This window comes from Alligator mississippiensis, chromosome 3, assembly GCF_030867095.1.
Source record: "Alligator mississippiensis isolate rAllMis1 chromosome 3, rAllMis1, whole genome shotgun sequence".
Taxonomy (NCBI): domain Eukaryota; kingdom Metazoa; phylum Chordata; order Crocodylia; family Alligatoridae; genus Alligator; species Alligator mississippiensis.
The window spans coordinates 251,789,864-251,921,208 of NC_081826.1; the positions used below are offsets into that span (position 1 = coordinate 251,789,864).

The following is a 131,345-nucleotide window of genomic DNA, read 5'->3' on the forward strand; positions in this document are numbered from 1 at the left end:
AGAGGAGAAACTGAGGGGTCTAGCAACCTGAGTGGAGCCACAAGGGAGACCAAGGGGTCTGACAGCCCAGAAAAGAGCCATACGAAAAGATCGAGAGGTCTGCAGGCCCGGAGTGAGGCTGACAGAGGCTTAGTAGCAACAAAGGAACAGGTCACCTATATAATCCATGTAGATTAGAGGCAACAGAGTATATCTATATTATGCAGGTGGCTACAAAACAAAACAAAACAAAACAAAACAAAACAAAACCCAGATGGATAATTAATCTCTGGGGCCATCAGAACTGACTATGCTTCTTTGTAGAAGCACAGTTAATGGAGAGTGGTGAACTCCATATTTAGTGTAACTTGTAAATAAGAATCATACTGCAATACTGGTAAAGAAGAATTTTGTGAAAAGTTTTTGTTTAAAAGATGAAATAACCAGATTTATCATTGCAACAAGATATATTTACAAATCCATTAAAACATGCTTTAAACAATGATGATATGGAAATCAGAAGATGCATTCTTCTGTGAGTAACCTATCATCAGGGTTTGAAATACGGGAAGGGAGGGCTCAGGGGGCTGAGCCCCCCCCGCATAAGCCTCCTCATAAGAGATGAGAGCCTCTCCATGAGAGACAAGAGGCCTGGGCCTGCCCCATGCCTTTCTAAGCAGCTCAGGCAGTGGTGGTGGTTCCTTCCAGTTTCTGGCTGCCGCTGCTGCAGACCCCCCCAAGAGTCGAAATGTAATTCAAACCCTGCCTATCATACCACATGTTGTTGTATCTTATTGATCATTAAGGTAAAATCTTAAAGTAAAGAGCAGCTCAGTAGCAGAGCAGAGCAGGTCACTGTAGTCTAGCTGCTGCTACAGTTTATGGCAAGCACTACTGGACATGATGATTATGCCGTTTCCCAGTGAAGGGTGTGCTCTAATGAATCCATGCAGTTCATAGATCCACAGCTTAGGACTTGAAAATCCTATTCCAAGCCCCAAGACCTTCGTTATGCTCTATCAGGTAATACCTCAGTGGCTTCTCTTGCTGTCTTTTCTTATGCAGCAGAAATGTGGCATTTCATTACACTTTGGCCTCTTTCAGTCTGCCCAGGAGAAAGCAGGAAAAGGCCTTTACCTGTCTAGTGGAACTTTTATTAGAAAAAATAAACCAATAGATAGAGCAGTTGCTTACTAATGTTGGGCTCAACACCTGCTCCTTCATAAGATGGGGGAATCTTTAACAATTGCTTTGAATGGGAATAATGTGAGGTCTCTAGATATTTCCCCTCTGACTGGCATAAATAAGGAGATAAATTATATGCCCTTTCCTAGCAATTCAAGATAAAGCTTGCAGTTCACTAACAGCTGTTAAAAAGGGAGGAAAAACTCACATAAACCAAACTATAACCTGTATCAACATAAGATACATTCTGCTTCTCTACAGTAGCATCCATGGAACTCAAAAATGAAGGAACAATTGTATTGATTCAGGCTCTGTTACAATTCACATTTTTCATGCTTTCATTGGTCTTGATACTGGTTATACTCACATTTCATTTTATTTTGTTTGGTGAAGAGATATATTTTCTAAAACTGGTCAGTCTTCCCCCCACCCCAAATTGAGTAAAAATATTTAACTTTCATTCAAAAATATTTTGAACAGTGCCTTTTTGATAGATGTCGTTTTTGTCAGAATTATTTTTTTCACATTTTTTTTTAATTTCTAAATTTTTGATTGGTGGGGGAAAATCGCTTTTTCTCTTCATGGGTGTAGGTTGTAGCCTTGTTGGTCTAAGGACAAAGGCAGACAAGGTTCTTTGGGTGAATCTGATATCTTTTATTAGACCAACTAAATAGTTGGAGAACAATTTTTAAGCAAGCTTTCGGGTCTTTCTCTTCATTCCACTTAGTAAAGCGGCTGCCTATACACATGCTGGTTCACATTCTAATTAGAATGCATTGGAGCAGACTTGATTAATTAAGCATGCTTCGCATTCTAATTAAAATGCTCCAGTGTTGCCTCACTGTCATGTGTATTAAGCACTATGTGTTTCAAAATGGCCATGGGGGCGCTTTAGCTAAACCTTATTGAATGAGGTTTAGCTAAAGCATCCCATGGTCATTTTTAAATGTGTGGGGGTTTAATACATGTGATGGTGAGGCATTTTAATTAGAACAGTTTTCCGGGAGCCACTCTAATTAAAATGCTCCCTCCCCCCACCCCCACCAGGTGTATAGACAGCCAAAGTAAATGTTTTATTCCCAAATTTCCCACTTTTACTTCTAGTTCTTCCTTTTTCCACTGGAGGAAAAAAAAGGAAAAGTTAATATTTAAGTAAGAGCATGAAAAAAATAAGTCAGTGTTACTTTATGTTGTTTTCTCTCATTTTCAGAGAAAAAGTTAAAAGTGAAATAAAGTGTTACTTTTAAAGTAAAAGTGTTACTTTTTCTCACCTAATTATTTTTACCTTTCCTCCACTTTGGTAGTAGAAATGTGAGAGAGGAAAAGTGAGTGGGAGAGTGAAGAGGAAGGGCCAAAAAGGTTATTTTCCCACAACTGCAAAATGAATACATTTGAAAATATTTAATTTTTTAAATTTAATTTTAGTCAACCTTGAAATAATTTAATTAAATACAAACTCTTTAAACTTTATTTTATAATTAAACATAGAGCTGATCAACTTTTTAAGAAACATTTTTTATAAATACTTATACACAGACACATAACATACACATTTTTTGAGCCCAGGAATGAAACTACTTGCTACTCACTCAAGTTGCTGCTGTTGCTGAAAGCCCTTGTCATAGCCACAGCTGCTATGTAAGAGGAACTCTTCCAGCACTGCCAGCTAAAGAACACTGTTTGCAGCAGGGGAGAACTACCTTAGAAACCAAAATTGTTTTTCCAGCAGAACACACAGCACAGATCCAGAAGAGATCTGCCCGCCTCCTGACCAATTACTCCATAGCCAAAGACTACTGGTCTGCTACTATTATTGATAGCAGAGTTCCCAAGATACTCGCCTGGCTCCACTGTGATCGCTGTGGGGGGAGTTGTTAAGCAGGTGATGTAGCATGAAGCATGGAGTGCAAGTTCTTGTATGGGGATGGATTAACTGATGGATTTGGAAAGGAGAAGGATTGGATTGAACTGATTAACTGTCGCAAGATGTCCAAATGAGGCAGACAATGTTGAAGGTGCTCCTTCTTAAAATATTGATGGCACGTGATGTACTTCATCATGCATCCAAACTACATACTTGGAAAGCTTTATTATAAAAGGCATGTGGAGTTTTGTTTTCTTTGCTTATGAAAACCCACTTCTTTCATGAAGTATTCAAGATAAATAACACCTATTTTGATACCATATTATATCATGCCATGTTGTATTGTACTTATGCTTAAAATTAAATTAACCTCAGTAGGAAGGGATCACAGGAGGCATGAACCACTTTGCTTCCACTAAAGTGGAGTTCAAGACCTCTTATTTTTCTATACTGAGGATGGCATTCAGTCCCCAGGCAAAGGGCTAGTGGAAGGATTTATTCAGCAGGAAAGCTAGATCAGGTACAACTTTAAAATAGGGTAGAAATGGGACTTCACAGATGGATAACAGGTTTCATTCTTTAGACAGGAATAATGTTGCCTTTGTTTTTATAAAACGTATTTAATATCATCATCAGTTCCCCAAAATAAAAAGTCAACCTTAAGTGTATTATTATTGTTTATAATTATATATAATTAATATAATCTGCAATTTATTTTACTATAATAATTCATCTATATAGTTTTGTTGTAGCTGGGAAGATGAAGGTCTTTGGAAACACTTGAGAGTCATATACCAATGAGTCAGCTGTTAACATTTCACCTGGCTGAGGGTCTGTTGATTATTCTAGCATCCTGAAAAATATAATTGTTCTTTCAGATATTATTGTTTCTTCTGAAGAAAACAACTTATCTTCAAGTAAGAAAAGTACAGGATACATTTCATACCAAGAGACAGAACAAGGCATTTTGAAATACAAACCAAACAAAACCAACAAACAGAATCACTTATATCTAGCTTTAGGGGAAGTTCCTGTAGGAATACCAACTACGGAACTCTGCTTCTGCAACCTGCTCCCAGACCCAGATCCGTAAAGTTAGATCTGCCTTTGTAAAAATCATGTTATTGGTCCCAGCTCTGTCTCTGATTCTCCAGTAGGGTTTGTTTGTGAATATCTGAAGCCAGAATTTGCATTCCTCAATGAGTTTCAGGGGGGACCATTATCTTCAAAATGGCAGCCTCTGACCCTTAGAGTTCTTAACGTGACAGTGTAACTGTCACAGTTTACCTTCTGTAATAACATACTGTTGCATCTGTATAGCCTTTGACAACAAACTATGAAACATCAGACTATAGAAGTCTGAATCTCTGGTTTACCCATAGTATGCAAACATATTTAGATTTTAAAGTAAAACATAATTCAACTCCTTTTCCCCCTAGTTGTTTTTATCATTGTTTAGTGGTGGTGGTGTGTTTTTTAAACAGCATGCATTAAAACAGTCATGTAATGCATTTTGTATAATGAACCTAACCTGTTCTCATTGTGATGAATAAAAAAACATTTACCCTGATTTGGGAATTGCTGTCAGCTTGTTTTGTAAACAATGCATAGAACAATTTTTAGATGCATGCCCTTCTCAGTTTGTGGACCAGCTTCTTGCTGTGGATACCACAAAACCTGTACGTAGCAGTGGCAAAGTTGGCTACCTCTGTATAGCCTCTTCTACAAAACCATAGAGAATTTTCCATGTCTGTAGGTGAAATAGAGGGTATACAGACAGAGCAAAGTAAAAGCATGAGAATATTTATGGGTCTGTATTTGGGGCATGCATATGCATCAATCTGGATCTGCCAGGACAAGCACCTCATGAAAAACACTATGCTCAGCAGGAAAATACCACAGCCATTGCAGATCTCAAGCAGAATGTACGTGGGTACATAACTATAATACTTGCAACATATTTATGTGCCCATTAAGAACATATTTATTTTAGAGAAATTACTACCAAATTTTCTGTGCAGGAGCAACCTAGTTCTACTAATGGTAGAAGCTCCAAGTAGTGGATGAGCATGGCCTGGGCTACTTGACACAGGCATTTTACAGCCGTGTCTAGTTTGCAATAGACCTTACCTGGCCTGTAGCACCTGTACAACTGTACTGAGGAAAAAGGGGATCAGATATGTTGTAATGCAGAGTAATTATTAAAAGGCAGTTATGTCACATTAGCCAGAATTTGGCTCTCAATACATGTATTTACTTGGAGAAAGTGTATCCCTATTAAAAATATTTCCATATATGTCATACGTCCTTTAAAAAAGAAAGGTAGCATGGTCCAGTGCAGACAAAGTCAGGAGTCTGGGATATATTCCTGGTTCTGTCAAGGACCTGCTTTGTGACCTTTGGGCACTTCACTTTTCTCCATCAGTATTTCCCCTCCTGTGATGCGTCTTGTCTAGTTAGACTCCACATTTCCTTGGCAGATACTACTTCCAACTAACCAGCTTCTATAGTACCTTCGGTAATAGATTCCCAATCTTAGTTTGCGCCTCTAGGCACCATTGTAATACATACATACTCATGTTAATAACAAAATCTGAAACACATTAATTACAATGAGTTGTGTCCTGCAAAAATAAGTCCTGTTTTAGCAAAGTTTTCTGTGTTTTGATGGTGGCTGGTCCCAGCTAGTTCAGAGGAATATGCATGAGCCCTGTATTGTAAAGTTAAGCCATACATGGGCCACAGAGAAAATCTCTTCCTAACCAAGTTTAGAGGACTAATGGTATCTTGTCCATTGAAGCATGTACACTGTATGTCCTTTCCAACAGTCAGTTTGGAATTCTGTTTAGTTTCTTTTACTGCTCATCCCTGGAATTCGCTTAGACCAAATCTCCAAGGTGGTATCTAAGTTCCCAATGCCAGCACTGTAGTCACTGGGAGTCATTGTAGTCATGGCACCTATGCCATGCATTTGAATAGCTGATTGATAGCACATGGACTCTGCATTTACACGTAGACATGGGCATGCATCTGCAGTGTATTAAAGATGTTAAGAAAGGCCTTTCTTTCAGGGTATTTTATTATGCAAATTGCTTTTTTAAATAAAAAGACCTCCTCCCACATACCTGGCAAGATAGGAGGGAAATATCCAGGATGGGATGAGGGATATTTGTTGTAGCCATGCTGGTTTAGAGGCATGGGCAGGCAAGACTCTTGGAGTAGAGGTGATATCTTTTATTAGACCAACTAGATGCTTGTAAATAAAAACAATTTTTTTTGCACATTTTTGCGCCCAAACACCCTTTGTCAGGCAAAGAAGAATTCAAAGATTGAATTCTCCTTTGCCTGATAAAGGGCGGTTGGGGTCAAAAGTGTGCAAATAAATAAATAAATAAATATATTGCAACTATCTAGTTGGTCTAATAAAAGATAATCACCTCTGCAGGATGGGGTGATGCACATAAGACTGTTCAAGGGAACTGTCCGTTGTACAAAAACCTGAGGGGCAGGAACTGGGGCTGCTGCTGTGTGCATCAGGCTTTCCTTTATGAGAGACACGAGTGTCTGAGCAGAGATCTGGGTTCATCCAAACTCTTCCACCAAGCTTTGCCCCAGCAGCAAAGCCTGGCTCCTGGCTCCATGGCTGGCATTTTTCTGTGAGGGGCCAAATGAAACCCTTGGATGTTGGGGGCATCCCGGGAAGGGCGGAGGAGAGGCCAATGTCACCTGTCACAGCCAAGCGAGTGCCCAGCCCGCGCGGGGCATGGGCCTGTCTCCCTGCCAGGCCCAGCGGGGACAGCCGGCCCGCAGCCTCCCTCCCGCACCTTGCCCGGCCTCCCCGGGCATTGTCTGCCCACCTCGGCCCTGCGCTTCCGGCGGCGCCGGGGATGATTTGCTGCAGATGACATCAGCTGTGGATGCTGGAAGAGCGGCCGCGCCGGGATGTGCCGGGTCCCCTCCTCCTCCTCCCCCCGCCCCGCCCGTAGCGTCTCGGTATAAAAGCGCGGCGCCTCCCCGCCCTTCGCACTGCCCTGCTGCCCGCTGCGGAGCTCGAGCCGCGCCGCGCTGCCCACCCCGCTCTGCAGCCCGCCGAGGAGGCGGCGAGGCCGGGCAGGATGGCCACGGTGCTGGTGGAAGCGGAGCCCGAGCCGTGCTGTAGCCTGCCGGCGCCGCAGCCCTGCCCCGCGCCCAGCCTCTCGCACCGCTTCCTGGACAGCAAGTTCTACCTGCTGGTGGTGCTGGGCGAGCTGGTCACCGAGGAGCACCTGCGCCGCGCCATCGCCAACATCGAGCGGGGTGAGGAGCCCTGCCCGCCCGCCGGGCGCGGCCACAGGTTGCAGCAGGGCCCGCTGCGCGGGGACGGGCCGCGCCCGCCGGCTCGGGGAGCCCGCCCTCGGCAGCAGTGCCCAGCCCAGCCCCACTGTCAGCAAGTGTCACCCCTGCAGGGGGGTGGGGGGGCCCCCCGCTGTGCCCGGGAGCCCTCGCCCGTGCTCATCGGATGCTTTTTATTGCATGTCTCCCGTTGCAGAAGGAACCCGGGCCCGCCGCTGTCGGCCCGCCGTGCAGACGCTGCCGCTCCAGACATAAAGGAGCGGAGCTGGGCAGGGCGCTGCGGGCACCGAGCAGCGCGGAGGGGGCGGCGGCTCCCGCACAAAGATGCGCAGTTGGCTCGGGCCCCTGCCGCGCCCACGCGGCACACGGGGAAGATCGTGGCGGAGCGGCGGTTTGCTCCCCGGGTCTTGTTGCATGGGGGGCGCCGCCTTTGTTGCTGCGCCGCGCCCGTGGGGCTGCTGCGGAGGTCGCCGGGGTGTCCTGCAGCCGCAGCCGCCTCCCCGCGCGCCGCCGGGCGCCGCTGGAGCCTCTGCCCGGAGATGCCGGCTGTGGGCGTGGTGCAGTCCGCACTGCGGTCCCTATGGCAGCCCATAGCGGACAAAGGGCGTTCACACAGGCAAGGGTGGGGGGAGGAAAAAAAGACATTTACAAAAGAATTGGCTCTTACAAACGAGCTGCGTCTCTTCACCGCAGAACAACACCGAGAGCACTGGGAGGGGGGCTTGCCTTTCTCCGTGGCCAAGGGCCCCCAGGCAGGAATGCAGCTGCTTCCATTGTCCCCAACTTTCAGCACTGAATTTTTTGTTGCCTTCCCCCCCCCCCTTTTTCGTTGGCTGGAGAATTTTATAGAAAATAGGCTTAGTAGTGGGTTGTGCCCCCTTGCCCCCCATTAAAATAAGCAATAAAGATTTAAGCAATTAAAATTGAAATAGCAGGACATTCACTCTGTCTTCCCATTACCCAGCTACCGGCTGCTATGACTCATTGTTTTATTTGCTCTGCTCTTTTTGTTTTCTTCTGTAAAGTACTTGATCAATCCAAAGATCTGAGAAAATCACTGACTTTTTAAAATTTTTTTTATTCAGCAAATGTATGATACTGTTTCTTATAAGGATGGACTCCTGTGTATGAGAACAAAAATGCTCCGATTGCACAATAGTGCTATGCAATAACAAAATCATTCCTGTATGTATTTTGGGGGTGGAATTTTGCTAACAACATTTTGTCACAAGCATATTTTGGCCCGATGAAGGTAAAGTTTTTTTTGTTTGTTTGTTTGTTTTTGTCCCCCAGAAAATTGCCATTGTTAGGGAGAGACCCTTATACAGGGAATTGGTTATGTTTCTGCTTTGTAGGTGTGGTTCAGCAGTCCAAATAGGACTCCGATTGTTTCTTCCCATTGTTGCTTCACCATCCATTTGCTTTAGTCTATTATTTCATTGCGGGTTTATTCTTCATTTCTTTTTGGTGAAGGAGTATCTATCTAGTCACAGCTAACCACCTTCATAAGTACCTGTTTATCCTTATAGCTCCCATTGTCTTCTGAAACCTGCTGATGCTGTTGCTCTGTAATTTTACGGCCTCTTGATCATTGCACTTCCCTAATTCTTAAGTCTTGACTGAATTAAAACTATGTTGGCTGCATCTTAAATGATTAAATATTAATAGAGCAAATGGATACATCTTCTGCCCTCAAGACATCTGATGTCACCCTTCCTCTGAAGAAATCCTACTCAAGCTCTTGAAGCTTCTACAGGGCAGTTTCTGCTGCATAGCCTCCATTGCTGCTACCTAAAATGACTAAGCATAACTCTCAAAATTTTAGATATTCAGGAGCAACCCTGTCTGTTCATAAATTCTTGGATTAGAAGTCATCTCACTATTGCAGGTGTCAGATGATTGGACTAGGAATTCAACTACTGGAGATATCCTTGGTCTGATGTTTGAGCTGTGATGCTCTGGATTAACACACTGGGGAGTTTGTAGCTGTATTTGTGTGGAGCAAATATGGGCTTGATGAATCTCCTCTTATCTATGATGTCTGACAGTCCTAGAAAAAATAGTGTTTTTTCAACCCTCCATTCTTACCAGGGCTTTCCAGGGTTTAGAGTCCCTGGTAACCTTTTCTTTGGCATCTTGGTATGTCTTTTGAGCATCATCACTGAAAAGTATGGATTCATATATAGAACTGCAGAGAACCGTTGGAGAAGATGACATCTGATTAACCTACAGCAATGGGTTGATGCTATGCAGCTTGGAAGAATGCAGAGTCATTCTCTCTAAATCTTGGAACAGGGGGATTCTTGTGGGTTTACCAACTGCATTTTTAGGACCATATTACTTCTATATAAAATCTGTTTCTCTGTAACTCCATTGTTTGAAAAAGTTATCTTCTAGTGGTCAAGGCTTCATTTTTGGATATATATGAAGAAAATAGTTTCAATACTTGTCTGTTGGGTTGTTTTTTTTAAGCATACAGTCTAAGACTTGTGGGTGTGTCCAGGCTGCTGTTAGGTAGTCCGTGGTCATGTGACACTTCCCGTCCCAGTGTCATCAAAAGAAAGGGTTGACCCCCATTCTACTGTTCATTTACCAAAGTCTCTCATCTTTTAATGTATCCTTAGTTTTAGTTCTTTTAGAATCCTGGTTTTATCACTTAAATACTATTTAATCAGAAAAGCTGAATTGTGAAGCAGCATTTTCTAGCTGCAGCTTAATGATATGTATTTTTATTTTATTTTAAGCTTTCTGCATTGTTGGTGGGGTTTTTTAAATTTCAGTCCTTTTTTTTAGACACTGGCAGGTTGAGTGGTCTCGTAAATTTATTTTACTGCAATCTCATCCCTGGCATAAATCCACGCTTAATTCCCATTTGCATCAAAATAAATTCCATGGCAGGATAGAGTCTGGGTCCTTGCAACACTGTTAAATCACAATTAGGGTTGTTTTAACTGGCCTATCAAATGCTCTGTAGTCTATGCCTACCCAACACTACTGCAGTCAACATCCTTCAGCTCTTGTCTAAGAAGTTGTTATCTTGTCTCTACCCTCAGGCCACCTTATGACAGACACAAAATTACACTATTTTAAAGCAGTGTGAGAATGTACTGCTTATCAACTGATCTGGTGCAGCTATTTTGTCATCTTTTAACCAATAATTTATTTTTATTTACTGAATACCGAGGTCGTGTCCAAGCAGTTTTCATCTGTCTACTTCTTAAATTTTAAGATTTGCTTAGTTGCCATTACTAAGCTAAGTGATTCGTGATCAATATAATCTCACTAAAAGCATTTCTCAGATGTGCTTGAACTTGGGCATTGTCTTGTTTTTGGTTTTTTTTAATTATTATTATTATTATTATTATTATTATTATTATTATTATTACTATTATTCTTGCTTACAAATATTCTGACATTTAAAAAAACAGTGCATTCTTAAAATGTGTTAGTGCATGGATTTGATGTATGCAGCCAAGCTTCATGACTTCATCTAGAACAGAAGGAAGGAAGTGCATGTACCAAAACCAGAAGAGAGGTGGTGAAGATGTTCTGGGAGTGACCTTTTCCACCACTGCCCCTCAAGTTTTCTGCCTCTAGTGCACCACAGAGCAGTATAGCCATACATTTGTGACACAAATACCATGGCTCACAATTGACGTTCACTTCCAGAGTTTACATACAGTATTACAATTCAAGTAGTAGAGAGGACCCACCATAGTTTAGCTTGGGACTTTCTTAAGCTGTTATGAAACTATACCTTTAAGAGGTATAGTTACCTAACTGTAAAGTAGCAAAGTCCAAGTGCAAGAATATTCATGTCATCTGACATGAAGAAAAATTCATACAAAGTACCTGTTTTCTATGATGCCTATTGTTTTATTGTAGGATGACTATTCCTACAATGTTCTAGTTGGTTTCTTGCTTGTGATGAGTTTAATTCTGATGACCAGATCTGGAGTTGGGAAGAAAATCTTTCTACTAGGTCAGGTTGGCAAGGAGTGGAGTGGTTTTAGGGAGTGGATGTTACCTTACTTTGTAGTTGGAAGATAATATTTTTGGTACAGCTCTATAGGCAAATATTCACCTAGCATTCCTTCTCATTGTAGTGGCAAGACATTGATAGTACCGTTGTGTTTCTGACTTTCTCTACATGCGGTACATTAGAGTTATTTCTCACAGTATTGAGAAATACTGTGGCTGAGGTTTGTGAGAGGGGAAGTAGTGGATATTCTTGTTGCATGTGACTGAAGGCGACTGGACTTGAGAGCTGTTCCTGTCCTCTGTTCTTATGATACCATACAAAGTAGGTAATGCATCTGAGTAGCTAACAAAGGATTAAATGTCCCTTGCAAAAATCACAGGTAAACGGTGGGGCAGGAGGACATGTATTTCAGCTGGTTTGCGGTTGTAAGAAGTACTAGACCAGGGGTTGGCAGTGTTTTTGGCTGGAGTGCAAAAATCACCCCAACCTCCAGCCATGCCTCAACTTGGCATGCCAGAAATGGGGGGAGCTGCAAGAGGCCCAGTCCTCATTGCTGGCAGTAGCTGCACGCGTGCCTCCTGGTGGACAGCAGGGGAGGGGTTGGGGTTGTGTTGCCCCAGCCCCTTCTATACTATGCACTGTGAGCCATGTATGCAGCTGCCACTGCCACCAGAGCCAGTGCCAGGGCTCTGGAGCCCAGCGCAGCTGTTTGCAGTCTCCCAGCTGCCTTCCACAGCTGGCCCAGGCTCTGGGCAGCTGTAGCAGGCGGCTGGAAGGCTGCAAATAGCTGTGTTGGGCTCCACGGCCCTGGCACTAGGTCCATGCCTCTGGGCAGACAGTGGGGGAGGAGCCAGGGTTGTGCTGCCCCAGACCCCTTCCTGGCCATGCACCCAGAGGTGCATGACAGCTGCTGCAGCCATGGAACTGGTGCCAGAACTTTAGAGCCCCATGCAGCTGTGCCTGGGCTCTGGGAAGCTGCTGGCAGAAGCTGTCCAGCATCCAGGTCGGCTGTGCTGTGCTGAGGAAAATGGCCTCGCTCTGGCACATGTGGTTGCTGATCCCTGTACTAGAGATGGGTTGTTGTTGGGTTTTTTTTGGTTTGGTTTTTTGTTTTCTCTCTCTAGGGCCTGTGGAATTGGCCAAGGGGAAGGGTCTTGAAATAAAGATCCTCAGAGGTGTATGAAGAATTCCAGCTTCAAACCTGTATGTTTCAGGCCAGCTATGGAAAGTGCTGACAACTGAGTAGTTTCCTGTGGCTCCTCTTTCTCTGCTTTATTTCTGTACCCCATCATGGCTCCCCCCCAAAGTCAAACTCCTTTTCTTCCCCTGCTTCGGTAGAGAGTGAGGAACAAATTGATGCTCAAACTAAAATAGCAGTATGAAACTATAGTGGAATTTTTCAGAAGAAATGCTGAGGGGGGTGGAGCGTCATGTTGATGACTTGGCCACATCCACACTAGCTCCTCATCCTACAAGCAATCCCTCCATTGCTAAAGACTACAAAGACTTGACAGTTGCATGGATGGGCTTCTGAAAAGGAGAGACACTCTTCTCAACCCTCATGCCTTCCCCTGATTTTGCTGTTCAGCTTGGCCAGTTTCTAAATACCCCCTGGGGGGGGGGTGGAGTTCTAAATGCTTTTTTAAGATGGCAGTGGCTAGATCTTATTGTAAACTATTTGTCTGTACAGATGTTTACAACTCTTTAAAGCAAAACATGAGTTTTAACATAATATCCCAGACTATTATATTCATTATTTGGTTACCGCATTCCTATGATGCTTAAACCAGTCACCTTTTCCCAATCACACTTCAATATTTTTTTTATGCATGTTTTGAAAGCATACGTTTCAGTACTATCCATGTATCATGAATCTCATTCTATAAATAGCTGGAGGGGGAAAAACACTAGATAGATGGGTTCAAAGTTTTGGTTTTTATTTTTTTTAATAAAGAAAAGATTGACTGTAATCTTTTTCTATTTGGAAACCAAGAATTTTGGAACTTTAGGGATAAAATGAATAAAAACTTATTTTAACTTTAAAATACAAGAGAGGTCATAGCTAATATAACTTGCTCATCAAGAAATATGCTAATACTGGATTACTAGGGGTGCACCGATAGACATTCTGGGGGCCGGTACTGATAGCCAATCTTTAAGGAGACATGTTGGCCAATACTGATCTGACTTCTGATATAGCTGTGTGCAGCTGGTAAGTCTGTGGTGGAAGGGGAGAGGGGAGGAAAGGGGTATGGGGGGGGCAGATTAACACTGCCCCCCCCCCAAGGTGAGAGAGGGATTGGGACTGGGGTAGGCACTCAGCCGGGGAGCTGAGGGTGCAGAACTGAGCTATGGCTCATTCAGGGGGAGAGTGAGGGGAAGTGGCATGTTTTTCCAGATCTGTTCTGGCTGGTCAGGCTGCAGGTTTGGGATGGGGCTGTACTGTGTTCTGGGTAGGCTGTGGTACTGGGAGGAGGCTATGGGGGGGCTACAGCAAAATTTGGGGTGGCTGCAGTCCCCCCCTCCCATAGCTCCCTCCCAACATTGCCCACCCCAAGCACAAGGCAGCCCCAACTTTTTTTCAGCCTGCAGCTGTAACCTGCCCTGCACAAATCTGAGGGAACTCCCCTTCCCCCCCTCCCCCCTTCATGCCTTCCCAGATTAACAATGCGCAGCAGTGGGAGCTGCCGCCTCCTCCGTGGATGAGCCGTGGCTCTCTCCCTTGCCTGCTTCAGCTGGGCAGCACATAACCCAGTCCCAGCACCACTCTTCCTCATTGCCGGGGACATTAATCTGCACCCCCCTTTCTTCCTTCCTTCCCCCTCCCCTTCCAGAACAGATTTACCAGCTGCAGGCAGCTCTCCACACTGCAGGGCTGTGCTCTTTGCTGCTTGCGTGCTGCACTGTGGTTGTGCACACGGGCATTTATCAGCCACTTCAGGCCGATTACCAATATAGTCAATTTTCTTTATATCGGTGCCAATCCAATATTTGACTGATTGTATCAGTGCACCTCTATGGATTGTGTGCGAACTGATGATACTTTTCCTTTCTGGGGAAGAAATACAATGGTCTTATTGTAGATAAAATAACCCCTGAAAAACATAGCTTTTCAGCTAATGATAAAGAAAAGCAGTTTTATTAATAAGCAAGTCAAATCAGGAGCACATATTATCACTACATATCCCATAATACTTCTACGTGCTGAGTAATTCAGTAGTAAGGTCAAATAAGTTATTCTTAGAATGATGTTCCAATGGGGTGACTGAGTAGATACTATGAATGAGAATCAAGAAATACTCAACTGAAAAATTTTAAAATAAATGTCAAATTTATATATATTTTTGTATTTTGAATTTTAGGAATTCGCTCATGGGACACAAATCTGATTGAATGCAACTTGGATCAGGAACTGAAACTTTTTGTTTCACGCCATTCGGCTAGATTCTCTCCTGAAGTTCGAGGTGAGGTTTCTCTTCCCTTTTTCTATTGATGTTTGCACTATTGTATGCATTTAATTTTTTAATTTTACATAAAAGAAATATTGCATTACCTAATTCTAGTTTTTAACCTCTTGTCTAGAATGATTATATTCCGTCTTAAAAATAAGCATTAGACATATTCTTGCGTCAAATAATAAAATATTCTGATGCAATATATTTTGATAGTGAGTTTTTAAGGTAAGATGACTAAACCCCATGTTTTGTGCATGCACAATACTATATTCAAAACACCTGTAACACATAGATATTTGGATGCTATTGAGATTTAGACACAACTCATTTCTCTGACTGAACTGACCTTTAAGGATAGGGGACAGGTTAGTGGCCCTGGGGGCTGGAGGCATCTTATCAGAACAGGTACAGCCCAGTCTTAAGTATGCCACTGTCCTGACTTAGATGAACCTCTGTGTGGGGGCAGGAAAGTGGAAATATTTCCATACTCATCCACTCATGGCTATTTGTGATTGCTCCTGTAGCAAAGATGGTGGCTTTGTGAGATGGAAATGGTGGGACCCTAAGGAAAAGGCTGTCGCCTACCAGCTCATATCAAATACATCACTGAATGGTGACTTTTGGCACTCCTTACTTGGGCTTAAATTAAATTGATAGCCAGGAACCAATCCTTTTTAATAATACATGGGGCCCCATTTGTTTGTTTTCACCTTTTAAAAACATTTTTAGAAAGGTGGGGGCAGAAATGCCTAGCAAGTTTTTGTCTCTATCCTTGAAATTTAGTTATTGCTTTACAGGCTTTGTTTAGCAAATTACTGGTTTGGGACACTTCAGGCATGCTTGCATCTCTTTCCTCTGGAGTGAAAAGGATTTTCAGCCCTTCTACTTTCATTAAGAAATATATGACCTTCAGGAGAATTCAGAGGCAACTCTGGACCAGTTCCAAGGTCCTTTGCCATCCATCAAAGCAGGATCCCCAGATTGCAGGGGTACCTCGCATAGAGTTTAGTACAGCTTCCAGCTGATTTTGCCAGAGGTGGTTGGTAGATGAGGATCCTGCTTCCTGTGACTTGAGCCCCATTTCCCCTCTTCAGCTAGGTACCTGAAGCTGTTTTGAAGACCTTCTGTGTCTTCTTCATGAGGATGTATACAAAAAAAATTTGGTATTTTGTGAAACAGAATTGATTCTGCTGTCATTTCAAAAGCAACTAATGTTTGGCAGATTTCTAAACATCATTTGAACATCGATGTTCTGTTTGAGCATGTATGAAATTAATCTTGATTTTAAGTTAACATGGTATGATGTTCTTAAAAGAATACAGGTTGCTTTCACTGGAGAAATAATTGTAGGCATCTGTATAGCTGTACATGCATCATAATATTGGCTAAATTACACTAAAATTACTTCTCTTAAGAACTTCTGTGTGTGCTTGTGGTGATTTATGAAATGCTGTATTTTGCTAGTACAGCAGACTTTTTGAGCCAGATATTATGAACTAACAAAGAGATCCTGATGTCTTGCTGGCATTATATTATTGACTGTTAGACTTGGATAATGTAATGGAATGTATTCTGTAACTTCTTTCTCTTGCAACATTTATCTCTAAGCAGGTCAACAACTAAGTATCCATAAATTTTATACGTTTAGAAAAACTTGGTAGCTGTTTGGATTTATCCCTCTAGTTTGGTAGACAGTAGAAAGTGCAAGAACTTGGTGTGAATATCCAGGTCCTGGTTCTGAATCACTGAATTCCCTTGAAGCAGAATGAGGCCCAAAAAACATATCTTACAATTTTGTTTAACTATCAATTATCATAAACCAGATTTCCTATTGTTGCAGTAGGAGCACTTGGATGTGCAAAATTTGCATGACTTACCTTTTGCAGAATTAAATATACAGTAAACATAATTGTTAATTTGCAAATGTCTAATTTAGTTCAACTAAAAAAAAAACAATTTTTGCTTTTAATTTAGCAGAAACATTGGATTTTCACCAGCTAAGTGTCATCTTGGACATAACTGTTTGATAGCATTGCATGAATAATTAAGCAAATCCTCTACTTTCATTTAAATTCCTGGAGTCAGATTATTCAGCTCACTGGGGTTTTTTCCAGTAGAAAGATTATAACATCCAGTAGGAAAATATTCTCTAGGAATTGTATTTTTAGCTGTGTGGGGTTTTCTTGTGTCTAGACAGTCCTGTTTAGTCTGTCATTGTGCAGAATTACAGCTTAATTGTATGTGACTGGAATTCATCACCAACTCTGACAAGCAGTAATGAATGTATTTTCTAGCACTGTTTGGTCTCTAAACAATAAACCTTAAAAATCTATGTTCAAAGAGCATTAAGGAGTCTCTTAAACATGAAAAACATGGAAAATCCAGTAGTAGAGCTGGCACTCCAGGCCAAGTTCTACCTTCAGTACTTGTGTAAGTCTCACACTGGCCTCTGGGGCAGTTCAAGCAAGACTCCAATGTGCCCTCCCTTAATGTGCCATGAAAAGAAAACTGTGTTAATAAAATGTTGGAGTACCTTATTTCTGCTGTGCCACTTGAGTCTGTAGTGAGATGAGGAGTGATTTCCCAGCAAGCAGTTAACATTTTGAGGGAAACTGCTGACTCTGCACATTTAGGACTGAAACTTGAATCTGTCAGGATTTGGGTAACTAATACAGTGGTCATCATGAACATTATCCTAGTGAAATTACAGTAGGCCTCAGGGTACATAAGGTAAAATGTGATTAAATGATGAGCTTTAGCCTGAAATATTCAAAAGGCAGGAGTTTTTAGAATTAAAACCAAGCCTTCCAAGTGCATAAAACGCAGAAACCTTTTGAAGAGGGGCTTGTCACTTATGTGCACTGTCCTAGTATGCTGGGAACCACCACCAAACTGAGGTCTCTAGGTGCAGCCATGATGTAAATATTTTTAATGTATGCCCTTCTAATGGTTGCCCAAGGATGGAAATGTGATTTAAAACATTTCTTCACATCTTCCATAGAAGCTTGTGGCTTACCCCCTTCAAGACTGATATAGCTTGTATTTTACTCCAACGAGAGTGGAGAGGGGAAGCCAATTCCCTGTCCTCCCACATGCACCTACCGCGTATAAGAGAGGCACTGGAGTGAATGTGTCTCTCTGAGCATCCATGTTTTTGTGAGGAATCGGAGACCAAATTCTGTCCCACTGTAATAAATGGCAGTATGCTCACTGACTCGGAGTAGGACTGGCTCTCAAATTTTATTTCCAGTATCAACAGTATAAATTTCTTTTTGCTGTTCTGCATGTGTAGCTATAGTCCAGAATAGTACTTGTACAGATAATTTACCATTGCATGAAAAATGGGATTTAGAATAGAAATATTAATGGATCCTTTCCTGTGGCTTATACAGTAGGATCCTTATAACAATAACAAACCTTGCACTGGTTCTGGTGAAAAATAAATGCAAAGCTTATTAAATGGTTGCCAAGACAACAAGGAGCACCACTTTAAATGAACATTCCAGTCCTTACCTCTTTGTTTCTTCCATCATGGAGAAATGAGAATTTCCATCACATTGTTGTGTGAAGCTTATTCCAAACAAAATTTCAAATAATGAACAGTAGTGCACACAGACACGGTGGCCATGTCTACATGTGCATTTATGCCGGCTTTAAATTTACTGCACAGTAACTTACTGTACAGTAAGCGGGAATAGGTCTACATCTACAGGTGCAGGTGTTAAAGCACATTAATGCTGTGTGTGGACTCATTGGGTGTAAATCCGATACCTGCATGATGGAGGTATCTAATTTATGCTCAAGTCAGTGAAGTTGCCATATTTAGTGTGCAGTATGGGCCTGCATATGTAAACGCAGGCCCATACTGCACAGTAGTTTCAGTCACTGTGCAATAAATGCTCACATGTAGACCTGCCCAGTGAGAAGCAACTAATTATCTCATGATGAAGTAAGGAGACTGAAAAGCTCTGAATATTGCTGTATTTTAAATATTTTAAAAAGTGAAATTTAGTTTCTGCCTCTTACAAAGCCAATATAAATGGGCTTTGTTTGAGGGGAAAACAGAATGCAAACAAATTATTCCATTAAGCTTTCCACAGCTGCTAGTCTGCCTTTGTCTTTTTACACAGGATTTGTATCCACTGTAACAGTGTAGATTCCAAGTCTTATCTATACAAATCTCTTTATTTAAATTAATGCAAGATTTGTGCATAGAACAGTCCCTAGTGCCTCCTTTCGTTGTCTGCCCCTAATGACCACACATTTGGCAGCCTATTCAGGATCAGCAAAGGGCTTAGTGATGTGCAGAGAATGCTGAGGCTCCCCTCGGGGGCTGCTTAACTCATGCTTCTGTTCACATATTGGGATGTAAAGACTGAGGAAAGCCTTGCCTTGGGCTTTCTGTAGAGGGTGAATTTTACCCAACATTACCTGCCACTGAGAGAAACTATCTGTATGTTGTACACCACAATTTTCAGTGAGAAGGCACTAGAAATCTTTCACAGAAACTTTCTAATAAAGGTATCTCTATCATTTTACTTGGGTTGTCATGGACAGTTTACAACTTGTTGAATCATTTGTAATATCTGGCAAACAAGGTTCTTTGGATAAATTTGATTATCATTTATTATACCAATTCAAATAGTTGGAAAAATTTTTATTGTAAGCTTTTGGGTATAAATACCCTTAAATAGAAATACTCTCAGCCAGATCCTTAGCTGATGTAAACAGAGGAACCTGAAGATTATCATGGCCATGGTAGCTTACATCAGCACAGAGAGCCTGGTTCAGTGCACCATATAATCAGCTCTCCAGAATTGTAGATAAAGATACTATTCTACTTGCACCAGAACTTATTTAAAAGTATGTTTAAGATGTTGTGGACCAAATGTAGATGTCACCAACATAAATCTGAAAAACTGAGATGAGTTTGCCCTGTACTGCAGTATTTGTCTGTCCAGTACAGTGAATGAAAACTTTTCCCAGAAAAGTGGGGAGCAGAGTTAATATCTGAGTGATTTGATTTCTTAAAGCACTTGACAGTGTTCTGCTTTGAAACTCTAGTAGTTTGTTGCACAAAGTCTGGGATAGTCTATAAATGAGGTTCTACAACCTGGTGGGGACTGCTGTAACTGGAATAACTATCAGTGGAGTCCTATTAGCCTGTTTATGTATAGAGAGTTTGTTTCCAGTTGGCTACAAGACTTGTTTTTGTGCATTAAAGTGGGTGCTACTTGGAAGAAGGAAAATGGAGGCAGAGAGAGCTGGAACAGAGAATTGAGCTGACTCATACTGCTGTGTCTGTGATTGGTATTCCCTGTAGGGCGTTGCTGCTAGCAACTTCGCAGCAGTCAGTGTCTTGCTGTAGAGCACCACAAAGGTAGTGGAATGCAGTTATCCTAAAGCCTGGTGACGAAGGGATCCCTGAGAGTGTGCTCACTTCACTCAGAATTAAAAATACTGTATTTCAGAAGATGTAAATAGTACTTTCTGAGGGAGGAGGGGAGATGTAGAGTGCCTGGCTTTCTAGGGGGCCAGTAAAGGATAACACTAGAATTATATATTTGGATCCATGAACTGCTAAAAGTCTGATTCTTTAGTGGAAATCAGAATGCCAAAACTATGCAAATAAGCAATCTTATTTGCTCCGTGAGTCACTTATTGCACTGAGGTGACAGTCTAGAGTTTTTTGCAACTTCTGAGTATTTTTAGGAATGGTATGAAGGAGAATTAGCATGGTTTCACATTTAATGCTAAAACACCAGTGCACTGATGCTAAGCTGTGAATGTGAATCAGCAAAATTACAGGGAGAGAGTTTTATTTTTAAATGCCTCTCACTGCAAGTAAGTGAAACCAATTCAGTATTGGAGAACTCCTCAGGTTTTAGAGCAATAAAACGTTGGCCTTTGTGTAGAAAGTAAGAAAAGGTTTGGAACTAGAATAGGAATGAATATCGATAGAATATTAACTGACGACTTCTGGGCTTTAGGGAATCTTAAATTCCTGTTACTAATACTGTGGAGATTTCTTTTTTTTTCCTTCTCCTTTTAAAAGGAGGAAATTGAGCATACTTACCTGTACATTCATAAGGCTTCTGTAAGCAAATACTTCCAATATTATTCTTATTTCTTTTTTTATTCACTTGAATCTTATTAGAGTCTTCTCACTTTTTTTTTTTATTTTTTTTCTTTGCTGCCATTGTATTTTGTATTGAATATTGTCTCAATATTCAGTTGCAAAGTCCAATGTCCTGTTCAGCACAATTGGCAGTTGATTTTTTTTCCCCAATTATTTTCATCCCTTCCTTCATAAATTTGTTCTAAGAATTTTACTAGGACATCATTGCCATTTTTCATCTCTTTTTTTTTTTTTTTTTTTTCTGGTTGTCATGGCTAGTCTTTTTTTTTTTTTTTCTCAGCTGTCAGGTTTTTAATATTCCTTTATGTATTTTATTTCATGACCGACTTTTTCTCTACAAACTTTTACCTACAAGTTATCCATTATAATCAGCTCATTGAAAAGCTGATATGGTTGAGCTAAATCTTTAAATGATTTTTATTCAGTATCTATAATGATAAAAGGCTTGATCTTCACTGAATATATGGAAAGTCCTATAAACATCACTGGACATTTGATGAGGCCCTAATAGTATTACATAATTTTTTTTAATGTTCAAACTAGTGCTAGATTTGATAACTATATACATGGAGAGATAGGAACTCATTTTCCTGGTTTTTTGTTGTTGTTTGTTTGTTTGTTTGTTTTTCATGTAAAACAGTACTTGGTGACAAGTAAGAATAGATACAGCCTGTTTAATCTTGCAGGTTTACAAATAATGCTGCAGTCAGGAGTTTTGACATTGCTTCATGTAGTAGACCTCATGTGTCTGTCAACTATAGAGGCAGAACTGGTATAGTTAGTTCTGTGCACTATTGCCAGATTTATTGTGAGAAATGCAAATATCTCCACCAATAGAGGCTAATGGTTTTATATCCAGAGGCCCAGATTTTTGCCTTTGCACAAAACCTTAACACAAGGGAGATACAAGCAGCACTGGGAAAAGGTAACTAATAACCACAATCTGCTTCCAGTGGAAAGAAGAAAGGGAAAAAAAATCCTTATGACCAGAGTTCCAGCAATGCCTTACAAAGCATTGTGTAATACATGAATAAAGTGTGTAGTTTGTGTACTGAACAGTCTAGTTACCATAAAGGGCAGCATTATTTCATAAGACCATAGGAAGGACCATACTAGTTGAGACCAATGGTCCATCCATCCTGGTAACTTCTCAGACAGTGACAGAGGTGGATGTTTTAGAGGGAGAGCATTGAACTAGATGTATCTAGAGTGATCTATCCCTTTATTACTCTCCCTGGCATCCACTGTTCTTGGTTTATAAGTTCCAGAGGAAACATCTCCAACTGTTCTGGTCAACAGTTTATAGATCTATCATCCATGAATCCTTAAAGAGCCTACTTATGCTATTTTCCTCTACTGTCTCCAGTGGCAATTAATTCCTCAGGTACATTTTTATGTTCTGTGTTTTTATTTTTAAAAAATTGTTAGTTTTTAAGCCCCTCTCCTAGTAATTTCTGTGGGTGGTCTCTAATTCAGGTATTCTGGGGCTTGGTAAATAACAGTTCCCCATTCACTTTGTCCACACCCTTCATGATTTTACATGACCTCTACTATATTTTCCCCCTCACCCCCCAGCCTTCTTTCTAAACAGAAGGGGCAACTGCTCCATACCCCTGACCACTCCAGTTGCCCTTCTCTGTTGCTTTACTAATTCTGCTTTTCTGAGATGTGGAGAACAGAACTGCACACAGTATTCAAGATATAGGAGCAACATGGATGTGTATGATGTCATGATGATGTTTTCTGTTTTGTTTTCCATTCTCTTCTTAACAGTGCTCAACACTTTTTTTTTTATTGGCTTGTTTTGGTTGCTGCTGTCCGTTTTTAAGCTAGTATTTTTACAGAACTAGCTACAGTGACTCCAGGGTCTCTCTCCTGGACTGTAGCAGCTAGTTCAGAACCCAGCATTGTACATGTATAGCTGTTTATTTTCCCCATATGCATTACCTTGCATTTAATGTTGAAGTTTATCTGCCATTTTTTTTAACCCACTTACTTATTTTGGTGAGATCTTTTTGTAGCTCCTTTCCGTTGGCTTACAATTTGATTTACCCAGAATAATTTGGTATCGTTTGCAAACTTAGACATTTTGCTGTGCAGCACCATTTCCAAATCATTGATGAAACAGTTGGAAAAACCCCCTCAAAACTGGGCCCTGCACAGAATGCTGCTGGGCCCCACTTTTTTGATATCTTTCCATCCTTTAAAGTGATTAGTTAGCCCTACTCTTTGCTTGCTACCTTTTTTTAACCAGTTTCAGTTCAGGAAAAATGTTCCCTCTAATCCCATGGCAGTGCAGCACAAGGACTAGGGAGCTCCCTGCTTTTCCAGGGCCTGACCAGGAGCTGTCCCGCTTCTGGGGCAGCTCCCAGCCAGCCTCTGCCTGGATGGGGAAATCCCTTGGGAGCTAACTGCACAGTAACATTATTTGCTGCTCAGTAAATAGTGTGCATATATAGACAGTGATGCTTTACTTGGGGATTTTCCCTGCCCAGCTGGGGGCTTGTGAAGAGCTGCCTCAGAGGCGGGACAGCTCCCAGCTAGCCCCTGGCTGCTTGGGGAAGCCTCTCTGGGCATGAGTCATGTCCCCATGAGCATGGGGCTGGGTGAGCTCTGCAGTGGCAGCTGTCTTCCAGCCCTGTGCACATCAGGACCCCTTCCTGATTGTGCACAGGGTCAGTAGACAGCTGCCACTGCAGCCATCAGAGCTCTTCTGGCCCTGTGTGCATCAGGATCAGCCCCTGAGTTCCCTGGGTGAGCCTGGAGTTCTCCCTGGCTGCTGCAAGGGACCAGAGCAGGGTAGGTACAGCCCTGTACTAGGCTGCTACCATTGGGAGCAGATTTGCTCGCAAGAGGGAGCATGTGTAGATGTGCTCCCAGGGAAGGCTTACTAGGTCTGTGCGAATAGGCAACTATTCGATTTGGATTCGTCCAGTTCTATTTGGGGATCTGAATTGTTTTTTCTAATTCAATTTGGCCAAATCAATTCGGAAAAGATTGTGATTCGGCCATAGGGTATAATGGGGTCTGAATGAAATATCTATAACTTTTTTGTGTTTTTGGCTGATTCAGTTGAACCTTGCAGGGATGAGAACCTAGCTCTTGCTGAGGCCACAAAGCATGCCAAGTTTCAAGAAGATAGTTGCAGGGGTTTCTGGGAAACTGCACCTCAGACTGCTGACAAGCAAAATTCATGACATGACATAGGTGACAGCATGTGTGTATTAAGGCACAGGGGGGTGAAAACTGCAGGGGGAGTTTGGGTTCTGGGGCCCTGCAACTCTGGCCACAGGCAGGCAAAACTCGGACATCTGACTCCCCTCTGCACTCTTACCTGTGCTGCTACATCCCCCTTTCCCTTCAACCCCAGCCTGTCTCTCACCCCTAATGCCTCCATTTTCCCATTTTCACTGAATGGCTTTCTTGCCTGCATTGTGTGCCAGGCCAGCCTCTGGCTTCTTTACTATTCCTTCCATCCAGGACCAGGAGACACACCAACTGCACGTACTTCCTCAGCCTGACAAAGGGTTTTTCAACCCAAAAGCTTCCTAAGATATATTTTTCTAACTATTTTGTTTCTTTCATAATAAACACAAGATAAGCCATCACACACCATGAGGAACATATCCAACACAACATCTTTACTTCTTGCTGTCAATTCCTTTATAAAAAGAAAGGCTCTGTGACAGTTCCATCTGGCTACCTTTGCTGCTGCTGGTGCTACTGGTGTTGAGCCAGCTAAGTTACTTTGACCTGCTGTCATTTACAGTGGTGGACTGGACCAAGGCTGTAGGGGAGGAGGAGGCCTCACGGGGGTACGCTGCCGCGCGCGCGCGCGCGCACACACACACACACACACACACACACACAAGCACCCATGTCACGAGTTTTGCCTGCCTGCGGCCAGAGGTGCAGGGCCCCAGAACCCAGACTCCCCCTGTACCAATCTCCTTGACAGCTGGCAGGCTTTGTGGCCACAGCAGGGGCTATCACCCCTGCAGTTTTCATCCCCCGCCCCATGCCTTGAACACGCACTGTCACCTATGTCATGAAATTTGCTTGTCAGCCGTTTGAGGTGCAGCTTCCCAGAAACCCCTTCACCCCTCGAAACTTGGCAGGCTTCATGCCCTCAGCAGTAGCTACCACCCTGCAAATTTCATCCAAATCAGCCAAAAAAACAACAAAGTTATAGATATTTCATTGATTTTTTTTTTTTCCCATTATACCCTATCGCTGAATCTTTTCTGAATCAATTCGGAAAGCCTAAAGCTGGTAGTGATTTGATTCTGATTTGTAGATTCAGCATCCGAATTGCAGTCCAAAGCTTTGTATGGCCCTAAGGCTTGCTATGCAGTGTTTTACTGCACAGTAAGCCTTTAGCATTAATAGCATGTGTAACATCTAGGGATGGTAATACTATACGAGTTAAAAATGTAGTCTATTTTTATGCAGGACACCAACACAAGATTTGCATTGGAGAATCAGTGCAGGGTATCTGGAGACAGCCTTCCATGCACAGCATCCCTGTCACTCCTGTCATAACTTCCAGTTGTCCCTTCGTCATGATGTGTATACTGTAAACCCTCTTTTGTGCATACCGATTAGATCTGTTATGCACAGGGATGGACCCAGAGGGGATGTAGTGGTGTGGTTGCATCCCCTTTTACAAATCCATGCCTTGGGAGTAGCAGCTAGGGTACTTTAAATCCCTGAATTGGGTAAGAACGCCCCTTCCCCCTTCCTCTTCTTGCTTCACCCCCCCCACCTTTTTTTTTTTCCCCTCCAGGCCCAGTGGCACCTCTCTTCCCATATCCACCACTGCCACTGTTCCCAGCTGACTTCTTCGGAGGGAGAGAGGGAAGGGAGAGGCACTTAGCTGAGGATGGTGGCAGCAGGCCTGAGTCTATCACTAGGAGTTCCCCACCAGCCCAGGAATAGGTGCAGAATGGCTTTTTTGCAGAGAATCCTACATGGTCTGTCTTATTCTGGCAGTTGCTCCAGACTTTGACACAGCAAAAATTCAGTGGAAGTCCTGTGGTTCTTGCCATCAGTAATTTGCAGGATTCGCACGTTAGGAACCAGTAGTTTGGTCTTATGCAGCATAATTTTAGTGGTATATTTGACCTGTCAAGAAGAAAAAATCCGTAAACTTTCTACATAATCCTAGTTTCCAAAACTCAGTTTTCATTGGCTGTTATAGAATACTGTATTAACTTTCTCAGTCTGGAAGATGCATTCAAGAATTATAAAAAGACTCCTCAAATGTGTCTGCAGGCAAGATTTAATACTTGTATCAATCTACTACACTAATGGTATTGTATGTAATCACTTGTCTAGGACTTACATTTTTTAAGTCATTGTTACCAATTACTAGCTGCAGAGTTCAGATCTTGAAAGTTCATTAGACTTAAAAGATTTATGCAATGCCTAATCAGGATTTTCTACATGTAACATTTTTTAGGAAATGTTACAAGTTTTAATCTAGTCTTTCTCATCACTAATTAAATTATTCAAGATTAAAAAGATAAACTTTCCATTACCTGCTGTTTTTAAAACTACTTAAATGATATTTTGTCTTGTGCTAAAAGCTAGCCTGCTGGATCAACTTAAAAAAGAAAGAAAAGCAAATGTCTTGTGTAATGGAACACCTGGAACAAATTGAAGCCATTAAAAAAAAAAAAAAAAAAATCAAAATGGAGTCGGTGTATTATTCACGTGACCCTTTTAAATTGCACAGTTGTGATCTTTTGATTCTTGTCTCTTTTGGGTTGAATCACAGCATGGTGTCTCAATTGCATAAATGGCATGTGGCTGTACCATTTGCACCCTCAAGAGTCCTGGTGGGAATAGTTGCTCTATACCTAGCCATCCCCCTTTTCCATTAAACCTTATAATTACAACAGGAATTACAATTTGTCTCCAGCTTTGGTGGGATAATGTCATTGCATGTCAAGTAGGGGATTATCATGTGGAAGGATATCCTGCCGACATTTTCATTTTATGTTGAATAGGAGATTCTGCTTGCATGAATCTGTTAGAGTGGGGAAAACCCATTTACCCACTATGCTAATAGAAGCATGTGTACTCTCTAGCCTATTAGTGTCAGTTACAAAAAAAGTGGGACCCAACAGTTTGTAGTCTTGGTTTCCATAAATAGTAATATAAACTTGCGTACTAGTACTCTGAAGCTCTCATTTGCAGCAATGGTAACTTTTAGGATGTGATTTTTTTTTTTTTTTTTTTTTTTTTGACCCCCTAATAGTTCTCTATCTGAGTAGATCCATGATTTGTACTGATCTAAATGACAGCTGGCATTGCAGTCTCTTGCAGAAAACATGTAGGACACTTTCTGCTGTCATTGGCCATTTTGAACAGGTCTAAGCAATCTTCCTGTTTGCCAACTTGCACAGTGTATGTTCAACATTTCAGCTTTTTTGCGTTCATATTTTAGTTCATTCTCTGTCTTTTATCTCTCTCTTCCTACTCAGGTTAGAGGAAGCATGGCTGCATAGTACTTGTATGGCACTGCAACAGGTGCCAGGCCCCAGGGGTGGGACATTGTACCCCTGGTGGCCATGCAGCTTCCTTTTGAACCCACTGATCCCTGACCTGTCTTCAGGCGCTAGGTGGGACCCTCCAGGTCCATCTGCTTGAGTGCACTGATTGTCTTAAGGGCTAATTCATAGCTCTAACTTCCCCTATAGCCAGGCCCATGCTTCGTGGGTGTTAACAGTCATCATTTAGGTAGGGCACTCTACCCACAAGTGAATGCCAGGCCGCCATAGGCCTCTCCAACCTTATTGGGGCCTTGGCCTTCCTGTCTTCTGCCCCTCTGCTCTAGCTGGATCTTTTATGCCTAGGCCCATTACACCAGCCCTGGCTTCTGGGCACCAGCCTTAGTCGTGTCCTCTTGGGCTCTAGTTTTGCCTCTCTTGGACTTTGGGCCTCTGGCCCTCAGCCCTCCTGGCTTTCAGGCTACCTCAATCACCAGGTTTTGGCCCTCTCAACCGCTGCCTGCCAGCATTGTGATACTAGCCCCTGGCAGGGCTCAAAACACTACATGCCCTTCTGGCACCATGTAACTTCCCCCTCCCCTTATCACTACCAGTCTACTAGTGTAAACTGTAACAGTGATCCAAACTGAAAAACCTGAATGCTCTGATATGAGACCATGCCCAGAAATACACTCTTTCCCCCCCCCTCTCCCCCCCACCCACAGTTGTCATCTCGTTCCTCTTTTTCCTTTCAAAGTAGGAGGCTGTACTTTAAAAAGCGCATGTAGTCAATAAAGTCACAGCCAAATGCTTTGTTTGCTTATTACTATATTTTTCAAGAGTGCGGTATGCCTGGCACTCATTCCATATGGCATCCAGTCTTCTTTGGTTCCTTTTTCTATAGCTCCTTTAGTATTTTTATATTTTGTAGTGGATACGCGTCCTGGTAGAAAAAGGGTCCATGGCCGCTGGCACCTTGTCAGTATGTTCACCAGCACTGCCACCTGTTTATCACAGTTGATGGTTTCTATGTTAATACCCTTCTAATGAAGCAGTTATTGCATGCCAGTTAGATTCTGGTCCTCTTGGAAGACAACCATTTATCCTCCCATCCTCTTCTGCTCAGGAGTGGGGAGGGGTAGAGTAAGCTTTTCCTACTTTTAAAAAAGTTGTCTTAGTGCTACCACTGGTTCAGCTTCATGAGTGTTAGCAGTTTTAGAGGACTGGTAGAGAGAGGTTACTGACTAATGCCATCAAATTAGGGGTGGTGTAACTTTTAGATGTCTGATCTGGTTGGATGACGAAGCTTTTAAAATAATGGTGGTGTTGTAATGCTATACAAATTTTATGCAGTGGTATACCAATACCTAGTATTAGGGGTGCACCAATAGATTTTGGGGGCCGATAGCCGATACTTAAGAAGACATATCAGCCGATACAGATCCAATACAGCTGCCTCCAGGTGGTAAGTCCTGTGTGGGTGGGGGAGGGGGGCAGATCAATGCCCCCTGTTGTGAGGGAGGGGGCAGGGTAGGTGCTGCCCAGGGGGGTGGGGGCAGTGCAGGATAGACGTGACTCATGGGGTGGGGGCAGCTCACCCTGTGCCTGCTTGGAGGTGGGGTGGGGGATGTGTGCCCGATTCTGCATAGCATGCGGTGCAGCTGCAGGGTGGAGCCAGAGTTGGCATTGCACGGGGCTTTTCTTGCTGGGGGCTGGGCTCGGAACACGCTCTGGCAGCACTGGGAGGAGGCTGCAGTCATCCCAAATTTCACCAGAACTCTGCTCCCAGCCACTGCCCACCACCTGGTTCAGCCGTGGCTTTTCCTGGCGCTTGGATAGAGGCAGGACGTTGAGCCGGGTCTGTGCTGGGTGGTAATGAAGGGCTGGGAGCAGAGCTGCAGTGAAATTTGGGGTGACTGCAGCCTCTTCCCAGCGCTGCCAGAGCCTGCTCCAAGTCTAATGCCCAGTGAGAAAAGCCCCGCGAAGCATCGGCTCTGGCTCCACGCAACTGCCACCCACCCTGCACCGTGCAGATCTGGGGACATTCCCTTCTGGGGTTCAAACAGCTGTGGGAGCTGCCCCCACCCCATGAGCTGCACTCCATCTCATGTCCCCCATGCCCCCTTCCCTCCCCCCTCCCTTTCCAACTTACCAGCTGGAGGCAGCTCTCCACACTGCTGGCTCTGCTTCATGCTGCACTGTGGCTGTACGCAGCACATGCATTTATTGGCCAAATTATCGGCCCCATAGGGCTAATATCCAATATAGACAATTTTCTTCATAACGATACCGATCCGATATTAAACTGATGTATTGGTGTACCTCTACCTAGTATAAACTCCTGTATGCAGTAGCTCAGCTACACAAGTTCTGGTAGGAAGAATGAAGACTCCCAGGTTCCCAATCTTTCCATAGCTGTGTTGAAGAGCTATGCTGAAGACTGAAGAGACTGAGGAAATTGGTATTTTTTGGAGGACTGCAAGGATTAAAGAGGTGCAGCTGATCTGTACTGGGAGTGATCACGTGACTCCTGAATTATTTATCAGCTCCTCTGAAACGGTTAGACCCTTCCTAGTAGTGAGGAGGAGATCTTTCTCTGTAGTGTGAGGCAGGAGTGTCGAACATGGCCTGCAGAGCTGTTTCACCTGGAGAGGCTGGGATAATTGGGGGCAAGGTGAGCAGGGGCATGGCTTGATGAGCTCGTATCATATGTTGGTGGCAGGGGAGGGGGGGAAGCAGGGTGTGAGCAACGGCAGCATTAACTCATGCTCTGCTGCTGCCAAGTCATAGATTCATAGCTTAAATGCCTTGCTGTAACACAGTGGCAAAAGGAACTGTTTTAAGCAGTTTTAGTGGGACCTACATTATTACCCACAGATAACCACTTTCTCCAGATCACAGATCATGAGTTTGGGTCATGGTTGTCATATTGAACAACATAACAGCAGTCATATTCACAGTTGGACCATTACACTTTGAAACTGCCACAGATGATTAAATCAAATGTTTACACTTCAAATATTGTCTCACAACTTCCTAAAATTATTTGGCCTTCTTTCTGATTCTTGATTTAATCAAGAGACATCCCAAGAAAATGTTAGTAAGACTAACAGCATTATTACAAGCCTCTACAAACTTGCCCTCAATAGCGCTAACATCTTGTAAATATATTGCTTTCAAATGCTTTTCCTTTTCCAGTAGTGTTCATATTAGTAATTTTAAGGGTCATACATTTATTCCAACCAATTTGTTTTGACTTAAACATGCTAAAAGGAACAATTGAACAAGAATGATTTATTTCTTCCAATTGACCCTTATTTGAAAATTGGTTGATTAGGATAATTAGGTTCAGTTTTTGCTTTTCACCAGTAGATGGCATTGGCAATTTCTGTATTTATTGTAATACAATAAATAAACATAGTAATAAAACAACTACACTTTACATCTGCTTAAGCACTACATGCTTCTGTAAAATATTGCCCTGAAAATTTTCCTGATCTTTATATTACACGTACTTTTATTTTGGAATGTATTTAGAATGTGAAGGATGAGTCCCCCAGGGGCAGGGACTGCAGTGGTCCCCAAGTGCACTGTAACCAGCATAGGAAAAACACTCTGCATCTCCCCGCACACTCCACTGAGCACAGCATCGTTACAGGCCTTGACTGCAGTAGCATATGGCCACTTCCACTATGAGTATGTAAATACACTTTTCAAACTACTTGTAGGGCTGCTGCTGGAGTTGCAGAGGATAAGCATTGGTGCTGTATGCTTGTTCCTTCATTTTGGGATAGATTTCATGTCCCCTTTAACTTCTTATACAGTTCCCCTTCTCACTGTCCTTTTACTTGAATTAAAACTGGGATTTGCACAGTGTAATGGATATAAATAGAGTGCAGTTTTTAAAAAGCACTTAACATTAACCTTTCTATGTTTCTGTTGATAAATCAGCGGGAGAAAAGTAAAGGTGAGACTTTTTAAAGAATTACATTGTAGAGAAATTTTAACTTGGCCACAGATGTCAGATAGTCGGTTAAGTCTTACAAACCTTAGACCAGGGATTGGCAATAATTTCAGCTGGAGGGGCACTTAATGAGTCTTGGTGAGCAGATGAGGGCTGCAGTGGTCGCCCCCCCCACTGACAGGTGCCATCTTGGGATTGGAAGTCCAGCCCCCTAGCCCCTGACCTCTGCCACCAGAAGTCCTTCCCCTTGCCCCAGGAAGTACTTCGCGGGGGGGCTTCTGTCTCAGAACTGGGAAAAAACCAAATCCTATACTAAAAGTCAAACATCTACTATAACGTACTTTAATTTTATCTTAAATATTTTTGTCCTGATCTGTTTGTGTTTAGTGTGGATAGAGGTGATTGCATAATAGCTCAACCATTAAGTCTTACTTTTGTATATTGTGTGTGGGGGGTAGGTTAGGAGGGTGGGTGGGGTGTAATGGAGGGATGTTATGGGCATGGACCCCCTCATATGCCCCTCCCATGGTGCACAGCCCTTCCTGCCAGTGGTGGCAGCAGCAGGCGGCAGGTACTCATGGCTCACACAGGTGCACCTGCTTGGTGGCACATGACTCCAGCCAGTTCTGGGAGCTACACATGGTGGTAAGGAGTGGAGCCAGGCTGGCCTAATTCTATCACGTGGGGCTCACATGCAGCTCCCAGGACTCATGTGTGCCACTGGGGTGAAGCCCCACGTGAAGAAGCTGGCTGCCTTCCCCGTTCCTGCCGCCACATGCAGCTCCCGGGTTGGAGTCCTGGGCGCTAGCTGCATGTGACGCCAAGGAGCCAGGCAGGCAGCTGGCTCTATTGCGTGGGACTTCCCTCTAGTGGCACGAGAGTCCCAGGAGCTGCATGTGAGTGGCGGGGATCCCCACGCAATAGAGGCATTGAGTGGAGCCAGGTTGGCCTTCCACCATGTGCAGCTCCTGGAACCGGCTGGAGCCATGTGCTGCCAAGTGATGGCACCTGCATGGGCTATGAGCACCCCAAGGGCCTGCCACCTGCTTCTGTTGCTGCCAGTGGGTGGGGGTTGTGCACCATGGTGAAGGCATGTGTTGGGGGGAGATCCTTGCACCCCTCACACACCACCTTGCCCACCTTCCCTCCTTCACACCAACACACTGCCCAAATGAGCTCATGTTCCTGCTGCCCCACTGGGCATGGGCCTCAGACTCCACACTCCCACCATCTCCAGCCCCATGCTCTGTGCTCCTGCTCGGCTACAGCTTCCCCCTGCCTGCTACCACTTCCCTACCTGCTGCCTAGAGCAAGCACTGCAGCAGGACACAAAGCCAGGCAGATCCTCTGGCAGCTGTAGCAGCAGCAGCCCTGCCCAGAAACTGTGCGTGCTGGCTGGGGCTGTCTTGCGCATGAGGGTGGATGTGAAAGTGCATGGGTTGGGCAGGATGCAACTAACTGGTGGGGCCTACTGGCCAGATTAAATCACCTGGTGGGTAAATCTGGCCCGTGGGCCATATTTTGCCCACCCCTGCCTTAAACCCTGATCTATCAATGTATCTTGATACAAATTAATTTCTCTTCTCTGAAGCTGTAATAGAAAGATGTCAAAAAGGCATGAACTGTTACAGCTTTCTCCTCTAAATCTGAGCACAGTATGAAATTTAAAGATGGGACCTAAGCAAATCGACTCTGACTCACTTGTCAGGCTTAGTATAGCTCCGTTTTCTTTACTTGTTTCAATGTGTGAAATGCTTCTGGGCAAGGGAAAGGAAAAATGGTTGAGGTGACAGGGTACAGCACCCTGTTAACCATGGAGGAAAACAATGGTTTTAAAAGTAATTTATATACATATTATCTTTATATAAAACACTAAAAATTAATCCATAATGCAAATATTTGTCTCTCTAACAAAATGGAGTTATAGTATTTTTAAGGTGACTATAACATGAACTGTATTAATATCTCTGGAATGTACTTGTGACTTCTATTCAATTCCTAATTATCTACCAAATCCATAGGTACAGCTATTATGCTACATTACCATGCAAGTATGTATGACTACTGACTGGAAAGTCCATTTGTAGGGATATAAAGCTTTCTTATCTTGCTTCAGCCTCCCATAATGGATCTTTCTGGTGTGTGCCAAGAAAGAAGCTAATACATGTGATTTGTGCTGCCCATATTTCATTAGCATTCAAGTTGAAGCCATCAGGTTTCTTCAAATATGCTGCCAACCACATGTCAGAAAGCAATAGCTTTTTCTCTCTGTCAACTTGGTTTGAAAAATAACACAAAAATGCAAGGCTGTATGTATCTTAGCATCATCCCTTGAGTTTCTCAGTCCTTAAGATCTTTAAAAATGTACAAACTGAGGTCCTGTGCACCTGTACAGATTTGCATTTGCATATCTCTCAAAGATGCAAATTTTGGTAAATACACATATAAAAATACTTGTACACATTCATCTGATTTGCATGGAGAGGTACAGACTTGTGACCATAGTAGGCAGAATTGTCTGTTACTGCTTGAGAAGTATATAGGCAGATGATTTTGTCTGCTGGATTTGTTGAGCCAAATCCTGCTCCCCTTTGAACCAGCTAAGTTCTGAATAATTTTACTGGCTGCTGGGAAATCACTGTGGGTTTACACTAGAGCAGAACTTGACCCACTTGCAGGATTCCAGTTTATAACTCTCATGAGTAGATAGCTTAGGGGTTGGTTCTGGAAATCTGTTCCATAGTTTGCTTGCAGTAAAATTTATGATGCAATGATATGAGGTCCTGAGGTGCTATGTGGAAAAAACCAAATATTTGTTCATATGCTTTCTTCCCCTCATTTTGGGCTGCAATAGAGATGTCTATAAATCACTTGACTTTAGTCATAACCCTAAATAGTAATCCAAGCTGCTTAAAATATTGTCTACTACAGGGGAGGGCAACTGTTTGGGCCTGCGGGTCACTCAGGGAGTTTTGGGGAGCTGTCACAGGCTGGGTCAGCACCTGCCTTCCCTAGCCCTGCAACAATAGCTTGGCAAATCTCCCTCTCTTGTGTGGGATGGGGCTGTAGGTAGGCAGGGAGCTGGTGTGGGTGTGGGTGAATGGCAGCTTCAGCAGGGCCACCACTAGTGCCACCTCTGGGCCTCCCTTGTATCCCAAGGAGGGTTGGAGCTAATGCCTAGCTTTGGCGGCAGTAGCTAGGCAGAAGCTGCTGCTGTGTGCTGGAGAAAAAGCAGGACCTTTATAGTGGCTGCCACCCTCCTCACTGCTGCAGGGGGTGCTTCTTGCTGTGGCTGGCCTGGAGCCCACACCAGGACTTTCCTCCCTGCCACCATCAATGCATACCTCAGCCCTGGTGTACCCTGTGCTGGGGTTGGGGTGCCTGCAGTGCCCACTCCAGACCCACCTGCCCCAGCCAGATTGACTGGCAGTGGCAGGTGGGCAGAAGCTGCTTGGCACAGAAAAAAGCAGGCCACAGTGGTGGGTGCAGCTGCTGCTGGGGCCATCTTGCTGCCACCACCTGGAACCCAGGCTGGGGCTGCCTTGCAACCCCTCCCTGCCACTGTTGCCGCACCACCAGTGGGGAGGAGCTGCAGGGCAGCCCTGGGGTGGGCTCTGGATGGTGGCAGCAAGAAGGGCCCAGCAGTGGCGAAGGGGAGGCAGCCACGCCTGTCAGGTCCCGCTTTTTACCTGCTCCCAGCAGTTTCTGCCTGGCTCCTGCTGTTCATTGTGGGCAGGGCAGGCAGATGTAGACCTGGCATTACAGGATCCGCAATCCCCCATGCAGGGTGGGTTGCAGCCAGGTCTGGAGTCAGGGGCTAGGGCTATACTCTCAGCCTGGGGCTTGGGCCCTGCTCATGAAGGTCCTGGCTGGTCACCATGGGGCTGGGGCCAGTGGTGGCAGCTGCTGAAAGGAGCTGCTGCCATCAGGACTGCTGGGAAAAGGAGTCTGGTCATGGAGCCACTGCAGACCCTCTGTGCTCCTGAGGCCAGTGGGATGTGCCATGGGCCAGACAGCTCCTGGGCCAGGTGATGCCAAAGGACCCACTGCAGGCTGGACAGAGTCCCTGTAGGCTAGATCTGGCCCACAAGCTGTATTTTGCCTACCCTCTGGTCTACCATCTAACAAAGCTTCACTTCAGTTTGGAATAAAATGCTTTTAAGCACTGCCACATGCCTCCAGAAGTGAATGTGTTTTCTATTATTACTAAAACACGTCTGCCAGTCCTAAATCTAGAAATGCTTATAGGGCAAAAGTTAAAGCCACGTGGAGATAAAATAAGCAACAGTGATTACCCCTCAAGGCTTTGGCTTAGTGACTGGTATAACCTTCAGCTCCTGGGGAGGGGAAGTGATGGGCTTGAGTAGCTCTTGCCTCTTGTCATCTCTGGTGGGCCATCCCCCACTCAGCACAGCAGCTTATCTTGTGTCTGAGGGCTTTTAAGCTGAAGTTGTAGAAGGTAATTTAAATTCCATCTGTATGGATTATATCAGTGGAGTTTATTAGTATGCAGACAGAGTTCCAATGCATATCTTTCAAGTGGCATGTGACTTCCAGCCATTTTCACACTCTGGCAGATCTGTTGTGCCCTTATACACTTGGTCCACTTATTTGTATTAGCACGGTTTAATTAGCCAAGGTGAAATTGGTGAGTTTCTAGGAGATCTAGTGATATGATGGAACAATAATTACAAAAATTCTTTAAATTAAATGTCTGTTCTGTTTGACGGTTTGCTGAACAGATTCAAGGATTCTAAGGCCGTTGAAGAAACAATTAATTCCTCTCTGACAGGAAACAGAATATTAAAAGGAATTAAACTTTTATAGACCAAATAACTTCTTCCGTTTCTTTCATATTCTTATGTTGTGCTATGTTAATGGATATTTAGGTATGGATAGAAGCAGTTGTCAGTCTATTTCAGAGACTACTTACCACTCATATTAGCATAATCTAGTGTAAGAAACTGAAAATGCAAAGGCACTCAGTTAATAAAGAAAGTGAATAAGCTTAAACAAATCTCTTGCTACAGATGAACATACAACTATTGTGTTGAGAATACCATATGGTAAGTTAGTCCCATTGTTTAGACAGAGGGACCCAGTCTGAGGTGAAAATCAAGTTGAACAGCTAAAATGTGGTATATTGGATATAAAGGCTTGTAAGGAACTATACCAGGTGTAGGCAACCCCCAGCATGGGTACCAAAACATGGCACACACAGGCATTTTGCTTGAGACGTGCAGATGGCAAAGAAGGGGCGGGGGCTGTGGTGCCAGAATAAGGATCAGGCTCCTCACATCTCCCCTGCTGTCTGCCCCTGGCATGCCAACATCTTACAAGTCAGTTGTGGGGGTTTGGGGTACTCTGCCCAAAAACGTTGCTGACCCCTGAATGCTATACTTAAGGTGTCATTCACAAACAGTTATTGAATGAACTGCTTCTGTGTATAAGGGCTTACCGGATCAGATCAGTAGTGATTTTTGTTTTGTTTTAAATAATGGTGCTACCTTCTAAATAAAATACACTTAAAATATAGTGGTCATTGAAGGACACATATAACTACTGAGGAGCATACTGGTACAATGTGCAAGATATATTCATAGCTGAAGATTCACAAAGAACCTGAAATAGAAGCCATAAATCAAAAGCCTTTCAACAATGGAAGGCAAAAAGAGAGACTTATTCATGTCAATGAATAATAATAAATTGTACACTGTATAGAAAATAAGCTTTTTTTTTTTCCCCCCCCCCCCTCCTCTTCTAAGTTTTACCAGACTTGGATATATTAGTATTATTGATTTTTAGACTGAGTTTTCATTTATATTTTATATAAAAATAAATACTCTCTGGGCGGAGTGGATGGATGGCAGTTGGGAGCTGGAGCCAGAGCCCCACACATTGGGGCAAGAGCCACCCGACTGAAGCTTCCTCCCTGCCTGGAGCAGTGCAGCAGGAAGAAGAGGTACCACTGGAGGTGAGCAGAGCTGACCAGTACCTAGGTGGGAGCAACCCCGCTGGACGCTGTGCACACTGGCCTGGACCAGGGCTGGTGGGGGTGTGCTGGAGTGTAGGGACTGCCCTGGTTGGGGCTCAGCCCCATGTCGAGCACCTCAGGGGTAACCACAGGCTGGATCCAGTCAACTAGCAAGCACTTCTCCACAGGCTGGATCCAGTCAGTTGGTGAGCTGGATCTGGGTTGTAGATTCTGTTTTGCCCAACTTTGCATTACATGCTATGTAGAACCGTCATCTTCCATGGACCAGTTTGCTAATGTTTAGAAATGACTGCCCATTCCATTTGAGTTTTTAATGCACCAGTTTTTCAAATATTCCTGGTATTGGAGGAGGAAAGGAAAAAGAAAACACAAAAAACCAACTCTGACTATAATATACTGGAAGCTCCCAGTGGAAATCTTAGTAGTCTTACCTCAATCTTTTCATTTCTTTACTGAAAGAAAACACTAAACTCCTCAGGATCACAAAGATAAGAAAATACATTTAAATGAAGAAAGATTTTAGTCTTTGGAAAAAGTATAAAACTCCTGGTGAAATAAATTTTCATTTGCCATTGTTCTGATTGTAGTGCTTTTTGACTGCTGCTGATCTTAAGCTTGCTGTTTTTGGGGGGGATTTATTTGTTTTTTATTAGCTAAATTGAAAGTCTTGCCCAGGCTGATACTTTGTCATTCTAATAAAGTATCATTCTTGAATCTTTGTATACATAGGATAAGTGTAATCAGCAAGATTTCTAAGGGAAATGTTTTAGATGTAAAACAACATTTTTGCAATCTGTAGTCTTATTTCACCTGATGGTTCCAATCGGATTACAAACTTTCTCCAAGAAAGAACTGAGTTTTGTTGGCTTCCCTTAGGCAAAAGAGATGGTAGAAAATTGAGTTGTTATAAAACTGCTTCTAATTATGCTAATGAAATATTTCATCACGTGCATCAACCTGCTGTAGATCTTAGATACTCTTTTTTTGCATTGTTGTAGTAATTTGCTGTAGTTGTTACGCATGGAAAATTACTTGTTAATACCTCATTTGTAGATGTCTCAGTTATTACACTTAATGTAGGGATATGTTGTTAGAACACAATGTTAGAGGGAGGACAATGAATGGAGGACAGTGAGAGTTGAAGATGCTGATTTTAAATTATGCAGTGCTATGCTCCTTGCTGATAGGACAGGGAGGCAACCAACCAATGGGAAGTAGCAGAGCAACTTGTGGCTGAGTATCATGGAGAAAAATTAATTCAGCCAACCTGTTTTAGAAGTAACACAATATTTTTCCATTATAAAGGTTGCAAACTTTCAATAAATTACTTAAATCATTTTACTTATAAGCCAGCATGTCGCCTAACACTATGAATCTTAATAATGCCCAAAGGCTGAAATTCAGATTAATGCTACTCATCTAATTTTTTACTAGATTACATTATTTTAATGAGAAGTTATGTTTGGCATACAACTCCAGTACTATACAAGGTACCACATCAATTGCTCCTGAAAGAGCACATATACTCTACATAATTTCTGAACCTACTGCTGAAGGAATATTGTCTTTCTTTACCTGGTTTCAGATTTTAACATCAAATAATTTTACACACATGACTTTAAAAGTGCCTTTCTATTAAATGAAACAGTTGCTCATTTCAGTTTCTGCCAGTTCACAGAAACAACGGGCATTTACACACACACACACACACACACACACACACACACACACACACACACACACTTTTTTTCATTCAGCAACACACCGGAGATCCCCCACTTTGGAGCAGACTCAATTAATCGAGTCTGCTCTGCATGTGAGCTGATGCATGCTGCACTGCACCTCGTGCAGTTGTAAGCACATAAAATGGTGCGTTTTTTAACTAAAGCACCGCTGAGGTGTTTTAGTTCAAAAATGCACTGCCATCATTTTCTCAGCTCTGATGTGCATTTCACCACTTATACAACTGCCCACATCGCAGCGCTGGGCACTTTTCAAAGCGCCTGGTGCTGCGGCACTTACGTGTATAAAAATGCCCAACAGTTTTTGCCAGAAAAGCCAAGGTCACTTTTAAGCAAATCCTTTACCAATCCTGTTGTTGAAAAGAAAATAGACATAGATTTCTGGAGAGAATAAAAGTAGAAGTAACAAATATTGTGCTCGGCCTCTCTCTCTTTTCTGCCCTCCACCCCCACGCAGCTAGTAACCTGGCTCATAAAAGACTTGCTTTGTCTTTGAGAGGGAGAGTGCAAATGGAACTGCTTGTGTGAGCATTCCTGCTGGATGATTAATAGACCAGTGTTAATGCATTCCCCTTAAAGGCTGCAAATTCAATTCTGTAAGGCAGAGGAGGAGTGATGTCAGTGACAACCGCTGTCTCGGGGAATGGGGAAAGATGAGGATATATCAAGGTGGTGAATAGGTTGGATGGATTTTGGTCACACTGTGAAATCTGAGAGTTCCTGATGATACTAATAGAACAGAATGGCTTTGTGTCATTTACCAGTCCTCAATCTAGAAGAACATGCTTTTACCTGAATGAAATAAAACCATATATTAACATTCATTTAAAGTATCTCAAGAACAGTGTTTTGTTCTACCTAGATTTGTCCAGCTTACCTTGACTTATCCATGTCCGTTTTACAAGCTTCATAATGTTTGAACAGGGAAATATTATTTTATGTGGTTGCTGGCTCACAGATGTTCAAAGCCACAGAGGCTTGTTTCACTTTCTGGTTTTTATTAGGCATGTGCAAAGTGGGCCATATTCGATTCGGATTCAGCCCAAAACCGGGGACAGTGATGCAATTCGGCCATAGATGCAGCTTTAAATGTTTTTTCTACATACCTTGAGACACCAACATGGCTCACTAACACTGCGATGCTGGGACGGATGGAGCGTCCCACAGGAGCATGGGGGGAGGCCCTGTTCACGTGCTCGGCGGTGAGCCCAGAAGTGGACCGGAAGTACTTCTGATCCACTTTGGGGTCCACTGGGGAGCATGCTGCCCCCCCCAGCTCGGCAATCGGCTGTGGGGGGACCCCAGGTGCCCTCCCCAGACCCAGGAGGCACCAGTCACCAAGTTGGGGGGCTGAGGGGGAGGAGCCCTGCACGCTCCCAGGCGGAGCCAGAAGTGGACTGGAAGTGCTTCTGGTCCTCTTCTGGGTCTGCTGCCAAGCACGTTGGGACACCATCCCCCACCCCACACCCGTGCTGCTGTGGCACGCTTCATCTGCCCCAGCATTACAGCATTAGCATTACAGCACTGACGAGCTGCCTGGCACCTTGAGGTATGTAGGAAAAACATTTAAAGCTCCAACTATCTCTGAATCTCTCCAGATCCAATTCAGAGGGTTCCAGTTCAGTTCAGAGAGATCAGAGGCTTCCTGGTTCAATTCGGATTCAGAGATTCAGCCACCGAATCGGGCTGAATCTCTGCCGAATCAAATCGGGGATCAGAGCTTCACACAGCCCTGGTATTTATTATCTTCCCCCTAGTTGAATGCCTAGAATCCCTTCACTGCTTCTTTGTATGCACAGCTTGTGATACCACTCAGATTACTTGAAGTATCTGGTAATTGAGCTCATAGGGATGATGTTGACATAGCGGCGAAATCTACTGGTGTGCTGTGCACATGGAGCAGTACTAAAGCGTGGTGACATGTAGACATGTCCACAGATGCCTGAACTTTCACAAGTCTGTTTTCCTAGCTTACTCATGGAGAAGCAAAGGTCACAATCAGCTTCTCTTTTTTTTTTTTTTCCTTTTCTGAATTTTTTTGACTAGGGGAACACAGGTCCTTGAAGCCTTATCTGTTGTTACAGAAAATCGGGAACTGCTTACTGATCCTAGCTCTACTTTGAAATTATTTTAAAAAATAACTCATTCCATATAACTAGGCTGGAGATGTTCCTCCATCTTGAGGCTAGCTGTACAGGAGAACCAGGCCATTCCTGGGTGGAAGAGGAAGGAAATACAGCTTTGAAGCCAGATCTCCATTTCTATCCATCTCTCTCTAGTATCTCATTATGAAGCTTCCTTCTACTGTGGGGCAATGACTTGTTGGCTATACCAAGCTGCCATATAACCTGTAGCTGTACTTTTACTGTTGCTGGGAAAGTGATAGGTAGTTTCCTGGATCTGTACCTTGTGGGAGAAACAAGGTCATAATAGTCTTTCTACCAACCCCAGGGAAACCTGACATTTCCAGTGTAATATATACATTTCTTCCCTCCCTGGAGGGAATAGTTATTAATATCCTATGCTAAAACCCAGCCTTGAAAATTGCTTCCTAGATTTTCATGAAATAATTAGCTGCATTTTGCTTTTGCTCTTCTGACACATCTTCACAGATTAACATAGTATTTCAAGGAGAATTCTATTAGAGCATCATCTTTTAAAAGGTTACTTGGTAAAATTGCTCTTTAGTAGGCAGACGCCTTGATTAGAGCTGTTCCAAGTTCAGTAATATGCCAGATCCAAGATCAGTTGTATGTAACATTGGGTTTTTTTGGAGGTTTTTTTTTTTTTTAATTCTTCACTTCCTTCCTTTCTTAGTGATTTTTGTTACATTTGTTGTGATGTTGAAACCACTAACAAGGGAACAAATTTGACAAATCTTGAAATAGTCAGATACAGACTCTACTTATGCCTGGAGAAGGGTGTTTATACTCAAAAGCTTGCAAAGAACAATTTTTCTAACTATTTAGTTGGTTTAATAAGATATCCTATCTATCCAAAGAACCTCGTCTGCCTATGTCTTTAGAACACCATGGCTACAACTAACAGCCCCAGATATTTTCAGACTCTTAATAGCTGGCTTTATAATAGATATCTGGATTTGTTAACACAAAAAAATAAAATTAAACTCTTTAAATTGAAAGTGAACACACCAAAATAGGAAGATCAAGTTGCATTTATCAACTATAAGTATGGTTGGCTATCTTATTTGCAAAATTACCTGTTTGCATATGCATGCATATTTTTCATATGCACCTTGAACCAAATTTTCTCAATTAGTGTTTTGCAAATATGTTTTATTAATTGCTTCTTTTAATAGAAACCTAACATAGAGCAAGATTTTATCTCCCAGCGTGCATAATTTAAATTGGCTTTTATAAATTTGTCTCTTGGTACCTTTCCTACCTTTACCACTCAAACAAAAATATTTATCATCACTAGTATATTGTCTTTTAATTGTAAACTTCAGAAGAAGAAAAGCTAGCAAAGGTATTAATTTCATAGTGATCTGAATATTGTTGATGTCCTGGGCCCTAAGGTTTCCTGTTTTAATCTGTACTGATACTACGGTAGTCATGCTGGAATGGAGGACACCGCTCAGTACTATGATGATGTAACTGAAACAGTTGTTATGGGGCCATTCAGAAGTCATCTTCTCAGAGGTTCTAGGTTTGCCCTTTCAGGACACCCAGGGTTTTAGGATCCCTGAAATCTCTGCAGACTACTGAGGATCTGCTGGAGGCATGTGGCCTTCCAAATAGAACCAGTACAGGGCCACACAGCTTCCAGGCTAGCTCAGTTCCTAAGAACGGCTCAACTGGCAGCTGCCCCATTACTCCTTATGGTGGAACACTTCCTGAATGTTCATTGGTCTGGCTCTAGCAGCATTATCCACCTTAAATACTCTGCAATGTAGTTGATGGACACGTATGGTCTTTACTTGTATTCAGCCTGCATTGTGTGTCCATGCTATTGGAGTGGGCTGACCCACTTCACAGAAAGGAATGAAATCTGCATGAAGTCCATCTGTTCCCCCCCCTCCCCTTATCCCTGTAGAAGGGTTTAAAAAGCCTCCAAGCAAGGACCTATTAACCCCTATTAATCTCTTCCCCCACAAAATATGTAAGTGAAATAAAAATAAATGAAACATTGAATAAGGTCAGATGTTTAGTGGGCAGCTCTGTTCTGTTACCTATTGCTTTGCTCATCAGTGGAGGTGATATGGAGTTGCTATACTAGACCAGACTCCTAGTGCATCTTATCTGGTGTCCTCTCTCTGAGTTGGCCATGGTTGTTTCAAAACAAGATTTGGGAAAACACAGCAAAGTAGCCATTGAAGGTTTATTCTTAATTCCTATTTGAAACCAGACCTTGTTTCCTTAATTGTGTAAAAACAAAACAAAAAAACCCAACAAACCCCCCCCCGCAAAAAACAAACCAAAACAACGCCCCCATGCGCCCCACAACAACATAGTTTTGACATATACATTTAATATTTAACACAAATAGTCTATACATTTTGTATGTTCATTGCCTGTATAAGAGTTATATGAACTATTAGATCAAAAAGACCATTTCACAGCTCTGTATACTTTCAGGCTGGGGAAATTTTATTTTAGCACAAAACAAATAAATCACTGAAAACATTGTTTTGTATTGAAAGTGCTGCCTGCACTAATTGTAGCTATGGTAGTAGACACTGCTTGAGGAAGGGAAACTATGCAGAGGTAAGTAACTTTGGCAGAGGTACTACAAAGAAACTGATGCTATCTGAAGTCATGTACATAGAAGTTAACTCCACAATTCCAAAGGGAAATGAAAAAAATCTTGTCAGGAAACTGCACGATGATTAAGCCTAGCACTGTGAATTTTGGTGAGACTTGGTAAGCTTTTGCTGAGCTAGGCATACAGCTTGTTCAACTGGAAAAATAGATACCTTCTCAGATTCATTCTCTGTTCTAAAATTGAAAGCCTGAACTGGTCTTTGTAGTAGACTTGTTTGGAATCTTTTTAAGTACAGTTATTAGTTGAATATTAAAGATTACCAGGATTTAAAAAAACAAAAAACATTGATATACATTTGATGTACTTCTTTATATAACAACCTAGTGTGATAAACGCGTGTTAATAGTACAAGAAATTAAGGCCTTAATTAAGGAGACGGCTTAAATACTTGAGCATACATCTTGATCTTAAGTTTTAAACCTCTTGAGACTCGGATCCACAGACACTTAGGGCATCTATTCACGTGCAGCGAGGCTGCTCTGATACGTTGTAATTTAGTGTTTCAGAGCAGACTCAATTAATTGAGTCTGCTGAAGTGTGTAATTATCACACTCCAGTGTCTTGTGTATCCTGCTTTGAAAATTGGCAGTTGAGGCACGTTAACTAAAGTGCCCTTCCTGCCATTTTTCAGTGCAGAGATGCGGATACATGAGACACTCCAGGCACTTTAATTAGAGCGGCTCTCGGAACTGCTCTATTTAAAGTGTTTCGTCCGTGTTGTCCCCCCCTCCCCCCCTCAGCACATATATAATGCCCCTTGATAGCTAACTCCAATTTTTTCTGAATCGGGTCCAAAGGTTTTAGAGAACGGATTCATAGCTTAGTGTCTAGTTTTTGTGCCTGCAGCATATAAACAGAAGTGATCAGATTTTTAGATGTCAAGCTATCTAGTATGGGTTATTTCATATGGAATTAAGAGATGGATATATCCTTATTGCACATGTAGACATGCTGACTCATAATAATAGGAGGACTCATTGAGGGTAGAATTGAAGTGAGGGTCTAAATAGTAGAACTGTAGTAAAGTGCCACATTACTTTGATACTGGGCATTTGTGGTGTCCTGAGCTGTTGAAAATGACCACCTTACCACATTACTGACCACATTACTGTGAGCTCATTTATCTTCATCTGAAGAAATCAATGCACATCTGATTTTTCAAAAAACTGAGGGCACTAGCTGACAATCCATAAGAAACCATCTGAATTGAACAGCACAGCAGTTTTAACTAACCTGACTAACAAGAGTGTTGCATATGATTAAAGGGAGAATGTTTGGAATCTATTGAACTTGAAAACTTCAGAGTCAGCACATTTGTCCTATACCCATTCTGTGATTTTCATTTTTGTTTTGTTTTTACATATCTTCAAACAAGACTGAGATTTGCTTTTTCTTTGTCTAGAGACCTCACTTCATTATAAAGCATGAAATAATAGGAATGAAAAGTACTGTAGAGTGAGCACAAATCACTGGTAGGACTGAGCAGAAAGTACACTGTGTACAATAATCCTGTTTCAGAATCTGCCCCATACCATCTTAGAATGACCAGGCCATTCATTCCTGGTAACCTACAGATCCTTCAAGATCTGCACAGATAATGAGAACAGGAGCTTGAGGCTCTGAACAGTGTCAATAACTTTAAGGATCCTTTTTCACTTATTCTAGTGCTTCTCCATCTGGGTGTTATGGCACTTCGGGTGCTCGGGGGGCCCTTTCAAGGGTGCTGGGCTACTGCTGAGGCCAAGTGAAAATGCTCCAAATGCCTCTGTTTCCTGGAAACAAAGGTGTGCGAGACAGTTCCACCTGGTAACGGTGGCAATGGCAAACAGCTCAGTGAGACAGATGGTTGGGAGCAAATGAAATAGGGAGGAGCATTTAGGTCTCATGTAAAGCCTAAGTCTCTGGTCACCTCTGAGTTATTCTAAACGCTCTATGGAGGAAGGGGCATGTGTTGGTATGGCCGTGATTCTCAACCAGGGTGTTGTGACCAGGACGTTAACAATTAGGTGCACAAACATGACTCGCAAAAGAAACCCAGAGATTTCAAATAGGAGTTCATCTAGTTAAAATATTCTGACTTGTTGTGATCTTTGAGTTCTTTGCAACAGAATAATAGCTATGTTATTTTTCTGAAGTCAAAAAATGAGGGAAGACTAAGAGCTAGCACTTTCCAAGGGGGTGCTGTGAGGCTAAAACTGTTGAAAGTTACTTTTTTTTTTATTGGCATTCTCCCTTTAGTTTTTCAGTAACAATTGTATACTTCTCTAGTAATAAAACTGCCTTTGCAAATCCTTGTTGTCAAAACTGTTCACAGTGGTTTATGAGATGAAACGTGACTCAGCAGGGTTCTGCAGAAGCTATGTTTTGAATTCTAGTTCCTGGTAGAGGACCCTCATTTCAGACCATCACTGTCAGATAGGTATGGCTGAGCATTAGTCTAGGCTATGACAAACTATGTTTAGAATAATTTTAGTAATCTAGATTAAAAAATTTTTTTTAAGGAGATCAAATTGATGTAGCACTTAAAATGCTGCCTGCTGTTGGTGAGCTTTCCTTAGCAGAATTAGAATCCTAAAAAAAATTAGGGTTGGGAGGGTCCTCAGGAGGTCATCTAATCCAATGCCCTGCTCAAAGCAGGACCATCCCCAACTAGATCATCTCAGCAAAGGCTTTGTCTACCTCAGTCTTAAACCTGCAAGGATGGAGATTCTACAACCTCTCTGGGTAACCTGTTCCAGTGCTTTTTCTACCCTCCTTGTGAGAGAGCTTTTCCTAATATCTAACCTAAACTTCCCTTACTGCAACTTGAGACCATTGCTCCTTGTTCTGTCACTTGCCACCACTGAGAACAGTCCAGCTCCATCCTCTTTGGAACCCCCCCCTTCAGGTAGCTGAAGGCTGCTATTAAATCCCCTTTCAGTCTTCTCTGAATTTTGCTAATGCCTAAAGCAGTGGTTCTCAACTATGGTGCCTCTAAATTCAGAAAAGTTATGGAGAGGTACCTAGAGTCTAAAAAGATTGAGAACCACTGACCTATTTTGTCTTCTAAGCAGCAGTGGCTGTAGCAGAATTGTGTTACTAGGGTGTCTCCAGCTGACAGCTGGCTGAACAAGGCATGATAGAGTGTGGAAAATTAAATGCAGCCTGCAGGCTGCTTTGACTCCTTCATGGATTCCCTGTGGGGTCTGCATGGGGAGGGGAACAATATATACTCTCTCAGATTTCTGAATCCATTTGGCCCTCTACAGGGTTGGGCAGATGGTACTAAGGAGACTGCTAACCTCCTTTTCCATGCCTTTCAGGGAGGGGCTGAAGGGGGGGAATTCATGTATGAAGGAGGTTTCAGTGCTCTTCTTGGGGGGCGGGACAATTGGACCAAGGGTTTTTTAAATAAATGTGTTTTTACATATGATGTTATTTAAACTTCAGCTAAAATGGTTCATTTTTAGTTCTGCATTCCTTTGCAGGGATTGTACTTGGACTCTGAAGTACAAGGCTAGTCTGGTGCAATACAGTATCTACAGGTATATGGATGATAGAAAGTAGATTTGCAATTTTGAAATCAGTCTTAATAGTCAAACATTGTATTAGTAACCAAAGTAAGAAAGTACTTTCCTAGGTACATGGTTTTTAAAATTAATCATCAAATAAAAGTACCAGCGGCACAAGTCTTTTTTTTTTTTCATAAGCAGTAACAGAGAAGGTGTTTGGTACAGGGAAAATGTTGCAGCATTACACAGAGCAAAGCTGAAACAGTTATGTTACAATAAACTTGTTAACTTATTAAAAATACTAATATATTACTGAAATTGGTTCAACTTGTGCTCCATTACAAGTCTCCGTACATAAAAACTAAAAGACAGAGAACTGAATGCGGAAATAGATCTATTTTTTTCCCTTCTGTCCCAGTATTGGAAAGTTAATTTTGGAAAGTGTGTGTGTTTACCTAAGAGGATTTAACTAATTATCATCAACTAGATAAAAGATGCCCTTTGTTTTGTTAAAGAAAATTAGAGAAGAGAAATAGTAAAAACATCAGGAAATTAAGAAACAAATGGAAATTTGATCTGGATCTTTGTACATGAAATTTTTCAATTAAGGTTTTCACTTAAGAACCCAAACATCAGCACAAGTACATTTGCTGGGCTGTCAGGATTTAACTATCCCAGCACTCGTTTCTGTCCAGGGCAGGGGGTCGGTCTTGATGATCTGTTCAGGTCCCTTCCGACCCTAGAAACCATGAAACTATGGATTTGGAATTCTAGCATAGCATTTGGTAGTCTTTTATTTAAAAAAATAATAATACGAGGAGACAAGAATAGCTATTCCAAGCAATTATGTTTGCTTTTTTTTCTTTGGAGCGCTATCTGCAGGACACCCAAGAACATCATCCTCTCTATGCTGGCGTCACTTCTTGGCTAAGTACAGAAAGTCAAAAAGCTGGAGGCTGAATTGATTCAATCTTTGCATGTTTTTTTGTAAACTGCTTAGATTGAACCAATAAGAAAAGTGAACTCATGTTTGCTTTTCAGAAGTGAAAGGCAGGCAGACTCCTGCAGTAGCCCATACCAGGCACCAGGGGGCACTAGAACATGCCTCCTAGCCTGCCAGCCAATGCAGAGAGCTGGGAGATGGGTGACTTCCCCAGCCATGCCCTCTCTGAAGGTATGGGGGAACTGCCCCACCCCACTGGACCCCCAGCCGGGGCCTCCCCAGTGCTGGGGAAGGCAGGGAGGAGGGATGCCCCCACTGGGGTGTTTCTCCCTTTCCCTCTGTGCCCCGAGCTGGCCCCCCTAGCTATGTACCCAACTCAGTCCAGACCAGCTGAGGTGGCCTGGGGGGAATCCCCTTTCCCCCTTGCACTGGACCCCCAGCCAGGGTGTCCCCTCTACAGGGAAAAGGGGTGCTTCTTCCTCTCTTCCCCCATGCCCGGAGCTGGTCCCCCTAGCCATGCCCCCCCTCAGAACAAATAAAAACAGTCCCTATGCAAAGGAAACTTAAATACACAGATGAAACCAGACTTGGGGGAGCATGGGGGGTCATTTATTTTTCTCTTTCATACTTTCTTAAATGATGATTATTTGAAGGAAGCATTGATGGGAGTCAGTGTTCATAGGCCTAACAAAGAAATGAGACTGCTGGAGCAGCTGAGGAGGTGAACTGGAGTTTGGGTTCCTAGGAAGTTCTTGGGTATAAAGTAGCTTGAGGAAAGACTTGAGCATGCGTATGACCAAAGAAACAAACACATGTGAGAGAACTAGGAGGTGACATGGTGAATAGACTTCCAGATTCTCTCTTCAAAAGTAATACATTATTCTGCAATGCTGAAGCTAGCATGTCCACTGAAGAAATAAGAAAGCAAGAAATTATCCTTTTCTGAAGGTTATTAAAATGGCATTTGCCATATAATATCTATGTAATGGAAATATCATTCTGGTAAACTTAAGAAGCTATATACTGTATTGAACTTTTGGTTCTGTGTGTACATGTAGTATAACATTTTATTGAAAGCAGTGGACTCTTGGATTTGACTCTCTGGTCCTCGTTCTGCACTTTATTAGTCTAAGATGAATAATTTTGTAGAGATTATGGTAAACACTTGGAAAAGGGGATTTAAAGAAAAGAGAACCTCTCTAAAATACCTCTCCCACTGGTCCTGTGGCATGTGTAGACTTATATTATTTCTCACTGAAATAAGATATCAGCATGAGGGCCTAAGTTTGTAAAACTACATGTGATCCAAACATAAAAAATGATTAGACTTAGCAAGTTAGCTTTGACTACTCCACTACAGTATTGATTTTTCTTTTATACCACTTGCTGTAACCCTCATTTCAGTAGATGAGCAAGATAGTTAATAGCAGCATTGCTTATGTAGATTTATAAGGCACTCAATCCAAATCCATTGATGAGAGTTGTTAAAGAAAGGTTCCATTATAACTTTGGAGGCCCATTAGTGATATGCATGTTAAAGGCAGAGGGCCAGGTTCTCAGTGAATTCACTGTAACCATGCCAATTTACAACAGTTGAAAACCTGGACCTGAAGATTGTGCGGGCCGGGAGCGGTCCGAGGCCCTCAGGGGTTTTTTCACGCGGCGGGCTGTGGCTAGCAGCCCGGACACACCGGGTCAGGGAAGGCAGGCGGCACGCTAGAATTAGGCACGGACGCTTAGTGGCTGATTTAAGATTATTTTACTTGCACCGAAGATGGTAGCGGTGCAGGCAGGAAAACTTGCTTGAGTTGCAGTTACAAAACAAAACAAAGCTCGAACCTGCAGGGCACGAGAGTACGTCGCAGGGGGTTTTCGGCGACAGGAAGATAAACCTGCAGGACTTGAACCCGGACAGAGCTCTGGATACACTCACACGAAGTTTGCTAGGCTCCGTGGAACTTGTGTGCAGGGGAGGGTACGTCGAGGGATCAGGCGGTGACGAGGAGAGGCGAGAGGCTGATCAGACCCCTATAGCCTTCTTGAGATACACGCTGGGTCCGATAGGCTCCGCAGCGCTTAGAGATCTTCACAAGATGTGAAGTCCTCCTCCTCCTGATAGTCGTGGTGTCCTCCAACTTGGGCGGAAACTGCTCAAGCCTCTTATACGGCTAGCATGCCAATCGCTAGCCGCCACGTGGGAATAATTTAGAACTGGCCAATAGTGGGACACAAATTTGTATACGGATGGCAGGACCTCTTTGCACCATGCATTTCTCTTTTGCAACCTAGAAATGCACCCTGCAAAGAAAGCTCCTCGTGGCGGGAAATAATTTAGCAGTGCCGAAGCGCACACAAACAAAAATCACACCCTTGAGTTGTGACAAAGATACTTTCCATATAATTTGCAGCTGAGGCATATGGCTGCACAAGTGAGACAAATGTGTGTTTGGTTTTTTTTCATCAAGTTTCATAACATTAGAAGAAAAAATTCTAGTTCTAGTTCATTCCTGAACAACCTGAAGGAAGTTAGGCTGGATTGCTTACTGTACAATTTATGTATTGAAAAAAATGCTCATGGTACGTTTTTAAAGGAGTTAATTAAAGAACAATTCAAAATATATTAGAAGTATGAAAAATACTTTGACATTTTTTTTCTAAAAACCCTATTTTCTAGCATAGTGTGCTTAATAGCTGCTCCTTTTCAGCTATTTTCCAATCCAACCTCTACATTGAAGTCAGTGGGGAAAAAATTTCACTGTCTAAAAAGGGAGTTGGAGCAGACCCTTTGTCTGCATAGCCTAAATCTCCAGCACTGATGATAAATGACGCATGAGAAATATGCAGCATTGTGGTCCTCTGTACATATAATAATAGTATCCTGTACTTCATGGTGCATATATTTTTGTTAGTACAGTAAAAGCTTTGTTATCCGGCATGGGTGGAGTAAGGGGGTACTGGTTATCTAAAAATTCCAATTACCTAAGAGTTGTACCGGCCCCAACCTGCAGCGGCAGCCCGTCCTGTGCTGCGCAGATCTCTTCCCCCTTCCCCCACAGACTCCCAGCATCTCCTCTATCGGCAGCGTCACTAACTAATGTAAACAACAGAAATACTTGATGTGCATGCCGGATAGACTCAGAAAAGATTCCGGTTGCTAAAGTAAGGATTTGTATTGGGGGATATTGGAAATTTTTGGTTAATTGAGTATTCCAGTTAGTAAAATGCTGGTTAATGCAGCTATTACTGTAGTAGTATTACAGTAATTCCCAGCCACTCTAGTCAGAGTGAGGAATCCACTGCACTGGGTAAAGTCATCTATAAAGGTTAGGTACAGACATCCATGTTAAGCTTGCAGAAAGCGTTTTAAAGCTGTAACGGAACACACATTCACAGCACTTTTAAAGTGCTTAAAAATGGTGGATCCTGCTCAAAGTTAACCCTTGATGGATGTGGTATTAGATGTGGTACAAGCTTCAGAAAAGCGCTCTAAAGAGCTTCAGTCTATCACGCTTCAATTTAGGTCATATTCTGCTGCTGTCCCTGGGGTCCCTTGCTGGGTGGCTTGCTAGCCTTGGCTGGTGCTTGTCTGCTGTAAGCTTACATCTTGGTGGGGGCTGGGCTGGGTTCTTACGGAAGAGAGGCTGTTTCCACCCCCAGTGCCAGTTTTGCCGGGCCGAGTGCCCTGCGTTCCAACTTCTGGCTGCTGTTGTTAATAGGCTTGGGTGCTGGGGTAGGGAAAGGGAGCACCCCCTGCCCAAAGGAGCCCCCACAGCTTGCTGGATGGGGGTGGACTGGGTCTGTGTGTTGGAGGGGCTCCTTCCCCCCCCAGCCTCTTGACAGCTATAGCCAGAAGCTGCAATACGGGGCTGCCTAGCCCAGCTTTACACAACACCAGGAAGTGAGCCCCTCCTGCTATAAGGGGCCGTTCCCACAGTTTGCTAGCTGGGGGGGAAGTCCTGGCTGGCTCCCTTCCCCCAGCCCCATTTCCCAGTGCGGTGAAAAGTCAGACTGTGTAGCCCTGTGCTGCAGTTCCTGGCTGCACATGTCAAGAGGCTGAGGCAGGGGCAGGGGGAAGGGAGCCCCCCTGCCATGCAGACCCAGCCTGCAATCTGTGGAGGGGGCCTCCCTTCCCCCACCCCTGCACCCAGGCCTATTGACAACAGCAGCCAGAAGCTGCAGCACAGAGCTCCCCAGCCCAGCTTTTCACCCACGCCAGGCACTGGAGCCAGGAGGGAAAGGAGCCCCCTCTACTGCAGGGGGTCCCACATAGCTTGCTGGCTGGGGTCTGGGGTGGGTGGGGGAGGCAACAGATTTGCATGGCAGGAATGCTCCCTTCCCCTTCTGTGGCCCCAGTTCCTGGTGTGGCAAAAAGCTGGGGCAGGCTGCCCTGCACTGCCTCTCCTAGCTGCAGGTGTCAAAGTGCTGGGGTCTGGGGAGAGGTGAAGCCCCCCTGTTGCACAAACGTGGGCTTCTCCTCCCCCCCCGTCCTCTTCTAGCAAGCTGTGGGGGGACCTTGTGGTGGTGGGGCTCTGTTCCCCCTCTCTCTTCCCACCTCCACCAGCCACTACTGAAAATTGCCAACTGCTGTGCAGGCAGGGCTAGAAAGAGAGGCTGCTCCAACAGCCTCCAGGGAGGCATGTGGGAGCACCCCCTGTCTGTTGGTCTTGGCCAGTGCAAGCAGGCACTGAGGGCACCCCCCTCCCCAAACCAAACAGCAAATGTCTGCTTGGTTTGTTCCCACTCTGACTTTAAGTAAAATGAGATAGTTGGAGCATTTCCACCAGGTGCTTTGGGAATGTCTGTACTTAGCCAAAATGTCCAAAAGCTCTTTCAGTTTATGTACTCCATAGAGTCTTTTAAACTGAAGTAGAAAGAGGTTAACACTTGCAGTGTAGTGTTGGAGTGAATGTGGTATCTTTATTAACAGTGCACAACAAACTCGAATAGTGTGCAAGTGGAGAATATTTTATCTAACTGAAACTACAAGGAAAATGTGTGTAGGCAGGTTGGAATATAGTTACACCACAGAAGTTAACAACCCAACTCTTATGAAAAATGCGATGAGTTCTGATCATTAGCAAGCTTCGGTTTTGTCTGTGAAAAGTATATCTCTTTTTAGTATCTAATACCTCACAGGGGAAGGAGGTCTTACTTGATACTCTTCCTTGAGCAGTTTGGGGGCAGTTTTGTCCATAAAAGTGAGCCCACCACCGGTTGCTGGAGGATCTACTTTTTAAATTTTTCTTCTGCTACTCAGTTGCTGTGTTTTCTGTCAGAGATGGGGGGACATAAAGAGTCATCCAGTTCTGCCCCCTGTGCAGGTGCAGGATTTATAATTCCTAAACCATCCCAGCCAGAGGCCAATTCAACCTCTTTTTTGAAAATCTTGGTAAAGGAGTTATTTGGGCAACCTGGCTCATTGTCTTAATATTAGGAAGATTTTTTTTCCCTAAGATTTGATTTAAATTTTACTTGACATAATTTAAATCCATTGCCTCATCTCTTGCCCACTGCAGCAAGGGAAAGTTGTTAAACCCTGAATGCAGATCAAACTGGCCTATATAAGGAAGGTGGGCAAGTCATCCGCTTACAGCAGGGACAGGCAAAATACGGCCTGTGGGCCGGATATGGCCCATGAGACTATTTTCATCCGGTCCGCAAACAGATGCCTACCAATTCACTGCATCTGGCCTGACTCCAGGCTGCCTTGGCACTCGCATGGGGTTGAGCCCTGCTCACTTCTGTGGGGGCAGCACATACTGCATTTCCACCCTCGCCTGCAGGATGGCCCTGCCCCCGCCCTTGCAGGTAGGGAAGTGGCTGCAGGTGGGGGAGGGGCAGTGGTGGTGGGCAGGGGAAGTGGTATTGTGGGTGGGGGGTGGGGAGTAGGTGGGAAGGTAGGCAAGTAGCCAGGGAATGATGGCTGTGGGCAGGGGAGTGGGATGTGGTTGTGGTAGTGAAGTGACAGCTGGGCCCATGCTGGTGTCCCAGGGCCAGGGCTAACCAGGGTGCAGAGTGGGGTGGCAGGGGTGTGGGGTCCAGGATGGTAGGGTCATGGGGTCCACCTGGCTCCATTGCACAGGGCTTGCTTGCAGTTCCTGGGTTCTCCGTCTGAGCCGCAAGCCTCTGGGGGTAGCCCCATGCTATGGAGCAGGCAGCCCAGCCCCACTCACTGCTCCATGCAGATCATGTGGAATGGTAAGGAACTCCGCACTATAGAGCCAGGCGAGCTCTGCCCCTCTTCCTGCCACCTTGGCTGAGCCCCATGATCTGCACTATTGGCTTTATAATGCAGGACTGCCTCCAGCAATGTGGGGCTTGTGTGTGTGAGCCCCATGCGATGGAGCCAGCGGCTGGGCCATGTGCAGTCCTGGGGGTCACTGGGACCACGCATCACTGGGGGGCTCCTCCTGTTGCTGTCATTGGCATCAGGGGCTGTGTACAATGGGGGGGCATGCTTATTGGGGGGGCACAAAATCCATACCCACCCACCCACCCACCCATCCCTATAAGCACCCCCACACAAACATCCACACCCTCCCCAACCCCCCACATACACACGGCCCTCCACAAACCCCCAACACCCCTCATTTCTACCCCCCTCCGAATCTACAAGAGTAAGACTTCATTTTGAGCAATCACCTTTATGTACACAAAGCAAACACACACAAATCAGGACAAAAATATTTTCTGGGAAAAAAAAAATCAAACGTACACAATAACATATTTTAAGTATATTATTTGGGTTTTTTTCTTGTTCCAAGATGGCAAACCCCCTTCCCAAAAGGAGTACTTCTGGGGGCAAGGGGAAGGACTTCTGGTGGCAAAGATTAAGGGTTGGGGTGAGACTTCCAGTCTCAAGATGGCAACCAGGGGATGGGGGCAGCTGTCAAGGGGCGGGGCTACCCTTGGGGCCCTTGGCAACTCACCAAAACTCATTAAGCAGCCCTCCAGCCAAGATAATTCTCTCCTCTGGCTTAGGGGACTCTACCTCTTGTTGGAGAGAACACATGCAGCCTCAGGTTCCAAGCAGCGAAGTAGACAGCCCATCTTGAATAAAGGTGTTTAGTGAGGCAATGGCCACCTGGCCAGAGGTATAAGTAGTCCCTAGCCACAGTCTAGTGCACATAGCCCCGAGCACCCCAAAGTTATTCAGCTGTCTGTTTCCATTCTGCCAGCTCCTGTGCCCCAAAAAGCTGCTCTGCTTTATACCATTCTCTCTGTCTCTGTCTTCAGGCTCAGACAGAAGCTGACAGCTGCCTTTGTGGAGCCTGCTTGCCTATTGTCATGCTTATCTAATTCAGCTTTCCTGAAGTCTCTTGGGTGTCACCTGCAATCCCACCTTTGTTGTCCCATCAACAAAGCTATGCCAGTCTCTACTAGGGGTCCATATTGTCTCCTGCATGTAGGCAGGTCTGGATCACTCTCTTTCTAACCCATTCTTTCCATGTATCCTTGCACTATGGGGTGGGGACCATGTCATTTTTAAAGGAATCCGGTACACTGCATTTCAAGTGAAAATGGAGTGGCATGGTGCGCTGGGTGGGTGGGCAGGCACGCGCTGCTGCTGTGTGGGAGCAAGGCAGGTGCCCTTGCACAGCAGCAGCAGGGCCTGCCTGCTCACCTGCCTGGTGCCCTGTGCCATGCCACCTCCCTGCCAGACTGCACTCTGTACCCCTGCCCACCTGCCTCTGCCTGCAGCAGCGCTACTATCTAGGGGGAGGGAAGGGTACCAAAATACAAGTTTTCCTTGAGTGCCATTTTCCCAAAGGCTGGCTTTGCTGCTGCACACTCATGCGCAGTAGAGTCAGTAGAGAAAGAAGGGATCATGTTGGGTGGCTGGTTCTGGAACTTTTGTTTCAATTTTTATCAACTGGCCAGGACAGCCTATGAAATCCAGGTCTGTCCCAACCAAACTAGGGTGTATGGTCATCCTATTTATGGGTGACCTGAGGCATACAGCTTTATGACAACATGAATGCAATTCACCTAGACTATGGGGTTTATTATAGCATTTCTATCACGTTCCCTTTTCTATGTTCATGCATCCCCAAGTCAGTTTTACCATCTGTAAAAAGTAAGTGAAGGGGAGGAAAGAAAATACAAAAATGAAAATACTTAGAGACTCATATCAAAGGAATGAAATAAAAATGAAAATACTTAGAGACTCATATCAAAGGAGTGAAATAAGAAAGTAGTAATTAAGAACATTAAAGTTCCATATAAATGCAGAAGGTTGCTATTGCTGGTCTATCCCTTTTTAGCTTATGAGGTCTGACATGATTATAGCAATAGGTTTAATAAGGCCATTCAAATCCTGTAATTATTGAATTAATAGATTTCTGCCACAGAACTTGCTGAAATTTATATTTTTATATTCCTTTGGTATTCAAAGACAGTAACATATAATCCCTGGGAGGTCCAGTGAGTCATGGAGGACAGTGCCTTTGGAAAGCATACTAGAAAAAATGGGATTAAGTTGCACCAAAGAGGCTTTCATAAGCTGCATGACCAAATACTCCTTTTACTGCAGGTTTGACATGAGTAGCTGGTCATAGTAGAAATAATATAGGGCTTTTCAATCCTGCTAAGTACAAAAAAGAACTGTTACTGAGTGACTTTAAAGCACACCTCTAACATATACAAATTGTGTTGTCAAGATGAAGTGATGACTGATGACATTAGGTGGTAGCGTTCCCAGAATACTTTTTATTGGAGCATTCTAGAAATATATTTTACAGTGCTCCAATATAAATGCCCTAATTAACAAAAATTCTGTGTAAATTACTGAAGAGATATTACCTAGGGACAAGAGTGATGTGGTAGATTCTGGGAAGTACCACAGTTATGATTCTCAAGTGCTTTAAAAATTATTGAACACCCCAAACATTTCAATAGAGGGTAAGAGAGGTACTATAAAATAGGTATCATATAAAAAAGGGGCAGGCAAAATACAGCTCATGGGCTGGATTTGGCCTGCTAGGCAACTTCATTTGGTCCATGGATTCCCACCCTTGTGTGAGGAAGGGCCTGGCCCAGCCATCATGCACAGCTTCTCAGTGGGGCTTCTGCTGCTACTGCTTCAGCTGCTGGGGGACCTGCTTGGCTTCCATGTTCTCCAGTGGCGGCTCCTCTTATCCTTGCTGTAGCACTTGCTCTGGCTAGTGGGTAGGGAAATGGCTGGGGCGGGAGATAGAGGGGAGCTGCAGCTGGGTGTGGGTAAGGGGCTGGGGCTGCTGGGAGCATGGAGCCCCATGCAGTGGAGCCAGTGGCTTGGCCCTGCTGCCACGTGCAACTCATGTGACTCTTTTTGACTGGCAGAAATGGAGAGGGCCCCACCCCCTGCTTCCCAGCGGAGTCCCAGCAGCTGCATGTGGCAGCAGGAAGTAGGGAAGGCAGCTGGCTCCAGTGTGCGGGGCTTCCCCCCAGTGGCGTGCATGTGCTAGGAGCTGTACGTGTGCTGTGAGGATCTGTGCGCAGTAGAGGTGGGCCGGCTTGCAGCTATGCACCACCAGGCGGCAGCACCTGCACGGGCCACGAGCACCCCAAGAGCAAGGACTGTGCCATGAGGGGGATAGTGTCTGTGGGGGGTCCCCCCACACACCCATGCCCTGCCCCCACAATCCCCCCACAGATACATGCACCCTGCAACATATGCTACATCCCCTCACAAACCCACAGGCACCCCCCCCATCCCCCTACCACACCCCACATACTTCCCCACACACGGTATACAGGAGTAAGACTTTATTTTTGTGCCATTATGCAGTCATCTCTATATAAACTGCAAACACAAACTGTAAACTACAAACACAAATCATGACAAAAATATATTTTGAAATAAAATTAAAATGTGTTATAGTAGGTGTTTGACTTCTAGTATATGATTTGGTTATTTTCTGGTTCCAAGATGCCAACCCCCCTCCCAAAAGGAGTACTTCTGGGGGCAACGGGAGGGACTTCTGGTGGCAAAGGTCAGGGGTTGGGGTGGGACTTCTGGTCCCAAGATGACCAGGTGGTGGGGTATTTGCTAAGGGGCAGGGCTACACTTGTGGCCCTTGACAGCTCACCAAAACTCAGCGGTCCTCCAGTCAAAATAATTGCCCACCCTGGTATAAAATGATTTGACCTGCACAAATCCTGACTAAAATGCATTGTCCAAGAGGGACAAGATTCTCCCCTCCCCCAGTCTCAAATGAAAGGTGCCTGGACCTGCATAAGCCATGGCCACTGATGTGTATAAGTGGTAGTATCAGCTGTGGCTAATATGCATGTAACCCCACGTGGGATTTGGGAACAGCTGTCACTGAGTGCCCAGACCTTCTCCCCTGTCTCTCAGAGTCTGCTAATAACAAACTCTGTATCTCTGTGGAGAGGTACACTATATCCCTGCAAGTCTTCTCAATTCCTTGCTTATATAGTGCTATTGATGTGTGCATTGGTTTACAGCCATCTGAGAAGACCCTGCCCCAAGGAAATTACAACAGAATTAGATAGATAAAATACAAATAAGTTTTGAGTTGTGGAAGAACGCAAGCTCCATCAACCTGTTAGCTTCCACCTCCGATAATATTTTGTAGCAGGGCAAAGCGTAGGATGTCCGTGCAGGTGCACGTGCACCCCCTAAGTGTGGCAGTGCACCCCCTACAAAAAAGCGGGTCCACTGCCTGCGGTGTCTGCAGGCAGTCTGTGATCCCCGCTGGCCACTGCCGACACTGCTGGTGGTGGCAGCAGGTGCTTGCCAACCCTTGGTCGGCGCTCACCAACCCCCTGCTGCCAGCAGCGTCTGTGGGAGCTCCCTGCTTACCCACCGCACTCCCACCACCACTGCGATCCCGGTGCTGCTGTGCCTCCGCAGCCGCTGGAGACACGAATCGTTCATGTTTTGTAGAATCATTGGAACAAAGCAACAGGGATTCACTGTGGCCTAGAGGAATACAGAGCCTCAGGAGACGGCTTCCTGTAAGCATGCGGCTTCTGTATAAATCAGTGGAGTTCCAGGAGCCAAATCAGCCTTCTGATTTAACTTCGTAAATGCAATCATTGACAAGATTATATTTTAGATAATGTTGGACCTAGCCTGCCACCATGACTAATATGCTTATGATTTAGCACTCTGATTACAGTCATAGGTACATCAAGGAACATGAACAGGAAAGAACAGAAGGCAAGCAATCTGTATCTGCAACGTGCCAGATTTAGAACTTTTTATACAGAATGTATTATAAGAAAAACAATAAAGCTTTGAAAATGGGCTATAATTAATTAGGTGTATATGTCTGCCTATAACTGAAAGATGCATTTGATTTTGTATATTATTTGACAGTAAGACAGGCACAGAATATTTTTCTGAACAATGGAAGTGACAGACAGGAGAGCATTATCTGGACCTTGGATATGTAAATGAATGTGTCTGACAACAATGGGGTTAGCAGTGCTCAGATACCTGGGAGCTGGAAGGTAGATGCTGACTGAATGAAGTTAGCATAACGAAAACAAATGTGAGAGAACTGAGAATAAACAACCACCTATCAGATATGTTCATTAATGCAGAGAAAAAACTTCCAAAAGTCTGTACAGAACTGTATTAATGTAATTAAAACAAAATGAAGAATTGATAACTGATTTTATAGCCTAGAATGCATTTGTGACTCAAACGTAAGCTGCATGCACTATGCATGTGGACTGGAATTGGAGTTGTGCGTCTTCTTTTATAAGTGAGAGTATGATTGAGCTCTTAATATTTGCTAGGACTCCCTTGCCCCTCTTTGCTGAGTGTTGTAAAATGTTTCTCTGGACCACTGGAATGATACTGAGCATTGCAAGAAGCACGTTAATAATTCTTAGTGTCCCTAAGCAGCTCACAGAAGCAATTTATAGTATTGAAAGAAGACTAGTAGGGGGATATTTTATAAATATATTAAAGCAACAGCAAGCACACTGGGGTTTCATAATATTTTGTTTGTACAGTATAAAAGCAAATGCTGCAACATGAGGGATCAGCAAGGAGTCATTTGCAGTTGTATCCTGAAATAAATTATTGACTAACAGCAGACCAGATGAGAGTGAAATGTTACATGTTGTTAGAAACAGGACAAAGAACCTGTGTTTAGGTTTTATAGTGAGTTGTTTGGCTGTTTCAAGATTGTAGTCTTTCTGCCAAACTATGTAAGGGTTTGAGGGACAGGACAATGGTGTGGGGGGAGGGAATAGACATTCAGAAGGCTCATGGAAGGTGTGCAGGAAATTACCGAAAGAAGGAACTGAGAGCATGTAATTTTAAAATCTGAATTGTTCTCACACTTTCAAATATCATTTAGGGCATGGACAAGGTTCTAGTACCCCTGTTGATTGCAGTCTTTTCTGGAGTGGCTGTCCCATGTTTCTAAAGCTTAACACTTTTACAAGGATAGGTTTTGGGTCTGTTGCTGGGGCCCAGACCTGGAGGACCAGGGGACTGCTTTTCATCTGCTCCCTGCCCTTGATTCATTTAGCTTGAATGGCCATAGTAGGAGTTAAAACTCCTGTTGGCATAGCTCTTGGAGCCGTTGGAACAAACAACATTTTCCACCACATAAAGGTGCAGTCCCAGGAAAATAATTATTTAAAAAAAAATTGTTCTTTGAGCTATACATAGAGAGCAAAATACCTGCTTATTCACAGATTTTATTATAATTTACCTTATATCAGCAAACAATAGTACCAACATGGGTCTAGATATTTGGGCAATTATTCATTTTTTACTTACCCTGCTAAAAAAGAGGAAAATTTGGCTGAGTAAGAGCCAATTAAAATTGAGTAACTTCCTTAGGATTTGCCTCAAAATTAGGGTACACATGATAACCAGGGATCCTGATTTTCTGTTTCCCATGGAAAAAATGGAGTAAATAGTGGATTTTACTTTTTGCTGGAGGCAAACCCAGATTTCTCTTTACCAGAGAAACCCATGGATTTTGCAGTTTTGTAGTGAGCTCCCTGCAGACTGGCAGGGTTTCAGCTTGCAGAGAGCTGGGAGGGAGCGGGATGGGGGTGGTGAGACAAGGGTCTGTGGGGAGCCTTTAATTTTAGTCACGGATTTTGGGGGCTTTATTAGAGAATTTGTAATTGTATACTGGGGAAAACAGGGTCCCTGGTGATAACTAACAAAATCTTTGCAATAGCTTGACATCTGTGTTTTACCAATGCTCATAAAGCAGTCCAAAAGGCTATTTCTGTGGCAGACCTGATAGTTGTGTTTCACATGGAAGAGAAAAGCATCTCTCAGGATTGAATAAATTTCTTTTTTTCACTCTAAATCAAATTTTGTGTGGTAATGAGAAGTTTGGGAATGAGAAGGATTCTGCGTCACTGTGTGGGCTACAATTGAAGAAAATGGTTATTTTAAATGTTGGCTGAAAATAGAAAGTTAACAATGCTCCTGATATCATGAAGACATTTTTAGGAATTATCTTAAAAGGAAAAAGCGTAATTATTTATCAGGAAATATCCCTGTCCTTAGGAGAATGGAATCTTCCTATTTATGCTGCAGTAGTGCTGGCTTCATTGTTTGTAGCCTGTTCAGAATGCAGTGGTATGTTAATTCTCTAATTTTGATTCATGCCCATCCTTACATTGGATGCCTAAAAAAGGACATTAATTTAAATTGCTACTACTGGTTTTTAAAGCCTTTGACTGACTTGACCTTGATACCGTTTTCAGGTCTCCTATTTCTTGTTTTTATGGGCATCTGCTTTAACAATACTTGCTATGTTGGCATCCTACATTGTATCTTAAGCAGCAAGATGCTTTGCCTTGGAGAGCTGTCTAGGCCTTGCAACAGCTTTAAATCTGTCTCATTTTGTCCGTTACCCTGTGCCGTCCAACCTCTAAAGGTTTTTCCCCTGAGGTTTTTGCATTGATGACTTTGTCCTGTATTTATTACTTTATTTACCTTTTCAAGCTCTCTTTTTTTAACGTCTTCTGTATTGCTGGAGAATGGCCCTCTTAGTTGTTTCATTTGCTTGCATTTTCACATTCTGAGATTGTTTGGTGTGTTAATCACACTTCATTTGTTTGTACAGTGCTGTTCAAACCTGTGGCAAACATCCCTTTCAGAATCATTCTGTCTTCATTCTTGACTATAAAAAGATGGCCCTTTTACTTCATATCAGGGCACATACAAAACCCGAGAGCAAGCTAAGCCCAGAATTTTGAGAAGGAAAAAGAAGACAAGAGTGGGATTTCTAGAATCTGAAGATAATTTTGCCAAATGCTGCAGAATTCCCATCCTGTTGCTCCAAATTCTGTAGGGAAAATCCACAGAATTTTTTAAAGCAAGTTTGCTCAAAGCCCACATGCAAGCACTGGAGAATTCTTGAGTAAATTATTTATATCTTTACCGAGTAGCTTTACTCTATCTTTCTTTCTTTCACTATTCTCATTTATTTGGAGTATACCTCTCTGGAGATGTTTTTCCATTGTATCTTGCCTTTAGATCTTCCTACCACCCTTACTCCAGAGACACTAAAATCCTCCTACATCTTCTACTTCCTAATCTTTCACTGTTTTTTGTCTGTAGATAATTTCAATGGAGTGATCCCTTAGGCCCCAGCCAAGAGCTTTCCAGAGCTGAAGGGTCCATGACAAGATTTATAATGAGAGATAGTACACAGAGATAGAGGGGGCATCATGTAGTCTGGGGAAAAGTTAGAGACCTGAAAGGTAGGTTCCAATAGTCAGTAAATACATGCAAAGAGGTTTTGTTTTTTAAAATCCAAATGGTCCAGAATCATCTGATTTCAATTAAATGTCTTTGTCTCTTGAGAGTCATTCATCTATAATAGTAGCTCAGAAATCAGCTTAGAGAAAGTTTATCAATTTAATTAATCAGAACATCTACAGCTAGAAGTAATATATAGTATGTCCTTTTAAGCAGAGGATATAACAATATTTTATATTCCTTTTTGCTCTAATTGCATTCTAGTTTGGCCCAATATCCACATTTCATTATGTAAGTCTCAACATGTTAGCTAGTTTAAGACTATTTTGCCAAAACAACATGGCATCTAAAGTTTAGCACATTAACAAGTTAATTTTTTCCAATAATGCTCCATAGTCTCATGTCTCTAACCCATAGCTCCAGACTACTAGCTGGATATAAACTTGGGAACGCTAAAATACATAATGAGTCTGTTTTCCTGTGCTCTTTCTTTCTTCATCACTAAATAAACTGGAAAAAAATCTGTAACATAATACATTTTACAAATGGAAAGAATCTCTGGTTGTTAAACATGGGAGCAGTGAGCATATGTATTATCTGTATCTATCTAGCTATATACTCATATTATGTACCCTGTAGTTTACATTCACAAATAAGGGCAGATACCAGATAATGAGTGCAGTTGGCAGCAAAGATATGGAAGGAGACAAATAGACCATCTTAGTAGAAGAACAGATTAGGGATTACTTAAAGAAGCCAGATGCTTTCAAGTCATCAGTGCTGGATGGGATGCACCCTAGGGTACTGAAGGAATTGGCTGAGGTAATTTCAGAGGTATTAGCTATTCTCTTTGAGAACTCCTGGAAGTCAGGTGAGGTCCCAGATGACTGGAAAAGAGCAAATATAGTACCTATCTTTAAGAAAGGGAAGAAGGAAGATCCAGGAAATTACAGACATGTCGGCCTGACCTCGATACCTGCAAAGGTCATGAAGCAGTACCTCCAGGAATCTATTGTGAAGCACCTAGAGAACAGAGTGATCAGGGCAGCCATCATGGATTCACCAAGAGCAAGTCATGACTGACCAACCTGATTTCCTTCTTAGATAATGTGACAGGCTGTATAGATGGGGACAGCAGTGGATGTGATATACCTTGACCTTAGCAAGGCTCTTGATACAATCTTTCACCACATTCTCATTAGCAAGCTAAGGAAATACAGACAAAATGAAAGTACTGTAAAGCGGATGCATAATCAGATAAAATTCAGTATGGACCAACTGCAAAGTTCTGCATTTGTGATGGAATAATTGCAGGCACAAATACAGACTTGGAGAAATGTGGCTAGGCTTTGGTATTGCAGAGGAGGACCTGAGGTTATAGCTCTTTTGCAAGAGCATCCTGGGTTGTATTACCAGGAGTGTCGCTTGCAAATCAAGTGAAGTGATTCTTCCACTGTATTCAGCACCTGGAGTACTGTGTCCAGTTTAGGGCCCCACACTTCAAGAAGGGTGTGGGCAGATTGGAAAGAGTCAGGTCCAGAGCAACAAAAATAATTAGGGGCCTGGGAGGCAAGACTTATGAGGAAAGGCTGAAAGAATTGGGGTTATTAAGACTGAGGGAGCATTTGATAACAGTCTTCAAATACCTGAAGGGCAATTACAGAGGGGATGGTCTTTTTACCTGTGGCTGTAGGGGACAGGAGTGGGAGCAATGCCCTCAGCCTGCACCTGGTAAAATTTAGGTTGGAGATTAGGAGGAACTTGCTGACTAGGAGGGTGGTTAAGAATTTGAACAGGTTACCTAGTATGATCGTGGAATCTCCATCCTTGGAAGTTTTCAAGAGTTTAGTCAGGGATGATCCTACCTTGATCAGGGTGCTGGATTAGATGACCTCATGAGGTACCCTCTAGCTGTACTTTCCCATGATCCTGCTAATATCCCAGCTGCAGCAATACAGAAGATGAAGTGTATTCTTTAGCCTTAGAGTTTGCACATAAATACCAGAATCCCTATTTCTATGATTTGCTACATGTTATTTACTTATTATGTTAGTGGAAACATCTATACCAACATTATTAGACATGTAGCCATATCATATTGGCCAAAATCTGCTCAGTTTTAATTTAAATCCATAATCACTCACTGATTCATCTGGGATTACTCTGGGTTTGCACCTGTATAAAAAGGGCAGAACAGGACTCTGTGAATCATGCATGATATCTAGAATAAGAAACCTATACATTTCTTGGTTTAGGATAGAGATAAAAATAATCTAGAGCAGGGTTGCTCAACATCTGGCCCATGGGCCAAATCCAGCCCTCAGAGCCGTGGCATCTGACCCACAGGAATCCCCATGGGTTTGAAAAACGAAATGCAATTTTTGCATCTGTCTTTGCTGTGGAAGATGTTAGAGAAATTCAGTCACCAGATCCACTCCTCCCTAGGGACAAATCAGTAAAGATGACCCAAAACAAGGTTTCAATAAATGAGGTTGCAGAGGAAATTGATAAACTAAACACTAGCAAACTACCAGGACTTGATGGAATTCACACTAGGATCCTGAAGGAGTTCAGATTGGAAACTTCCAAACTGCAGTATGCAACATATCACTAAAAACAGCCTCAATATTAAAGGACTGGAGGGTTGCCAGCGTGACTCCTATATTTAAAAAAGGCTCTAGATGGGATGCGGGGAACTACAGGCCAGTAAGCCTAACTTCTGTTCCTGGAAAACTGGTAAAGACAATAAGAAAGAAAGCAAGAATTAGTTTGCACATGGACAGCTTTCTGGGGAGGAATCAACATGGTGTCGTCAAAGGGAAATCATACCTTACCACCTATTAGAGCTCTTTGAGGGTGTCATTAAGCAGGTGGATCAGGTGACCCAGTTGACATAGTATATTTGGACTTCCAAAAAGCCTTTGACAAGATCCCCCATCAGAGGCTCTTAAATAAATTAGCTAGTCATGGGATTACAGGGAACATCCATTCATGGATTAGAAACTGGCTCAAAGATAGAAAGCAAAAAGTACAAATGGTCAGTTTTCTAGATGGAAAGAAGCAAATAGTGGGGTCCCCCAGGGATGTGTGTTGGGACCAGTGCTGTTTAACACAGTTATAAATGATCTGGTAAAGGGGTGAGTAGGAAGGTGGCCAAATTTGCACATGACAACATTACTGAAAGTGGTAAGGACCAAGGCAGACTGTGAGGAACTACTGAAGGGCAACTAGCAAATGGGCAACTAAATGACAGATGAAATTCCAGGGTTGTTGGATGTAGCCATGCTGTTCTAAAGACATAGGCAGACAAGGTTATTTGGGCAAATGTGATACATTTTATTAGACCAACTAAATAGTTGGAAAAATTGTTCTCTGCAAGCTTTCAGGCACAAACACCCTTCTTCAGGCATTGGGAGAGTCTGCTGGTGTTTTGTGTGGTCTCCTGGGTAGAATGGAAGCCAATATGCCAAATGCAGGTCTGCGAAAATGCAAATGTGTGGCAGTGAGGATCAGAGGGAATGAGAGATAATAGGTGTGAGACAGGTAAGTGGGGGTGGGGAGAAAGGGAATCTTGAGCTGGTGATAGAATGTAGCTGGTAAAGTACAGACAGGTCACTGGGGGTTATCATATGTTAGGTAGATTATAATGTGCCATAAATCCAATGTGTATATTTAGTCCATGATTTTTTGAATCCATTAGATTTATGAAGTGAAGTTTGTAGGCTTTTCTATGAAAGGTGTTTTGTAAATTCTCTTTCAGGATTAGAACTAAGAGATTGGAGAGAATGGTTATCTTGTGAGAAGTGTGCACACACATGTAACTGGCTGTTTTTGTCTTTGATAGATTTTCAGTGTGCATTCATTCTGGTACGCAGTTGTTTTGTTTCTCCTACATAGTTTCAATCGGGGCATTTAGTGCACTGGATGAGATATATTGCATTTATGGAGGTGCAGGTATAAGATCCTGGCCATTCCTGAATGGTGACAGTTCTGTTGTGGGGTAAAGTTATTGTGGGAATGGTGGAGATGTGTCGGTAGCTTTTACATAATTGCAAAGTGATGCACATGGGCAAAAATAACCCAAACTATACCTATGCTATGATGGGCTCTACATTAGCTGTTACCACACAGGAAAGTTATCTGCAAGTCATTGTGGACAGTTCACTAAAAACATCCGCTCAGTGCTCAGCAACTGTCAAAAAGGCAAACAAAATGTTAGGGATTATTAAGAATGGAATTGTAACCAAAACAGAAAGTATCATTATGCCCCTTTATAAATCTATGGTGCATCCAGACCTTGAATACTGTGCCCAGTTCTGGTCCCCACACCTCAAAAAGGATATAGAAGAAGGTCCAGAGAAGGGCAACATGGATGTTAGCTGTATGGAGGGGTTCTAGATGAGGAGAGACTAAAGAGGCTAACCCTATTCAGTTTAGAAAAGAGAAGCTTGGGGGGAACCATAATAAGCGTTTACAAAATACTAAATGGAAAAGAAGGAAAGTAAAGAGGGATTTATTATTTACTCTTTCGCACAATACAAGAACTAGGGATCACCAAATTAAATTAGCTGGTAGTAAGTTTAAAACTAGAACATAAGGAAGTTCTTTTTCACCCAAGGTGTAATTAAAGTGTGGCACTCATTGCTACCAGATGTTTTGGAAACTGACAGTTTAGCTAGATTCAAAAACTGATCAAACAAATTCTTAGAGAAAAGGGGCATCAATACTTACTGAGCTTGAGAGTTAAGGATACAGCCTCTGAATGAGACCTTCCTAAGACCTTAATTGCTGGAGGCTGCAAGTGAGAGTGGAACAATGAAAACACACAAAAAACCCCAAACAAACCCTGTTCATACCTAGTTCACTCTCCCTTTCAGTATCCACTCTGCCACTGTGTGACAAAGGATACTAAGCAAGATGGACCTATGGTCTGATCCAGTAAATAGCCGTCAATAATGGCCCTGTCATCCTTTAGCGCCCCATTTACATGCTGATTATTCAAAGGCCCAACTGACTCCCTAGCACGTCTTTGGCTTCTAATGTACCTAAAGAAATTTTTATTGTTACTTGTTATGTCATTAGCAAGTTTCTCCTCAAATTCTTTCTTAGCTTGTCTTATTTCAGTTTTACATTTGATTTGCCAGAGTTTATGCTCTTTTTTATTTTCCTCATTAGTATTTGACTCCCACTTTTTGAAAGAAACCCTATTTCTGCGTATTGCCTCTGCAGCTCTGCCATATGGCAGCCTCTGAAAACAAGGGTGACAAATAAAAGTGATTTTTTTTTTTTAGCTAGTTTAATAGTATATCCTATCCTTTCCAAGATTCTGCATTTTTTGAAATGGCTATAATGACAATAACATTTTTAAAATGAGCTCTGGTAACAAATCTGTTTAGAGGGTATATAATGGAGCATATAGGCACTGGTGATATAGGCACATAAAAAAGTCAGTTTGCATGATGGACCCACTGACCAGTATTGTAACATTTTCTAAATTTAATGTATCCATTTCTAAGTCCACCATTTTAACTTGTTAAAGGATTTTAATGGTTAAAATGCTTTCAAATATAACACATAATTGAATTATTAGTATTCAGAAAAATAGAAAAGCATATTGTTTCGTGGGGAAAAGTCAGGTGTGTGTGTATTTCCAGTTATAGGGAACCAGGTGGTGACCTGTCGTTGATTTAAGGGAAAAAATAGTATTTCGGCTGCCACAAATGATATTAAATGTGTGTAATGAGATTAACTCCCTATAGTTCTTAAAATATCCTTGAGCTTTTTCCAAAAGTAGCACAAGGCTGATGATCCCATCTTCAACAACGAGAGTCTAATCTTTCATTGTTGTATGCACAGAATTGTCATAGGTATTAATGGGAGTTAGGCATGCATGTAAAGAGAATAATACACTCAAGTTTAAGTAATCATGGTCTGTTAAAGATTTTTAAACAGCTTCACAAAGAACTAGTCCAGAATTGTATTATTGTTCCCTTTGGGTAACAGTAAGTGTATTTTGAGTCATAAAGAACGTTCAGTAGATTATATGTTACATTTAATGTTTAGGAAAAGGTAACCAGACTATTGAATGCCACAGACAGAGCTGAAAATAGAGTTCATACTTACCAATGTGACTGTCTGCTTATGATAAGCTATTAGGATAGACCTTAGCATTTTTTAAGTATTAGTTTAATAAGTATTCAATATTTCAATTCACTTTTAGCTTTCTGTGAGATTCATCCACTTAAATCAGCAACTCTCTACAGTGGTGGTTCTTTTTTAGATCTTATTTATATAGGGCAGCCTATCGTGCTGAATTCAAAAGCAATTAACTGGAGAGTAATAGCAGCAGTAACCTCAGGTTTTGGGTGCAGCTAGTAGTGCCTCTTGATTCTTGTTTTCTACCACTGAGGTTCCTAAAGTGCTATCAGGATAGGGCACAGGGTGAATAAAACCAGAAATTATAATAGCGGGCAACTGTTGATCCTCTGGGTCATGGTATATACGTAAGAGGCATAAACCATGTGTGTTCCTGGAGAATGGGGGGGCACGGCGACTGCCCGCAGGTGGCAGCAGCAGGGGTGTGCGGGGAGCTCCTGTAGGCAGCTGCAGCAGTGGTGGCGGCGGGCTGAGTGGGGAGCTCCCGCAGGCGGTCATGGCGGTATCAATGGGGAGGGGGCGGGGGTGAGTGGTGATCTCCCATAGGCACCGCCAACAGTGTTGGCGGTGCTTTTCTCAGGGAGTGCACTGCCAATCTCAGGGGATGCACATGCACCCGCATGCACTCCCTGTGCATCGCCAATGGTAAGAGGTCTGGTCAGATGCCTGATGAATCTGTTCTTGGCTGACAAGCCCAATTTGAGTGTGACATGGCTTGTTACAAGTTTTACAGATCCATATATTGTCTGAGTTAGAGTCCAAATTTACAGCACACTGCTTTTTGCTTTCTTGCCTTGCTTCCATCCTCTGAATCAAAGCCACTTCATGTTGAGCTGCATCCAGTGCTAGATGGTCTCTCCAGACTGGATGGGATTCTGAGTACTCCTTCCAGCTTTCTATGTTGACAATGAATTACTTCTTGGGGATATGGTCTTCTCCCATTCTCCTGTCATGGCACATCCATTACAACCTTTTTTTCTTGATAGTGGTTTCTAAGTGTGTCAGTCCTGTTTGCTCCAGTACCTTTGTGTTTGGTATTCTGTCTTCCCACTTTATTTTCAGGATCTTACGCAGACATCTCATGTGGAAACTGTTCAGTCTCTTGATATGCCTAGCATATATAGTCTACCTTTCTGAACCATAAAGCAGAGACGACAGCACACAAGTCTTGTAGATTTATATCACCTTAGCTGATAGTTTGCTGTTATCGAATGCACGTTTCTGTAATAGCCTGAAATTCTTAGCTGTCTTTTCTGATATTAGAAATTAGATAATGATTTCCAAAACATGTAAACATTAAAGCAGGTATTTAGGAGTTACAATCTATCCTCACTTTTTTTATATGTAGGGGAAAATATAATCTATGCTCAAGTCTGACCAGTGTTGTTTCTGCTCCTAATTTACCTGCCCCATAGGCTTAGTACTTCTAAATCCCAATGTCTTCAAAGCTAAAATGCTGCATTTACTTTCTGACATCACAGCCTGGTTCTGGGAGTCTGAAGGTCTGTGCATGCCAGCATAATTTCCAGAACTGTCTTTCTTCTTTGGCAATTGCTCATAGTCGAGGATGATTGTCTTCCATGAATGTCTTATCCATGGGTCTGAAGGTGGCTGATGAGGCAAATCTGGGGTTGACAGACTTTGTCGCAACTTGGGCTCATGTTTCCACGTGGGGTGGGTGGCTCTGGATTCTTGATTCAGTGTGTGTCCAGAACACGCTTTTTCTGCCACTTTTCCATCTCCTGTTGTCATTGTAAGGTTTCAAAGTACTGAGGTCTTTGCAGCAGACCCTTCCTCCATTTGGGGCAGTCCTAGGTGATAGTCTCCCACATGTTGTCTCCCACATGTTGATGTCAGTGTTACATTTTTTCAGGTTGGCCTTGAGGGTGTCCTTGAAGCACTTTCTCTGCCCTCCTCTTGAGTGTATGCCTTGAACAAGCTGGGAGAATATAAAATGCTTTGGGAGTCTAGAGTCAGACATCCAGATGATGTGGCCAGCCCAGTGAAGTTGATTTCAGAGCATGATCACCTCAATGCTCATTGTATTTGCTTGTGAGAGGACACTAATGTTGGTGTGCTTGTCTTTCCACTGGATTCGCAGCTCTACTACAGGTAACATTGATGGTACTTCTCCAGCAACTTTAGGTGTTTCCTGTATGTTGTCCATGTCTTGACTCTGTACAGTAAGGTGGGGATCATGACTGCTTCTTAAACCATGAGCTTGGTCTTGGATCTGATGCTACGATCTTTGAACACCTGTTCCCTCAGTTGTCTGAAGGTTGGATTTGCACATTTGAGGTAATGTTGGATTTCTTCATGGATGTCAGCTTTCTGTGAGAAATAGCTTCTGAGGTACAGGAAATATTCAATGTTCTCCAGAGTCTCACCATGAATCTGAATTACTGGAGATGGGGACTGCTCATAAGGGCTTGTTGATGGAGAACCTTAGTCTTCTGAATGTTAAGCTTTAGCCCCATTTTCTTGTATAACTCAGTAAAGATGTTGACAGTTGCCTGAAGGTCTGCTTCCAAGTGAGCACAGATTACAGCATCATCAGTGTACTGAGACTTGATGATTGTCTTTAACTCAGTGGTCTCATTGCACAATTCCATTTTCTAGTGACGTCGCTTTGCATAAAGCTATATAAAAATTGTGACTGGAATTCCTGAATGTTATCATACTTGAGATACCTCTCAGAATATCTCTTGGAGACACTTTACTGTAAATGACAGTTACTTGATGGGCAAATCTGTCATTTAAAATGTGTGCAGTGCCCTGGGGAACTAATGTATAAGTACTTGCCATTAGTGTGGGCAGGAGCAGGCTATTTCACATTACATTTGCCATTTGTGTAAAACATCTCAATAGAGTACTGTGCATATCCAATAAACAATTATAGGATGCAGAAGCTTCTGGGCTTTCAGCTGGGTTTTTTGCCTTTTATAGCAAGAACTCTGCTTTTGTATACAACGGTCACTTACTGTTGCAGGCAGCAAAGCTTTTCTTACTAGGGTACAACTTGTGAATTTTACAAGTTAAGAAATTGATTAGTAATGCTGTTTATCTTCATGTTTTGCACTGAATATATATAAAGCAAAATGTGGGCCTTGGGCAATACTTCCTGTAGAACTGGGAAACTGGATGGTTGCCAGGGAAAAAGCTTAGGCCCAGTTCTCATTAAAGGCTTACGAATAGAGCATCTTGTTAGGTTTTTGCAGTGGTTGTGAAAACCCAAGAGAATTCCACTGTGGGTAAATTCATAGGTAGTGATCATGCACAGTTGGCAAATTGAGGAGTTTCTAAAACACATATAAACATCTGTTCAAAATTGTATCCTATCCTTTATAATGCAAATAATATCACTATACTTTGATCAAAAACACAGAAAAAAACTCTGATGGTACTTACAAAGGAAAGAAATAAAAGAAAATCTTGCTAAGGAGGACCTCTCACTGCAGTGAGTTTAAAAATGACATGGCAAACAAATAATTGGAATGTGATTTTAAAGAATTTTTTAAAAATTGCTCAGAATGAAATTTTTAGTAGAGGTTAAGTAGTTAAGTTACAGAGGTTCTTTGTTAGCAGCTTTGTGGATTGGCAGTTTAAGGAAAGACTTGCCTATAAATGGCTCTGCATGCTATAAAGTTAACATTTAAGATAGAACCCAAGTCCAGCTCTAATAGCTTGCAGGGCATGCTCACAAATCTGTTGTCATTCATTATTCATCAATTGTCAGGCCCAGGATGTTTTATCTAGTAAATAAGAGGCAAGAGAGAAAGTACATATAAACTGAGGGATTTTGCTAATGGAATCAATCAGAATCCACATAAAAGGACTTTTGTTTACATCAGACTGTAACTATATGAAACCATGGCAAATGATATACATGTGCTGTGTCAGGTTTTCCACGAAGGTGGCAGATGATCTCAAAACTGTAGTTCCATTTGCAATCATTCTCTGGGGGTGAAAAATGCTCCCAGTGGTTTCTAATTGACACTCTGGGTTTGGCTCCAGTTTCCATCGCGATGAGAGCCCATATTTTCAAAAAGTAGACTGAAGTACTTGTGAAATAGGCATTCTTGTGCTGCTTGCTTTCCCCAGATATTGCTGCACTCTGTTGTGCTGGTAGTTACAGAGAGGTTCAGTCAATCCCGGTTTGGAAGTATTGGCACTCTGAGCTGCAGACAAACAAAATGTCACTTCATTGGTAGCCCACACAGTGAGAGCAGGTGGGGAGAACAATTCAAGAAAGTAAATTGGAAAGCAAACCATCCCAAGAGATCAAAGCCTCCAAAACTGATGTGCTCTGAGCAGACCTCAAGCATTAGAAGACCCTAAAACATACGTTAATGGAACCTGTGCATCAATCTGTGCATTTGGAGCACAAAACTATCACTGGAACATATGAGAAAAGTGTTTAAAGAAAGGGGGGAGAACAATTAGCTGAGACTCTTATAAGTGAATGAAGGATCTTAAAATATAGTTTGTGTTCCATTGAGCAGGAACATGTCAGTATCACATTTCATTTAGCGCTCATTTAAAAAATTAAGACATTTTATAGTCAGAGGACCTGATCCCAATCCAACTGATAAATCAGTGGATATATTTCTATGTACTTCAGTTGATTTTAGATTAGGCCCAGAATTATTTAATTATGATTCCAGATATCTCACAGTATGATTAAAAAGAGGGCCTCAAGCTCCTAGAAAATATTCCAGACTCTTTTCTCCAAGGATTGGAATTGCTTAGCGTCTTAGTATGACCCACTAATAGTTTTCCTTTCATCATTGATCATGTGTTTGTTAACTAATATAATGAAAAATGCGTAAGATACAAACCATTGCTGCAAGCTATGATATATTCTGTCTGACAACTGCTGAACCCCATACATTGCATTTTTAAGTAATGACCCTAAAATGTGGCCTGTAGAAATACTGATTATTATCTTTTCTGTAGAATAAAATCTTGTTTGTATTTTTTGGTAATTACACCAAACTGAACTGTGAAATAGATCTTGCATTTCTTGAATAATTGAATAAGGTTAAAATATCAGATTATTTAAACTATTATAGAGGAAATTTCACAGGGCATTGAACTGCAGTACCTATGACTTTTATTTTGTGGGGTCATAGATGAGTTCAGGTGAGGAAAGAATTTATGTATATATTCTAGGTGGGGAAGATAATTTTTAGAGCATACTTGACATTGCTTTGTTACCTTTCCTTTCTCTGGTTGGTATTGTTCCTGATGCAGATCGGGGCTTGGGACTTCGGAACCGATGAGTCGGCTCTGCATCACTGCAGTCTTCTGTCACCCCACATGATAGCTTCCAATTTACTCTCAGTTACTAGGGCAATATACTGCCTGACTGAAAAACAACACTCCAAAGTCACAGGAAGTCAGGACTGGAATGTTAGAGCTGCAGTATTAAGTGGAAATTCTGTAAGAGTTTCCCTGCCATTGTCATTTTCTAGGTATTTAAGTTTGGGGGTGGGGAAACTATCACCCTGGAAGAAGGATTATTCCTAATAATGAAAGATTGATCATATATTGCAGTAACCTCATATCAGTATTTTATAAAATTATTGATTATATCTTAACCAGTTAAAACAACACCTATTTCTCTGCCTATATTTATTTTATGACAATTAATGAAAGTTAGAGTGAGAGGGTGGGATGAATTAGTTCTGTTGTTGTTTCTCTTCGAGGAATTTTCCTTTAAAACGTGAGAGCGGGGTTAGGTCTTCAGTTCCTATTTTCCATTGTCATACTTTTAGAGATAAAATAGCTTGAATGGTAAAGATATTATTTTAAAGTGATATACACGTGTTTGTAGCGAAGCAGTTGATTTCTAGAAAAATTGCTGTTATTCTATACTATCTTGCCCCTGACTCCATGCTGGCAGTAAGCGAATAATGTGATGTAGTAAGTACATCTAAAAAAGGAGTCATCCATCCATTATTAATAGATTTTTAAATATTAAACATGTTCTGCTATACTGCATTGTGATGCTTCCATCTGAAATCCATAATATGTGGCTAAGACACTGCATTGGCACACAGGAAACTCAAGTTTCTGCCTTGCATGTCCTCTGTGATCTTGCACAAGTAATTTCCTGTCTCTGTGCCTCAATTTCCCATCTTTACTGTGGGGTTTATAATACTACTATACCTTACAGGGGTATTCTAAAGATAAACGCACCGTATAGTGAGTTACTAAAAAATTACATCAACAAGTTCCAGAAAAATGCTGTCCACAATAACAGGATATAGCGAATACCCTAAACATGATTAAAATATTGATTTCAAAAGTTGTGAACCACATTAGGGAGGGAAGATCTAGATGGATACTTTTATGTGGGGTTTAAATATGTTACTTGTTACCATGAACCTGTGAAAGAAGACCTTCCAATATATGGAGAGAGCAAGTCATAGATTCATAGATGTTAGGGTCGGAAGGGACCTCAATAGATCATCGAGTCCGACCCCCTGCATAGGCAGGAAAGACTGCTGGGTCTAGATGACCCCAGCTAGTTGCATATCCAACCTCCTCTTGAAGACCCCCAGGGTAGGGGAGAGCACCACCTCCCTTGGGAGCCTGTTCCAGACCTTGGCCACTCAAACTGTGAAGAAGTTCTTCCTAATGTCCAATCTAAATCTGCTCTCTGCTAGCTTGTGGCCATTATTTCTTGAACCCCCGGGGGCACCTTGGTGAATAAATACTCACCAATTCCCTTCTGTGTCCCCGTGATGAACTTATAGGCAGCCACAAGGTCGCCTCTCAACCTTCTCTTGCGGAGGCTGAAAAGGTCCAGTTTCTCTAGTCTCTCCTTGTAGGGCTTGGTCTGCAGGCCCTTGACCATACGAGTTGCCCTTCTCTGGACCCTCTCCAGGTTATCCACATCCCTCTTGAATTGCGGCACCCAGAATTGCATGTAGTACTCCAACTGCGGTCTGACCAGCGCCCGATAGAGGGGAAGCATCACCTCCTTGGATCTGTTCGTCATGCATCTGCTGATGCACGATAAAGTGCCATTGGCTTTTCTGATGGCTTTGTCACACTGCCGACTCATGTTCATCTTGGAGTCCACTAGGACTCCAAGATCCCTTTCCACTTCCATGCCACCCAGCAGGTCATTCCCTAGGCTGTAGGTGTGCTGGACATTTTTCCTCCCTAGGTGCAGCACTTTGCATTTCTCCTTGTTGAACTGCATTCTGTTGTTTTCTGCCCATTTGTCCAACCTGTCCAGGTCTGCTTGCAGCTGTTCTCTGCCTTCCGGCATGTCCACTTCTCCCCATAGCTTTGTGTCATCTGCAAACTTGGACAGAGTACATTTCACTCCCTCGTCCAAGTTGCTGATGAAGACATTAAAGAGTATCGGTCCAAGGACCGAGCCCTGCGGGACCCCACTGCCACACCCTACCAGGTCGAAGCCGACTCATCCACCACGACTCTCTGGGTGTGACCCTCCAGCCAATTCACCACCCACCAGACTGTGCAGTCATCCAAGTCACAGCCTCTTAACTTGTTCACCAGTATGGGGTGGGATACCATATCGAAGGCCTTCCTGAAGTCTAAGTATACGACATCCACCCCTCCTCCTGTGTCCAGGCGTTTCGTAACCTGGTCATAAAAAGACACTAGATTGGTCAGGCATGATCTGCCTGCCACGAACCCGTGCTGGTTTCCCCTCAGCATAATTTGTCCTGCCGGGCTCTCGCATATGTGAGCCTTGATAATTTTTTCAAAGACTTTGCCAAGGATGGAGGTGAGACTGACTGGCCTATAATTGCCCGGGTCCTCCTTCCTCCCCTTCTTGAAAATGAGGACCACATTGGCCCTTTTCCAGTCCTCCGGGACTTGGCCCATGCGCCATGAGCGTTCAAATATTCCTGCCAGTGGCTCTGCAATAATGTCGGCCAGTGCCTTCAGCACCCTCGGATGGAGCTCATCCGGGCCTGCCGACTTAAAGGAATCCAGTTCTTCCAAGTGACTCTGCACCATCTCAGGGTCTATGCATGGAAGTCTGGCGCCTTGCTGCTGCCTCTCTACAACCCCAGTGAGAGACTTGTCATGCCCCTCGCTTAGGAACACTGAGGCAAAGAACTCGTTGAGGAATTCAGCCTTGTCCCCCCTGTCTGTCACCAATTGTTTCTGCCCATTTAGCAGGGGTCCTATTCCTCCCTGGGCCTTCCTTTTACTCCCTATATACCTAAAGAACAATTTCTTGTTGTCCTTTACTTGGGATGCCATCCTCAGCTCCATGGTAGCTTTGGCCCGTCTAACTGCCTCCCTACAAGCACAAGCAGAGGAGGTATATTTGTCTTTGGTGATCTCTCCCTGTTTCCACTTTTTATGTGCTCCCCTTTTGGCCCTTAGGCTGCCCTGGATTTCTGCGGTCAGCCAGGGAAGCCTCCTGGCCCCTTTCCCTCTTTTACCCCACATGGGGATCGTCTCGCTTTGTGCCCAAAGGATCGTTTCCTTAAGGCACAGCCACCCTTCTTGGGCTCCCATCACTTCAAAACTCCTACTCTGCAGTGCGTCCTTGACTAATCGCCTGAGTTCATTTAAATCAGCTTTCCTAAAGTCTAGCACTTTCACCCTACTAGTTACCTTACCCACTCAACGTCTTATGGTGAATTCTATTATTAGGTGATCACTGTCCCCCAGATGGCTACTGATCTGTAGGTCCCCTACCATGTCATCCCCCGTTGCCAATACCAGATCCAGTATGGCATTGCTCCTAGTGGGACCATGTACCTCCTGTGTCAGGTGGAGGTCCAGTACACAGGTTAGAAACCTGCGTGAGCGGTGGGACTTTGCCGTCTGTGTCTCCCAGCAGATGTCTGGGTAGTTTAGGTCCCCCATGACTACCGCCTCTTTAGCTTTTATGGTCTCCGTGAGCTGCCTCAGGAGCCCTGCATCTATTTCTTCCCCTTGATGTGGGGGTCTGTAGCAGACCCCTACCACCAAATCCCTTTCTCCTTGCCCCCCATGTAGCCTAACCCACAATCCTTCTACTTCCTCATCCTTGGATTCCGTCTTGATGAGGGTTGACGTGTTTTGCTCATTGACATAGAACGCAACCCCTCCCCCTTTTTTCCCCACCCTGTCCTTTCTGTACAATCTATAACCCTCAATATGTACCGCCCAGTCGTGGGACAAATCCCACCAGGTTTCGGTTAGCCCTACTAAGTCGTAGGTGTTTTGTGCAAGCAGGAGCGCTAGTTCATCCTGCTTGTTTCCCATGCTCCTAGCATTAGTATATAGGCACTTGAGCCCTGCGACTGGTGCCTTTGCTGCCCCCCCGCTCCGAGTCCCAAGGGGCCCCTTATTTCTTACCTTCTTGTTTCTTACCTGTGCCGTAGTGCTGGCTGCCCCACGTCTTACAGGTTCCCAATGTTCTCTTTCTTCAGGCTGGGCTGTCCTTGTGGGTGCCACATGGTTTGGTGGTCCACAGCTTCCCCCGCCCTCATCTTCCCCTCCACCTGGCGAGCCTAGTTTAAAGCCTGCCGGAGGAGATCCGCCAACCTAGAAGAAAACACACACTTACCTTTGGGGGACAGGTGAAGCCCATCCCAACTAAGCATGTCCCTCGTCGTGATGTGCGGGTCGTTGTCCAGGAAGCCGAAGCCTGCCTCGAGACACCACTGCCGAAGCTGCCAGTTGGTCTCTCAGATGCAGTTCTCATGCCGTCTTCTGCATCCGTTCACTGGTAGGATGGAAGAGAATACCACCTGTGCACCGAACTCCCTCATCACGCCGCCCAGAGCACTGTAGTCCGCCATCAGGTGATCGGGGGTTCTGGCCACATCATTAGTACCCACATGGACTAGGACCATGCGGTAGTAATCATGTTTAAACTAATTTTTGGCGGGGGGAGGGGTGGGTGGAAGGTTAGACTTTAAGAGAGTAGGAGACGGTCATATTGGCTATGGAGACTACAAGTCTTTTTGGCTCTGAAACCTGCCATTTTAAGATTGTTCTGATTAAAGCAGTGACTTTGTTCTGCATGTTCCTTTTAGAGGTAAATGTGTGCTAGTGAACAGTCATGTTAGATAATGAGTAGTTAGAATAAAATGTTTGCTGTTTAAAAAAAAAAATACACTGACCAGTGTTATCAAACCATGGAGAAACAGCTCTGTTCTCTTTACTGGAAACCATAGTGACTGAATTTGTCCAAAAGGCAGTGCTGGGATATCTGTCACAGTGAGGACACAAGGTGTGGGACAGGGAGACTGACAGTTGAGTCTGAGCAGTGCCTGGGAAGGTGTCCACTTCTTCTTTTCTCCACACAGCTTTCTAGCCTTCTTCCCACAATACTTCTATACTCCCTCCATTGGCATGCACATTCTTATTGCTCACTCTTCCATATAAGGGTCTTGTTATGCAAGCTTCCCTTTCTTTTCCCCAGCCAGCCTGCTGCTCCCCCAATCGCCTGCATATCCCTTAATATTACAGGATCTCAAGATTCAGCTGCTTATTTGAAAGCAGTCATAGTGCCAGAGTGACCCTCTACCTTGCCCCTGTTGCAGCTCTGTAGCTAATGGGCCTAGTGTACCAGTGCTGACTCTCCTTTTGTTCATCACCTTACGATTTTATTTGTTACAAACAATAAACTTTGGAGCCTGTGGCACTGCATGGACTAGGAATAGCCCAGTTCAGTAAAGGAACAGTTGGCAGAAGAGGTGGCACCTGGAAGACAGCTGTGCCTGACAAGAACAGGGAATGAGCAGGGACTAGGTATAATAGAGGAGGGAGGCAAGGTTGCCAGATGGCTAGCTACCTCCTTATTTCACTGTAGTCAGCTGGGTTGCTGGGATTGTGCCTCATAATTGGGAGAATCTTAGTGAACAGAGGCAGCTGGTTACCATAGTGTGGACTAGCATATTTTTGATTCCCCTACTCGCACTAGGATCTGAAACTAAACATAACCAGTATTGGGACCACCTTTGTGGAATTATTTTTTTACAACTCTTTACTATTCTTTACCAGAATGATTAAGTAAGGACGTAAAGAGTGACAGCAAAACACTGTGTGCAGGGATCGTTGTCTTTTCAACAAAACTGCCTATAAAGCAAATAGCGCATTTTAATGTTTGGTAAATCAGAGCCTTCAGCTGAATGAAACAGATCAGTGCTTGTTCAAGATACTTTTCTTTAAGCAGTGTCAGGAGTAAACCCCGTTACCCAGGAGGCTTGTGATTTTAACTCATTGGTAAAGAGGTATTTCTAGACAGGAGACACTTTTGTTCATTTTTGGATGTGATAATTTTATTTGAGTGTTCTCACATATCTGTTAGTTTTAAACTGTCATGCCTCACTAGAGTTTTGGTAAAATTGGCAGTGAAGTGACCTGGGGTGGATTTGTGGATTTTTGTTCTGGTCCTAGGGTTTTGGGTTTGTTTGTCAGGCTTGTTTTGCATTTTACCTGTTGTCAATTTTCATTTTGTATTGTAGAAATTACAATAAAAGAAATAAATATAAAATAGTCCTTTGAATATTTTTAACAGTATTTAGACACAGGAAGGTTTCAGTGAGGTGATCCAGACTTATGATAGAACATCTTAGAACCAAAATTTCTGAAGAACTATGTGCGAGAGAAAGCTGTTCTTGAAGATGAGAAATTATTATGGGTGATAATTTGCTCCAAGACAGTAACTAATGGGGGGTGAAAGGTCAACAGTTTGCTTCTACTAGACAAATGACAGTTCTTTGACAGCAAATTAACTGTTGCATAAAGTTGGCAAATGGTGCAGCAAATCAATAGTTAGTGAGAAAACTTGATATAATCAATCTGCTAATCAACAGTGTACATAAAATTAATTTGATTTACTGTGTTTAGTTTACTTCAAAAGATTTCACTGGGAATTTGTCAAACTGCTGTAAAGACCCCCAAAAGTATTCAGGTAGTGAAGTGGTTATTATAGCTTTCCCTGCAGAGCTCATTCTGTAAGGCAGCAAGTGTTGTATTGTTTCAAACTGAAATCTACAACTATGAAAGTCTATTGCGGTGGATGGGGAGGGAAGGGGCATAGGTGGGGCAGATTGAGGTCCCCATGGTGAGGGAAGAGTGGAGCTGGTGCAGGCACTGCCCAGCTGGGGTGGGGTGGGGCATGGGACAGAGCTGCAGCTCATCCAGGGGCTGCGGGGGTGGGTGGCTTCTGCCTCTGTGTGCACCCTGGGAGGGCACGGGGGGGGGCATGTGCACCCCCCCATATGCACAGGGTGGGGTGGGCTGGGTCCAGGGCTGGGGCTGCACCAGGCTCTTCCTGGTTGGGGTGGGGGGCTAGGCTGGGCTGCACTTGGGGTGGGCGGCGGTGCTGCTGGGAGGGAGGGTTGAGGGGGCTACGATGAATTTTGGGGTGGCTGCAGCCCCCCCCCCCCCCATAGCCCCACTTCCAGCACTGCCACTGCTTGTCCCAACCCAGCCCCCACCAGAAAGACCCCAGTGCAACCCTGGCTCCAGCCCGCAGCAGCAGCTGCCCTGCCTTGTGTAGATCTGGGGGGTATACATCCCCCCATGCCTTCTGGGGTGTGCGCAGTGATGGGAGCCACCCCACCCTCCCCGCACCCCCCAGACATGCTGTGACTCTGTCCCATGCCCGCCCCACCCCAGCTGAGCAGTGCCTGCCCCATCCCTTGCCTGAGCCCCACTTCCTCCCTCACTGCGGGGCCCTTGAACTGCAGGGGCCACACCCCTTTCCTCCCCACTCCCCTTCCACTGCAACAGGCTTACCAGCTGCATGCAGCTGTCCATGCTGTATCAGAAATCAGATCAGTATCGGCCGTTATGCCTTCTTAAAAATCGTATTGGCCCCAAAAATCTCTATTGGTTCACCCCTAGTAGTGGGAATATTTTGTGGGGCTCTTCTGGGGGGCATTAGAAGAACATAAGCCCATTAGACAAACTACTACTCATAGTAGCAATACAGTCCAGTGTTCCAAACAGAGAAACCCATTAAACTGCAGGGAGACTAGCCCAAGAGATTTAAAAAAGAGATCAAACACAGAATTCTCTTAAGAGTTATGTTAGATTTAAATCTGAAGTGTCAACTGTGTACATATCAAAATAGTTTAAACAACGGGAAAGAAAATAATAACACCTTGCCGTCAATTTCAGTCTTTCAGATCTTTGTCACTGTTGGAATGCTCTGGAGTGATTGCAGAGCTGGCTGTTCAGAGCTGTCCTGCCAGCTCAGCATCCTAGCAAATATAGATCTTGTTTTCATGCAAAACTGTGTAAAGTACTGTCACTCTCACATTCCACTTTATGTGGGAGTTCTCAATGGAGAAAAGGATTTCTTCATCTTTGTACCATTTGCCTAAGATTTGGGGAAATCATAGGGTCAAATTCAGTTCTGGAGGAACCAGATAATTCTTGATCAACTGAAACAGAGATAAGCGTAGCAACATTAGAGCTGAATTTGGCATATTCTATTTTAGTCTCTGTAATTCTGTCTCCTGTCTCCTGGAATTTGTGAAGACTCCTTTCCAGATTTTTATTTTCCAAAAATAAAATGCTTGTTGGAAGAAGTACTTGCTGACTGCTTTGTAGGAGCATTCTGTAACGCATGCAAATAGTCTTGCTATCCTTATGAAATGGCTAATTATTATACAGATCTTTTTTTAAAAAGTCTGCAAATCAGATCCTTCATCCTAATTACTAAATGGACTACCTCAGTTTTTTCCTTTGGTATCTATATACAACCTAGGGCAATTTGTTAACTGCTTTTTAAACTGGTCTGTTTCTTCAGCCAGTTGCTTTTGTGTTTGTTTGTTTAACAATTAGACTTGAAGGTTCTCCCTTTCTTTTCCAGAAACTTTACAAAAATGGGATAGCCACTTTATCAAATGAATGGTTGCAGTTTTTGTTAAAATGTAGGAGAGCTAATTTTTTAAAAAATTAACTTTTCAGAGAGGGTCCTTACATATTCTTGTTAACTTAATGGCATATACCTCAGGCCACCCAGTCTGTTTTCAGCAAATAACCACCTCAGTTCCTCTGCTGTGATACTTTTATTCTGTCAGATTGTGTTGCTTGTATAAGAGCTTAATATTTGTTTTTCCTGATTCTCATCCTAACCAAACATCCTGAAAATTCTTGTTGTAACAGTAGCAATCCTCCGTAAGTCTGTTTCTTTAACAAATATCTTGACTTTTTCAATAAAGGGAAAGAAGATTTTTACGAGTTAGATCATGAGCATCTCCACAGTTACACGTGTGACCATATTCATTTCACTAAAAGGAATCACAGTGTGAAGAGACATTTTTTTGAGTTTTAAGTTAACTGACTGAAAATTGAAAGAGTTTTCAAGAATGTTTCCATGATTATGAAGTCTTGAGCATTTTTACTTGGAATTTTTTTTTTGCTAATTGCTTCAGCTGCTGGGTAGTTATCCCTGCTGTTTTACATCAGCTTGTGAGGGAATTATGAAAGGAGAAAGCTGATGGTTTCTGGTTGTAATGGAACCTAATATTGCCAGATAGTTTGGGACTCAACATGATTTGTTAACACATTTCTTCTGAAAACAGTAGTGTCAAAGAGAGTAGCTGATATGCACAAATCTTGTTTGACTGGAGGCATGAAGGCACTTGGTCACACATTTTCTGTACCTTATACCCAAAACACATACATTTTAGGTATACCTGTGCCCTTGACCCTAAATGTTCAGAGTTGTTTATTAAATTTACCTAATAGGAAATGAGCATTGTGTAACTCACAGTGTTATATAGCCCAGACATTTAGTATTTGTGGTTTGTTAAAAATCATTATCAATGATGATCAGCATTCAGTTAATTTTCTCTAAGGCCAAACCAGATCACCAGTGTAAATTGCAGGAACTGTAATGAAATGAGAAGTTGGTTATCCTTATATTTGCTTATGTATAATTTATGGTGTGGATAATTGTATATCTTTTGAACCTTAATTACATATGTTAGCATCTAATCATAATCAGTGCAGTTTATTTTGTGACTATTAGAGTTAGTTGTTGTGTCCCAAATTATCATACGAGAAATGAAGGACAGCAATTTGTTTTGTTCTCCCAAGACTAAAGGCAATTCAGTCAACTCTGCTTCATCTCTTCACTGAGGAAGCCAGCAGAATCACTGACACATAAGATTGTGGAAGACCTTCTATGAGCTTCTGTAGTGAAGGAGCCAGATGACAATTTTACTGAATGTAGCTGTAAATCAGGGGTGGGCAATTATTTCAGGTGGAGGGCCGCTTGCCGAATTTTGGCAAGCTGTTGCCCTACTCTTTGATAGGTGCCCCATCCCCTGGTCGCTATCTTGGGACCAGAAGTCCCACCCCCTAGCCCCAGACCTTTGTCACCAGAAGTCCCTCACCCCTGTCCTCCCCCCCCAGAAGTACTCCTTTCAGCAAGGGTTTGCCATCTCAGAACCAGAAAAATACCAAATTATACTCTAAAAGTGGAACATCTACTACAACATTCATTAATTTGCTTTCAAAAAATATTTTTGTCCTGATTTACATGTGTTTGTGTAGTGTACATAGAGGTGATTGCACAATAATTTAAAATGAAGTCTTACTCTTGTATATTGTTGGGGGGTATGGTGGGTATGGATGTGTCGGGGGGGTTGTGGGGAGAGGGTGGATAGGTGTGGGGGTGTATGTGGGGTGGGGGAGCATGTGGATATGCATGTGGAGTGTGGTTAGGTATGGGGTACATGGGGGGCTGTGAGTGTGTGGGGGGAGGGTGGTTGGGGAGGGTTGTGGCATGTGTGGAGGGGGAGGGTTTGCTCATAGCCCCCTGTGGCAGGAAGAGCCCCTGCCAGCGCTCCTCCAAGCCTGGGCTCCACACTTCTGCTGCTTCCTGCTCCTGGGGTACCAGCTCAGCCCTGTGCTCCTGCTCGCAGCCACTTCCCCCTCCATCTGCCACCATTGACCTTCTGCCGCTTTCCCATTCTCCCTCTAGCTTGCCACTCTGGCGAGACTGCAGGACACAGCAGAAGCTGGACCAGCCTGACCGGGACCGCACAGAGCCAGCCAAGTATCGCAGGGGCCAGGCCGGCTCCTGCTGCATCCTGCAGCCCGGTGCTACAGCTAGGAACCATGTGGTGCTGGAGCAACCAGTGGGGGGTGGAGAGGTGCAGTGGCAGTGGTGGGCAAATGGCTGCAGCAGGTGGGGGCAAGAGGGAATGAGCATGCACTCAGCAGCAACAAGTGGGCAGGAGCATGGGGCTGTGCCAGTGTCCTGAAGCCAGCACGGCACAGAGCTGGACGGCAGGAGTGTGGGGTGGCAGCTGGCCGGGGCTTTGTGGAGCTGGACCAGGCTGTGCTACCAGAGTGAAGGGGAGCTGGATCATCTCCAGAGCCCCTGCTGGCCCAGGCTCTGTGCTCCTGCTGCCCTACTCTGGGCCCCACTGGTCCTTGATGTCAGGAAGAGAGGCTTTCCTTTCTTCTTTGTTTGCACAAGCACACATATGCCTGCTCTTTTTAAAATTAGATCAATAGAAAAAATAGTTGGTAGGTAAATCTGGATTTCTTTACACATGCTGGATTGTTAGCCAAGTTTTCTTCCAATCTCTCCTTTAATTTTATAATATTTCATTCTTGTCTTTTTTTTGCTTTTTATCATGCTCTCTCTGTTCTTTGCATAATCTCTCCCTGTATTTTATTTCTTCGCTTTACCATTTTTTTCTGACACAGGGGCTTTCTTTTATTTTTTTTAGTTTTTGGCTTTTTTCTGTTCTGCTCATTGCTATAATCTTCCAGTTTTAAGGGTTGTCTGGATTTCTGATGTTACTACCCATGCTGTAAATATCAGATTTCTAGTCTGTTTCCCTTTGGCAGAGAAAGATATGTGTGTGGCTTTCTCCAAAGATCGTTAATGCTACTCCATGATCAACCTAAAAAGAGGGTCCTTGAGAAGAACATTTTTGGGTCAGATGTGTTGCCTCAGCAGTACTCCCAGGCTCTGCTGGCCCAGAGAAAGCAAGATCAGGTTAAGTCCCTGATTTTGCTGGTTCTGCCACTTGGCTGCTGCTGGATGGTGTCTGCCCTTTCTCTGTACGTTTCATCACAATCCCAACAGCTATTTGCATTTCTCTCTCACTTTTCCTCATTTCATTCCCTTTTGTGCACAAGCCATAATTTTTTCCACTTCTTTCCACCCCTTCCTCATTTCTTGTATGGTCCCTCAAGGTTGTTTTTCTTGCCAACAAGAGCTCCCTAGAGGCACCCGCAAGACAAGCAGTATGTTTAAACTGACTTTAGCTTAGTTAGTTTAGCTCTTCCCTCCCTGCTGGGTCCTAGGCATAAGAAGGATATGAAGGAGGCCATAAATATGAAATTCCTCTGCTATGGCTGAAAGAAGAGCTCTGGGGAAATGCTACATGCAGCAGTAATATTGCAGAGAACCTGTTGTAGGTGAATCTTTGTAGTGAGAGAGAAGAGAGAGGAGGTATAGGAAGCTATTGCTGAATGAACCCTGGGAAGTGATTCCAGATATGCAGTATTTTTTCTTTTAAGGTTTTTAAAGTAGGAATTTTTCTAACTTGGTCAATTGGTGTTTAAATATGGGGCTCCTTGCACTTACTTTTAAGTGCAATTAATAAATTAATTAATGCTGCTGCTTGCAGGAGACAGTTATTCTGGTTGTTGGACTAATTGGACTAATTGCTGGCCGCGGGTTCTAAATGACAATACAGCTGCTAATTAATCTTGCTGCAGTTCTCACAGAAAGTAATACTGAAAAAAACATGCCAATTACCATAAGAAAGAAAATGTTGAGAGCCCTGTTGTGTTTTTCTGGCATCCTCTCAGTCAGATGAATATCACTATTAAATACAGAGACAGACTAACTATTAAATATGAAAGCCAATGGGCTATGACACAGCACCCACACCACACCAACTTTATTTGTTTAGAAACCAGTATATTGTATGTCTGTTTATTTTTGTTTAATAACATTGCCTGTTTCTTCATATAACAGAATTACCAAGTAAGACAGTCCTACAAGTCCAACAAAGAGTTTTTTAGAATACTAACAATATTTACAGAGTGCTAGATGTGAAGGGACTTTAAAGACTTTGGGCCAGATCTTAAGACACTAGTATCAAATCAAGCCCATGACTTCCACCCAGACAGCACTTATAATTTAAAGCAGACAGACTTATATTTACAACATGGAATTATTCAAAGACAAAGGATAGTTGGAAGGAATGCATGTCAGTGCTGTTGGCTCTTTGCACCCATTGCTTTGAAGAGGTAGAGAGGTGGGCCTGACTGATCAAGAACATTGTCAGCATCTAAGAACACATAGGCAGGCAGCAAGTGTCACTGCCACTGCACATTATTCTGGATGCCCCTAGAACTATCCCACAGATCAATCTGTGCTTACGTTAGAGAAGGTGTTGGCTTTAACTTGGTAAGGTAAACTGGAATATTAATTTTTCTTCTCTCTAATTCCTTACAGGTCAGAAAATCCTTCATCACAGAAGTGATGTCTTAGAAACTGTAGTTCTGATTAACCCTTCAGATGAAGCAGTTAGTACTGAGGTAAGTCATTTGGAAATGTATTATTGGATCTTTCCTAAAAGCACCATAAGTGAATTAGATGAGAGTTTCCTGGTCATAGATAAATTAACATTTTTTTTTATCAGTGAAACAGCAGTCTTTGCTTCTCTCTCCGTCTTGTCTCCCTTTCTCATAATGGTAATTTAAAGGACATAGAACAGAAATACTCAGACTCCTGTTCTCAATGCTAAATTTCCAGTAACCTGCTAAACTTCTTTTAGATCAAAGGGAGACAGCTGGAATGAGCGCTTTTCTGTTTCTTAGCATCCTTCCTCAGCTTCTTCCGTATGTCTATTTTAAACTTTAAAGAATGAGTGAAAAGAAACCAGGTCATCTGAGACTGTTTTAGACTTTTGAGAATGATTGTCATCTATATAAAATCTTTCCCTTAGAAAATCTCATGCTACAGGTAACAGAATCTGGAAGCTGTCACGGAACAAGAGATATAAAACTCCCATATACTGATTCTAAGAGGGACAACAAACTGGCCATGCAATTAGAGATTGCAGGGCAATTTAACACTTTGTGGGATCAAACCATTCTTTGACTGAACATAAAACCAAAGAAATTTTTGCAGTGAATGAATGGTTTAAAAAGGTAAAATCCACAAATATATCCTGTTGTTGCCAGGGATGTGGTTTTGATTGCCATAGAATGCTAAACTTGATTTTTGTACCCATGTTAAGCAATGTTAAATAACAAGGGGCACATCAACACATGCGCTTTAATACACAGTAAACTATTTTACTGCATATTAAAGCATCATGTAAAAAACTGTGTCACTGCTAATGCACAGTGAATTAATATACTGGGCATTAAGCATCCTTAAAAAGTGTGCAAATGGAGGTACATTGGAGGTGCTAAATTTAATGTGCCTTAGAAAAGGTGCATTAATGCACATGTAGACGTGTCCAAGAAGTAGAGTAAAACAAACATAGTCTTTAAAGCTTTAAAACCCAGGAAATCTTTGATACAAGGTCCCTTATTTCCCCTTTCATTGCGTATATGGAGTCTAACTGAAAATGTTTTAAATTGCATCAAATGAACTTGAAGAGAAAAGAGAGTATCAATTTATGTGGTAGTACTTAGATTCTGCTATTAGAGTTCTGGCTCCATATAACAAAGCAAGTCAAACTAGTACAGAGGAGGAAAGAAGAAAAAGGTAGGAAAATATGGCTTCTGTCCCTGATGGTTTTAGTTCAGTTGATGGATGACTACAGAGGGAGCAGCTGGCAAGCAAGCTGACTAATGACTTCTGAACTCTGGCTTTATTCCTTTAAGCTCTGGAAAATGTTTGGCTAGGTTGTTCTTAATTTTCTATGACTGGTTTGTGGGAGACAAAGGTTCCTTTCCTCCACCCCCAAGATTGGGCTACTCCTTCTTGCATTAGGCTCCCCAAGCTAGTCACTGCCAAAAGTTTTATGTTTAGATTTGTCTTGGCTGGCTAAACCAGACTGTCATTAGACAAAAGACAGAAAGAATGATAAGAAAGAGAGAGTAGGATTAAAGCAGAGATAGGTCTAGCCATTCTGCACACTCCCTCTCAGTATAGCAATCAGCAACCTTAGGTTTGCATCCTAAGGTTACGCTGAGCAAGGCGAGGTCATCCAGTTCCATCTCCTGACTTAACAAGGTCAGAATCCATCAGGAGAAAATCAGAAGACCCTTAGTGTGATTATGAGTCCCTGAATTCTGTTATGGGCTGATGATGAGCATATTGGTGGTACACTGAGTAACATGCTTCCTAAAACTCCTACCACATTCGGTAAACTTGCGAGAACTTCCAGAAAAGAAAATACCAAATACTTTGGCAGTTTTGATAGGGCAAACAAAATGATTACCCTGAAATCTATATGTACACTGCTCTCATTTTTAGGCAATAGACAACCATACCTTTTAACTGCTTTAAAAGGGGAGAAGAAGGAACTGCCCCTGGGGAGTGGGCATCAGCTGTTATGATGTAACTGTTGCATCTTTATGCTCCTGTAGAGATACAAGTCAGCTAAATTGCTAGACAAGGTTTCTTGGGTGAATTTGATATCTTTTATTAGACCAACCCAAATGGTTGGAGAATAGTTATTAAGCAAGCTTTCGGGTTCAAAAACCCTTCGTCAGGCTAAGGACGCTGCAGCAGTTGCTGCATGCTCTTCCTGGATGGAATGAAAAGTAAACAAGCCAGGGGCTGGACTGGGGAGTCAGTTGCCAGGCAGATTGTAATTAGTAATAGTAATAAAACCAGCAGATAAAGGTGGAGCCATAGTCATCCTAAACCGTGAGGATTACATAAGGAAGCCAACAGACAGCTCTCTGACACCACCTACTACAAAGAACTACAAGAAGATCCTACTCCCCTTTTCACCAAAAAACTCAACAATACCATCAAATCATTTCCACCAAGATTACAAGAAAAACTACAGACCTTGATCCCCCCCACTACCTAACCCAAGGACTTTTTACATGCTCCCTAAAATGCACAAACAAGGGAACCCTGGCAGACCTATCATATCCAACCATGGGACCCTAACTGAAGAAATATCAGGTTTTGTTGAATCCATCCTAAAACCGCTTGTCACCCACAGAGCAAGTTTTGTACAAGACACTACAGACTTTCTACAGAAACTTAAAAACATAGACCACCTTCCCAGCAACACACTCCTAGCCACCATGGACGTTACCAGCCTATACACCAACATCCCACACCAGGATGGCATCCATGCCTGCCTTACATATCTACAGGAACAAGATTACAACCCAGAATACAGACCCAAAGACATCACTGAGCTTATACACTTCACCCTCACACACAACAATTTCACTTTTAATAATCAACACTTCCTCCAGATGATGGGAACAGCTACGGGCACTAAAATGGCCCCACAGTATGCCAACCTTTTTATGAGCCACCTGGAAGAAGACTTCCTCAAGAACTGCACCATCAAACCCTTGCTGTACTTACGATATATCGATGACATCTTCATCATTTGGAGTGAGAACCGGGAATCTCTGATTGAGTTCCACCAGAAATTCAACAGTCACCATCCCTCCATCCGACTTTCTTTAGAATACTCCAGCACCAACATCCCCTTTTTAGACACAATGATCAGTATCCAGAAGGGTAAAATACAGACCACAGTATACAAGAAACCCATAGACCAACACACATATCTGCACAGAACCAGCAATCACCCAAAACACACCAAAAAAGCTGTGATATACAGCCAAGCCCTCAGATACCACCGAATTTGCACTGAAGAGAACACCCGGGATTGCCACCTCACCGATCTTAAAAAAGCTTTCACCCAGCAAGGACACTCCTCCAGAGAGGTAGATCGCACATTTGAAAGAGCCACCTGGATACCACGTGAAGAACTGCTGCAGTACAGAAGAAAAACACCCACAAATCGCACACTGCTGGTTATGACCTATCACCCATCCCTTGAACCTGTACGGAAAATCCTCAAAAAATTGCAACCCATATTAGAAAAAGACCCTATTCTTAAAAAAATCTTCCCAGAGCCACCCATCCTAGCCTTCAAACAAGCACCGAACCTCGCCAACCTCATCACCAGAAGCAAACTTCCTCAAGCCCAGAACACACCAAAAGGATCCAGACCGTGCCAGGACAAGAAATGCAAAACCTGCCCCCACATCTCGACTACCTCCACTATTACTACACCCCACAACAGAGCCATCAGCATCCCAGGATCTTACAGCTGCACCTCCAGGAATGTAGTATACCTCATCCAATGCACCAAATGCCCTGATGAAAGATATGTAGGAGAGACCAGACAACAACTGCCCACTAGAATGAACGCACACCGGAAATCCATCAAAGACAGAAACACCCAATTACCGGTGGGGGCACATTTCTCACAGAAGGGCCACTCTCTCTCCAATCTCTCAGTCCTGATCCTCAAGGGAAATTTACACAACACATCCCAGAGACAAGCCTATGAGCTCCATTTCATCAACCTGCTGGATACTAGAGATCATGGACTAAACATAGACATTGGATTTTTGATACATTACCGTCTGCCTGGCAACTGACTCCCCAGCCCAGCCCAGCCCCTGGCTTCTTTACTTTTCATTCCATCCAGGAAGAGCACGCAGCAACTGCTGCAGCGTCCTTAGCCTGACGAAGGGTTTTTGAACCCGAAAACTTGCTTAATAACTATTCTCCAACCATTTGGGTTGGTCTAATAAAAGATATCAAATTCACCCAAGAAACCTTGTCTGCCTATATCCTTAGACCAACACGGCTACAACCTAAACCCCTGCAGCTAAATTGCTATAATTTCAACCCTGAATGAGACTGGGCTGGTTTTGCTACACTTATATCACTAGGGAAGCATTCAGATGTAGGCTGTAACAATCTAACTGTTAAATCAATATAATTTGATATTGATACAATTGTTACATTTGCCTAGAATCCTAGATTCTGCTTTGCTGCTCTAACAATTTTGTAATTTTACTACATCTTGAAGACTTCTAATCAGCTCATCCTATGGGCTAAACAAACTTGTTTCTCGCCTTGTCTTTTAAGTTAACACTTGTCTTTCTTTTACATGTTGATAGATTCAAATAACAACTTGTTACTTTTCACCTACTTCTGTCTGCAGTTCTATTTAACATTTAGGACTTCTAGGATAGGGTTGACCACAACCTATTGTTTCACCTTGCTTTATTTTAAAAGTAGTGGTCTGAAATCAGTGCATGAAATCAGTGGTTCTCTCCAAGAAATCTTTATTATACATAGATACAGAATTGATGTTCTTTCATGTATATCATACATTACATTCTGTAATCCATAGGCATTTGTTTACTTTTACCTCTGCTATTATTCTTGAGCTCTGTAGAGCCTCTTTGACCAGCACTTAATAAAGAAGGTTGAGGAAAATTATGTGACCAGTCACATATCAGTGATTCACAAGTCAGGAAGTAATTTTATTGTTGAAAAAGCTGGTGGGTTTATACATAATCTGGCAGACTGCCCAGAACTGCTGCCAGTAAAGCGAGAGAAAATAAAAAGGAAAGCTAGTTCTCCAATGGCTTTAATACAACTGAAACAGATGAGATTTGAACAACGTACATCAGACAACTGGCTGCACTTATCAGTGTTCTCTTCTGAAACAGAAATAAATTGAGTTGATCCACTGGGATATTGTTGCATTTTTATCACTCAGCACAATTAGTGACAGGTCAGCATTTGGTCTGCTCTTAATTACAGGGACTCTGTGCTGTTAGGGTTTGGGGCCATTTATTTAATAAAATAAAAATGGAAATCTACAATAGTTGATCCATACTCTTCAGTTCCCCCTTTCAAGCCATTCTGAAAAGCAGAGTAGTAGAACAGAGATATAGGTCAATACTGCATCCTTCCTAGCATGAGACAGAATAATTTAGAGCGATTGATTGCTTAAAAATCAATATATAAAGTTGTAACACTAGCTTGCTGGAGAGCTGAGGTGATTATGTTGTTTCCATAGAGATGAAGGCTTGTAGCAATGGGCATATCCACACAAAGCTGTCTCAGGTCAATTTTCCATATTTATTCAATATGTAGTCACTTATTCCAGAATAGGAGTGTATCTTGTTCTGATTTAGCTTAATCCACTTGGAGAGGAAGAGCTCTTGCATTTTAAATTTACCTTCTACCTTAATCTGAATTCATTTTCACATATTGACAAGGCATGAAAAATAGTTTCAAAAAATGTACTCTGCAGTACAATATTTTATATAAAATATAATGGTTTTGTCTAGGTTACAAGCTTTGCTCTGACAAAAGACTCTCAGGTATTACCAGCACCGACAGAGCAGCAGTCAGATACTATCAGCTGTTGGGAAGGCTGACTTGACACTGAAAAGTAAAGAAAATGTATGCAACAGCTATTTTCAAAATCAAAGTTTTCTGTCTGTGGTGAGCTCTCTTGAATCCACAAACAGCCACATAATTTACCAATGTATATTAAAAACCATATTCTGCCTGCACATTCTAACAAGGTGTAATATCTACTGTTAGCAGTAGCATGCTGACAGTCAGTAACTTCTGTATGTTTGACATGTTAAAGTGTGGCTGAACATTGTAGAATGTGACTGTTCATGAACCCCTGACAATTTTGCATTGACAAAACTAATTAGTGAATATTTCCATTTATCCCTTTCATTTTTCTTTAGAATAAATTTTCATTTTTGATGACATTTTTCTAGCTACAAGGCAGGTAATGCTGTACATTGGAAAAAGAAGAGTGTTCCTTCCCAGAGGATAAACAAATAGAAGGGTCATCCTTTTCTAGCATACAGCAAATGCTGATGTAATTCTACTAAAATTCATTGAGAATTGCACCAAGGGTAAAACTTGATCCACCAAATTAGTTGTTTTTCATTAGAATTTTCCTCTCTGCTCCTTTTTTCACTGTCTTTTGGAAGTAGAATGGTAACCTGGTAAACGTTGACTTCACCTTAGAAGTTGAAATAAGTCTGAAATTAAATGAAGAGGAGCTCCCCTCCTTATAGCAATGTTGGAAACACAGCAGTTATATCCATTGTTTGCCTTTTCTTTGTTCTTTACCTTAGGTCCGCTTAATGATCACAGATGCTGCAAGACACAAGCTTCTAGTACTAACAGGACAGTGCTTTGAAAACACAGGAGAACTTATCCTCCAGTCAGGATCTTTCTCTTTCCAGAACTTTATTGAGATCTTCACTGATCAAGAGGTGGGTATTGAGAAGTATATTTCACTACATTTCCACACAAGGACCTTTATTTTTAGGATCATTAAAATGGCCACCTTCTCTTAAAACTAGCATTTGTAACTTAACATGGATGCTCATTAGTTCTTTTCAGACAGTTTCCATCAAACTGTTTAAATAATTAATCAAACTTTGGTTTTGATGTAAGTTGATTAATAGCACAATTAAATTTTAATTTAGCATACTGCATTTAACTTTAAGACATAAAAAATAGGAAGCCTCTTAACAAATACATGAGGAAACTGCAAGGTCTAAAATGCCTTGCTTGCCTATTTAACACAATTTTACAAAGCAGTTCAATGAATTTTGAAGCTTTATTTATATTAATATCATGCCTGATGGTATATAACTGATATGTGACATTACAGAAGACAGACAGCATTCTGTCGGGTTAGCAGTTAGCATGCTTATTATCCATCTGTTATTTTGGTGTGCCACATTTAATATTTGACAGGTAAATCCTAAAAAGCTCATAAATATAGGCCAAAAATTATAAGCAGTAAAGAAAAGGTATTGAGAGATTTAATTCTGTTTGTTTCTGCACTCATCATTCTGTTGTCTTACTTAATGTACTGTGTCTGGAAGCTCCCATAGGGCAGGAAGCCATGGTAAACAAGCTGTCAAACTTAATCTGGCTGTTGTGTAAAAGCATATATTTAAATAAATGATAAGATTTCATCACTGGAAATGTATTTTCCAAAGTTAAATAGTATTTTTTCAGTAAAGTGTGATTTGAAAGTCCAGCCCTCAAAATGAGCAATGCATATGGATCTTGTGGTCAGAGTTTGCTCAGTCTAGTTTGGCTCTTAGTTTCCTGCATTCAGCTCCCATTGACTTAAGTGGAGAGAAAGCTGGGCTCAGAATATCTTAGGCCAATTTGAGAGCTAGAAGTGGCCATTGGGTTAAAGAATTGGCATCACATAAAAGTGAAGAAGCCATTGTAAGCTGCAAAGCTTTTTCAGATGGTTAATAAAACCATTGTCATTTTAAAATTGTATGGAAATCTAAAGCCAAAGCTTACCTTTACTGGTAGAAAACCCAGCTGTGGGCTCAGGAGTGGAGGAGTGCCAATTGCCTGGTTATGGCAGAGGTTGTAAGAATGGTTAAGGTGGTTGCCAAACTAGAGGGATATGCTCTACTGCCCTTTGAAAAGGGCTCTTGGCTAGATTCTGCTCATAGCCCTTTGTCTGCGATCTGATAGGAGCCAGGTCATACTCCTTAAGTGGCAAATGGCTCCTTTCAGGGGTTGTGATGTACCTGCTAGCATTTTTTATATAGAGGAAGAAAAGAAAAGATCTCTGTATCTCCTTGCCCTATTAACACAGCACAGGATAAGGCTTGATGGCAAGTTAAACATTTTTGCTTCTATTATTTGGTCTAAATCTGATCAAAAATCATGTAATCTTCTTCCCATTGGATAAGTAAACGTTTCCTTTCAGCTGGGGAAAAGACTTTCCTTCTGTCCTGTTCAGAATTCCACTTTGGTCTCAGAACTTTCCACAGAGAATGCCTGTCATGTCACTTTTACCTTCTCTCTCCTCAGATCATGGTAGATATCCAGTGTCACAGCTCTTCATAATAGGAAATTTATTTTTTGGTGAGATTGCCCCATGTCTGAAACTATTCCATTGTTCCTTTTATCAGCAGTCACTGGTTTGCTTCCCCATCAATGACACCCTAAACTTTGAGGAATCTGAAAGCTTGAAAAGATTGGCAGAGTTCACAGATACCTGTCTTTGGCATTACTTTTGCCTCAAATCTGAAGAAGAATGTAGGCAGTTATATCTCTGCTACCTCATTTTTGATAGTCAGAGTTGCATAGGAGTAGCTGAGAACAGGATCTGGTACAACATCTCTAAACAGAGGTAATGGATCAAGTTCTTTCCCTTTCACTCTGAGGCTGACACAGTCTCACCAATGTGATTGAGAGGAGGCCTCCAAAAATACTGTCAAGGAATTTAAAGACTGGGAACCACTGTGATGTTCTTTACTGGCAAAACTGAAAATCTGATGTGAGTATAGCCTCCAGACTCTTGACTACCTAAAAATGCTCTCTTCAAGATTTTCACTCCTCTTTTTTAACAGTTTGCTTAATTCAGAACTCAAGAATTGGCAGACAGAATCTATCTAATCTTAAGTTTTACCATGGAGCCTACATTTTGAGAGAGCATAGTCTGGTGGAGTCACAAAATGTAAAGTACAGACTGGTACAGTCTGTCAGTGCTCTCAAATAGGAGTATCCATCCCGCTTTGCTTTTCTGTTATATCCAAAATTTCCTTGTTTCAAACTCACCAGTCCTTCCCAAAAGGAATTCTATTGTTGACTCATTGTGGACTGATCTTAAAAGTTTAATGGCTTATTAGCTTCACCTGGCTTTCTGCTTTGAAGCAACCTCAATTTGATTAATAGAAAAAGAAATTACATAAACAAATTTTGGGAGCAAAAATTATTAGACTATTCCTGAATCTCTTCCCAAGAACAGCTCCATTATACCATTCCAAACTCAGATAGAGCCTTCTAGATGCAATTTATCAATCCTGCTTTAAAACCAACTCTTACATCAAAGATGTTTTTCAAGAATTCTTGATGTTGTCCCTCCCCATTGAAGAGACTTGTCTCTAAAACAGTCACCAACTTTTAAAATCTGTGCCACTAGTAGCATAATGCTATCTCATATATTTATTTTTACCAACACCCAGGGAACAAACAAAAATAATTGTGGGGTTCAAATATGCAAGCAGCCAGTACCAAAACTACTATGCACGTATTTAGCTTAACCAAGAGAGGTCTGTCTTGTGTTGGCTGCCTTTAGCCTTCCTTTTTTCTATTAAATCATTAAAATGGTTCTTATGTTCTCCTTTTATCCTTTTTTGTCTTCATTCCCCTCATTTTTTGACCTTGTCTCTGATCTGTTCCAAGAAATACTATATCCTGATGTTTGGATAAGATTATTTATTCTCCTGAAAGATGTTTTGCATACTTAGTGGGCGTATCAACACATGCACTTTAATGCGCACTAGCCTATTTTACTGCTCATTAAAAGGTTGTGTCAAAAAAGTGCTAATATGCTAATGCACAGTAAAAATAGGCTTAAAAAGCATGTGCTTTTGCTACTGTGCATTAGGGAAGCCTAATGCACATTTATTTAGTACCTCAAATTGGAGGTGCTAAATTTAACGCACATTACAGAAAGTCTTTGTTGAATTTTACCCTCACTAAGTGCTGAAAACTATATGGCACAACCAAAAGGAGACCAAGAAACACACCAAGTCTATAGAGCTTCACTGTAATTAAACATCTAGGCCCTTAACATTAATTTTGTATAAGCTTCCCCCTCCCCTCCCTCTTGGTAATACAGTTTGTACCAGGATTTTTAGCTTATTCAAGTATAGTCTAATCTAAATCATTTTTACAAAAAACTTGTTTTCTGGATTCAAATAATTATTGACTCTCTGCAAAGAGCTTTGCAATACTTTGCAAGATGTTGTGTATCTACACTGCATTGACGTTTGGTCTCCATATTCATTATTTGATTGAATTAGTGTAAAAAAAATTGTTTAATATTCTTGAACAATCAGAATAATTTTGAATGCCAGCTATGCTTGTCAGGAGTAAACTGAATTCCACTGCATATGGCTAATTTACAGTAATGTGAAAAAAGCATTTGAAATGGAGTGATTATTAGCTATGATTGAGTTGTGAATGATTAGGGACTAAATCTGGAGGCCATTATTGGGTGTTAATACTTCTTTTTAATGATAGGAAGAAACTGAATTTCAGTGAGGCCTACATAACTGTTTCTAGCATTCTAGGATTTTGTGACCTACCAATATAGACAACATGCATGAATACAACAATCAGAACTGCTGGATACCCTCAGGAACTTAGGATCCCCTTTCTCTTTTGGTACTGGTTTTAGTGCCGTTTATTTCAGTTCTCATATCAGACACCAAAAGGTAGCAAGCAGTACTGTGGTCTCCAGAATCACTTCACCATCTAGTTATTCTGTCCAGCCACATGTTTTCACTCACAAATCGTGTATCTTGGGATGTCTTCTAAAAAGTGACTGGTTGCTATCGGGTCCAGAGATAAGATTTCTGGCTTTGTGGAATATGAGAATTTAAAAGCCAAGTAAGCACTGGTGCCAAATTTTGTCTGTGGATGCACGCATAGAACTACCATTGACTTCAGTGGGAGGCCATAATGGGCTCATGCATGCCATACCCAAGATGCTTCAGCTATTTCATAGCTGTACTGTTTTCTTAAGTCTGAGGGCAAAGTAAACATGAAATTTGTCAGAGAAGGGTTGAAATATTATGTGCTTCTATTTTCTGTTTACTAATCTGGAATCATCAAATAGATGTCTGTAATTCAGACTGGAACAGAACAATGGTTTTTTGTACTAGACCACAGGGCTTCTTATTCAAGCAAGCCTTCATTTCAGCATCAGCTTGCTGAATGCTGTTAAATACTGGTTTAATCAATGGAGTTATTCTAGATTTATCCTTCTTGTAAAAGAGCTTGGAACAAGGTCCATAATTTTTTAATCAAAATATTTCCTGAAGTATTTTTAACCACAAACACTCAGTTTTAGTTCTTTCTGTAGCTATGAATTTACATATGTATTAGCTGATACATGTTCTGTTACACAAAGATTAAATGATAACATTTAATATTAGTATGTAAAGGCTGTAAATTAGTAGCTATTGCATTATTTACTTATGGAAATATTTTGATACTAACTCTTTCCTTCAAAGACAGTTTATTTGCAAAATTTATTCGTATTTCACTAAGAATATGAGAAGCTGCCCCTATGTCCCATATTTCAAAAACTGAACAATATTAAAAATAGTTGAGGACAAAACCTTTTTAATTTTGAAGCTGTAAATCAGCTCATAGTGCTGTCAAGAGCTAGCCAGCAGCTAAGCTAATTTTGGAATGCTGCCTGCTGTTCTGGAACCAGAACATTCAAAACGCATTATAATAAATATTAAATTGCAGAATGAGTTCTACATTGGGGTGGTGGAGGAGGACGCCACTAGAGCTCAGCTTTAGATGGCAAGCTGGGTTAGGTGCTACTTGGAGCTTCTATGGGGTTCAGATACTTAGTGCCTTGTAAAAAGGGCACAGTGTGTGCTCCCTAGGTGAGAAGCTTTGTTGACCAGTTAGGAGAAGAGGAGCACATCACAGCCCATTTGCAAAGAAGAATACTTCTGGCAGCAGTAGGCCCAGGCAATCCTTACAGTCCCTGAATGTAAAGATTCCCGTGGCATCCAGTCCCTCTGCAGAAAGAGGGGGACAGATCTCTTAGTGCCCTTCTCTTCTTTAGAGCACTCAGAAGGTTCCAGGCACAATCTGGCCCTTTCAATTAAAAAAAGTACGGGAACGTTAGTGACAGATTCCTTTGGCTCCTAGAGTGGACTACAGTCAAGTACAAAAGAGAACATAAGGGAATACTTTGTTTTTAGTTTGAAGCTTATAGCTAGTACTTTGCTGAAGACAGCCTTGCTCTTTGACATTTATATTATTAAATATACATTTACACTGGCTTTTGTTTCTTCTTGTTTTATAATGATAGATTGGTGAATTATTGAGCACTACCCACCCTGCCAACAAAGCCAGCTTGACTCTGTTTTGTCCTGAGGAGGGGGATTGGAAAAATTCAAACCTTGACAGACACAACCTTCAAGACTTCATCAATATTAAACTCAATTCTGCCTCCATATTGCCTGAAATGGAAGGACTTTCCGAATTCACAGAGTATCTGTCAGAATCAGTAGAAGTGCCATCACCCTTTGACATTCTGGAGCCACCAACCTCAGGAGGTTTCCTGAAGCTGTCAAAACCCTGTTGTTATATTTTCCCAGGTGGAAGAGGGGACTCTGCATTGTTTGCAGTGAATGGATTCAATATGCTTATTAATGGAGGATCTGAAAGAAAATCCTGCTTCTGGAAACTTATCCGACATTTGGACAGAGTGGATTCAATTCTGCTCACACACATTGGAGATGATAACCTGCCAGGAATCAACAGCATGCTGCAGCGAAAAATAGCTGAGTTAGAAGAGGAACAGTCTCAAGGTTCTACCACCAACAGTGACTGGATGAAAAATCTAATCTCACCAGATTTAGGAGTTGTATTCCTCAATGTACCTGAAAATTTGAAAAACCTTGATCCAAATTTTAGGGTAAAAAGAAGTGTAGAAGAAGCTTGTTTCACTCTCCAGTATTTAAATAAATTGTCCATGAAACCAGAACCTCTCTTTAGAAATATAGGAAATGCAATTGACCCTATTATTTTATTTCAGAAAATGGGAGTAGGCAAACTTGAGATGTATGTGCTCAATCCAGTCAAAAACAGCAAAGAGATGCAGTATTTTATGCAGCAGTGGACTGGTACAAGCAAAGAAAAAGCTGAATTAGTGCTTCCAGCTGGTCAGGAGCTAGACATTCCAGTATCCTATTTGACTTCTGTTTCATCATTGATTGTATGGCATCCAGCAAATCCTGCAGAAAAAATTATCAGAGTTCTGTTTCCAGGAAACAGCAGCCAATACAACATTTTAGAAGGACTAGAAAAACTTAAACATTTAGATTTCCTTAAGCAACCAATGGTCACCCAAAAAGACCTAACTGGTAACATAGCTAGTCCAGCAGTGAAACAAGCCAAGTTGAAACAACGAACAGACAGCAAGGAAAGTCTCAAACCTGCCACAAAGACACCACCAGCCAAGGCTATCAGAAAAGAGTCTAAAGAAGAATCTCCTGAACCAACAAAGCCTACTCCTGCAGAAAAGCCTCAGAAAGTTGAAATCAAAGAAAAGGCCATGGTGAAAAAAGAGAAACCAGTAAAAGCAGAGACAAAACCTGCAGTGACAGACAAAGAGCTGGCAAATAAGGAGGAACAGTTAGTGAAATCTGAAGTTGCTGAAAAGCAAGCAGCAGATGTTAAACCAAAAGTTGCAAAGGAGAAGCCAGTGAAAAAGGAAGTGAAAGTAAAAGCTGAAGAAAAGAAGGAGGAAAAAGAAAAACCAAAGAAAGAAGTTTCTAAAAAAGAGGAAAAAACACCTCCAATGAAAGAGGAAAAGCCTAAAAAAGAAGAAGTCAAGAAAGAAGTTAAAAAAGAAGTGAAAAAGGAAGAGAAAAAGGAGGCTAAGAAAGAATTAAAGAAAGAAACTCCTGCAAAAGAAGCTAAGAAAGAGGTTAAAAAAGAGGATAAGAAGGAAATTAAGAAAGAAGAAAAAGAAACCAAAAAAGACACCAAAAAGGTTCCAAAAGAAATTAAGAAAACACCTGCTCCTTCAACCGAAGCCAAAAAGCCAGCAGCAAAACCTAAACCACAAAAGAAGGAGGAGCCTGCTAAAAAAGAATCTGTACCTGCTGGAAAACCAAAGGAAAAAGGAAAAGTTAAGATGACAAAGAAAGAGATCAAAGTCAGTGAAGCTTCAGCTGCCATAGCTGCAGTGGGAGCAGCTGCCACAACAGTAGCAGCAGTAGCAGCTGCTGAAATAGCAGTTAGTGGAAAAGAACTTGAAGCAGAAAGATCCCTTATGTCTTCACCAGAGGATTTAACAAAGGATTTTGAAGAATTGAAGGCTGAAGAGATAGAAACAGTAAAAGAAGCAAAGCCTCAAGTAGAACTAATAGATGATAAAGAAAAACTAGCTGAAACAGAACAGAAGGAAGCATATGAAGTCCAGAAAGAAAAAATAGATATTGAAGGGCCTGTTGAATCTCCTGATGAAGGCATAACCACCACTGAAGCTGAGGGTGAATGCGAACAAACACCAGAAGAGCTGGATGCAACAGAAAAGCACAGGGTTGAGGACAATGAAAAGTTTGAAGATGAAGGAACGGGTTTTGAAGAATCATCTGAAGCAGGTGACTTTGAAGAAAAGGCAGAAACTGAGGAGGCTGAGGAACAAGAGGAAGAAAAAGCACCCCTGGGCATCACAAAAAAGGATATAGCGGAAGCACAAGAAATAGGAGAGGCTGAAGAAAAAATAATGACTAAAGCAGATGAACATGCTAAAGCTAAAGAAGAGAAGCGTGTGGAAAAGATTGGATCTGAGGCAGGGGAGGAGCAACCTGAAGAAATTGCAGTTGAAAAGGCAGAAACTGAAGGAACTGAAGAGGAAGTTGAAGGGGAAATAAAAATAAAAAATATTAGAGATGAAGAGGAAACTGAAAAGATAGAGGCTGAAGAAGATTATGTTATGGCTGTAGTAGACAAAGCTGCAGAGGCTGGTGAAGTAGAAGATAAATATGGCCTACTCATAATAACACCAACTAAACGCTCTGAGCCTCAGTCACCAGCTGTTGAACCAGCAACTTCTATCCATGATGAGACTTTACCTGGTGGTTCAGAAAGTGAAACAACTGTTTCTGATGAAGAAAACAGAGAAGACCAACCTGAGGAATTCACTGCTACTTCAGGTTATACTCAGTCTACCATTGAAATATCTAGTGAGCCAACTCCAATGGATGAAATGTCAACACCTAGGGATGTCATGAGTGATGAAACGAACAACGAGGAAAGTGAATCGCCTTCTCAAGAATACGTAAACATAACTAAGTATGAGACAACACTCTACTCTCAAGAATATTCCAGACCTAAACTCTCTCCACTTCCTGATGCTTTCAATGGATTGTCTGAAGGATCAAAAACAGAAGCCACAGATGGTAAAGATTATAATGCTTCAGCTTCTACCATCTCACCACCTTCTTCCTTAGAGGAAGATAGATTCTGCAAATCTTCCTTCCAAGAAATTTACCGTCAAAGAGAAAGTGAAATCCAAAGCACCGCTAAATTAGAAGTCAGAGATAGCTTTCCAGAAGATCATGATGAAAAGCATGCCCCAGCTAAGAGTCCAGTTGAGAGCCTGTCCCCTCCATCACCAGTTGCTAAAACACCACTAAGTGAACGGAGTGTGAATTTTTCTCTAACTCCCAATGAGATTAAATCATCAACTGAACCTGCTACTCTCACTGCATTGCCTGACAAACCTCAAGAAATTATGGAAGAGCATTGTGCAAGCCCTGAGGATAAAACGCTGGAAGTAGTGTCTCCTTCACAGTCTGCTGCTGGTAGTGCTGGCCACACGCCTTATTATCAATCTCCCACTGATGAAAAAACCAGCCAGCTTCCTTCTGACCTTATTGAAAAGGCAGCAGAAGCTCCAGTTAGCTTTGAGTTTAGTGAAGCCAAAGATGAGTCCTCAAAACCCAGAATAAGTCCTATGGATGAGCCTGTGCCTGACTCAGAATCGCCTATTGAAAAAGTTCTCTCTCCTCTAAGAAGTCCACCATTGATAGGTTCAGAGTCCTCATACGATACATTTTTGAGTGCTGATGTGAAGTCTGCTGTCAGAGAGCTTGAGAGTCCTTCTGAGGAGAAAAGTGAAAAAGAATCATCTTCTGTTCAGATAAGCCCAGTTTCTGAAGAAACCTCTATGGGGCTTTTCCAACAAAAACAAGATGAAAAAAGTATGGAGTTCATGCCAACTGAAGAAGCTGGTCTAGAAACAAAAACAGAGGATATTGAAGTTACCAGTTCTCAGTCTTCACTGATTTTGGATGAAAAGAAGTTAGCAGGAGATGTGTCTCCTACACAAATAGATATTAGTCAGTTTGGATCTTTAAAAGAAGACACCAAAATGTCAATTTCTGAAGGTACAGTCTCTGACAAATCTGCAACTCCTGTTGATGAAGTTGTAGCAGAAGATACATATTCTCACATAGAGGGTGTTGCTTCAGTTTCCACAGCATCTGTTGCTACTAGTTCATTCCCAGAACCAACTACTGATGATGTATCTCCTTCTTTACATGCGGAGGTTGGATCACCACATTCTACTGAAGTTGATGACTCTCTTTCTGTATCAGTTGTGCAAACACCAACAACTTTTCAGGAAACAGAAATGTCTCCATCTAAGGAAGAGTGTCCAAGACCCATGTCCATTTCTCCACCAGATTTTTCACCTAAAACAGCGAAATCCAGAACACCAGTGCAAGAACACAGATCTCCTGAACAGTCTACCATGTCTGTAGAATATGGTCAGGAGTCTCCAGAGCAGTCACTAGCAATGGACTTTAGCAGACAGTCTCCTGACTATCCCGCAGTAGGTACTAGTATACACCACATATCTGAAAATGGACCCACTGAAGTAGATTATAGCCCTTCAGATATACACGAGCCTGCTTTTGGACATAAGATATCACCTGTAGAGCAAACATCGTATTCTCAAGAAAAGGATCTTTCAGAGATTATTTCAGTTTCTCAAATAGAGGCTTCACCCTCAACTTCATCAGCACATACCCCTTCACAAGTAACTTCTCCACTGCAAGAGGAATCTCTGTCTGGTGTCATGCTACCTAAAGATATGCCACTGCATTCGTTTACCTCAGAAAAAATGCAGAGCCTTGGAGAAAAGTTGTCACCAAAGTCTGACATATCTCCATTGACTCCAAGAGAATCTTCTCCTTTATACTCTCCCAGTTTTTCAGATTCACCTCCTGCAATCAAAGAAACAGCTGCTGCTAGCCACTCACCATCCCTTTCACTGCATGTGTCTGCAGATAAAGTGTTTAGCTACCAGGCTGACACAATACAAGACTCTCTAACGAAGCATAGTCCAGAGCCTTTAGCCACCCCAGAAAAAGAAGATACAGAGAAAATCACCAGGTCACCTGAGGTTATTAGTTACTCCTACGGGACAACTGAGAAAACCACCAGGTCACCTGAATCTCTTAGTTATTCTTATGAGACAACAGAGAAAATTAGTAGATCACCAGAAGATGTTAGTTATTCATCTTATGGGGTTAGTAGGGAAACCACCAGGTCACCTGAGGCTATTGGCTACTCTTATGAGACAACAGGGAAAACCAGTAGGTCACCTGAAACTGTAGATTACTCATATGAGACAACAGAGAGAGACACCAGGTCACCTGAAGCCATGGATTACTCCTATGAGACAGCTGGGAAACCCAAGTCACCTAAAGCCATGGATTACTCCTTTGGGATAACTGAGAAAATCACCAAGTCACCTGAAGTCCTGGGTTATTCTTATGGAACAACGGAAAAAACTACTAGATCATCAGAGGAAATGAGTTATTCCTACAAGACCACTGGGGAAACTACTAGGTCCCCTGAGGCTATTAGCTACTCCTATACATCAACAGGGAAAACTACCAGGTCACCAGAAGCCTCAGATTATTCCTATGAAATAACTGGGAAAACCACTAGATCACCTGAAGTCATGGATTACTCCTATGAGACAAGTGGGAAAGCTCCTAGGTCACCTGAGGTCATTAGCTACTCTTATGAGACAAGTGGGAAAACCACCAGGTCACCTGAAGCTACTACTTATTCCTATGAGACAGACACACACTTTGCTGTAGAGAAGTCACCTGTTGCAGAAATTCGTCAAGATGTTGATTTATGCCTAGTGTCCTCCTGCGAATATAAGCATCCCAAAACTGAACTTTCACCCTCGTTTATCAACCCAAATCCCTTGGAGTGGTTTGCAAGTGAAGAGCAGTCTCAAGAACAAGAAAAGCCATTAACTCAATCAGGGGGAGCCCAGCCACCTTCAGGAGGAAAGCAGCAAGCACGCCAGTGTGATGAAACACCTCCCACCTCTGTAAGTGAGTCTGCTCCATCTCAGACTGATTCAGATGTTCCCCCAGAGACTGAAGAATGCCCTTCCATCACTGCAGATGCTAACATTGACTCAGAAGATGAATCAGAAACTATTCCAACGGATAAAACCATTACATACAAACATATTGACCCTCTGCCAGTCCCAATGCAAGACCGTAGTCCCTCACCCAGACACCCAGATGTCTCAATGGTAGACCCAGAAGCTTTGCCTGTTGATCAAAATTTGGGCAAACCTTTGAAGAAGGATATGAAAGAAAAAACAAAAACTAAAAAGCAGGGTACTAAGACCAAGTCTTCCTCTCCTTCCAAAAAAAGTGATGGTAAATCAAAGCAGGTGGCTTCACCAAAACCAGCCATAAAGGAGTCTTTGGACAAAGTTTCCAAAACAGCTTCTCCAAAAAAGAAGGAGTCTGTGGAAAAATCAGCAAAAAATATCTCTACTCCAGAAGTGAAATCTCGTGTTGAGGAAAAAGATAAGGAGGCCAAGAATGCAACAAATTCTACAACATCCAAGTCAGCAAAGTCTGTAACTGCAGGTAAGCTGTGTGAATCAGGAGGAGTGGAGCCAGATTCTCAGCAGGTGCAACAGAGTCAAATTTGACTTGACATCATTCAGCAGACAGTCTGGCTCATGACATGTGCTTGGGACAAATCAGTATCTTCCATAAATGTCGTTAGTAGAAAAAACACATATAAGTTAATAAAATTATCTGAATTGACTCTTTTAATATTTGGGAAAATAATAATAATAATAATAGTTTAGGGGTGTTAATTGCTCAGAAATCAAATAATTAGAGGAAATATATTAAATAAAAAGAATACAATAATTAATCATCCGATTTGTTAGTTGTCTGCCCAGTTAAAAATATTACAATTACATTTTTGCAATAAGATTATTCATTATAAATAAAATCTAAACATAGTAATCTATTCTAAACAGTGACCAAGAAATGCTCTTAGTTGGTTTGAGCTATATGAGTACAGTAGGAAATAAGATGTTTCTTAGCTTTTACTGTTTTTTGGATTAGATCTATACGAATCAAAATTGCTAAATCAGAATGGTATTCAGAATACTGGTAATTATCTAAGGAAATGTCAGTGTAATATGGCTGCAATCATAGCTCAGTGATTATCTCAGTATGTAGAAAGATAAAATAATTTGATAAGTTCCTGTGCATTTAAAGAAATACTAAAATATATGTACGGGGTAAATGTCTGAAAAGTCACAGTTGCCTGCAGGGCTTACAGGGAGGGTCTGGTAGAATCAAGGATCTCTGTAATCCACTGTTTCCTGCAGATACTGAAATAAAATACTGTGGTTTTCAGTTGTCAATACAAAAAAAAAATATTGCAGTTAAAAATGTGAATAGCTTTATATAGACACATTATTATTTTCTTAATTCAGATATCAATCAACCTATTATATGTTGCATTTCATTAGTTTTGTTTCAAGGAGTAAGTAATTTACTCTTGCTGGATAAGCAAACACAATAAACTTCTATTTGTTGTTGCTTGATTAAATTAAAAAAATAAATTTCAAATGGTTTATCACAGTGGTAGGCACCCAACCCTCTGGCCCACATGAGTGGCCAGGGGTTCGTCTGCGGTCCATATCCAGCAAGGGATTGATAAATGGGGTTGGTTGACTGCAGGTGCAATTCTGCATGCCGGCCTAACGCTGCACACCAGCCTGACCCTGTAGGTGACCTACCATGAGGGGCCATGTTATCCAACCCCTGGGCTCCCCATAGGTCTGGAAATTTGGCAGCAAAGGAGAAGTGGCAGTAAGACTGGGTTTATTTTTAATAAAAAGACTTTTCTTCTTCTCCCCTACCCTAAATAAGGAGATTCTGCTTTTTTAGGCTAATACTGCCCTGTGTTGCTAGATAGGAGAAAGAGGCAGTAGAGCCCTTTCACCATTCTTGCTCTGCCTATCTAGAAGCAGCATGGCTAGGTTATATTCCTAGCAGGCCAACTCTCTTCTATCCATAGCTTCCTCCTATGTATGCTGTCTGCTGCCCCTTGACTCCTAGTACTTATGTTCTTGTTTGCACATCCAGCTGTAAGATGTAGTTCATGGTATATTTAATTTCCCCAATCCTTCTGCCTTGTGATAAATATGTTTAGGGACAAAACCTTCTGCCATGTCTGCAGTAGCACTGAAACTATACTTGATTATGGCACAAGAGTATGAAATGGACAGCCATCACTGTAATATTTGGCACAGCTATAGTGTCCACACTTCAAGAAGATGCTGTTAACTTTGAGAGAGTTCAAATAAGAACCATACAAATTTAAAAAATTGTAACATGCCTTACAATGAGAGACTCGAGGACTCTTATCGAAGGGAAGGTTAATGAGTGACTCAATCGAAGTACTAGCATAGGGAGCTGAAATTTGAAGCAGTTTAACAAAGATAAGGGTATAGCGCAGGGGTCAGCAACATACAGCCTGTGAGCTGGTTCCAGCCAATGGAACTGCTGGATTTGACCTGCAGAGCTGGAGGGTTTGGCAGTGTTCCAGCGACAGCGGAGGAAGCGCTGAGAAACTGCACTGAGGCCAAGTGCTGAGTAGCTGCACCAGGGCCAGAGAGCTGAGAGCTACACTCATGCAGCTTCCACTTCTCCCTACCCTGGCTGTGGCAGAGGCTCAGATTCTAGCCACCTGGCCCCAGCACAGCTCCCTACTGCCCAGCCTTGGCACAGGCCTGGCCCAGAATCTCCTTCCCTGCTATTGTACTGCCAAAGCCCCTCAGCCCATATTGACCCAGACCTGGGTTGTTACAGCCCATGGCTTGAAAGGGTTATTGGCCACTGGTCTGGCAGCAAAAGTATAAGACTGAATGGCTGGAAGTTGAAGCTAGACAAATTCAGATTAGGAAAAGGCACACATTTTTAACAATGACATTAATTAACCATTGGAATAATTTTAATAAAGGCTGTGGTAGATTTTCCATCACTAAATCAAGACTGGAAGTTTTTCTAAAATATATGCCTTATTTCAAGCATAAGTATTGGACCTGAAGCAGGAACTATTCAATGAAGTTCTGTGCCCTGCATTCAGAATAGATTCATAGATTGTAAGGCAGGAAGGGACCTCGGACGATCATCAGGTCCATCCCCCTGCACCAAGCAGGGAAGACAACTGGGGTCAGGTGACCCCAGCAAGGTGCCTGTCCAGTCTCCTGAATTAATACAGAGGTCCTTTCTGACCTTAAACTTCAGCGCATCTCTGAGAATGTTGTGCCCAGGCCATTTTACCAAACATTAACTGTCTTCTTTGTATCTTGCTGAGGAGAGCATGCATTTGGTGAACATCTGAATTTAGTTACTGATTAAGTTCTGATTGTCTGCTCATGCCATGAGTTAATGCACAGCAAATGCAGTTTCTTTTTATAGTATTTGTATCTGAATATCAAGAGGTTAAGCCTTCTTTTAAGGTGAACGACATATATAGCAAAAAGGAGTTTCTCTCAATATATGGCTTTAACTACCTGTGCTTAATCCATATGCAGCTGTGTTTGATGAACCACAGACTGGATGTTTGCATATGCCTTTGTTTAGACAGGTGCGTAAAGGGTCTCTTCTATACTGCAGCTGATTTCTAATTTCAAAGCTTTGTGCACATAAGTAATTAGATGCTTAGTTGTTTCAGCACATTTGTGCATGTGAACTTTGAAGTGGGATACTATATTTTTATGTTGTATGCCAAGGCAGAATTGCAAGTGTACGTATCAGTTTAGCCCTCTTTCTTTTACAATTCAGAGAGGTATAAAGTTGGGCCTGATTAAAATTTCCTTTAGTTTTCATGTTTTCATTCTTTATGGTATCATCCCTCCATTGTCCATGCTCAGCAGGGGTGGCCAGTGTGCAGCACGTGTGCCACAAGTGGTATGGGTAGCCTCTGTGTGTGGCACATGGCAGACCAGGGAGGGGCCAGGCAGCACAGCAGCAGATAGGGCAGCAGAATACAGAGCAGCAAATCAGGCAGGGAGTAATGGGCAGGGAGGAGAAAATAGATTGGGTAGGGCAGGAAACAGAAAGCAGAGCAACCAGTTGGGTAGGGGAAGGGGATGGGATCTGTACATGGGGAGTGTGTGGGGCTAATATGTGGCACACTTTCTAAAAAGCTTAACCCTCATTGAAATACTGTAATCTTTGAGATCATCTACACTAAAAATCAGTCCCTATTCTTAATTCATTCCTTGAAAATAACCCAATGAGTTTACTACTGCAATTTAGCGCAGCTGTTTTTAAAGGCTATCTCTAATTTGCGGTCAATTTTGCTGGTTCCCTTGGGTGACACTGTATAAGGTTTCATTGTGCTCCCAGGTCCTCTCTCCCTTTAGTCTTCATAGATCCACTGATAATAGCTCCTGCAGCAACCCTGAAATACACCCAGCATATCCTCAGCTGTTTGTGCCTTACTAGCTATCCTTACTTTTAGTAAGGTGATGCTTTTTACCCCTAATGCCCCTAGGAGTTCTAATGCTGTTTCCAGACCTCCATGGCTTCCTGTATATTATTATGAGAGAGAGCCACTGAAATTGCCCATGCATATGGTTACATTGTAGTAACTGTGACAGCTTGCATGGAGCTGGATTTGCCCTTGAATTACCACACTAATATTTTAGCTGATACAATTTTAAGTATTTTAAAATACTTTTAATGGGCAGAGTGTCAAATTTGTGTTACTGTCATGCCCACAGGAAATGCAGTACCTTGGACTGGGGAAAATTATCCATATTCATTGAATGATAATGCAGTAATCAGATCCTTACATGAACATTCATATTGTTGCTTAAATTTGGCAAATTACTGACTAGACTTACTAGTGAATTCCTATTGTACTATGCAACCAGTTAAGCTTATTCTCTTCTTTTTCTTCCCCTAAACATATATTTGGGATATAAACATGCTGGAACATGATGTTAGCTGAAATAGGATAATGACATGAGTGCTTCAGAGTCATTGAAAGACAGCAGCAGCTACATGATGGTTATCAATGCATCACAAAGAGAAATGTCACCTCTACAATTATAATGGTAGCCAATAAGTGTGTTTTCACTAAGAAGTGACAAAAAGCTTTTATGCTTATTTTTTAAAGGCCCTGGCAATAGTAAACCAGCAAAATCTATAGCTGTGCCTCCAGGACCTCCAGTGTATTTGGACCTGGTGTATATCCCCAACCACAGCAATAACAAGAATGTTGATGTCGAGTTTTTCAAGAGGGTGAGGTCATCCTACTACGTGGTGAGTGGGAATGATCCTACTGCTGAAGAACCCAGCAGGGCAGTTCTGGACTCCCTGCTGGAGGGCAAGGCTCAATGGGAAGGTAACATGCAGGTAAGCTGTTTTATAGTATTTCTCCTTGCAAATTCAAATCCTTTTGAAGAGCAGCCATACGGACCACGAGAAGCCACTTACCTGAAAATTTGTGAAGAGTGCTGGTTAGGGGGTCTCTTCTTGAAATGATATTTGAATACTGTCTCATAAACTTTTAAGGAGAGTGACATACAGGCTTAGCTTTTGGAAACTTCACAACCTATAGGCCAGATAGAAAGTACTTGCTTAGATGGTTTGCCAAGTCATGCAAGCAATGGAAGTTGTCTGAGGCTTGAATATTTATGATACAAAAGGAGTCCTGGGCAGTTCAGCTAATCTGAGTAACTAAAAAAAGAGCCAAGTACATAGACAACTAAGTTTAAAGATTAAGATCACAGTAATATTTTCTATTGGCCCAAATCCCTGATTTAGATAGACTTAGACAAGCTTTCAAATGCACTACATTCATAATACTTTTAACTAGAAGAGGATTCAATGCAACATTGTCCATTCAAATAATTTTCTAAATCTGCAGTTGGTTTAATAAAAGATATCACTCACAACAATCTTTGCTTCTTTCATAATTCCTGGACCATTGTGGCTACAGAATCACCCCAACAGTACCACTAATATTTTATCCATTCAGAAATCCGATGCTACAAACTGTGTGTATGCACAAACACAGGAGATACGTAATTGACTGGGGTTTGTATTAGTAGATGAATCATGAAACGGACAATGTGCAAACTGAGTTAATTAAAATCCATTTGCTGTCTAGTATTATGCTATACTCTATGGGTTCTCGTATATCTTGCTCAAAATAGAATTTGTTCATCTTAACACTTGATATTTTTCATTTATTAGGAACAATTTCTGGTGTTACGTGCATATAAAAGGTGTATTTGAGGAGCTACTATCACTTCAATGCTGCAAGATTTCCTACACTAATAAACAAGAAAATTGTCCTTTTTTCAAATTTGCCATAATGGTTCATATAATAAACATTCAATTCCTATTTTGTATTGTAGAAGGTAGGGCAGGGTGGACTAACTGGTTCACAGAGGCATAAGCTTTTGTAGGTAACCTGCTTGGTCAGATGTTCATTTTAACATCATCATAATTTGTCAGAGCATCTGATGAAGTAGGCTATTGCTTACAAAATCTGAGTTACTTAGTCTCTGAGGGCTTTTTTACACATGCTCTGGGAGTGTGAGGGGAGTGGCACTTCAGTTACAGTGTCTCTGAGAGCTGCTCTAATTAAAGCACCCTCAGCGTCTCATATATCAATGTCCCCACACTTCAAAATGTTGGCGGGGGTGCTTTAACTAAAGCTCATTGAACAACCACACCCACAGCCATTTTTAAGTGTGGGGATGCTGAAACACGAGATGTGAAGGCTGGCTGGAGTGTGCTAAGTAGCATGCTTCAGTCCGCTCGGATGTGCTGCAGGCGCCCTGAGATGCCACCCTGCCCTACCTTTTGCCTTACTTCAGACTAAGACAGCTAACTGTTTTCCTGTTCTATATCATAGGTGACTTTAATCCCAACCCATGATTCAGAAGTGATGAGGGAATGGTATCAAGAGACCCATGAAAAACAGCAGGATCTTAACATCATGGTTTTGGCAAGCAGCAGCACTGTTGTTATGCAAGATGAATCTTTCCCCGCATGCAAGATTGAACTGTAAAAACAAGGCCATGCGTCACAACATTAAACTTTGTATCCAGAAATTCTTCAATTTGAAAATGCCTTTTCTAAAAATTCAACCCATCTAATTCAACCGCTGAACTATATACCTGCCAAATGCTATACTGTGTCATGGTGATGCAAGTCACTAACATTTTTCAGTCTTTGCTGATTGCTAAGGGAAATAACAGTATTCCCACAATAGGGTTCAAATTACTGCAAAGTTACAGATCCAGCTTCATCTCCGCTGAACGTTTGGAAACCATGCACTAGCAAACCCAACTGACTTCTGCCAGGTAGAGGCATTTGCCCTCGATAGAAACACAGAGAGAGAGAAAGAGAGAGAGGGGTAGGAGGAGAAGGTAATAAATAATTAGGTCTGCATTAGTCTTATGGCAATAGATGTATCGCTTACTGCAGTCTGCTTATGCTCTCACGTGAAAGGAAAGTTTTACATTTGTATCAGTCTGAGCTATCGCAAAGGGGGTCTGATTTACAAAATTAAGTTAGTAGGAAAAGAAATGGAATGTGGCTTTGGAGGGATATAAGACCTAAGCACTCATTAAACCGTTATCTAGGTTAATTTGAACTCTGCATACTGACATATTTCTCACAGAATAAATATGCAAGTAGTTTGAACCCCATTCAGAACTCTAAAACTTTTCTTTTAACATGCAAACATACTGGTCTAAGGCATGCTCCCAGTGAAATTCCACTTAGTCCACTCAGAATTGACAAATCTGCATGAATAAACACCCACATCAACAGTTAATTAACTGATGCAAAATACCAAAGCAGTTGGGAGTACATATACATGGTAGACAATTTGCCTTAGAAAGTGACTTGAATGTACAAAGAAACTCGATGCACTTATTTTTTAATGTGAGACAGCAAGTTTATAAAACATCTGTGTAGGATTATAGTTACACCAGTAAAGAAGTGTGTGTGTGCTTGTGTGGTACTAGGAGCCTATCTGATTGGTCAAATGGCTTGGTGCTATGAATTATGTATGTTAGCTGAACACTTCATTGGTGCACCTGGACAGCTGAACAAAACGAGACAGACATTTTTTGAAAGCTTCTTTTGTACTGTAGAAGCAAGATTGAAGTGGTGTCCAGTATCAGAAATGCAAAACTTAGTGAAACACACAGGATGTTGAAAAAGGTTCTCTGCAAGTCTGTACAGTATTTTACCTTCCTTTGTCTGACATTATTTTATTTGTTAATTTAAGAGTGAGTATGGGAACAAATGTACAGAAGAATTTTTTTTAACTCTGCGTGAACTTTTAATAGATGCCTTTTTAACAAAAAGTTTTCATTTACAGGAAAATGCGAAGAAAAAAAATTCAGCTGATGGGAATTTTTTTTAGTAGTTTTGTAAGATAAATGCATAATGTTGTTTAAGGTTCTGGTGAGAATGAAGTATGATATTGTAGTAACATTTATTGAAAATACTTAACTGCCAAGAATTTTTTTGGGGGGAATCCATAAAATTAATCTTTCAGTGATCACAAAAATGGGATTTGAAATGCTAATTGACTACTCTTTAGAAGCCTAGATTTTCAATTTCCAGATAAGTAAAAAAGATGGAATAAGCAATGATAGGCTGAAACAAGTCAAGCATTTTTTTCATGTTCCCAGTATCTACAGATCACTTCCAAAGGAACACCATACACATCAGTTCCACTATTTAGGAATGTTTGAATTATTCTGTCAGAAGCTTTACCCCTAAAGAAATTATTGTTACATTTTAACAGGTTTGGGCATCAGAATTTCAATAAGATAAAGGCCTCATAAATGGAGATTTGTACTGGTCTGTACAATTCACCTTTAGAGCAGGCTTTGAGTTCCACTAAGTAGTGAACTGTGACCTCACTTTACTTTCTTTACTTATAATTTATTTTAAATGTTAACATGGTTAGTTTATTTTTGTTTAATTAGGTGTATGTTTGCACTGCTAATTTTATGATGTTTTCATTACTACTTCAGAGCCCTTTAAATTTGGGCCTCTGGAGCCCCTTTAAAACTGTGAATTATTGTTTGTCAAATGTTGAGGCTTTTTGTTTTAATATTTTATTTTTGTTAGATGTCTCTAGCAATGCTATTTTATTTATTGTTCTACCTTTTAAATCCTAAAAAATAACTGATTGTGGTGCAAAAGACAGAGGGAAATGGATTGTGAAAACAAGTGGTGTTTGCTGAGCTCATACTCATTTACTAAACATTTATTTTGTAATATGTAGTCTCAAGGCAAAATATTTGGCAGAATTAGTTGTATTGTCTCTACAGCAATTCCTTCTGCTTTGTCTACTCTATTATGTAGGGTAAGATTTCAAACTTTTTGGGTGGGTGGGAGCAATTTCCCCCAGACTTCCTGTCAAGATTATGAATGGTTTGTGCCTCCCCTTTGGTAGAAAATCTATTTAACAATGAGCAATAGTCCTAAAACTAACACCAGTATGAATTAGAATAACTTCACTGAAATCAAAGGAGTTACAGGAATATAACTGTAGTGCAAATGAAATCAGAAGCAAACCTTAAATCTCCAACTCCCCAAGTAAGTTCGTGATGGCTCAAATACTGGTTTTATTTTAAAAAACAACAACAAAACCCACCAGATTACAGCCAATCTTAAACTGTATGTGGTTTTTTTGTTGCTACAGGCATATTAAGAAACCCAGTCCAGTTGTTGTATATTGGCAGACATTATTTCCTAGGAGCCATGGTAATAGTTACTTCATCCACTCTTCCAAGCTACCAAGCTTGGGTGTCACACAAATACTAACTTCTCAATTAAGCTCCTCTTGCCCTTAATGCCTTTCCTGCCTGTGAAACTAATCTAATTGTGCTAGTCACAGTCATACACAATTAGTTTAGTAACAGTCATCAAAATGTACCATGTACATTAATGGTGAGTGCTGTTGATCAGCACAGATTTCTAGGAGCATGGTTTGATATTGGTTATTCTAATGATAAAGATTTGATATTTGAGTGTAAAGAACACTCTGCTTAATGATGGTATTACCCATGATAGCATCCCCAAACCATGATCTTTACAATAGTACTATATTGCTGAAGAAATTCAACAAAGAATTGACGTTTGAGATCACATCCCATTCCCAGACTCAACCAGATCCTCTCTTGCATGCTTTCTTAAATAAAGTCTTGTGGTGGGACTGACTGTATTGATTCCTACTTTTCACTCTATCTTCCACTCCTAATTTTTTTTCTACTTTACCTACTGTGTTGAATGGAGCAGGCTATGAATGTTTTTTTAACTGTCTACAATAACGTATATTAGGAACCATCCAATACTCATTTGCTAAGAGCAAATCGATTTGTTAATGGAATTTTCAACCCTTCCCACCACAAGAAATTCAGCCTCAAAAAGCTACTACTGTGCATTTTTGGCCTTTCTGTCATATGCCTCTCTTATACATCTGTCACCACAGGTTCTTGCTCAGTGATGACATTTTGAGAGAAATGGTAATTTTTGTTGGTCTGGATTTATTAGAAAAGGAGAAATACAATGTTTACACTTGAAAGAAACTGTAAGCTTTCATCTTTTCACTTAATAATTGAACAAAACACTAAAAGCAATCTAGGGACAAGCATTTCTTTGGATGCAATTATATTAGTCACCTGGTTAAAAATGTTTGCTATTTTAAAAAAAAATCTGTTTCTTGTGACTTTACAAAAAATTAAATAACAAAATAAAAAGGCAGCATAAAAATATTTAAAAGAAAAAAAAAAGCCGCTTCTCTGCATTAAACTAGCTAGGAGCTCCTGCTGACCGGAGCTAGCCATTCAAGACTGGGCTGTAATTGCAACACGGAAAAAAACAATTATGAAATACAGTACGCTTTTACACATTTGCATGCAGCCATATATCTTCCAAACTCTGGAAAGTTAACAGTCTTGTTGCTGGCTGAGAAGCACCTCACACACTCCTCTCTCTTGTTCTGAATGGTGTTTGTGTCAGTCTGCAGCTGTGTATGGTATTATGTCTTATACTCCTGCATCACTTCTATTCTATCCAGTCATATCTAATGTAGAAAATTAGTTTCCAGTGAAAGTAATATGTAGTGCTTTTATGATATTTGTGTGCAATATCCCCTCTTCCATTGAGGATATTTGATGTAAAGGAAACAAATTCAGTTCCACAATAAAAGATAAAAGTGGTAAAGTAGTGTTGTCATTTTTTTGTGTCTATGTGTATGTATTTATAAGTTTCCTTTTTTCTTGAATCAGTTATCCAGTACCTGGGTTTGTTCTCTATATGTAGGTGACAAAGTTTAAATTTAAGATAAAAACAAATTGGAAATAAGGAAATCTGTTTCCATTTAGAGAGAAAAAGATAAATAAATGGAAGAAATTATTTTTATATTGTACTATAAACCAGTATCATACTGAACTATAATATAACCTTCCATCTTCCATTTCTGTCTGAGAATTTTCTATTATTGGGTGCAGCATATAAGAAAATAGAATACATTTGGAAAATACAGGTTGAGGTTGTTATAGAAGAGGTAACAAAAGAAACTACATTAAATATATTTCTTACTGGTTTGAAAAGAAATGATCTTTTCAAAAAACCCTCTAGAATGATTGTTCATATAGCCCAGTAAGAAGGAATCAGGTTAGCTGAAATGACATACTTGGGAAAAACTAGAAGTTAAGATGAGAGGATTTAAAAGTATCCCCTTTTGTTTTCATTTTTTGGGGCTTGGTTTTGTAAATTTGAGCACCTTGTGGGATCATACAGCCTATATAATATTTTTGCATTCCTTGGTGATTCTTGCTCTTATTCACTGTTGCACTTCACACTTGTGTTTTTCACTTTTATGAATAATATCTAGCAAGTAAGGCATGTTAACTCTGTAAGTAGAGGAAAAGTTCTTTTCCCACAGATGGAGTGTTCATGAACATGAATGTAGCAATGGGATGAAATGCATGAAAACTTAGCTAAATATAAGGAGATCTTTCCTAATGAAGAGAGCTATCTGATTGTGGCATAGTCTCCGATAAGTACTGGGAGTTATGGAATCTTGGTGGCTGAGACATTTAAATAGCCACAGAAGTACGCCATACAGCACAAACTTGCATATCACAGGGAAGCACTGGGTGCTGTAATAGATCATTTCAGTCTCTTATCTTTGATTTCATCAGTAAACTCCTACTACATTAATCAAATATACAAATACAGGATTTGAGCTATAAGCTGGGTTTAGCAGGTAGAATGTGAAGACTACAGAAAAATGCCAAATAGTATCTTGAATCTGAAAGTGTACAGTGATTCTCAAGCAGGGGGCTGTTACACCCTGGGATGCCTTCAGATCCTTTCATGAGTGCTGAGGGGGCCACACAATGTTAGCACTGTTAGGTATGCAAACAAGATTCACAAGATAAACCCAGAGATCTCAAATAGGAATCTGTAGTGTTAAAATCACTCTTAACCTGTTGTGGTCTTTCCAATTTCTGTACCCATAAAACAAATGAAAACTCAGAGCTGGCATTTTCCATGAGGTGTCTTGAGTCCTGAATCTGAATGAGGATGAAACCACTGCTGTAGTATGATATTATAGGTTAAGATAGAAGAATGATAGAAGAATTTTCATGCTGTTGATGCAGAAAAGCCTGATATTAACATAAATATCTGTAAGGACACAACAAGGAAAAATGGCAAGATCTCGGTCTGCAAACTAACATTTTTTCCATACCACTGCAGACCTCACCCTGGGTTTTACAGTTGATAGTGTGGCTATCACATCTTTACTGTTGTTGCCAACAAATTTAACTTGGTTGCAGAATAATTTAGAATGTGATATTAATCCCCAGGATCTGCAACTCTGATGGGAGAGCTACATAAGCTTTCCAATCCTAGAGCCAGCTTGGGGCTATTAAACTATGTCTGGTTATCTATGCCATTAAGGAGCCACTTGGAGATTGTAAGACTACTATATGTTATCTCCCAAAAATCACACCAGCATATCCCTGTCTGGAGGATTACAAGACCTGGGCATGTTGCAATTGGCCAAGCCAGAGGTATCTTGAGTCTTTAAATTATTAACTTTCTTTCAGTAGAGTGGTTACAAGAACAAGGAGCCTTTTATTTCATTCCAATCCACTCCAACCCACTACTCATCCAGGAACGACAGCTAAATAACAAGTATTGTTCCCAGGAAAAGTGTCCTGATAACAGTATTGCTGCTGGTGCATAAACATGGAAAGAAAAAAGCCAAAGCCAAACAGCAAGTCTTGGCAAATTGTGACATACCAGCCTTCCCCTTAAACCGTATAAAAAGGCTCAGACCTCCTTAAGACAAAAGATTATTAAAATGGGTGTAGACAAGGGCTGCTAAAAGGCCATTATTAAAGGATTTCTTTCTTTCTCTCTTTTTTTTTCAGTTGATGCCTTTGGGACCGACATTTTTAAAGATTCAGATGAAAGCGCAGTCATTTGTTTTTCTTTCTGCTTTAAATCAGTGAATATCTGTTAGTGGTTAATGGTTAGTGAATATTTAATACCGGATTCAAGTATTTTCTAGCCCTGAGAAAATAGTCTTTGTACCCTTTCACAGAGCTGCACCTTAAAAGGCACTGAACCCTCCTGTCAGTGGCATCAGTGTCATCATTTAATAAATACTGCCTCATGGATGGAGATATTTGAGCTATTGGTGGGAACCTTTCTAATGTATCACAGCAAACCTACTGTGCTTCTCAATAGCTATAGTGAATAGGTACACACTATACCCCTAACTATCTGCTGTCATCCATAGGCTTCCTTCATGGTGACTCTCTTTGGCTGTTTTATACCTTCAGTCTCTAACCCTAACTCCAAAGACAATATACAACCTCTAGAGGGAAGCAGGTTGAAATAGCTCACGTAAACACCTCCCTCAGTTTAGTGTACAGGTCTTCTTAAGCTTATCCCAACAACACAAGGAGGTGAGTGGCTGCTCAGAAAAGGTGAATGCCCTCAACTCACAATGGCTTTACTGGAGACTTTCGACTTATGTGGAAATTAAAGGTGAGCAAGTGTCTCTTTCCATCAGAAACTGCAGCTGCATTTTAACTTTATAAACCATGAATTGATGCTGGGTTTTTGTTTGTTTTTTTTAATTGAAGACTGCTGCTCTTTTGCTGTTAAATAACAAAGAACTAAAGTAACAATCCAGAACTGTGGCTTATTGGTTCACTAATAGTTTTCATGGGTTAATGCAATGCTATGCAGCTGTTTCTCTGAAGCCTTAACAATGACAAAAGCAGAGACTTTGCAACAAATGTCATACAAGGGGTCAGAATGTGACTGCATATCTGCTGGGAACGTTACTAGCATGAGAGTTGCATAAATATGATTAACACATGGTTGTAACTCAGGAGCAGTATCTGATTATACTATTAGAATGCCCAGTCCATCACCTGCAGTCATAAATTATGCAGAGGATATATGTAACAGATGGGACAAATAATCTGAATTGCTGTCTATAAATAACCCTAATATAAACAGAAATGTATATGTACCCTGCATTTGTCTCTTATACTAGCTCATATAGGTTCATATAATGCTCGCAATACAGGTTTTGATGGTGTTGAAACTCAGCTGTGCTACTTCGGTAACATAAACAGCTGAAGAAACCACTCTAACTACTTAACACTAACCTCATGATGCTACCACTCAGGATATCCAACAAGACTCTAGTTTTCAAAGACATGATTATACTAGCAGCTACTACGTGTTCTGGAGAGCAACAGATCTTGGGGCTTCCATTCCAAATGCACACGTGGCAGACACTTGCAAGAACCTCAATAAAGAAGACAGTCTGAAAATTATCATTTGTTTTTGGCATGTAATGTACTTGTTTTTGAAAATGTACTTCTGCAAGTCTATGGTGTGATTTTTTTTTGATTTTTTTTTTTTTTTTTTTTTTGCAGGGATGTACCTGTAATTTTAAACAGACTGGATGGAATAGTGTTTCTAAGGAGAGCTTAGAGGCATTCATTTTATGCATATGCATAGTCCAGGTTGTAACTAATTAGTAATTACCTGAATGGAGTATGTCTTTCTGTGCATCCGCTGCCCATGAGTAGATCACGTGATTTTTCAAAAATTGTTTTGACATTACTCTTGGATGACTTTCTGTGATTAATTCTTGGTCTGCAGTTCATTTACAAGTAGGTTAGTTCAAGTGCTCACTCTTCCCTATTCAAGGTATAGATCAAGTAAGTATATGGTAGCTGCTTTTTTTCAATGAAATCAAATTTCATGTGTTAATGCTCATGGCAAGAACATTTAAAATTCACTATTCAAAAATGTATTTGCATATTCCCTTTCAACCAAATTTTGCCTGCCTTATGGTCAATAGCATTTTCCTACTCAAATGGTCCCACTGAAATGAATGTGACAACTCACTGCATAAGGCACTATATGGGCTTGATCTGGCACCTGCTGAAGTCAATGGAACAACTACCATTGATTTCATCAAGGCAGGATCAAAGCCAATTTTACTCCTTGGTCAGGGTCAAGATGGATTGTGGGGATTTTTATCTTCCTTTGTACTTGGGTGTACATGGTTGAGCACAGTCCTCTTTCTTGAATTTCTCAAGTGTATTTTAACAACACTTGCAGCAGTGACACAATAACCTCCTCCCCCTTCTTTCTTGTGGCAGGTCTGGGTGCTCTTAGTGCTTATTTGGGAAATGAACCTTGTAGTTGTGCCATGGAGTTGTGTAGTTTTAGGAATAGGTTAGCCAAGCACTTGGATGGGAAGGTTTGGGTAGGGATGATCCTGTCTTGAGCAGGGGGGTTGGTCACTAGATGACCTCTGGAGGCCCCTTCCAGCCCTACTTTTCTATAAATATCAGAATCTGGCCCTTGATATGTCCCATTCTTATGAATATGTCTTTGTTAAAATATTCCCATACAAGTAGGGAAAACACTGACAAAACAAATTCCTAAAAGTATTCAGACTAATGCAGATGGAAATGAACATTGATTTGTTCATCTCCAATGGCTACTTTACATGTAAAAATGTCATTGAAATATTTAGCTCTAGTGATCTTCAAAGTACAATCCCCTTCATTAAGAGTAAGATTTTGGGGAGGGAGGTTGTTTTTTTTAAAGCTGCTGATGGAGATGCCCCTGGAATGTCTTCACTGCTACACTTCCAGATTTTGGGGGAGTGGGTAGGTAGGGCCAGAGGCGGACCTGGGCACTTTTGCACCCTGGGTGTTAGCTACACTGCTGGCAAGCCAACAATGTAGCAACTGATATTATTGGAGCCCCTGCCTCAACCTCAGTGGCTAGGGCTGGCACCTTAACTACACCTTTGGGCAGGGTATATTTAGGGGCTGCCCATCTGAGACATACTGTGGATGTGGTCTAGACTTAACTAAGGTAAAGAGCGACTCTAACATACCTTTACAAAGCAGAGAGCTCCCATTCAGAGATGCATCAGGTTGTGGTCCCTTTTAATTTCTTCCCCAGCCTGCATAAAATTACATCTCAGACTGACTTACTAAAGACAGAGAGTTCCCTGGGACCCCACAGAGCGTGCACACAGCCTGTGTGACAGGTAGGTGAGCAGCACTAGGTCTCTGCCTCTACACTGGGAGAGGCCTATCCAGCATATTTACATACTGCTTGCTTAAGAGAAATAGTAATTTTGGCAAAGTTAAAGTTCTAGAGACGTAGAATAAAATACAGAGGTGGACCTGTGATATGGAAAAGACTCTCTGTTAAATCATCTATAATCTCCTTCTACATGGAATTATTCCCTCCAATGTGTTCTAATGTGATATTTTAAATCACCCAAGTAATGGGGTTCCCATTCCGCTATTTCTTTCGGAAAGCTGATGTACAGCCTAGCATTTTTTCACCACCCACTATAGCTAAGCCTTAGTTCCCAGACAGTCACCAATATCCAAGTTCACAACTGGTTACAGAATTAATTGAATGTTTCTCACTTGGAGGATTTATTTTGGAATATGGACTGAGCATCTGGATTAGCCAAAAAGCACTGGTGAGACCAGGTGGAAAATCTCTGCAGGGCTGTTAGATGTAGTGCTGTTTATATGCTCATGGGTGAGCCCTGCCTATCCTGCCTGGTGAATACCAATGAAGGCATGCTAGCAATTGTTTGAGCTAATTGTCAGTATCTCTCTTCGGAAGGAAAAGACACCCAATGCCCTTAAAGCAGGGGCAGGCGAAATATGGCCTGTGGGGCAGTTCGGCCCACCAGGCCATTCTGTCTGGCCTGCGGAGCCCCTAAAAAATTCAAAAAATTAATTATTATCTGCCCTTGACTGCCTGTCAAAGATGACAAGGTGCCAGCAACAGCAGGACCCAGGGGGAGGTGGCAGCAGAACCTAAGGTAGGCAGGACCCAGCAGCTGCAGCAGCAAGGTCCTACCCCCACCCCAAACCGGAAGCCTCTGCCTAGCAAAGGCTTCTGGCCTGAGAACCTGAGGCTGTTCCCTGCCTTTTTCCCTCCAGAAAGGTGGGGAAGGAAGGGGAGGACCACCAGCGATTGCCTCAGTCTTCAGGGCTGGGCCAGCTCCTACTGCATCCTGCGGTCCTAGCAATACAGCTTGGAACCATGTGGTGCTGGAGTGACCAGCAGGCAGGCAGGGGGGTGAGGAGAAGTGGCAGCCGCAGTGGATGGGAAAGCGGGGAAATGGTAGTGGCAATAGGTGGGAGCATGGGCCTATGCTGGTGCCCTGGAGCCATGGCCAGCAGGGGCCCAGGGTGGGGCAGCAGGAGTGCTGAGCCCAGGCTGGGAGGAGCTCTGCCTGCCGCGGGCTGTGAGCACCCCAAGGCCTCATGGCCTCATACTGTTGCTGGTGGCATGGACTGTGGGCACCCACAACCCCCACGCACACCCCAAACCCCCTCGCACACTGCAGCCACCCTTCTTGTCCACACATGCCACAACCCTCCCCAGCCACCCTCCCCCTCATACATTCACAACCTCCCACAAACCCCATGCCCACCCACACTCCACATATCCACACACACACCCACATGCTCCCCCACCCCACGTACACACCCACATACCCCCAGGCCCCATACACACCTACACCCCAACCTATCCACCCCCACAACCTCCCTTGCACACCCTCCACCACACCCCACAAACCTATACCCACCCAAACCCCCTACCCTCCCCCCACAATATACAAGAATGAGGCTTCATCTTAAGCTATTATACAATCACTTCTATGTACACTACACAAACACAAATCATTACAAAATATTTTTTTTAAATCAAATTAATGAATACTGTAGTAGATATTTGATTTTTAGACTATAATTTGGTATTTTTCTGGTTTCGAGATGGCAAACCCCCTTGCCAAAAGGAGTACATCCGGGGGCAAAGGGAGGAACTTTTTGGTGGCAAAGGTCAGAGGTACAGGGGCAGGATTTCTGGTCCCAAGATAGCGACCAGGGGGCAGGGCATATGGCCCTTGACAGCTTGCCAAAACTTGGTAATGTTACAACCAAATTAAGTAGTGCCCATGTCACAAACAAGTAAAACCATTCAAAACAGTTTTTTTCTGCACTAGGTTAACTAAGGGTTAACAATAATGATAGTAACCGCTTTTTTTGCTGCGCATGTCAAAAAGAAATTTATAACTGCGACACTAACATGAAATAGAACTTAGCCTTCTGTGCTGTACATAAATCATTATAACTGGTCAGAGAAAACAGGGAGTAACCCTGTGAGATAACACCCTAGCGAAGACTGCTAGATAATTGGCGATTCTAATTAAATTTATGATGTGGCGAAAAGCAATTGGCTATTACACAAATAAAACCCATTTTCACTTCCGTGAAGAACGGGAGACCTCCGCGCACACACCTGAAAAAAACCTCTGAACGTATGCATGAGAATAACTGACAAATTGATCGTTTGTCAGTCTCCCCCGTCTCGACCTTATCAGACGTAAATCAACGACCTGCCGGCCCAATTTTTTCTCCGTTTATCTGCCCGACCAAAGAACTTTTATGCAGACCGACCTTTGAACCTTAAGCCGTAACTAACCAAGTATCTCTGACCTCCACTATTCACCACCTTGACGGCGTGAGTAAATAATTTTGCTTTGTAACCGATAAGCGTCCGCCTAATTAATTCCACTCCAAGCATCACAAGTACCTGCCTGACGGCCTTCTAAGGCCCCGGACCCTTATCTGCCCGGGTGGGAGTCAGGGAGAGCTGCTGGCCGGCTGCCCTGGGTCCCGACAGGTAAGTGGCCCTCCAGTCAAAATAATTGCCCACTCCTGCCTTAAAGGAATCAAGAAACTGTCTTTAGCTTCAACCAGCTCTCCAGTTATTATATTTTGTGTTTGTGAAGCAACGTAGAGAAAGTTAGACTGGAGCAATGCAAGTCACATCTTCAGTTCTCTGATCTCCTTGACCACAACAACAATCTTAATTTTCGGTCTTGACACTGGTCATGTTAGCTGATGATCTTGGCCATGAATTAAGATCTGACTCATGAAGGGACTCTTTTAGAACTGTTAGGCTAAATTCAACGCCATGCTCATGAGGCAGCATTCCCTCTGAACATAGCAAGGTAGGCAGGGTCCCTTCCTTTAATGTTGATAGCCCCTGAAGCAATTGCTTGTCAACCCTGAGGCCTCTTTCCTAAGGGGAATATAGAGCTCTTTTCTGTCAGTCCTTCCTGCCAATGCGTTTATGGGCTCTTTAAGATACTTAGTAAGGATGTTGTGGTTGCAGTGTCCCTTAGTCTGGGTAACACCCAGTTTTATGTTGCCATACCACCACTCTTCTGACCTAGGTTAGCAATTTACACAGTACTTAATAGAAGTGCATGCTGAGGGCCCAAATAGACTCCAGTCATTTTGACTGTTAATGAAATGGGGGATATGCCAGAGTTTACATCTCTTTCTCACCATTGTGGGAATGTGTCTGCTGTTTATTTCACAGGATCATTTGCCAGAGATCCTCTGGAGTCCCTGCTGTTGTGAGGTATCCCGGTAGCAGCAGTTGCTAAGATTATTATATTTGAATGTATGTGCTTAACACCGCATCGTTTTTTTCAGGTACAGAAGTTGTCAGTTATCCTTGCCCTTGGCAGTGATCCAACCACAAGATGACAACTAAGACAGAATGTGGCTGCTTGCTTATCAAGTATCTTCAGTCTAGACATCACTTTATACCTATGTTACATAAACTGCACAGTTTCAGCCCCAAACCAGCTTGGTTTCAGCCTCAAATGAGAGCAATCCCCCAGGATTCTTCTCAGTTGCACTGTTTAATAGAGGCTACAAGGTCTCCAGTAATATTTTATTTCTTGCCTTATATATCCCTAAAATTGAGGATTCCAAAAGCTAACAAAACATCACTATGCTAACAAAGCCAGCTTCATGGCCTAAATGTGCTGCAAGAAAAGTGCAAAGAAAGTGTAGGGGTCATAATCCAGGTATAATAGTCTGAAGTTAAGAAGGGATAATTTTGGCATTTTAAGTTAGTTTAGATCAGGAGATGGTTCACTCTGAGCAATAGGTGTTGGATATAATGGATGTACATTGCTCATCAGGAGATATAAGTGTACTTATTAGCCTTACTTGAACAGGTTAATGTGTCACTGGATAAATTCTAGAGAACATACAAAGGACATTTATGTAAGGGAGATGCAAGGGAATAGAGACATATTTCTCTTATGAATAATGGATATTGGTCTTCAGTGTCCACTTTAAAGTATTCTGTCAGTAACAGCTGAGGAAGGGAGAATTGCCTTACCTAATAGCCAAAGTATTTGATGTCAGTTGGGAATTTATCTCAGCAATCTGCATTTCAAATGAAAAAATAATATTTTGAATCCTTAGAGTGCTGCTACTTTTCAGATGCTAGCCAAATTAATGCATATACCAATTTTATCTAAATTGTATCTTATTTGGTTTTAGTAGGAGGATGCTACGTCTTGTGTAAGCATGTGTGCAATTATACATCTACAAATGTACTACACCTGTACCTGTAAATTGGACAACTGATTGCACTTGTACTGATTAGTTACTTAGGTGCACCCTATTTGCAATTCAGTTACTGTGTATGGAAATATTCCTTATAGCTATCACCATTCTTTCTGTACCAAATGTCCTTGGCTGCCTGCATGTGGTATATGAAGTACAAAAACTATTCCGAAGCCTTTACAGAAAGAAAGAAACCAACTTAACTTAGAAAGTGTCAGACAGAAAATACGAAAACATGTTAAAAAAATTCCTCTAGCATTTATTTCAACCTGCAGCTGCAGTGCAGAAGGAAAATAAAATGTGGGTATGCATTTCTAGAGGGATACAGGATACATAAAAGGAGGTGCAATTACTGCCAAGTAAGAGAAAAAGGTTGGTCTTCATTGGAAGGTTTTCAACATCCTGCTTGAAGTGCAGCAGCTTTAAGGGACTGTGTTTGAAATGGTGCTACGCGGAGCAATGCAATGTCAAACAGTGACGGGTGTTTGAGACTTTATTGCTGGGGAAGAGCTGACATGTGAGCCCAAAGTGAACTTCCTTATGTTTCAAAGAGAAGCGGTGCAGGACTCATTCAGTTAATAAAGCTTTCATATTTGTAAGGAATAGAGAGCTTTATTTTTAAAACAGAAGCAGCTGGTTAGGCAGGCCCACTTTTTACCACGAGCCAAACCTATTTTATCACTGATGTTAGCATAGGCACTGCTAGCTGCACATGGAGGTATCCCTTCTCACATGAGAGGCATTCAAACATTTGAAGAGCAGACAGACAAATGAAGGCTGGGGTGAGCCCTTTGAAAGCTTGGTCCCAAATATATTATTCTGCCATTGCTGTATGTGTGCACAATTGCATTGAATATGACTGGGATGATATATCCAGCAGCTGGAAAACAGACTGCAAAATGTGGCAAATGGGACATGAGTCAGGAGAAGGGAGAAAGAGAAATTTTACCTTTTATATGAGGTGGGGGAAGGAAGTGAGACAAAACAAGCTGATGCTGCTACTGATTTTCCTTGCTATTTTATATGCACAGGCATTTACTGGACCTATGTGCCTTGAGACAGCCATAGAGAATGCTCACTTACATTGTACCAATCAATCAGACAACTGAACATTGATATTCTTAGATGATTTTGATGTTATTATACCTGCTTATTCCCCACAATTTGCCAAGCCAGCCCAGTCCAACTAGAGAAGCAGAGACAGCCTCTTTACCAGTGGCAGTAATATTGTGTCCGCTCTGGTGCCCCAGGCTGGTGCTCCACTTGCCCACCCTTAGCAATATTGTTGCTACTGAGCACCAGGGTGAGATTTGTGGGAGACATGGTGTGTCGGAGACGTGAGGAAGTTGCTGACCTGGAAAAAGACACAAGTTTCCTTGGCCTGGGTCTACTATGCTGGCAGTAGGGTATTGCTGAGGGATTGGGGAAGACATATGAGATGATGGGTCAGTAATTGGAGGGAGAAATTTGCTGAATTTGGGGGTGGGGATTAGAAATAGGTTACCCTCAAACCTGAAAGATCCCTGAATTGGAAGAGCTGGCCTAAATGTGGCAGTGGGTTGTGAAGCTCTGAGGTATCAGTGTGTGGTTGAGAGCTTGCTGATTAGACAGGGGGATGCTCAGTGGGACTGAAGTAGAACTAGGGGATTGGTGGAGACCTGGATCTCCCAGTGGAGTTTAAATTTGGTTATGACCCTGAAAGTTGTAAGATAGCCTGGGGCCTGCCAATGCAACAGTATGGCTCTCCTCCTGTGCCACACTTGGCATGGGCACAGTTGGCAAAGGTACTTGGTCTGGATTCCCTTCATTCTAGACATGGAAGAGGTTATATTCTGAAATAGCCCAGATTTGGTGGTCTTCCAAGCATGATGCAAAAACCCCATTGATAGAGTTTTAGTAAAGGATTGGGTGTGTTTCTGGAACCAAGTGGGACAGAAAGGGGCTTTGTGTAGTAGGCTGGCTTATTTGTTTGTGTGTGTGTGTGTGTTTCTAATGCTGCCTGTTGTAATATTAGTTAACTTGCAAGGCTCTTACAGCTCCTGTATAGGCCTTTTTATAATTTAAAGCTAAATAAATAGAAGCAGTGTCAAGCTCGTTGCAGCACTACTGAGGATCACATGATGGCAGTTAAAGAAACAAGAACTACAGCAATGCTCCCCTTGTGGACCAGCCCAGCACCAGCAGGTACCTGGTAAGCATGTGTCCTAGTGTTTAAAGAGGTCACATGATAGTCATGTGATGTGGAACAATAAAAGCATCTTGTAGCACAAATCACAGGGGTATGGTGTTTCTTCATGGTAGGATAGGGAAGAGCCTTGTGTGAAGCTCAGGACTGCCATGAGGCTAGGAAGAGGATTCCAAGGAAAGGATTGTGCTTGAGCTGAAAGTCAAAGATTGAGCAGACAATCTGAAACTGTGGGTTCATACTAAGGGGCTGTGGTAGGGGCTCACAGATACAGGACTATTTGTGAGCCCTTTGATCAGAGCCCCTGATTAAGGAGCACAGGGTTATTCTTAATAGATCTAAAACTTGTGGAGAGTAGGAGTAGGTCTGTTTTTAGCTTGAAACAGTTGAGGTAGTAGGGACCTGAATCCTAGCTGGTCTCTTTTTAAGAGATGTCAAGCAGGAGCTTGCAGAGAGGGTGGAAGGAGATGCCTGGATGTCCTCAGTTCCTTGCATACAAAGGAAGGACTTAGAGGAACAAGAACTGGTGTTTACTTTCTAGCTCAAAAGAAAGATTCACTAGCTGAGAGGAGACTGTCTTTATTGAGAAGAAATGGAGCTTGGCTGTGTAGTTGGATCCGGAAGCTGGGTGAGTACTTCCATTGCAATGTTACAACACAAACAGAAGCTGAGGTAGATCTTGAGCTAACACGCTGGAACTAGGAGAGGTTTGCTTTTAAATGTACATGATCTGAAGGACTTGTCCTACATTCAAACTCACTTTACTGCAGATGTGCATAGTTTGGTTTTGGGGTTCTGAGTCGTATTGGAGTCACGAAAGAGTTCTTTATAACAATTTCAATGGACAATCCTAGGTTAAGGTAAAAAAATACTTATCAAACACTCTGCTAAATTAGAGCTAGCTGCTGCAGTAGTGTTCCACCAGGATACAACACACAATGGTTGTTACCTGGACTTCCTTTCTGTTAAGGGAGAAACTTAAGTCCCTGATGAAGACATTGAATAGCATCGGTTCAAGGACTGAGTATTGCAGAAGTCCACTGCCCATCCACCACCGCTCCCTGGGTGCAACCCCAAGCCAATTTGCCACCCACCTGACCATGTAATCATCTACATCACAACCTGTCAGTTTCATTACAAGAGCAGAATGAGATACTGTATCGAATGCCTTCTTAAAAGTCTAGGTAGATGACATCTACTTCAACTCCTGCATCTAAACATTTTGTGACCTGGCCATAAAAAGAAGCAAGGTTAGTCAGACAGGACCTACCTGCGATGAATCCGTGCTGATTTCTTTTCAGCATTATTTCCCCTGCTGGGCTCCCATAAATGTGATCCTTAATGATTTTTCCAGAGTTTTCAAAGATAGAGATAGAGACTAACTGACCTATAGTTTTCTGGTTCTTCTCTCTTCCCCTTCATGAAAATAGGGATCACATTGGCCCTTTCCCAGTCCTCTGGGACCTGACCAGAGCACCGTGAGTGCTTGAACAGCTGTGCCAGTGGCTCTGCTATGACACTGGCCAATTCCTTCAGCAACCTTGGATGAAGTTCAACCAGGCCCACTGATTTGAACACACGTAGTAACAGTATAGAACAAAAAATAGATAGGATGGTCCTAATCTACCATAATTCCTGTCTGTCCCCAACTTCGTCTTCGTCTTCGTCTGTGCTCACAGCATGCCCTGTTAACTGTTTCTGACACCTCTCAATGACTTCAGGTCATTAAGATTACATAAGCATCTGAGGTCAGGAATAAACAGGCAGAGGGTCTGCAATGCCTCAAAATTAAGGGAAATGATGGCTTGCTGGTGTTTGAAGGTGGAGATGGGAATGCCTCTTCACTGACTTCAATGTTTGAGTAGAGGGAATGAGTGAAGTGGAAACGTTTGTGTGCCTGTACCAGCCTTAACCGCATAGGCTAAGTTTTCAAAAACGAGGAGTCAAAATTAGACTTCTGAGTCTATATTTAGTAACTGGATTTGTCCAAATAGGAGTTG

General features: G+C 42.2%; 1 protein-coding gene across 1 annotated transcript; it reads left to right on the top strand.

Moving 5' to 3' along the window:
* The first annotated feature begins 7,058 nt into the window (after positions 1 to 7,058).
* Positions 7,059 to 117,351, top strand: MAP1B (microtubule associated protein 1B). Its single transcript, XM_006274636.3, has 7 exons — positions 7,059 to 7,324; positions 14,705 to 14,806; positions 87,647 to 87,729; positions 94,321 to 94,461; positions 100,077 to 106,692; positions 111,263 to 111,501; positions 113,012 to 117,351. The coding sequence occupies exons 1-7, from the start codon at positions 7,144 to 7,146 to the stop codon at positions 113,165 to 113,167; spliced, it is 7,518 nt and encodes a 2,505-aa protein (XP_006274698.2). The 5' UTR covers positions 7,059 to 7,143; the 3' UTR covers positions 113,168 to 117,351.
* Positions 117,352 to 131,345: the final 13,994 nt, after the last annotated feature.

Excerpts from the sequence above, each read along its gene's own strand:
- MAP1B (XM_006274636.3), top strand. The coding sequence starts at position 7,144 with ATGGCCACGGTGCTGGTGGAAGCGGAGCCCGAGCCGTGCTGTAGCCTG. Across the intron at positions 94,462-100,076 it reads AGATCTTCACTGATCAAGAG|ATTGGTGAATTATTGAGCAC; the intron begins GTGGGTATTGAG and ends TTATAATGATAG. Across the intron at positions 111,502-113,011 it reads AATGGGAAGGTAACATGCAG|GTGACTTTAATCCCAACCCA; the intron begins GTAAGCTGTTTT and ends TCTATATCATAG.